The sequence below is a fragment of the Balaenoptera borealis genome, assembly GCF_965194805.1.
Source record: "Balaenoptera borealis genome assembly, chromosome: X".
NCBI classification, from domain to species: domain Eukaryota; kingdom Metazoa; phylum Chordata; class Mammalia; order Artiodactyla; family Balaenopteridae; genus Balaenoptera; species Balaenoptera borealis.
In genome coordinates this window covers 2,122,635-2,234,404 of record NC_138881.1, presented here as the reverse complement: position 1 = coordinate 2,234,404, position 111,770 = coordinate 2,122,635, and the positions used below count along the sequence as shown (strand labels likewise).

Below are 111,770 nucleotides of genomic sequence, written 5' to 3'. Positions count from 1 at the left end.
AATCGCTGTGCTGTACCCCTGAAACTAACATGATATTGTAAATCAAATATACTTTAATTTTTAAAAATTCCCTCTATTAATACTCACGAACTAAAATATTCCAGCTGACACCCATCTCGGAAGTGCCTGTATTCTTCCAATGAAAGAGAAGCACCTTCCCTCCTTCCCTAACACAGCTGGAAAATGTGTAATTATCTACCAAACCCACAGTCGACTTGCAAAGTGGACCCCTAAAAATGGCTTGATGCCCAGTGGGATCCCCACGGTATCCTGATGGGAACAGCTGGTGAGGCTAAGACAGAATTACATGATTACGGGCACGATTCAGCCAAACTCGGCAGTTTCTACCAAAGCGGAGAAGAACAATTGACCCTACTCTCCATTTTGGCCTCCCCATCTTCTTTTTCTGCTGTGTGCTCAGAACCAAAGCTTGGAGGTCGGGGAGAGTCAATTCGGATAAAGCAAACTCCCCGGTGATGCATAAAGACCTAAGAGTTCACGTGTGGATGTGACACGAAGGGAAGAGGCACACCTGGAGAGGCAGGTAATGCCCTAGACCATTGTTTCCCCGTCTCAGCACGACTGCCATGTGGGGCTGGAGGACTCTCGGATGTGGGGCGTCCCGGGCCCTGTGGGGTGTGGAGCAGCTTCCCTGGTCTCCACCCGCCAGGTGCCAGGAGCAGCTCCAACACTGTGACAATAAAAATGTCCCTAGGCATCGCCAAGTGTCTCTAGGGAAGTAGAATTGTCTCTGGTTGCAAGTCACTGTCATAGATAGAGAGACATAAATAGTTAGAAGATAGATAGATAGATAGATGACTAGATAGAGGGGATGGATGGATAGATAGATAGATAACTAGATAGAGGGGATGGATGGATAGATAGATAACTAGATAGAGGGGATGGATGGATGGATAGATAGATACATGACTAGATAGAGGGGATGGATGGATAGATAGATAACTAGATAGAGGGGATGGATGGATGGATAGATACATGACTAGATAGAGGGGATGGATGGATAGATAGATGACTAGATAGAGGGGATGGATGGATAGATAGATAACTAGATAGAGGGGATGGATGGATAGATAGATAACTAGATAGAGGGGATGGATGGATGGATAGATAGATACATGACTAGATAGAGGGGATGGATGGATAGATAGATAACTAGATAGAGGGGATGGATGGATGGATAGATAGATACATGACTAGATAGAGGGGATGGATGGATAGATAGATAACTAGATAGAGGGGATGGATGGATAGATAGATAGATACATGACTAGATAGAGGGGATGGATGGATAGATAGATAGATACATGACTAGATAGAGGGGATGGATGGATGGATGGATAGATAGATACATGACTAGATAGAGGGGATGGATGGATGGATAGATACATGACTAGATAGAGGGGATGGATGGATAGATAGATAGATGACTAGATAGAGGGGATGGATGGATAGGTAGAGAGACAGAGAGATAGATAGAGGTGATGGATGGATGGATAGAGAGAGAGAGAGATACATAGATACATAGATACATAGATAGATAGGTAGATAGATAGAGGTGATGGATGGCTGGATAGGTAGATAGATAGTTGATAGATAGGTAATAGCTGATAAATAAATAGATGATTATAGATTATAGATTATAGATGCATACTCAGTAGATGATAGATAATAGAAAGAAAGTGAGGAAGGGAGGAAGGAAGGAAAGAAGAAAAAAAGAAATAAAATAAAAATAGATATTAGATGGTTGATAGATAATAAATAGATGATTGATACATAGAAAGACATATAGACAGACGGGGTCTCCATGCTAGGTCAGGGTCTCTCAGCCTCAGCACTACTGACATCTGGGCCCGGAGGACTCTGGGATGTGGGACGTCCCCAGCACGACTGACATGTGGGCCCGGAGGACCGTCTGATGCGGGCCGTGCTGGGCCCTGTGGGCTGTGGGGCAGCTTCGCTGGTCTCCACCCGCCACGTGCCAGCAGCCCCCTTCCACCCCCAATGGTGACAGCCATAAATGTCCCCATTTACTAGTATCTTCTTGGGTAATATGAAGGATGCAAGATTCTGACTTTCTCATTCAAAGGGTTATTGATTCAGAATAGAAGCTCTGTGATTCTATTCTTTTTTTCTAATTTAAATACATTAATAATGAAAAGTGAGGGGGCAGTTTCCTGGTTGCTTTATTTTACTAATTCCCCACCGGAAGGAATTTAACAAATTGGATGATGACTTTATCATACGGTTCCCCAATTATACAAGAGATTTCTAAAGAGATTCACGTAAATTCCAAAGGTCCTCCAAACCGCCTGATATTTGATGACCCTTGAATCATTACTATTATAAAGTATTAAAGAGAATACTCCACAAAATGGAAAATTTTAAACACATCTGTTACTAAAAACATTCTTTTTTCCCCTAACAATTAAGATAAATCCAGTTTTTGCATCGGCTGAGATAGACCCCATCCCTCTATATCTGCTCCTCACTAAGAAAAATTCTACTAATAAAAAACTAAATTAGAGCCATTATGAGGTAAATGTAAGCTAAGAAAATTCTTGTCTCTGGCAAATTGTTAGGTTCTGTGTCAACCAAAGATTTTTAATATTTAGAGTTCATTTATTCATTGCAATGATATGAGCTGCATATCTCCCTTCGAGAATTACAATAGATACCCTCTCAAAAAAAAATAATAAAAGACCAATTTTGAAGTTCACAAACGTACTTGTACAAAGGCCCTCATTTTACTACCAAGCAAATGTCACCCACGTCCATAATCTTAAATTTACCTACTTGCTTGTCCTGTGTATACTCTTAAACACATAAAATCCACTACAGAAAATAGGATTTGACACCCCAGGAGCCCACCCACAGGTGAATGGATAAATCAACTCTGAGGCAGCCAGAGTTCCTTAGAAGACCTTAGTACTCAGAGATAAAAACAAAAAAGGAGCAAACCATTGATAAAGGCAACCATATTCATGGATCGAAAGCTAAATAACGCTGAGCAAAAGATGCCAGAGAAAAGAGTATATATTGCATGTTCCGTATATATATAAAATTCCAGAAAATGTAAAGGAGAGAGAAAAGAGAGAGAGAGAGAATTTCATAAAACTAATACTCAGTTCTCTCCACCCACTTGACCATTTAAAAATATAAGCGTACCCAACTGGGATTTTAGTAAATTAACCTATTTTACTCACTTGACGTAAGTTGTTTCCCAAGCTCCTACGTTTCTGAATACTGATCCTGCAAGTCTAAATTCCTGCCGTGGCCCCGAGTTCCTGTACTCATTATTGTAATTAAACACGTATTAGGTACCCAGGCTGGGCACTGCTCAAATCTGCCAACTATTTTTATATTTAAATATAACCTAATGTGACCACTTTTAACATAGCTACTGAGGGAAGGAATCAAGCATCATAGACTTTCAAGTGGTACTAAACATACACAGAGAACAAAGGGGATTTCAGGGCATGGAATTTGTTTTCTGCCAAGATAATTTTTTAAAAACCTAAGAAAGGACTTCAGCCAGAAGTCCAAAGGAGGGAAGAGAGGACAGATGTATAACAAGGTGAATTTCAGCATCTTCTGGTGGGCACGCGTCTTATGGACATAAACACATCCCTGTAAGGCTCTGCGGAGGGTGAGTGCCATGGGCTGCATTTATAGGTGGAGGTTTCACGGTATTCAGACATCCTTCCTGCAAGACGCAGTCATGCATTCCTCTTAAAACACTTCTATCCCCGCACTTGTCCTCAGGGAATTCCAGCCTTTCTTAAAGACTTAGCATGTGTGTGATAACCAGGGGGTAACGGAAAGAAGAGATGCTCGTAATGAGAATGGTCGAGAAAAAGATAGCCAGGCAATCAACCAGCAAATAGACAACGTAAGCCCAAAACTCTGTGATTTCTGGAGATCCAAGGAAGGTGACCTCATGAAAGAAGGTCGTAGTGCAAGGGTGTCCCAACCCTCGGATGCACCAAGCCCTTTCCCTGAAGTGCATCCTCAACAGACAGACATTTGTACCTGGGGAGCACGTTTTGCTCTTGAAGCAATGCTGCTGTCTTCGTGTGATGCCTGTGCTGTTGTTGAAAGTTGTAAAATCCAACTTCACGCCACCGTGACGTACAAAAGCAAATGCTGTGGAAGCCGGGGGGCGGGTTGGTAGACAAACAGAGTTCAAATCAGTGCTTCTCCTGGACAAAAAAAATTTATGCAAGTGATGGAGACACACACCTACTAGTCATCTTAGAGCCCCCAAATGACTCAAAACCAAAACACACAACGATCTGTTTTCGGTGCAAAAGAAAAATACATCTCTTGGGCGGCGCTAAATCCAGAGCATATACCTTGAAAGACAGAGAGAAGTTTGTTCCCGTGATTTCTCAGCTGCAAAGAGGAACCACCAGCCCTCGGGTGCTCCTGTGTGTGTCAACCCCACCCTGTTCTAAGCACTTTATGTTTAATCCCCTCATGACCCCCCAGTGGACATACATGTACCATCCCGCCAATGAGAAATCCAGGGAACAGAGAGGTTGAGCAACCTCCTTAAAGTCACACAGCTGGACAGTGCCTTTGCCTGACACCCGTTCCCAGTTCTGCTGTGATCACCCCGCCACACAGCCTGTGTGATCCAGGTCTCCCCTGCTTGCAGGAGTGAGACAAAGAACGATATCACCAGGAACATTCCAGCAATGATCCTGTGGCCCTGAGGCCATAATTCACAGATTCAAAATGGATGAGTGATCTGGAAAGATCCAGGCGTTTTTATCTTTTTCTGGGATTCTCACCCTGCACCCGAACAAAACTCTGATGGCCAACGTGTAGCATGTGTCCAGATGGACCCCTGGCTAACATGTCTCTCTTTTGACCTCTTCAACGAAAACAGTGGAATTTGAGAAAAGGGTTCCAGCACAAGCCAAGAAGTTTGCTCCCTCATAAGCGGTGACCTTGTGGCATCGTCAAAAGGAAGGGATTGGTTTGGCAAGAACTTGTTCACAACATTTTTGTAAATCTAATGTTGTTCTCTACCATCCCCAGTCACCTGGAGAGGGTTTTCCATTTCTGCCCCTGGTACAGTCTCGATGTACAGAATAACCCAGTTTTTCATACAGGGTCTCTTCCTTCAGTCTTTTGTAGTTTTGATTGTTAGGAAAAACTTGCTTTTATTTTAGTATTGATGTCCCTAGTTCAACTGCTGGGGAGAAAAGATGCTGTCCAGTTGGGAAGATTGGACCCATGGCATTCTGAATCCTTTTGTTACCGACCAAGGTTCTTGGCCTCCTTACTCAATAGAAATTGATCAGGGGCCAGACAAGAAATTCAGGCAAGGCTTTACTGGGGTCCCTGCTGCAGCGGGGGGGGAGCGAGAACAGGTAACTGGTGCCCTTGCTTGCTCGCTCCCCAAGGGGGGGGAGCTGGTTCCTTCTATGGGGTGAGGGTAGGGGTGTGTCCAGGGGTCGGGCTGGAGGGGAGGCGGCTTAGGTGGGCTGCCCACCCCTTAGGTGGTGTCGTGTGCAGGGGGCATGCGCAGTGCCCTGCTTTTGCTCGGGGGCTCTTCAGAGGTCACAGTTGGGTTTTTGGTCTCTTTGTATCTTTTGTCCAGAATTTGCCCCAACTGCGCATGCACGCAGTTATTTTTAGTCCCGTAGAGTTTCTTTGTATTTCGTTGCTCAAGGAGAGGTGTGTCCAGGGGCAAGCCCTGCCGCAAAGGGTCCCAGGTCCCAGCAAAGGGTCCCAGGACCCAGCGCGTCTCACTTTCATAGGAAAGATACCCTGACATGTTTATTAAAGGAAGGGGTCAAGTTCAACATCTTTTCTCTCAGGGGAAGTGGCAGGATAGTTCAGTGGACAAGTTCAGGTCAGCCACTGCCGTGGATCAAACAACTTACTAGAAATGGAATTTGGGGCAACTTACAAACTCTATTTTTATCTGTTCTACAACAGACATTTTTATCCCCAGGTTCTTTTTTCATTTCTTTTATTGTACTAAAATACACATAACACAAAACTTACCATTGTAACCATTGTGAACTCTACCATTCAGAGGGTTTAGCACACTCACAATGTTGTATAAGCACCACCTCTATCCAGTTCCAAAGCGTTTTTTTTTCAAAGCATTTTTATCATCCCAAAAGGAGACCCCTTACCCAGTAAGAGTCCCTCCTCCCCCTCCCCCTCTCCACTCCCTGGTGACCACTCAACTTGCCCAGCCCCAAATCTCTATGGATTTATCGATTCTGGACAATTTACATAAATGAAATCATACACTATGTGTCCTTCTGTGTCTGGCTTCTTTCACTGAGCATGTTTTTGAGGTTCATCCACCTTGAAGCCTGTGTCAGTGCTTCACTCCTTTTGACGACTGTAATATTCTACTGTGTGGATAGACCCCTAAATTAACTCCAAATGGATCAAAGATCTAAAAAAAGGGGGCTTAAAAAATACAAAGCTCTTACAAGAAAATATAGGGTTAAACCTTCACGACTTCGCATTTGGCAATGATTTCTTAGCTATGACACCAAAAGTACAAGCAATCAAAGAAAGGAAAACTAGATAAATTTTACTGCATCAGAATTAAAAACCGGTGTGTGTCAAAGCGCACGGCCAAGAGAGTGAAAAGACAACCCACAGCATAGGAGATTTTATTGGCAACACCCTCATGATGGTATTTCTGAATTCGAGATGCATTTTACTGTGCAACCAGGTGGCATTCATAACCTACTTATGCAGAAACTTTCTGCCCGCACCTTCTGGAAAGATCAGGAAAGTGCTGGTGACCTAGCATCGGATGTGCATGAGTGACTCACAGTATGTTCACTGTTATCATGATTGCAGTTTTTCCAAGTTGTCTTTTTTTGTCCCAGAAAGCTGCATCCAAAGTCAACCAACCAGGCGTAAGTAATATCAATCCCTGTTCTTCCCAGTTTTCACCAGCTTTGGGGTGCGATATAGTCACAATGACAAGACGAGCTAGAATCAGGTCTTCTCCTGCCCCCAAATATCCCCTTATTCCCTGGAGGAGTCTTTTGGGGGGGTAACTGATTTGCTTGCAGATACATCTATAAATGGAACATTACTCAGCCATAAAAAGGAACGAAACTGCGCCATTTGCAGAGACGTGGATGGACCTAGAGACTGTCATACAGAGTGAAGGAAGTCAGAAAGAGAAAAACAAATATCGTATATTAACACATATATGTGGTATCTAGGAAAATGATACAGATGAACTTATTTGCAAAGCAGAAATAGAGACACAGATGTACAGAACAAACTTATGGCTACCAAGGAGGGAAGAGGAGGTGGGATGCACTGGGAGATTGGGAATGACGTATAGACACACTATTATGTATAAAATAGATAACTAATGAGAACCTACTGTATAGCACAGGGAACTCTCCTCAGTGCTCTGGGGTGACCTAAATGGGAAGGAAATCCAAAAAAGAGGGGATAGATGGATACGTAGAGCTGATTCACTTTGCTGTACAGCAGGAAACTAACACAAACTTGTAACACAACTCTACTTCAATAAATTTTTTTTTAAAAAAAGAACCACAAGACCCCTTCGTCTGTCAGGTTTCTCTGTGACCACCACGCCTACATCTGCCATTCGATCGGGGCATTGCTGTCTTTGTAGGGACCCACCTCTTATGACAGGGATGCCATGAGTGGTGGAGGTGACCACATGACGTCTCTTGTTCTCCACGTGCTCTGGATTGAACTGTGTCCCGCCAAAAGTCATGTAGAAGTCCTCCCCTCCAGCACCGGTGAATGCAACCTTATTTCAACCTTATGGGATCTTGAGATCCTGGAATAGGGTGGGCCCTAAATCCCACAACTGGTGTCCTTACAAGAAGACGAGACACAGACCACACACAAGGGAAGACATTTATCTGAAGGTGGAAGCAAAATGGGGGTGAAGCATCTACAAGCCAAAAAAAGGCAAGAATTGCCAGGAGCCACCAGAAGCTGGAATATGCAAGGAAGGATTCTCCTCTGAGCCTCCAGAAGATTCCAACCCTACTGACCCCTTGATTTCAGACGTATGGCCTCCAGAATCGAAAGACAATAATTTTGTTGTTGCTGTTTTCGGTCACCGACTTTGTGGTATTTTCTTACAGCAGCTCTAGGAAACCAACACACTAGCTCATAAATGAATGTCTTTGTTTGACCAAAATGGTACAGTTATGGCTTGAATTGCGTCCCCTTCCAAAAGACGCTGAAGTCCTAACTAACACAACATTGTAAAGCAACTATACTCCAATAAAAATTAATAAAAATAAATACATAGCCAAGAAATTAAAAATAAATCTATGGCCCAAATATCCTGTCTTTGAGAATCTTGAAAATGACCCTCCATGGTCTTCTAACAAAGTTTTACTTTTGGAAAATCTGAAACAATTTTGACTTTCTTTCCTTCATGACTGCCCAAGTACCCAAAGGATTTTCTTTCCATTTTTTCTTTAAAGTCCAGTAGATCTACAAGAATATATCTTCCAGTTAGTCACTTTGTGTGGATTTTCCCAGGTACATGGTGTTTCTTTTCAATATGTAGTTTCATGTTTTGCTTTTATTTCAATGAAATTTTCTTGAAAGATTAAAAAAAAAAAAAAAAAAAGACATTGAAGTCCTAATCCCCAGTACCTGTGAATGTGACTTTATTTGCAAATAGGGTCTTTGCAGACGATCAAGTTAAGATGAGGTCATTAGAATGGACCCTAATCCAACATAATGGGGGTCCTCATGAAAAGGGGAAATTTGGAAGCAGATGCATGCACACAGGAAGAGCACCATGTGAAGATGAAGGCAGGGATGGGTCTGATGTGTCTTCAAGCCGAGGAACACCAAAGATTACCAGCAGCCCCCCCGAGGCTGGGGGAGATGCATGGAGCAGATTGCTCCTCAGAGCCTTTAGAAGGAAGCAACTCTGCTGAAACCTTGATTTGTGATATCTACCTCCAGAACAGCGAGAGGATGCCTTCTCTTGTTTTAAGCCCCCGTCTTGTGGCACTTAGCTACAGCAGCCCCGGGAACCAAAAGCACTTTTATCCAGGCGATGCTTTTGCACACCCTGCAGGCATCCACTGGGTACCACGTCAGCCTCCGCAGCAGAATCAGGATGCAGGAGATCAGCTGCTCCATCCTCTCGTACCGGCACCTCCACCGCTTCTCCCTCTGTCACCCGCCGTGTGATGTAGAGCTGAGCAGGACCAGGGCACGGTCGGGCGCACACCAAGCTCTCGTTCACAGTCAAAGTCTGATGGAGGGACACCAAAGCCACGGCGGCCGAGTTACAAGGCCTCGTAGAGCTTTGTGAAGACCATGTGTGGTTTGTTTTGACTTCTGGGCAGTGGTCCCCAGTTATAGCACTGGAGAGTTCAACCTTGACTCAAAATCAGTCTTCCCGCCGATCCCAAAGTTCTATTGCCTGGTCCAGCTCGTCCTTCTGGCTCTGTCCCTTGCCAGATGTATTTCTCCAGGGAGTACTATGCCCCCAGACAACATTCAGCAATGCCTATGGTTGTCACAGAGTGGGATCGGGTGAGTCCTACCAGTAATATCTGGTGGGTGGAGATTAGGAATGCTACTCAATCCCTCACAATGCTCAGGACACCCCCTCTATACACAGGAAAGAATTACCTGGCCCCAAACATCGGTAGGGCTGTCCTAGAGAATTCCGTCTCATCATTGAGCAGAGAAGAGTGGGTCGAATTTCACGCGACCTGGGAGTTTTGACTTGGATCCCAGAAATGTGTCTCCTTTTGGTTGAAGTTGCACAAAAATAACTGCAAACATTTTGACAATCTTCCCTCCTGAGCAGACCTGACCCAGAGCGGTAGGTATTCCTAAGTAAAAGGCAAGTACGCTTTATTCTTTTGATCTGATCAATTCATAAAGAAGTTTTGCGGCTGTGTAGCTCCAAGACAGATATTTGGCAAGCATGAATCTCACATCACAATGCGTCAAAGTTCAGGCCACAGAGAGTGGAAATGCAAAATGGCTTTACGGATGGGTGTCTTTACACAATTCAGCACCTAGAAGTGGGCAGAAAGTTCCTGTTATTGAAAAAGCCTTTGAGAAGAATCATTCTTACATAAGATGTCAACTGAAACATATGTTCTGAGAACATATAGAAAAATGTTTACATTAGCGACTAGAAAAGAAAAAAAATTGGCATGCAGCCAAAAAGGAGTTTACACACAGAGTCATGTTATCAGGTAATTTACACATCATTTGCATCTAGAGGTAGTTACAGCTTAGTCAGAGCTATTTTCTGTCTTCTTTTTATTTTGGAGGCGGATGCCAGAGGGGGCAGAAACACGACATTTCAGGACTGTTCCACAGGGATTTTCAAGGCAACTGCTTTCCTGCTTTGAGACACAGCCAGCAAATGCCCTGTCTGAGCAGGCGGGTTTCAACCTACTTGTGAATGAAAGACTCCCTGTTTCCAGCAAGAGTTGTCAGAGATCCCTCTGCAAGCGTTACAGTTTGTAAATGAGAACAGAAGGTCTTCTGTAGAAACCCGAAAGGCACGGACAGCAGATGCCAGGGACTTCCCGGCCCCTTTTCTGGACAACCTAACTTGGTTTCGGTACGATCCTTGTTGCTTTGAAGAGTGAAACAGCCGGCACATGCGTGGACCGGAGAGAAGTCCTTGACTCAGAGCTGAGATCGTGTCTCCTGGCAAGAGGACCCAGAAGACTGGTCCCCCGGAGAAGCAGCCGTTCGCTGACCTGCAGCTGGCCTGGCCCAGAGACAGCCCTTCAGGTAACCGGCTTTTCTTGAGATGCCAGCGCGGCCGCTCCAGCCCGGCCAGCGACCCTTTGGCAGCCCCCCTAAGTACACGCGGCTGCCAGCATCTGGCCGTATTTTAGAGGCAACTTTCTTAAAAATGGAAAGCAAAGATATCCATGTCAGATTTTTGCCTTGGGTGATCTCTACAAGGAATGCAGAAGTAAGTTCAGAAAGAGAGCAAATGTAACTACACGAGATGCTAGGAGATTCTGGAGCGTGTGTACTGGACGTTGAAGCGACGCTAAGATTAAAAACTGAACCGGGTTTGGGAACAGGGCCCAAGTGTAGTGGAGAAATGAGACATGCTGCCTGGGGTCTGGAGGACAGCGGGGAACCAGGGGTCGTAATTCTTTCTCCCCTGGAAGAGCATCAAAGGCTACAGTATGGGTAATACTTCATTGAAGGGCTTTCTTTCTCTTTTTCTGTATCATTTTTTTTTTTAAATGGTCAAAGTATTTGACTTTTTTTTTTTGGTAAGTATTCTTTTTTTTTTTTTTCAAATCTTTATCGGAGTATAATTGCTTTACATTGTTGTGTTAGTTGCTGCTGTATAACACAGTGAATCAGCTATACGTATGCATATATCCCCATATCTCCTCCCTCTTGCATCTCCCTCCCACCTTCCCTACCCCACCCCTCTAGGTCGTCACAAAGCATGCAGTTGATCTCCTTGTGCTTATTGAGATATAATTAGCAGATAACATTGTGAGAGTTTGCGGCGTACAAAGGGTCAGTTTGATATATTTCTATGTTGCAATATGATTGCGACAATAACGTTAGCTAACACTGCTATCACCTCCCGTAGTTGCCATTGCTTTTTTGTGTTGAGAACAATTGAGATCTAGTCTCTTAGCAACTTTGACACTTAACATTACAGCAGTGTTGACTGTAATCGCTGTGGGGCGGGTTAGCTCTCCAGAATGTATTCACCTACATGTTGCAAGTTTCCATCCTTAAACATCCTCCCATTTCTCCCACCCTCCCACCCCCTGCGGACCACCACCCTACCCTCTGCTCTTTCTTTGTCTCTTTCTTATGGAAAGTTTTCTCTGGTAGCAGGGATCCAACATGAAGAAAAGCATGCAGTGTTCTAAGGGATAAGATGCTGTGTTCATTGGAACAGAAGAATATGCTCCTTCTGTGTAGCTAAATATAGAAAGCCTATCACTTAAGAGGTAAACCAAAGATTTGATAAAACTAAACCTCGTATGACATTTCCACCATGCTCAAGCGGCGTATATACGCTCAACTCTAACCCACCAGTAGAACAAGTATAACCAGTCACATTCTCCAGAAAAAGTCAGAAGAAGCCAATAATATGCTTTTTCTGGGGGGAAAAAAGAAGATTAAAATAGTTGTAAAGAAAACAATCATATCTACTTTATACTATATTATATATTTTCGTATTTTTATATATGATTATTGTGTATTATATATTTTATGTATACATGTATCTATACATACATATACATAAATGTATATTATTTCATATATAAATACATATAAATAAAAATGTTCATATAGACCTCCTGAGAGGTAAAGATTTGTAGCCAAAAACTGCAAAATGGAACGAACGAAAGGGTAGGGCGAAAGCCGATGGTATGAAAAGAAAGCATTTCCAGCTTCCCTCCTCGGCTCAATTTGAGATATGCCATCCGAAGTGTCCACGTGTTAAAACAGGTCTAGTAGGCAAAGTCCCCAATGCTCTCTCCTTCCATCAGAGAGTGGAGTAGTTTCATCCACGACATACATATTGTATAAGTCCAACTCCATGACACTCTGGAAAAGGTAAAATTATGGAGGCGGTAAAAGGATCAGTGGTTGCCAGGGGTTCAGATGGGAAGAGGGGTGAATAGGCAAAGCACAGAAGATTTTTAGGGCAGTGAAACCACTCTATATGATACTCTAATGGGCGGGGGGGTGGGTACATGGCATTGTACCTTGTCCACGCATGGGATGTACAACACCAAGAACGAACCCTAAAGCTAACTCTGGGCTTTGGATGATACAGAAAGCAAACAGACACAATCACCGTGCAACAGGTCACCCACCTGTACACCAGCTACCAGAAGCAAAAAAGAGGCACCGTGCCAGGTAGCTCACACCTCACTAAAATCCTTCCTCGAAATGTATAAGGCAAATAAACAGCCTGTGCCTTGGTTCTAGACCTTGCACAGCCACGGTAGGTCTCACCAGGCGTGATGGGAACCCTCAGGCTTTATCCCAACTGAAAACTTCTCCGCTACAGAGGCAGTGACCCCAGAGAGCCATCCAAAGAAACCTGTCTGTGGGGTTTCTTGCTGCCCAAGCCCTGTCCCCATTGCATGCAATGGTCATCCGGCTGACCACAGGTGCACTGCCCTGTCCTTGCGCTGAGGAGGACGCAGCCTAGGGAGGTGTGAGAAAGCACCTGAGTTGCAAGGGAGCTTGGAAGGAACCACCGCTGTCTTGTGGGCAAGGGCTAATGTCCAGAGAACATGAAGAACCGGGAAACATCAGGCTAGCTCAGAAGGAGAAGGGTGGAAGCACACTGGGGCATTTCTCCTTGGAGAAGCCCTCCATGCAGTGGTCCACGCCACTGCACACACAGCCAGCCAGCAGCTAGTCTGCACCTTCCCAGGGGACAGCTTAGATGGAGAGGGTGAAACTCCGAAAGGCTGGATGTCCCCAGCTCGGAAGCTCACCCACCACGCGAGCCAACTTCTCTTCAAACAACTCATGAGCAGAGCTTCTGGGTCACTGCAAAAGCCATGCCAGGTCAAGGGCCACTGACCCCCAGGAGCCCCAAGCTGGCTTCCCTCATGTCTTCACGGTTCCTCATGGCCACAAACAGGCTGCCAGGGACCAGCATTTTTACAACACATAATGTTGCCCAGTCACCCATAGACATTCTACCTTTATTGGGTTTCCAGGGAAACAGAGCTAGAAAGTTAGCGCAAGGTCTGATTCTCATGCATCAAGGGACAGGATTGCCAGTTATCTGCAGAAAGCAGCTGTTGTCACCAGATGGCTTTGTAGACAAGCAAATATACGTGTTCTTCCCCTTTCCTATTATTGTTTTGTACAGACAGCAGCATACCACATACTCTCTCTTGACTCTTTTTCATTTTTATTTTTTTCATTTAAAATATATTGGATAAACAGAGAATGTGGTCCATCCACACAGTGGAATATTATTTAGCCATGTCAGGGAATTCTGACACAGGCTACAACATGGGTGATCCTTGAGGACATTCACTAAGTGAAATAAGCCAGACACAAAAGGACAAATACTGTGTGATTCCACTTATATGAGCTCTCTAGATTCATCAGATTCATAGAGACAGAAAGTAGGATGATGGTCTCCAGGGGCTGGGGAGTGGGATGGGGAGAGAGTGTTTAATGTGGACAGAGTTTCCGTTTGGGAAGATGAACAAGTTCTAAAGATAGATGGTGGGGATGGCTGTATAATGATGTGAATGTGCTTCATGCCTATGACCTGTACACTTAAAAATGCTTAAGATGGGAAATTTTGTTATGTGTGTTTACCACAATTTAAAAAATTTTAAAATATGAATTGGAAGTCATTTCATACCAATATTTTATCACTTAATTTTGCATATTCCTTTATACTCCTGCCTTCTATATCGGGCATCAGGAATCTCTGGTCTGTTTGGCAAACTCTGCCCGTTTCTGGAAATCAAGTTTAATTGGAGGACAACAAGGGCCAGTCATCTGTATTGTCCGTGGCCATTTCCATGCTATGACGGCAGAGTGAAGTAGTAGCGACAAGACCATCTGGGCAGAAAAGCCCAAAATATTTACCGTCAGCTCTTGATAAACACATGTTCTACATTCTTTTTTTTTTTTGGCCGCGCCTTGAGGCTTGCAGGATCTTAGTTCCCCGACCAGGGATTGAACCCCGGCCCCGGCAGTGAAAGTGTGGAGTCCAAACCACTGGACCACCAGGGAATTCCCTACCTTCTTTTTTTTTTTTTTTTAAAGTCACATCAGGACTCAAACACAAAGGCAGACACCCCAAACCAGCTGGTTTTTCCTCGTCAGGCTGGAGCAGAATTCCAACCAGGACAGAGCCGCTCCAGCTCTGCCCACAGCCTACCTCCTAAATTCTGCTGCCAGATACATCGTTTGCACACTGGCTCCGTTTCACCCAAGGGCCTCTCTCGAGGGCGTTCATGGCTTCCTCAAGCTGAAACACGTTCCACTGGAGTGGACCATCCACTTTGTCCAGAGCTTGTGCAAGGAAGAGCCGTGAGCCACGACCTTGTTGAGGCCCCAGAATTCCAGAACCTTCAGCGGAAACGTGGCTTTGCTTACTTGCTCCATGTATGGGATTCAAGATCCATCTGGACCAAACATGGATTCTGGCAGCCACGCCTGGATCTGGAACACCTCGGGAACTTTCACCTACAGGGAGATACCTTTCTGTTCTGACAGAATGCCTCCAAACCAATCACACTCTGACCTAAGCTAGAACTAACAAAGTCCATGTTCTACATTCTAAAGACAGCGTTCAGCATTTGTAAAGCTTTTTTAGTAGGGAAGAACATTCATTCCTTTATGAGTTTTTAGTAGTTAAGATGTTATTGATAGCCTCAGAGAGAATCAAAGTTTCCCTTCTCGTTACAGACTTACTATTTTACTTACTGCATTAGTTCATTTTCTGCTGCCTGTGTGAATATAAACCTCTTTATTTCTTACAGGAAATACAAGGAAAGAGAGGACATGTTACACCTGGAACACTCTTGGTAAGTTAGGATTATGGGCAATCGTTCGTCTTCTATGTCTGCCTCTGTGTTACTTCATGTCGCTTTCTCAGAATGCATTGATAGTTAACGGATCTTTCTCGATTAGTAATTGATCACTGCCCTCCTGAGGGTTCACGATTAATAAACATGTTCCACGCACCCTTTCCTGGGAGGTACTCCTCGGCAGCTACGGAAGGAATTCCATCTCGCTCTTCCCAATCCAGCCGTGCATCAAGCCTTGCCATGGGGCAGGTGTCTGGTTTTCCGGGAAGCCCACGACGCAAATTCCACCAGATTCAGATTTCCATCTTTATTTCATGCTGCTTTTGGGGATTGGAACACCATTGTCCTGCTGTTTATTTGCGTGCCCAGGGTGGCATCCATAAAAGAATGAGTCATTTTTAACTTAAAAAAAAAATGAAAGAGAGAGAGAGAAAAAAATCAAATGCCTAAGAGGTGTATTCAAACTCTTCTGAAATGGGATGATAATATCAAAGTCCCCTAAAATAGCGACCCCAACTTCCCACTTACAGAAGTAGTGTAAATAAGATGGAAAGCAGCACGAAGCCTTGTTGGGCAGCTTGTTTTTCAGGAGCTGGTTGGCTCTGACAGTCGGTGTGCTTCTGGATTTGAAGCTCTCAGCTTGCAGCAGTCTATCTGGTTCCCGTCCAAATATCCTTCTTCTGATGGCAGACGATCTCGGCATTGGAGATGTCGGCTGCTATGGCAACAACACCATAAGGCAAGGACCAGAGAATTGCTCATCTGACACCATGGTGCAGAGGCCACTGATATTGCATCTGACCCTTGGTCTGTGCAATTCCAACTATAACAGAATTGTACACACATGGTTTCTTTGAACGCCCTTGATCCTGCCTTCTTCCCACACCTGCACTAACCCCAGCTCAAATGCATCCTGTGTATGAATAATCGCTTCACTGTTAAGTATGATCTCCATCAGCACAGCCTCTGGTAGACAATGGTTTTTAAATCCTTGCTCTTGCCTGTAGGCCAAAGACCAATATCAGGTTTACCTCACTCTCCAACCTCCATCCATCAAGCCAAATCCACCCACTCACACATGATTTCAATGCTCCTGGATCAAAATCTCTGCTTCAGATAAGTCCCTGCCCTACTCACCCCGAGATATGACATGCACATCTCCCATTGCTAGTTCACCTATCGTAAGATAAACCCACCCCATCAGCGTGGTCCCTTTCTCCTTGTCCTTGAGTACCAGCACAGGCCCTACCCTGAAGCTGCATCTGAATCCCACCCTCACGTACCACCGACGGTGTGTTGTCGTGCAGTCAAATCGTCCAGCTAGGATTAGCGTGTCCACACAGCTGTGCTTAAAATGCGTAACCAACAAGGACCTACCGTAGAGCACAGGGAGCTCCGCTCAATACTCTGTAATGACCTAAATGGGAAAAGAAACAGCATAGATACATGTCTGTGGATAGCTGAGTCACTGTGCTGTACCCCTGAAACTAACGCAACATGGCTCATCAACTCCATGCTAATATAAAATAAAAAGTGAAAAAAAAAAAAAAGACTGTGAGTCCTAAGTGAGAAGTCACTGTGGAGTCTCAATTCTGGATCTTTTATCGTATCTGCCTCAGCACCAGTAGTATATTGTGGAAACTTGGTAAATAATAATGCAGTGGATATTTCTTTGATGTTTCAGAAGACATTTGAAGTTTTTCCACTGCCTTTTTAAAAATTATTAATTGTTATTGGACTATAGTTGCTTTACAATGTTGTGTTAGTTTCTGCAGTATAACAAAGTGAATCAGTTATAGGTATACCTACAGCCACTCTTTTTCAGATTTCCTTCCCGTTTAGGTCACCACAGAGCATTGAATAGAGTTCCCTGTGCGACACAGTAGGTTCTCATTAGTTACCTATTTTATATATAGTAGTGTGTCTATGTCCATCCCATTCTCCCAATTCATCCCACCCCCCTTCCCCCCGCCCAGTATCCATACGTTCGTTCTCAACGTCTGTGTCTCTATTTCTGCTTTGCAAAGAAGTTCATCTGTACCATTTTTCTAGATTCCACATAGAAAAGATATTATACGGTATTTGTTTTTCTCTGTCTGACTTCACTCTGTATTACAGTCTCTAGGTCCATCCACGGCTCTGCAAAGCCGTTGTCTTTTGGTCATTCCTAAGAACGCGTGCATGTGTTCGTTGGTGACCGGCAGGTTTTCTATTAAGTAGGATGTCACTATGCTTATGGAGAAAGCCTGTGTGTTTGTTTGCTGAGGAATAAAGCAGTTAATGTTTCCGTCTGTAGGACTCCGAACATTGACGGCCTTGCCGCGGATGGCCTGATGCTCACGCAGCACATTGCTGCTGCTTCTGTGTGCACACCAAGCAGAGCTGCTTTCCTAACAGGCAGATACCCTCTCCGATCAGGTTTGTCCTTCCTCCTGTCTAACCACACAGTGGACAGGACCATGCTTTTTTTGACTAATCATGTGTGCATTCTCCAGCACAGTGGGAAGAGAATGCTCTAAGTCCCCCATATTTTTGACCATCAGATTGGAGTCAGTAAGAGCTATAGATAATGAGGTGACACCGGTAGAACCTGGTGCATTTGATTGTCTCCTGGGATGTGGATGACCGTATAAGGCAGGCGTTGGTGAACATTTTCTCTAAAGGGCAAGATATTAAATACTTTCATCTTTGTGGGCCATATAGCCTGTGATACAACTACACAACTCTACTGTTGTAGCTTGAAAGCATCTACAGACCTTACATACATAAATGAGCATGGCTGTGTTCTGATAAAACTTTATTTATGAGCACTGAAATTTAAATCTCATATAGTTTCATATGCTATGAAACATACTACTTCTTATTTTTTCCCCAACCATTAAATAAAACGTACAAAACCATTCTCCACCTACAGGGGTTAGGCAAACAGGTGGTAGGCAGCATTTACCCCAGGGGACATAGCTTTTCAACCCCTAGTATAACATACATAATAATCTACCCCGAGGGATATTAAGGGACCTAACAGGCAATATCATGACTCTGGTTGTGCAAAAGTTTAAGTAACCAAATATGTTTAATCTGAAGAAGAAGGGATAGGGGTCTTCGAAGATTGTTTTCAAATCTCTGCTGGCCCCGTGGAAAAGGAATTTCTTTTGCTCTCTGTGGCCCCAAGAAAAAGATCTGAGACCTCGGAATGATTTTAAAGAGGGAAATATGTCGACAGAATATTTCTCCCATTCCACCACAGGGGCTCCAAAATCATCCTCTTTTGCATTAAAAGTCATGCAGATCTTTTGTTATAAAGTTCTGGGGTTTTTGTTTGGTTGGTTTTTGGTTTGGGTTTTGGTTTCAGTTTTGTTTTTTGGGGGGGTTTTGGTTTGTTTTCTTTTGTTTCTTTGTTTTTGTTTTTTTGGCTTTTTTGTTTTTGTTTGTTTGTTTTTGGGGGGTTTGGGGTTTTTTGGTTTTTTGGTTTTGGGGTTTGGGGGTTTTTTAATTTGTTTTTCAGAGGGGTTTTGAGGGTTTTTTTGGTTTTTTGTTTGTCTGTTTTGGCTTTGTTCTGTTTTTTCCTCCCAATCTTCTATCTCCCTGGGGATTTGGGTAGAAAGTAGACTAAAAGTTTGAAAGTCTGTATGATGTCCTTCTGCCCTTTGACCCTGAGGCTGACTCCTGGGAGTAGGGACAGACTTCAGACCCTGTATCAGTCAGAGTTCTCCAGAGAAATAGAACCAACAGGACCTGTCTATCTATCTATCTATCTACCTATCTATGTACCTATCTATCATCTATCTATCATCTATCTGTCGATCATCTATCTATCATCTATCTATCTATCCATCTATCATCTATCCATCCATCTATCATCTATCATCTGTCTATCTATGTATCCATCTATCATCTATCTGTCATCTATCTATCATCTATCTACCTATCTATCTATCCATCTATCATCTATCTATCATTGATCTATCAATCTATCAGCTATTTATTTAGGATCTACCATCTCTGTCTCTTACTCTGTAAAGAGATTTATTTTAAAGAACTGGCTAGTGTGACTGTGTGGTTGGCAAGTCCAGAATCCTCAGGGCAGGACATTAGGCTGGAGACGCAGGCGGGATCTGGTGTTGCAGTCTTGAAGCAGAATCCCTTCTGTGTCTGGAAACCTCAGCTTTTGTCCTGGAGACCTCCAACGGATTGGATGAGGCCACCCACCTGCACGGGGGTCACCTCCTTTAGTTGAAGCCGATTGATTGCAGATGTTAACCAAATCTACAAAAGACTTTCACAGCAACACCTAGACCCATGGCCTAGTGTTTGCATGACCGGGGACCATAGCCTGGTCAAGTTGACCCATCAAAGTGACCCACAGAGACCCTCCTATATATAGTTCCCTGGAACCTGCTCAGGGAAGAATAAATCCTGGACAACATAAGCTGAAACACCCCAACTTTCTTTGTCCTGACCAAGAACTATTTGGTTTTCACTAGCCTTCATTGAACCAGACGCATTCTTGAGGTTTTGGAAAATCTCAGAATTCTCTACATTCCCATAGCATGATCACTGAGAACTTCATTCGCTCTTTGAACCAAGTGGATCCTCTCTGATCAGACTGAGCTGCAGTCATCAAAAAGGTCTAGGAGGCAAACAGCATCTTCTGAATCTTTGGTTCTCAACTGTACACTGCAGAGCTTTATAAAAATATTGAACCTACATTTTTAAATGATTGGGTAGAGGTCCTGAATCTATCAGGGTCAGGATGAATTATATCCGTGGTTCCCTACCTTTTCAGCACATTAGAATCATTTGTGGGGGGACATTTTAACCATTCCAAATTCCACCCCAGACCAACTAATATCACAATCTCTGTGGTGATATGATAACCAGGTGTCAGGATATTTTAGAAACCCCTCCCATGATTCCAATGTGCAGACCAGTTTGAGAAGCACTGGATTCCATCAAGAGTTTAGTGAAATCATAAAATCATTTTTAATTCTGTTTTCCTTTTCATTTAATTCTCTTTCGGTTTATAACCTTCACATAGCAGGACCGTAAGTCTTCTCACTAACATTTTCAATTAATGAATCATTTCCTTTGCTGACAAAAATAAAACCCATGAGGCCAACCCAGGTTGGAAGTAAATTTTCAACTGAATTTTGAATAATGGAGATTTCCACCAAATGTTCTAAGTTAAAGTGATAATAATGAGGATACAAATCGATGTCTGATTGTAACATTTCTTTGAAAATGATTGATCAAAGGTATGGTGTCCAGTAATGGTTATCGTGTTCTTCAGTGGACGGGCGTATCTGGAGGACTTCCGCCAAATGAAACAACTTTTGCAAAAATATTGAAAGATAAAGGCTATGCCACTGGACTTATAGGTATGGACATTTTCTAAGTATTAAGCACATTACTTTTTTTTTAACATCTTTATTAGAGTATAATTGCTTTACAAGGGTGTGTTAGTTTCTGCTGTATAACAAAGTGAATCAGCTATGCATATACATGTATCCCCATATGTCCTCCCTCTTGTGTCTCCCTCCCACCCTCCCTATCCCACCCCTCTAGGTGGTCACAAAGCACTGAGCTGATCTCCCTGGAGCACATTACTTTTATAGGGAGTTTATAGTCAAGTAAGAAGTTTAGAAATGAAATAGTTGGGACACAGTGGGATTTCTCACTGGACAGAAAGCCCACGCATGCTGGAATCATGTTACTACCCACATTGCTTCGTGCAAAGCAGATGCTCAAGAAATATCAGCTTAATGACATATTTGGCATTTCATACAATTTTCTGAGGCACCATGATTTAAAAAATTAGAAGTTTTGGGGTGGAGGGATAGATTGGGAGGTTGGGATTGACCTATACACACTGCTGTATTTAAAATAGACAACCAACAAGGACCTACTGTAGAGCACAGGGAACTCTGCTCAATGTTATGTAACAACCTAAATGGGAGAAGAATTTGAAAAAGAAGAGATATATGTATAACGGAGTTACTTTGCTGTACACCTGAAACTAACACCACATAGTTAATCAACTGTACTCCAATATAAAGTAAAAATTAAAAATAAAAATACAACTGCAAATCATCTACAAGACAGCTTTGGTGGCATCACAGGTGTGACAGTAACAAGTTCTCCACAGAATGCAAAATCCAGTTCCAAGCTCCCCACTGCAACCCACATGGAATTCTAAACTAGGTGATAAACAATAAGAATCAGGCAACTCACAGATATTTTAAACGATAATCAGGTGTAGAAAGATTTTAACTATATGTCAGTTCTGACTTTTTACTCAGTACAATGAAGAGTTTTATGAGCAATCCTTTCCTGAGGTATCTGATCATACCAAGTCATGATAAAAGCAAAAATAAATCCATTAATGATCTTTCAAAACATTAGCATTTTTTTTCTAATTTTACCAGATTACCAAAAATTTTCATAATGCTGTTTTTCCCCATTTCCTGCCTAGAAATGTGACTACACAGCTTAGAACCTTCCTCTCTGCTTCCATAAGGAGCAGGCTTATCTTTCTATACGTCAACAAACCACTTACGTCATGTGTAGAATGAATTAAAATTAGGGACAGCAGTTTCTTGAAAGGGGCCCAAGGAGTCATGATCATTATCGTGTTACAGTAATAAATTTTGCTAACAGTCTCCTTTGTTGATCAGAAAGAGCAAAGCTAACTCTTTAGCTCTTTGAATATAGAATCCAATAGATTCGTGGATATTGCTCGGGAAATCACATGAGGTTTTCTGGGTGACGGACCCCATTGGGCTGCTGAGAAGGTACACAGAGCGTATCAACACTGCAGCAGTGACAGCACGGAAGTTAATCATCTTCCACTGATTGAACACGACAGGTGGGGTCTGCAAAACCTGTCACCCACCACCACCCTGACTATGATTATAACGAATTAGCAAAGGGACGGAGAATTCTAAAGTCAGGAAATCTTTTGCTCCCGCTGGTCACATCAGATGGAGTTTTCCAGAGCAGTGTGACCACTGTGTGCCTTGATTATTGCTCTCCTGTAGACAGTCGCAAAGTCAGGTGGAGTCGACTGAATAAGGGTCACCAAAGATAGCAGGTCCTAAATGCTGGAACCTGCAAATATAACCTTACATAGGAAAAAAGGGTCTTTGCAGATGTGATTAAGTGAAGGATCTTGAGATGAGGAGATGATCCTGGATTATCCAGGTTTCCTTATATACAAGGACAAGGGTCCTTTCAAGAGGGAGACAGACACATATCTGACTACAAAGAGGAGATAGTGAGACCATTGAGGCAGAGACGGGAGGGATGCGGCCACAAGGTCCTCATCCCCTTGAAGTGACCTGGCCGGGCTGTGGTACAAACAACAGCAAACACTACCCCCACGTCCTCTACATCCCCACCTCATCCCACCACCCAGCAGAGAGCCTAGAACTTGGCAAGCACACCATACCTATTCCCCCAGGGATGATCGGACCGTTGTCACGTGTGCATACTTCTTGCCTTTCAGGAAAATGGCATCTGGGTCTCAACTGTGAATCCTCCGATGATTACTGCCACCACCCACTCAGCCATGGCTTTGACCATTTCTACGGAATGCCGTTTTCCATGATGGGAGACTGTGAGCCCTGGGAAATGTCTGAAAAGCGCGCAGGCTTGGAGCATAAACTCAACGTCTGCTCGCATGTCATGGCGTTGGCCGCCTTTACGCTCGCCGTTGGGAAACTCACCCGCCTGGTAGCGGGCTCCTGGACGCTGGTCATCTGCTCAGCCATCGTGGCCCTCCTGTTCTTCACGACCTCCTATTTCGTGGGTGCCCTGATCGTTCACGCGGACTGCTTTCTGATGCGAAACCACTGCATCACCGAGCAACCCATGTGCCTTCAAAGGACGACGGCTCTTATGCTCAAGGAGGTCTCATCCTTTGTCCAAAGGTGAGTGTCAAAGGTGGCTTCAGGAGGAAAATGAATTCGGAATCTGCTTCTTCTGTAATGGGTACTGGCGTGGTGAAATGGTCCCAGCTCAGAAAGACATTTTTTGGTAAAATGGGGCATAAATGATGTTCCCTGGAATTCAACTGGATCCATTGAAACAACTGACCAGTCAGCTGAAATTTGTTGCTGTTCCCTCTTATTTTAGAGCCAGACCAGGGAATTCCCTGGGGGTCCAGTGGTTAGGACTCTGAGCTCCCACTGCAGGGGGCACGGGTTCTATCCCTGGTCCGCAAGCCACGTGGCATGGCTAAAAAAAAAAAAAAAAAAAAGAGCCAGTCCAATTCTTTGAGCACCCCTGGTTACCACAGGGGTGGTATCTAATGAACATATGAAACTGAATCATCTGTAGGTTTTGCAATAAATTCTAAGTATTTTTAAAGCTTTGTCATCAGGACCAAGTGGTCCTGTGGCTAACTTCAGCCTGGATGTAAATGTGAGTGACAGTGACAAAGAGACTTACCAGGCCAGACCAGGAGGGACCCAATGAAAAGCTACACCAAACAGAGGCCACTTCGTGCTCCCCAAAGGGGTTCCAGTAAAGTGGGTGACTCCATGGAACCCCAGCTTACTTGGGTGGTGATCATGTTCTGGAACATTCTTAGAGAGTTCTTGATGGAATTGCCAAATATGGGTCAGGCCTGAAGGGAATACTTTGCTTTCAAATTAAAACAAGCTAACCTGATGTGTCCTAATTAAGTCTAAGAGCTTCACCTTTGCTTCTGTCCTTTAAGGGTATAGATTAGACCATAAAGATCAGGTGAAGACAGAGGAAGATAAGGAATTGTCTACATTGGGGGGAATCAACTTGAGATTAATAACCCCATATACATCATTTTGAAAGTGTGTTTTTTCATGACTATTCCACATCCTAAACTTCATTGCATAAGAGCAGTTGTAAAGAAAACTGAATGTGCAAATCACTTATTCTTTCAGCTAAGTTTGAAATAGAAAAATATACTGAGATAACAATAAAATAAAAGTCAGACCAGATGGCATCCCGGTATTCTATTTTACTTTCAGTCATCCGAAGTCCATAGAGTTGGAAAACGATAATCAGGAAGAAAAAGACGTATAAAATCGGTGTGGAGGGAATTCCCTGGGGGTCCAGTGGTTAGGACTCTGAGCTCCCACTGCAGGGGGCACGGGTTCGATCCCTGGTCGGGAAGCTGAGATCCCACATGCCGCGGCATGGCCAAAAAATAAAACATTAGTGTGCACTTTTCAATAGACTTTAGAAGGAAGAAAGTCATCACACTGAAGATTCTCAGACACAGGAACATGGTGCCGTGGAACAGATCTACGCATTTGCTTCTGGTGGGTAGAGCAGCAAAGTCACGTATCTGAGTAAGGACGTGACAATGGAGATTTGTATTTAGCATTTGTAGGAGCTCAATCTCAGGTTGATGGAAAAATAACTCCCATCACATTGTATGTACTTTCAGAAACAAGCAAGGACCTTTCCTCCTCTTCGTGTCCTTTCTACACGTGCACACCCCCCTTATCACTACCGAGAACTTCCGAGGGAGGAGTCCCCATGGGCTGTACGGGGACAACATAGAAGAGATGGATTGGATGGTGGGTAGGTACCTGTTCCAGGTGAGGAAGTGATGGTTCCTCGTCCAGCAACTGCAGGAGGGAAGGATGTAAAGAATGAGAAGACCAGACTGCTTACGTTTACTGATAGGAGAGGCATCCTTTGAATGTCGAGGGTCCTCCTCACTCTTGTGTTTTATTTCTCTTTCTTGGATGGGTTGATTTTCTCTTCTCCCCCCAGGAGAATGTACAATGCCTGTGGGTTGGGACTGTCTTGCCTTCTTCTCCCACTGCATCCCCTGGGTTTAGAACAGTGCCAGGTGCGAAAAAGTGAACATTTCCTGACTGAGTCAGCGCTTGAATGCCTGTGTGGGCGTGGGTGCAGCCACTTGGCTGATTCTCCGACAAGGGCTCGGTACCCCTGGGTTTCCATAGTGATGAGCTGCAGAGTAATCACCCTCAGAGATTTTAGAGAAAATGTACCTTAAAGAATCTTTTCACAACATCATCTTGGATGATGTATGATGCATCATACTGTAAAAAGAATCTTTTCACAACATCATCTTGGAGTAAAAAGTATGATTTCGGTCAACTGTTGGGGAAAATGAGAAAAATTGGAAGACAGTTGTGCAATTACTCATGTCAAATCTCTTCCCCGGAGGGCCCGGCCCCATTCCCTTCGAGACAAATTCACTCATCTTTGGGTAGAAAAGATTAAGAATGACTAGAAAATATAGGCTGTTTTAGGTGATGTCAAACATTGAGTGTTTAAAATGGAATTTCCAACACCACAATTTGGGAAAAAATATTTTAAACGAATAAATGTACAGATGTATGTAATCGAATAAGTATTGAATGATAAAGACTGAAAATTTACAGTACAGAGTTAAGAACCCGTAAGTTCATCAAGTTAAGGAACTCCTCATGAGATACATTTAGAGAATCTTTTCTTTTTTTAAAAATTTTTATTGGAATGTAGTTGATTCACAATGTTGTGTTAGTTTCTGCTATACAGCACAGTGAATCAGTTATACATCTACATATATCCCCTCTTTTTTAGATTCTTTTCCCATGTAGGCCATTACAGAGTATTGAGTAGGGTTCCCTGTGCTACACAGTAGGTCCTTATTAGTTATCTATTTTATATATAGTAGTGTGTATATGTCAATCCCAATCTCCCAGTTTATCCCTCCCCCTGCCTTCCCTCCCCCCGCCTTGGTAACCATAAGTCTGTTTTCTACATCTGTGACTCTTTTTCTGTTTTGTAAATAGGTTCATTTGTATCATTTTCTTTTTAGATTCCACATATATGATATTTGTCTTTCTTCTTACTCACTTCACTTACTATGATAATCTCTAGGTCCATCCATGTTGCTGCAAATGGCATTATTTCATTCTTTTTTATGGCTGAGTAATATTCCATTGTATATATGTACCACATCTTCTTTATCCATTCCTCTCTTGATGGACACTTAGGTTGCTTCCATGTCCTGGCTATTGTGAATAGTGCTGATGTGAACATTGGGGTGCATGTATCTTTTTTGAATTATAGTTCTGTCTGGGTATATGCCCAGGAGTGGGATTGCTGGGTCATATGGTAACTCTATTTTTAGTTTTTTGAGGACCCTCCATACTGTTCTCCATAGTGGCTGAACCAGTTTACATTCCCACCAACAGTGCAGGAGGGTTCCCTTTTCTCCACACCCTCTCCAGCATTTATTGTTTGTAGATTTTTTTGATGATGGCCATTCTGACTGGTGTGAGATGATACCTCATTGTAGTTTTGATTTGCATTTCTCTAGTAATTAGCGATGTTGAGCATCTTTTCATGTGCCTATTGTCCACGAAGAATCTTTTCAGTGTCTCCCCTTTCTCTCTGTCCCAATTTAAATCTCAGTCAAGCAACTGAATGATACATTTTTTTAACAAAAATCATTTAGAATGTAGGTTGGTGGAGCTCAGATTATCAGGGCAGGGAAACTCTTCTGTCTGACACTATAATGCTGGACACAAGACATTGCACGTTTATCAAAACCCACAGAATGCACAACACAAAGAGTGAACCCTAATGTAAACTATAGACTTTAGTTAATAACAGTGTATCAATATTGACTTATCAATTATAACATTGTTCAGCTAATCTATAAACCTAAAACTGTTGTAAAAGCCAAAATCTATTAATGAAGGGGGAGGAAAATCAATAGGGATACAAATTTTAAAATCCTTGTCCAAAAGAAAGCAACTAAAGAGGAAGAAATGGCCAAAGTACAGACGGAACAAAGAGAAAAAAAAATTAAAAGCAAAACACAAACAAACAAAAAGAAGCAATATGGTTGATTTAAAACTAACCGTATAGAGATTCCCTGGCGGTCCACTGATTAGGACTCCACGCTTCCACTTCAGGGGGCCCAGGTTCAATCCCTGGTCGGAGAGCTAAGATCCCACAAGCCGCAGCATGGCCAAAAAAAAAAAAATGCAGACCTGGTCAGACTGTATAAAAAAGCAACACCCAAACACCAAAGAAACACACTCGTTTTTTTAAATCTGTAACTTTTAACCAACCACCTTCACCCATTTTTTCCCACCCCTCACCCTCACCTGCAGTAGCCACCAATCTGTTTTCTCTTTCTGTAGGTGTGGCTTTTTGGATCCCACATATAAGTGAGATCACACAGTATTTGTCTTTCTCTGTCTGACATATTGCACTGAGCATAATGCCCTCAGGGTCCACGCATGTTGCTGCAAATGGCAGGATTTCCTTCTTTCTCAAGGCTGGATAATAGTCCGTTGAATGTCTACACCACATTTTCTTTATTCATTCATCCATCGATGGACACTTGGGTTGCTTCCATGTCTTGGCTATTGTAAATACTGCTGCTATGAACATGGGGGTGCAGATATTTTTTATGTGACTCTAAGAAACTTAGAACTGCCACTGAAAACTATTCTTCATCCATGTACAAATGCCTTTATCAGTGGCCTTCCTAGCCTATCCTGCTCCCTATCCTTTTTTCTCTGTAATCTTCTTTTGCCTCACTTTTAAGGGTTCACGACGTTGTCCTATGCAGCATGTACACTTGTAGCTTTCCTGAAACTTTTTGGAAACAGGATTGGGCACACACAAAGACATTTATCAATCTTAGATCAAGGATGCTTAGAATAACACAATTATATTACTGCTTACTCCCATTATGCTTTAATACTAAAGACTCATTTTAATGAAGCGTTCCAAAATTTGGTTTAAGAGTTTCTTCTATTTTGACTGGCACAAACGCATCTATTCTTTGCAGGGCAGATCCTTGATACTTTGGACACGGAAGGTTTGACCAACAGTACCCTCGTTTATTTTACGTCGGATCACGGGGGATCCTTAGAGGCTCAGTTTGGAAACAATCAATATGGTGGCTGGAATGGGATATATAAAGGTAAGGGTGAGACATTCCCAGATCCATGTGTACTGTCTTTATCTCTTCCCAATAATTCCCAACCCTTTCTCTGGAATGGGAGTTTACAAAGCAAAGTCACAAAAACCAAAGGAACCCAAATGATTGTTGTGGTCAACAGAATAATGTCCCCAAAGATATCCATGTCCTGACCGCCGTGTGGTGGAAAACCAACACCCAGATTAATAAATAAAACAAAATCTATGCTCTGCCAGGGAGGAATGAAATGTCATCATGTAATTAAAGAGGGAGGGAGAGAAAGAGAGATTTAAAACAAATGGAAAGGTTAAACCACCCGGGTAAGCAACCACTTTGGATTTTCAATCACATTCTTTCCTGTTCATGTTTGAACACAGGTGGCAAAGGCATGGGCGGCTGGGAAGGTGGGATCCGGGTCCCGGGGATACTCCGGTGGCCCGGGGTGCTGCCCGCTGGCCGCGTGATCCACGAGCCCACCAGCCTGATGGATGTCTTCCCCACTGTGGTCCAGCTGGGGGGTGGCCAGGTGCCCCATGACAGGTACAGAGCAGCCCAAAGAAGGCAGTTGCGTTTTGTGTAGAGCCAACACGTATGTCAAACATCACTGTCACTTTTGTTTGGCACAAAACATCCGTGAGATCAGTATCTGGAAAAACGGTCATCATTCTCTGCTGGGATCCAATGTCTGCTTCATTTTATGCACAAAATGTCCTTCTCTTCTCCTCAGTCTTAAGTGGAACCATTTGATTTTAAGGATGATTGTCACTGAAATGCATCAATGAATTTACTAACGATTCATCACAAGTGATTCCTTTTGATGTAGCGTGGTAGGAACTTTTCATGATCCCAGTTTTTCTTATTTATTTATTATTTTATTTATTTCTTTTTGGCTGTGTTGGGTCTTCGTTGCTGCACGCGGGCTTTCTCTAGTTGTGGCGAGCGGGGGCTACTCTTCTTTATGGTGCGTGGGCTTCGCATTGCGGTGGCTTCTCTTGTTGCGGAGCACGGGCCCTGGGCACGCGGGCTCAGCAGTTGTGGCTCGCGGGCTCAGTAGTCGTGGCTTGTGGGCTTAGTTGCTCCGCGGCATGTGGGATCTTCCCGGACCAGGGTTTGAACCCGTGTCCCCTGCATTGGCAGGCAGATTCTTAACCACTGCACCACCAGGGAAGCCCGATTCCAGTTTTTCTTCCTTTAAAAATTATAGAAAATTTGGGAGGAATAGAAAGAAAATAAAATTATTTCATAAACTTGACAACGTAGAGATGAATACGTAATTAAGTTATATGATACCTATATACTATATATATTTAGATATATTTTATATATATATTTTTATATATTTGTATAAAATATGTCAGTATATATCTATAGATATATACGTACATATCTATATATATTTAGACACTTTATGCATGGACAAAAATTTTAATGGCTTTACAGTATTCTTTCAACTAACCTCTTACAGGTGGACATTAGCCCTGTTCTTTTTTGAAAAAAAAATCTGGCTTTGTCGTTTTACTGCCTGTCATAATTACCTTCTTAGTAAAAATCCCTGGAAGTTGAATTCCTGGGTCAAAGTCTATGGGCATTTACTAAATCTCTTGATACATTTTGTCAAATTGTTCCCTAGGAATTGCTACTGGCCGTATGTGAGAGTATCTATTTTTAAAATAATAGAACTAAAATCAATTTAATTTATACATGTAATTTATTTATTATATATATAAACGACACATACAGTATGTGTGTATGCACATATACATATATATGTGTGTTTTCATTTCCATTGCTTTATCAGCAGAGATGTTGAATATTACAGACCTATAGTTTACATTCTCCTGTTCTCTCTTTTCTTACATTGAATATCATGTCTCTGGTTGATTTTCTTTTCTCCTAATTGGCTGCTGATTTTTAATATTAATTATAATATCTCATTTGTTTTAAAAATAAAAATTTGTCCATCATGTATATCACAAATGTGTTTTGCTAGAAGATAAAATTCAGCTATATATTGTTGCTTGGTTTTATTTATATATACATTTATATATATTTATACACACACATATGTAAACATATGTGTGTATGTGTATATGAATACACATGTTTGGAAATGATATATATTGTGTATATACATAGTGTCTATATATATGTGCTATATATATGGTGTGTCTATGCGGTATGCATATATTTTATGTATATATGGTGGGTACATATATCATATCTATGGTATATGTATATGGTATGTGTATATGTATATATATTGTATATACAGTATATATAATATATAGTGTATATATTGAATATATAATACATATATTGTGTATATATTATATATTGTATATATATTGTATATATGTATATTTGTGTATAATGATATATAATGTATATAATGTATATATATTTTTATATAATAATGTATATATGTACACTATATATGCATATATATTTCTTTTATTATATATATTTATGAAATGATTCCAGGTCCTGTTGAAGAATACCGCATATTCTATAACGACTTAAAGCTCAAATCAATATGAAACCAAGCAGGTGTTTCCATTTTGTTCACCTATTTGTGCCTTCAGAATAAGGCTGGGTGGACCATTACTTCAGCCGAGCGAGCTGGACCCTCCAAGATCTTTTAGCCAAAGGCGCTGTGTGCAGGCGGACGGTATGCTGACGGCCCCAGGGCTGCCCTGGGCTTGTTCAGGCTCACGCCCCCCTTCCAGCAGCCCCGCCCTGAGTCCCTGTGCTCCTGCCTGTAGGGTGATTGACGGCCGGGACCTGCTGCCCTTGCTGCTGGGGACAGCCCAGCACTCGGGCCACGAGTTCCTGATGCATTACTGCGAGAGCTTCCTGCACGCAGCCCGGTGGCACCAACGGGACGGTGAGTAGCCTGCATGAAGAAGTCACGTCTTGACCTCCGTTCTCATTTTCTGCTTCTTTATTTCCTTCTTGGCGGTATTTTTCTTCTGACGCCGGCAACGTCCTGTAGCCGTCGATCATCCTGTGGTGATCGGAAGGGAATTCTATGGTTTAGGCTCTGGCTCTGGCTTTCCTGTCCCCCAGCCCCATGAGGTGAGGTGCAACTTTTATCATCACACACACACACTTGTACACACACAAGTGTTCCAACCTGATTCTAACCTTTCCAGTCTGTCCTCTTAATCTACATTTGCTTTCCATGTGTCTTAACTTCATGACACCATTTCATATCTGTTATATTAATGATAACTTTGTAAAACAAGCAGTAATATGTTTAGTGAATAATTTTGCATCTCAAACTTTTCTGGGCTTTTTTGGCCCAATGGTCCTTTCAAAAGAATTGTAAAATCATTTGCAAGTATTTTTTTTTAATCCCACAGGAATATCAATAGCCATTGTCTTCAACGTATAAATGATTTTGGGGGGGAAAGTAATATCTTTACAATATCAAGTTTTCCCAAACTGAGGCATGTTATGTCTCTGCACTTCTTATTTAAAAACTATTCGTTTTACCAAGCACTTTATTCCCTTACCAAGTCATTTCATTGTATTTTAATTGCTTCCATATTTATAGCTAGATTCTCCATCATGGTCTGACTGGAGTTGCTTGAGGTTTTCTGTTTCTATGAACCTGTTTCTATGAATCTTTTTAAATCCAGCTCTTGGATTTACTAAACAACTGTATTTTAAAATTTTCTAACTGCTTGAGTTCTGCCTCTACCTTGGTCTGTGATAACAGACTTTCAGCTATTTGAGTTTCTTCTCTTTTCTTCATTTCTGTTTCCCTTTCTATTATTCTGCCTTGCCCTGACATTTTCTCTCTTTTTTGTGGATTTGCCTTAAGGACTTGGTTTTCTTCCAGGGTTTGGGAAGGCTGATAGACCTCTTGCAATTCAACTCACACTTTTTTCTTTATGCCTCTAAACCATTCTCTGGACATGTCCAGTTGTCTGAAACAAGAATAAAAGAATACCTTTTGGAATCCCCCTTATTTGAGGAAGTTACCAATAGATTTTTTAAAAATCTACCTCCTTTTCCTGTCCATCCTTTTCAGTAGTATCATCATCTGGGATGATTTTTATTGCTACATTTTTGGGTTTTTAAGAATTACATATCATAGATTTCCTCTTTTAAGATTTTTTAAAAAAACTTTCATTCAGGGACTTCCCTGGAAGTCCAGGGGTTAAGACTCCGTGCTTCCACTGCAGAGGGGGACGAGTTCAATCCCTGATTGGAGAACTCAGATCCTGCATACCATGGGGCGTGGCAAAAAAAAAAAAACTTTCATACAATTACCTAGCACAATCTACAACTATTTATGCTTACGGATAATTTTTATTGCTACATTTTTGCTTTTTTAAACTTACATACTATAGATTTCCCCTTTTACAATTTTTTTAAAAACTTTCATTCAATTGCACAGTTCAGTCTATCAGCATTTATGCTTAGGGATGATTTCTATTGCTACGCTTTTGGTTTTTTTAAGTCGCATACTATAGATTTCCCTTTTTAAGGGTTTTTGTAAACTTTCCTTCAGTTCCACAGCGCAACCTTCAAGCACTGCGGTGAGTGGCACCGATACCTGGGATCAACGTCCGTCCTCTTTTCCTTTACCCAGTGGCTGCCCCATTACTGAACCTCTCTTCTCTCAGTTATTGGGCAAATATCTCAATTTTTTTTCAAGGTAGATAGAGAGTGTGTTCCTACTTTCTTTTTTTTTTTAACTTTTTGTTTTTCGGCCGTGCCACGTGCCATGTGGGATCTTAGTTCCCCAACCAGGGATCGAACCTGCGCCCCCTGAATTGGGAGCGTGGAGCCCTAACCACTGGACCGCCAGGGAAGTCCCCTGTTCCTACTTGCCGTGTCTCTTCGACGGCCCCCTCACCGGCCTCCCCAGGTCCACTCTTCATCCCACTCCCATTGTCCACTTAGCCCTCCATGAAAACCTTTCCAGGACCACCCACCATACCGATTCCTCCCTGTGACGTGAGCCAGCCCCTCCCCTTCTCTGGAACAAGAGCTCTGACCCTAGGAGCCCCCAGTCACCAAGCTCCAGCAGAACCATGCCCTGTGATTCTAGAACCTGCAGTTACTGCCTCAGGGCCTTTGCACGACCCGTCCCTGCCATCGAGAACATGCTCAGAAGGCTGACCATCCTCCGTTCTTGACCTTCACGTCCCGCCTCCACTATTACCCCACCCTGCACCTTGCACACACACAAACCTCCGCGTCCACCTTCCATCACCTGGACCGCTTGTATTTTCTTCCAGGCATTCGGCATTCTTGGCAATTTCTCATTTCTGGTGTTTATTTACCACTCTCTGGCCTGAGTCCCCTCCCTAGGCCTCTGTCTGTCTTCTCTCTGCACTCATTTGCTGAACAATGAAAACAATCACGGACATTGAATGAGTGTCCGCCCGACGCCAGTGAACTCATTTTACCCTGAAAACCCCAGCAGATGACAATTCCTGTCCCCAGTTCACAGGTGACAGAACTGACACTTGTTAAGACAACAGGTCGCAGGGCTTCCCTGGGGGTCCTCTGGTTAAGGCTCCACGCTCCCAATGCAGGGGGCCCGGAGTTCCATCCGTGGTCAGGGAACTAGATCCCACATGCCACAGCTAAGACCCAGCGCAGCCAAATAAATAAATGAATTAATTTAAAAAAAAAAAGACAACAGGTCACCATAAATGCTTAGAAGGGAACAGAAGCCAGAGATTTTAATCGTGGTCCCATAAAAACACCAAACCACAGTGGTGCCAGCCTGGGAACCAGGGCTCGGGCAGGGAAATCTGGTGGCTGTTGGGACAAAGGGAATGGGATGCCCGTCTGAGCACAGGTCTGGGTTGCCCACACTTGCTGGCTGCATGAGGATCCCTGGCCTCATCCTCCTCTCCTGCCCAGGTCCCAGGGGGCAGCCCCAGCCCTGCCCCGCCTCCCTCCCTGGTCCCTGGTCCTGCTCCAGGATCCAAGGGAACCCTCCCGCCTGGTCCTGGAAGAGGCACGGCCACCAGAGTCCCGCTCACTGCCCTCTGGTTGCACGTGTGGCTTCCCCAGACTCGCTGCCCTGCGAGGATGCCGGGGGTGCCAGAGGGAGAGCGGGGGGCCTCCTTCCCCAAGCAGCAGGAAGCCGCAGGGCTCAGGCTGTGCGGTTCTGGGTCTGACCCGCGGCCGGGGGGCAATGCTGGTGTGAGGACAGCCTCAGCCTCTCCTTCCATTTGGTCAAAATCGCTTCCTGAGGCTGAGCTAGGTCTGGTGCCAGCTGACCTCTAGTTAGTAAGTCTTCTCAGACGCTGGAGGATGTCTGTTACAGATGCGTGCTGCTCTCTCCCTCCCTTCTTTTCCTCCTTCCTTCCTTCCTTCCCTCCTTCCTTCCCTTCCTTCCTTCCCTTCTTCCTTCATTTCCTTCCCTCCTTCCTTCCTTCCTTCCTTCCCTCCTTCCTTCCTTCCTTTCTTCCCTCCCTCCTTCCTTCCCTCCTTCCTTCCCTTCCTTCCTTCCCTCCTTCCTTCCTTCCTTCCCTCCTTCCTTCCCTTCCTTCCTCCCCTCCTTCCTTCCCTCCTTCCTTCCTTCCCTCCTTCCTTCCTTCCTTCCTCCCCTCCTTCCTTCTCTTCCTTCCCTCCTTCCTTCCTTCCTTCCCTCCTTCCTTCCTTCCCTCCTTCCTTCCTTCCTTCCTCCCCTCCTTCCTTCCCTTCCCTCCTTCCTTCCTCCCCTCCTTCCTTCCCTCCTTCCTTCCTCCCCTCCTTCCTTCCTTCCTTCCCTCCTTCCTTCTCTCCTTCCCTCCTTGCATCCTTCTCTCCTTTTCTTGGTGGAACCTTCACAGCTAGAGAGAAGCTCGGGAAAAACATCACTGAGAACAGCTACTGCCCTCTTAAACCTCAGAGAATTCACTTAGGAAACCACTGACCAGACAAGTAATTCATTCTTTTTTGTAAACAGCTCTGTGGCGCTGTCATTCACCATCTTAGCTCGGGCTGCCAGAACAAAATACCACAGACCAGGGAGCTTAAAATAACGCACACTTATTTCTCACAGTTCTAGAGGCTGGAAGTATGAGATCAAGGTGCCAGCACGGTCTGGTTCTAGGGAGGACTCTCTTCTGGGTCAGATTCGGCCACCTTCTCCCTGTGTCCTCATGTTGGGAGAGAGAGCTCTGGCTTCTTCCTCTTCTTATAAGGACACGAATCCCATCCTGGGGGCCCCACCTTCACAACCTCGTCTAACCCTAATCACCTCCCAAGGCTCTATCTCTTAATCCCATCACGTTGGAGCTCAAGGCTTCCACAATGAATCTGGGGTTGAAGGGGGGGAGGACACACAAACATTCAGTCCATCACATTCACATAACCATAAAATTCACCCTTTTCGAATGTAAAAATTGAGTGACATTTAGCACATTCACAGTGGGTGCAGACCTCACCGTCATCTAGCTCTATAACATTTTCATCACCTCCAAAACGAAACTCCAAACCCATTAAATAATCACTCCCCATCCCCCTCCCCTAGCCCCTGGTAACCATGAACCCACTTTCTGTGTCTGTGGATTTGCCTGTCCTGGACGTTTCCCATAAACGGAATCACACACTGTGTGTCCTTCTGTGTCTGGCTTCTCTCACTGAGCATCGTGTGTTGAAGGTCCATCCACGTGGTAGCCTGTGTCAGAGCTTCACTCCTTTTCATGGCTGCATAATATTCCACTGTGTGGACGGACCCCATGCTGTGTGTCCATCCATCACTTGAGGGACACTTGGGCTGCTTCCAGCCCCTGGCACTTGGGAATCACCCAGCTCTCCAGCAATGTGTCCTGTCTCTCCATGCCAACCCTCCCCAATTCTTGTCCTTCCTCCAGGAGGGGCAGTGTGGAAAGTCCACTACATGACCCCGATGTTCCACCCAGACGGAGCCAGTGCCTGCTACGGGAGAGGGGTCTGCCCATGCTCTGGGGACAAAGTAGCCCATCATGACCCACCGTTGCTGTTTGACCTCTCGAGAGACCCTTCTGAGGCTCACGCCCTCACGCCAGACACGGAGTCCTCATTCCATCAGGTGGTGGAGAGGATCACAAAGGCCGTGGAGGACCATCGCCGGACGCTCAGCCCGGTTCCACTGCAGCTGGACATGCCGAACAACATCTGGAAGCCGTGGCTCCAGCCCTGCTGTGGTCGGTTCCCCCTCTGCTGGTGCGATCGGGAAGCTGACCCATAATAGCCGCCCGCCCGCAAAAACTAGGTCCCTGCTCCCTGGAGATCGTTGTTGGGGTCAAAATAAAATGGCCTGATGTCAAGCTGTCTGCTTGTGTGGGGCTGAATCGTTTCACCAGCTCTAAGGAGAAAGTGTTACTGAACTCAGGTTCAGCTTCTCGCCGCTCAGGAATACAGTACTAAATTGGTACGAATGAACTTATGTACGAAACAGAAATAGAGTCACAGACACAGAAAACAATCTTATGGTTACCAGGGGGGAAAGGGGGTGGAGGGATAAATTGGGAGATTGGGATCGACATATACACACGACTATATATAAAATAGATAACTAATAAAGACCTGCTGTATAGCACAGGGAACTCTACTCAATACTCTGTAATAACCTATATGGGAAAAGAATCTTAAAAAGGGTGGATATATGTATATGTATAACTGACTCACTTTGCTGTACACCTGAAACTAACACAACATTGTAAATTAACTATACTCCAATTTAAAAAATTAAATTTTAAAAAAAAGAATCAATACTGAGAGACAAGTGTTGGGTGAAAAGAAAGATAGCTTTATTGAGGAAGCCATCAATCCGGGAGAGAAGGTGGATTCATGTCCCAAAGAACCAACTCCCAACCCCCCAAGTTTTGCTCGGAGATTATACAGGGGAAAGAAGAAAAGTGTTACGTGCTGAGGAGAGGGATTGTGGGTGTATGATCAGCTCGTGGGCATTCTTCTGATTGGTTGCTGGTGAGGTAATCGGGAGCCCACATCCTCAACCATCTGATTCCAGCCGATTTGGGGTCTACATGCTTGTGGGCAGCATGCAGTTAACTTCTTCCACCTGGTGGGGATTTCAGTGTCTGCAAAACAGCTCAAAGGATATGGCTCAGAATACGATCTACAGCCCTTGAGGAGGAACTAAATGTCGTTGACTCTGTTTAATGGCTCAACTATTATTATTTTCTCTTGTTTAACTATTTTCCTTTGTTTCTGTATTTTTCTCATTTCCCTGATTAAATTTTTTCTTTGGCTAAACTTTTTCTCCAGCCAAGAGGAAGGTGGAGGCCATGGGGGGAGGGGCAGTGATCTGTCCTGGAAAGGCCCCATGGGGTCCTGCTCGGTTACAAAAGGGACGGGAAGAAGTAGTAACATAGAATCGCCAGGAAATAAAATGCACCATTTAGGGGCTGCCGAGACCACACTACAGGCAGGTCAAGAGTGGAGTTCTTCCTGCCACCTGGGGGAGGCTGCCCTGTCCCCAGAAAGAGCTCAGATCCCAACAGAAGATGTTTCTATGTCACACAGATTTCCAGATAATTGTCAGGTGGGGACCAAAGGTAATAACTGTCCCTGGTTAAGATGTGGCTGGGACCAATGCACAGAATGTAGGTGTATCATTTTCAACATGGACAAGGTCGTACCGTGTTTCAAACTGGGACTATTTTCAAGCAATGATCCTTGGTGAACAAATGCCCCAGTGACCCGGGGGAACCCAGAATTTGGGAGGCGTGCTGGGTATGCAATGTCCTACCCTCTCTATTTTGAGAGATCACTATGAGATTGGGCTTCCTTGCCCGCTGGCTTTGCACTGGACCAGCCCAGGACGAGACAGCAGCAGGAGGGAGGAGAATGAGGTGGGAATTTTATTCCAGGCACCCCCTACCCAATCTCCTCTCTGTCCATGCACACACACACACACACACACACACCCCTAGTACCAGCTAGGGCTGCCATAACGAAGTTCCACAAACGGGGGTCTTAAACATCAGACATTTATCCTCATCCCGGAGGCTGGAAGGGCAGTGGTTCCTCCTGAGGCCTCTCTCCTTGGGTGTGTTTAGCCGACACTGAGCCAGAGCTTTTGGCCAGCTGTGCCTGCATCCCTGGCCCACTGAGACACCTCTGGGCCACTTAACAGGAGCTGTGCTCTGTCACCTCCCTCCCAGACCCGTCCACACCCTTGTCCCTGACACTTTGAAGCCACTACAGTCTTTGCATTCCTTAAAGTGAATTCAGACCCATAAGATCAAGGCCAGACCCCAGGACTGTTACCCGAAAACTGGGGTCGCCTCTTGGTGGGTGTGCAGCCAAAAGACACAACCAAGCCAAAATCAGGAGAAGGATTTATCATTTGCAGCAAGTAGGGAGAACACAGGGGACCTTTCCCAAAGCAGTGTTTCCCGGGGAAGCTTTAATCTCAGGGTACATGCATATTCATGAGGGGGCTTGATTGAAGTCACAGGGTCAGAAAAGGTCTATATCATCCTCCTCCTTTAGGTCCCAGTGGATCTGGTAGTTGAGGCTTCAGACTAATCTTCACCACTGAAACAGAACTGGGAGACTTTACCACTGGTTTGTTATCTTTGCTATTGTTCCTTCTCTTGCCTGATAACAGTTTGCTCCTTGGTTCCCTTAAGATCATTAATGACCATTAGAGAAATGCAAATCAAAACTACAATGAGGTTATAACCTCATGGTCAGAATGGGCATCAGCAAAAAATCTACAAACAATAAATCCTGGAGAAGGTGTGGAGAAAAAGGAACCCTCCTACACTGTTGGTGGGAATGTTAAATTGGTGCAGTTACTATGGAGAACAGGATGGAGGTTCCTCGAGAAACTAAAAATAGAACTACCATATGATCCAGCAATCCCACTCCTGGGCATATAGCCAGAGAAAACCATAATTCAAAAAGAGACATGTACCCCCCGCCAATGTTCACTGCAGCACCATTTACAATAGCCAAGACATGGAAGCAACCCAAATGTCTATCAACAGAAGAACGGACAAAGAAGATGTGGTACATATATACAATGGAATATTACTCAGCCATAAAAAAGAACGAAATTGTGCTATTTGCAGAGACATGGATGGACCTAGAGACTGTAATACAAAGTGAAGCAAGTCCGAAAGAGAAAAACAAATGTGGAATCTAGAAAAAAGATACAGATGAACTTATTTACAAAGCAGAAAGAGAGACACAGATGTAGAGAACAAACATATGGATACCAAGGGGGAAGGGGGGTGTGGGATGAATTGGGAGATTGGGATGGACATATATACACTATTGATACTATGTATAAAATAACTAATGAGAACCTACTGTAGAGCACAGGGAACTCAGTGCTCTCTGGTGACCTAAATGGGAAGGAAATCCAGAAAAGAGTGGATATATGTATACGTAAAACTGATTCACTTTGCTGTACAGCAGAAACTAACACAACACTGTAAAGCAGCTATACTCCAATAAAAATTAATTAAAAAAAAAATCATTCATTACCAAGACCTGTTCAAGGGCAAGCATGGTGGCCAGGCTTAGATCCCAAAATGGCTCAGGCCAAAAATGGCTTCTCTTATGTCAACAAAGCCATGCCTGGTTCCTTCTTACCTGCTTATGCAACCTCCCCCAAATACTACGTCTCGGGGCAGCAGCTCCCTGGCCCCCATCCCTCTTTGCCATTCCAAAACCCTCAGGACAGCCTGTATTTTGTTTGGGTACTTGGCCCAAGTGTCCCCAGGGCTCCTGTTCTGCACATTTTTGGGGAATCTTGACTGCCTCCAATGTAGAATTTCTTCAACGGATCAGATCTGGTCTCCACCCTTGCCAAACTCCATGCAAAGCTACTCCTGGGCTCCTGGCTTCCTGCCCCTCCCTCCAAGCCTCAATCTGTGTGGTATTTCCCCAGAAGTCCTCCACTGATAAAAGCGCCTCTAGAATCATCAGTCACCTAGGACAAAGAGTGAAGCAATAAACAACGCCCAAGAATGAATCCAGCTAAAGCCATCACCCCGTCAAAAACAAGCCAACTAAATCTACCCATGAAAAGGCAAAAGTCTCTGCTCCAAACAGAATCTCCAGCCCCATTTCTGGAAATTCCAACACCCCGTTACGCCCCAGGCTTTTGGTTAACACGGACTTCCAATCACCATCTGGTAAACATGCAGAAATGAGTTGGAAAGGTAAAAAGAAAAGAACTGGCGGGCAGCTCATGGGGAGGGGGATCTGGAATTGACCACCAGGCAAACTCCCACCGGCCCGCAAACAGACGCACACACAGAAAGTCGGCTGAGGGTCCAACGAGGCCAACACATTTAAACGCTTCTCCCCTTGGCCATAGAGTAGAAGTCTGGCATCCTGGACCCTCGTGAGTCTGGATTCACATCCTGGTGGCCAGCCTGCAGGAGGAAGACCGGGGGGGAGGGGTGTTCACAGGTGGCGCTCACCGTGCCCAGGCCCGGCCAGGATTAATCAGCTCCCTCCTGGCCCCAGTCTCCCGGGAGTGCCCGCCCCGAGAAAGCCACCCAGGAAAACCTGTTTACCAGATCAGTTCCCCGGAGGCGCCAGGGCTTTCAGCGGATTAGGGAGGGAGGGGACGCCACACCCCGGATCACGTGGGCGGGCCCGGGACACGGAGCGCTCGCGGCCAAGTCCTGCGCTCCGGGCCGAGCTCGGCCATGGGACCCACGGCGCACACGGGACGCGCCGCGCCCGCCGCCAGGTGCGCGGGTCCCTGCGCCCCGGTGCCTACTCGATCCCGGGGCTGGGGGCACGGAACCGGGAAGAAGAGAGTCGGGAAGGGGGGGGCGGGGGCCCAGGAAGGCCCGGCTGAGCATGCGCGCCTCGGAGTCACCAAAAAGCAGCTGGAGGCCGGCTCTCTGGCCTGGACACCCGCGGGACGGAAGCGCTGGGCGGCGGGTGGGCAGTGCTCGCCCCACGAAACGGGGGGCTGGGGGTGGCGAGGACACCGGAAGGGAAAGGAACAAAAGAGGGAGGGTCGCGAAGAGCAAGGGGACCTGGCGAGCCGCACCCCGGCAGAGAGCGGCCCAGCCCCTCACCCCCTCCCTCCCCCCTCCCTCCCCCCTCCCTCCCCCCTCCCTCCCCCCTCCCCTCCCCCTCCCCCCCTCCCCCTCACTCCCCCTCCCCCTCTCTCCATACACTTCCGGTCCAACCCCCAGGTCCCCGCCCCCCCTCTCCTACACTTCCGGTCCAACCCCCAGGTCCCCGCCCCCTCCCCTCCCCCCTCTCCATACATTTCCGGTCCAACACCCAGGTCACCGACCCCCGGGCGCGGCCGCGTCCCCTCCCGCACTCGCTAGGGCGCCACCCCCTAGGCTCCCTCCTCCAGGCAGCCCCCCAGCGCGACCACATCCTCCTTCCTGTATTCTCTCGCCACGCGCCCCCCCCCCGTACCTCCATCCCGAGCGCCGGCGTGTCCCCTCCACCCCATAACGAAGTTGCACCCCGTCCTGCACTGGGACACCCCCCCCCCGCCTCCCCCGGAAGCGTGGCCGTGTTCCCCAAAACCTCCAGGATACGCGCCGTCCGCCCCTGGGCCTCCCCCTGCCCCCTCCAGCTGTCCGGCCGCGAGCCGTCCCCCCCCAGCTCAGATCCCCGTCCCCGGAGCGCCGCGGAGACGCGGGGAGGCGCGCCCGCCCTGCAGGAGAACTTACTTACCCAGCGGCGGGAAGGTGGAGGCCTGCATGCGTTCAGGGAGAGAAGCCGCATCTGGGCCGACCACGACTTTCTAAACCAAAAGCCAGCGCGTTCAACTTTCCTGCGGCGCCCGGGATTAGGCAAGTCTTTGGGGCCAAAGGATTCAAAAGCTGGACGCCGTCCTTTGTTAAATCCTAATACAGTGGGAAAATACACACACCTTCCCAGCAACCTGGTTTGAAAGGCCGACTTTCCATTCCAAGGGAGAGACGTTTATTTCTGCGTTTTTTGGGTTTTTTTCTGTCCAGGGATTCTTTGGCGGTTCTTCTCACTGTGTGTTTGCTTCTGAGGACTTGAGAATTAAAAGCAGCGAATGCGTTTAAACCGAATATTCTACTGACAATGGCAGACGATCTTGGCATTGGGGATCTTGGTTGCTATGGGAACGACACACTGAGGAATCCATTCCTGTGCTGATGGATAATTTGGATTCTTTCCACTTTTTAACTCTGAGCAATAACGCTGCTATGAACCTTCCTATACAGTCAGGTATAAACCTTCCTATACAGTCAGGTATAAAGGTATAAACCTTCCTTTGAGTCAATCTTGATGGGAAGTTGTGATTTCCGATGGGTTCTGGGTGACTGGGGGTGCTGAATAGTGGCCCCTGAAGGTCCTAATGCCGCAGAATCCATGAATGTTGTTTTATCTGGCAAAGGGGATCTTGAGGATGTGATGAAGGCAAGGATCTTGAGACGGGGTGACGATGATCCTGGATTATCCAGGTGGGCCCACGGTCATCACAAAGATCCTTGTAAGAAGGAAGGAGGAAGGTCAGAGTCAGAGAAGGAGGTAAGAGGTGGGTGCAGTTTACTTAGAAGACGAAGGAAAAGCCAAGGAAGGCAGGCGTCCTCTAAAGGGAATTCGGCCCTGCCAGCACCTTGAGGTGAGGCTTCTGAAGGTAAGTCCATATTGTTTTATGGCACCAAATTTATATCCCTCACCCTACCTCTAACCCTCTGAAAGGAATACAGCCCTGCAGGAGTCCTCTAAAGGGAATTCAGCCCTGCCGACACCTTTATGTGGGACTTCTGATCTTTAGAAGTACGAGAAACTAAATCTGTTGTTTTATGGCACCACATTTATGATCACTGGTTACAGCAGCAATCGGAAAATGAGTACAGGGAACCACTTCAAAACTTGTGGTGTGAGATGTTCCACATGGTTCAAAGTACATACAATGGGAGTGACGGGGAACAGTGAGGAACCATCCAAACTACAATCAAAAACCGCAGAGTTGGGCTTCCCTGGTGGCGCAGTGGTTGAGAGTCTGCCTGCCAATGCAGGGGACACGGGTTCGAGCCCTGGTCTGGGAAGATCCCACATGCCGCGGAGCAACTAGGCCCGTGAGCCACAATTACTGAGCCTGCGCGTCTGGAGCCTGTGCTCCGCAACAAGAGAGGCCCGCGCACCGCGATGAAGAGTGGCCCCCGCTCACCGCAACTGGAGAATGCCCTCGCGCAGAAACGAAGACTCAACACAGTCATAAATAAATAAATAAATAAATAAAAGAACGTGAATTTCTTTTAAAAAAAAAAAAGCAAAACTGGGCTATTCATTCAAAAAAAAAAAAAAAAAACCACAGAGTTATACCAACACAGACTCAACGGAGTGGCTGGATTAAAAAAGATGGTCAGTATCAAGTGTTGACAAGGAAGCAGAATATTAGGAAGCCCTTGAACACTGGGTGCAGGTATTCACAGAGGATGCAGGTATGCACTGTGCCTGCAGGTATGCACAGGCACAACCACTGTGGACATTTGTTGCTCAGGTTCTGCTTCAGCTGAATGTGTGCATGTCCCCTGACCCAGCAATCCCTACATGTATGCCCAACATGTATACACGTATGTTCTACAAACGACATGCGTATGAATGTTCATGACAGCACTGCTTGTGAGACCCCAATACAGAAACCATTCATCCACAGGGGAGTGGAGGAATAAACTGGTATAGTCACACTTTGGAGTAATATTGTGTCAACTTGGGTAAGAGAATACCGCCGACCGGGTAACGTAAACATCAGATATGTATTTCTCCCGGTCCTGGAGGCTGGAATGTGAGATCCAGGTGTCGGCAGAGCTGGTTCCTCCTGAGGCCTCTCTCCTTGCTGTGTAGACGGCCATCTCCTCCCTGTGTCCTCACAGGGTCGCATGCCACAACTAAGGAACACACATGCCACAACTAAGGCCGGGCACAACCAAAAATAAACAAATAAATAATTTAAAAAACAGATTATATATATATTTTAAACATCTTTATTGAAGTATAATTGCTTCACGATGGTGTGTTAGTTTCTGCTTTATAACAGTGAATCAGTTACACATATACACACGTTCCCATATCTCCTCCCTCCCACCCTCCCCATCCCACCCCTCTAGGTGGTCACAAAGCACTGAGCTGATCTCCCTGTGCTATGCGGCTGCTTCCCACTAGCTAGCTATTTTACATTTGGTAGTGTATATATGTCCATGACACTCTCTCACCCTGTCACATCTCACCCCTCCCCTCCCCATATCCTCAAGTCCATTCTTTAGTAGATCTGTGTCTTTATTCCCATCTTGACACTAGGTTCTTCATGACCTTTTTTTTTTTTTTCCTTAGATTCCATATATATGTGTTAGCATACTGTATTTGTTTTTCTCTTTCTGACTTACTTCACTCTGTATGACAGACTCTAACTCCATCTACCTCATTACAAATACCTCCATTTCATTTCTTTTTATGGCTGAGTAATATTCCATTGTATATATGTGCCACATCTTCTTTATCCATTCATCCGATGATGGACACTTAGGTTGCTTCCATGTCCTGGCTATTGTAAATAGAGCTGCAATGAACATTTTGGTACATGACTCTTTTTGGATTATGGTTTTCTCAGGGTATATGCCCAGTAGTGGGATTGCTGGATCGTATGGTAGTTCTATTCCCAGTTTTTTAAGGAACCTCCATACTGTTCTCCATAGTGGCTGTATCAATTTACATTCCCACCAACAGTGCAAGAGTGTTCCCTTTTCTCCACACCCTCTCCAGCATTTATTGTTTGTAGATTTTTTGGTGATGGCCATTCTGACCGGTGTGAGATGATACCTCATTGTAGTTTTGATTTGCATTTCTCTAATGATTAATGATGTTGAGCATTCTTTCATGTGTCTGTTGGCCATCTGTATATCTTCTTCGGAGAAACGTCTATTCAGGTCCTCCGTCCATTTTTGGATTGGGTTGTTTGTTTTTTTGTTATTGAGCTGCATGAGCTGCTTGTAAATCTTGGAGATTAATCCTTTGTCAGTTGCTTCATTTGCAAATATTTTCTCCCATTCTGAGGGTTGTCTTTTGGTCTTGTTTATGGTTTCCTTTGCTGTGCAAAATCTTTTAAGTTTCATTAGGTCCCATTTGTTTATTTGTGTTTTTATTTCCATTTCTCTAGGAGCTGGGTCAAAAAGGATCTTGCTGTGATTTATGTCATAGAGTGTTCTGCCTATGTTTTCCTCTAAGAGTTCGATAGTATCTGGCTTTACACTTAGGTCTTTAATCCATTTTGAGTTTATTTTTGTGTATGGTGTCAGGGAGTGTTCTAATTTCATACTTTTACATGTACCTGTCCAATTTTCCCAGCACCACTTATTGAAGAGGCTGTCTTTTCTCCACTGTATATGCTTGCCTCCTTTATCAAAGATAAGGTGACCATATGTGCGTGGGTTTATCTCTGGGCTTTCTATCCTGTTCCATTGATCTATATTTCTGTTTTTGTGCCAGTACCAAACTGTCTTGATTACTGTAGCTTTGTAGTATAGTCTGAAGTCAGGGAGCCTGATTTCCCCAGCTCCATTTTTCGTTCTCAAGATTGCTTTGGCTACTCGGTGTCTTTTGTGTCTCCATACAAATTGTGAAATTTTTTGTTCTAGTTCTGTGAAAAATGCCAGTGGAAGTTTGATAGGGATTGCATTGAATCTGTAGATTGCTTTGGGTAGTAGAGTTATTTTCACAATGTTGATTCTTCCAATCCAAGAACATGGTATATCTCTCCATCTATTTGTATCATCTTTAATTTCTTTCATCAGTGTCCTATAATTTTCTGCATACAGGTCTTTTGTCTCCTTAGGTAGGTTTATTCCTAGATATTTTATTCTTTTTGTTACAATGGTAAAAGGGAGTGTTTTCTTAATTTCACTTTCAGATTTTTCATCATTAGTATATAGGAATGCAAGAGATTTCTGTGCATTAATTTTGTATCCTGCTACTTTACCAAATTCATTGATTAGCTCTAGTAGTTTTCTGGTGGCAGTTTTAGGATTCTCTATGTATAGTATCATGTCATCTGCAAACAGTGATAGCTTTACTTCTTTTCCGATTTGGATTCCTTTTATTTCTTTTTCTTCTCTGATTGCTGTGGCTGACACTTCCAAAACTATGTTGAATAATAGTGGTGAGAGTGGGCAACCTGGTCTTGTTCCTGATCTTCGTGGAAATGGTTTCAGTTTTTCACCATTGAGGACAATGTTGGCTGTGGGTTTGTCATATATGGCCTTTATTATGTTGAGGAAAGTTCCCTCTATGCCTACTTTTTGCAGGGCTTTTATCATAAATGGGTGTTGAATTTTGTCGAAAGCTTTCTCTGCATCTATTGAGATGATCATATGGTTTTTCTCCTTCAATTTGTTAATATGATGTATCACGTTGATTGATTTGCGTATATTGAAGAATCCTTGCATTCCTGGAATAAACCCCACTTGATCATGGTGTATAATCCTTTTAATGTGCTGTTGGATTCTGTTTGCTAGTATTTTGTTGAGGATTTTTGCATCTATGTTCATCAGTGATATTGGCCTGTAGTTTTCTTTCCTTGTGACATCTTTGTCTGGTTTTGGTATCAGGGTGATGGTGGCCTCGTAGAATGAGTTTGGGAGTGTTCCTCCCTCTGCAATATTTTGGAAGAGTTTGAGAAGGATAGGTGTTAGCTCTTCTCTAAATGTTTGATAGAATTCGCCTGTGAAGCCATCTGGTCCTGGGCTTTTGTTTGTTGGAAGATTTTTAATCACAGTTTCAATTTCAGTGCTTGTGATTGGTCTGTTCATATTTTCTATTTCTTCCTGGTTCAGTCTCGGTAGGTTGTGCATTTCTAAGAATCTGTCCATTTCTTCCAGGTTGTCCATTTTATTGGCATAGAGTTGCTTGTAGTAATCTCTCATTATCTTTTGTATTTCTGCAGTGTCAGTGGTTACTTCTCCTTTTTCATTTCTAATTCTATTGATTTGAGTCTTCTCTCTTTTTCTCTTGATGAGTCTGGCTAATGGTTTATGAATTTTGTTTATCTTCTCGAAGAACCAGCTTTTAGTTTCATTGATTTTTGCTATTGTTTCCTTCATTTCTTTTTCATCTATTTCTGATCTGATCTTTATGATTTCTTTCCTTCTGCTAGCTTTGGGGTTTTTTTGCTCTTCTTTCTCTAATTGCTTTAGGTGCAAGGTTAGGTTGTTTATTCGAGATGTTTCCTGTTTCTTGATGTAGGCTTGTATTGCTATAAACTTCCCTCTTAGCACTGCTTTTGCTGCGTCCCATAGGTTTTGGGTCATCGTGTCTCCATTGTCATTTGTTTCTAGGTATTTTCTGATTTCCCCTTTGATTTCTTCAGTGATCATTTCGTTATTAAGTAGTGTATTGTGTAGCCTCCATGTGTTTGTATTTTTTACAGACCTTTTCCTGTAATTGATATGTAGTCTCATAACGTTGTGGTCGGAAAAGATACTTGATACGATTTCAATTTTCTTAAATTTACCAAGGCTTGATTTGTGACCCAAGATATGATCTATCCTGGAGAATGTTCCATGAGCACTTGAGAAAAATGTGTATTCTGTTGTTTTTGGGTGGAATGTCCTATAAATATCAATTAAGTCCATCTTGTTTAATGTATCATTTAAAGCTTGTGTTTCCTTATTTATTTTCATTTTGGATGATCTGTCCATTGGTGAAAGTGGGGTGTTAAAGTCCCCTACTATGAAAAAAAAAAAAAAAGTCCCCTACTATGATTGTGTTACTGTCGATTTTCCCTTTTATGGCTGTTAGTATTTGCCTTATGTATTGAGGTGCTCCTATGTTGGGTGCATAAATATTTACAATTGTTATACCTTCCTCTTGGATCGATCCCTTGATCATTATATAGTGTCCTTCTTTGTCTCTTGTAGTAGTCTTTATTTTAAAGTCTATTTTGTCTGATATGAGAATTGCTACTCCAGCTTTCTTTTGATTTCCATTTGCATGGAATATCTTTTTCCATCCCCTCACTTTCAGTCTTTATATGTCTCTAGGTCTGAAGTGGGTCTCTTGTAGACAGCATATATATGGGTCTTGCTTTTGTATCCATTCAGCCAGTCTGTGTCTTTTGGTGGGAGCATTTAATCCATTTACATTTAAGGTAATTATCGATATGTATGTTCCTATTCCCATTTTCTTAAATATTTTGTGTTTGTTATTGTAGGTGTTTTCCTTCTCTTCTGTTTCTTGCCTAGAGAAGTTCCTTTAGCATTTGTTGTAAAGCTGGTTTGGTGGTGCTGAACTCTCTCAGCTTTTGCTTGTCTGTAAAGGTTTTAATTTCTCCATCAAATCTGAATGTGATCCTTGCTGGATAGAGTAACCTTGGTTGTAGGTTTTTCTCCTTCATGACTTTAAGTATATCCTGCCACTCCCTTCTGGCTTGCAGAGTTTCTGCTGAAAGATCAGCTGTTAACCTTATGGGGATTCCCTTGTGTGTTATTTGTTGTTTTTCCCTTGCTGCTTTTAATATGTTTTCTTTATATTTAATTTTTGATAGTTTGATTAATATGTGTCTTGGCGTGTTTCTCCTTGGATTTATGCTGTATGGGACTCTCTGTGCTTCCAGGACTTGATTAACTATTTCCTTTCCCATATTAGGGAAGTTTTCAACTATAATCTCTTCAAATATTTTCTCAGTCCCTTTCTTTTTCTCTTCTTCTTCTGGGACCCCTATAATTCGAATGTTGGTGCGTTTAATGTTGTCCCAGAGGTCTCTGAGACTGTCCTCAGTTCTTTTCATTCCTTTTTCTTTATTCTGCTCTGCAGTAGTTATTTCCACTATTTTATCTTCCAGGTCGCTTATCCTTTCTTCTGTCTCAGTTATTCTGCTATTGATCCCGTCTAGAGTATTTTTAATCTCATTTATTGCGTTTTTCATCGTTGCTTGGTTCCTCTTTAGTTCTTCTACATCCTTGTTAAATGTTTCTTGCATTTTGTCTATTCTATTTCCAAGATTTTGGATCATCTTTACTATCATTATTCTGAATTCTTTTTCAGGTAGACTGCCTATTTCCTCTTCATTTGTTAGGTCTGGTGTGTTTTGACCCTGCTCCTTCACCTGCTGTGTGGTTTTCTGTCTTCTCATTTTGCTTATCTTACTGTGTTTGGGGTCTCCTTTTCACAGGCTGCAGGTTCGTAGTTCCCGTTGTTTTTGGTATCTGTCCCCAGTGGCTAAGGTTGGTTCAGTGGGTTGTGTAGGCTTCCTGGTGGAGGGGACTAGTGCCTGTGTTCTGGTGGATGAGGTTGGATCTTGTCTTTCTGGTGGGCACGTCCACGTCTGGTGGTGTGTTTTGGGGTGTCTGTGGCCTTATTATGATTTTAGGCAGCCTCTCTGCTAATGGATGGGGCTGTGTTCCTGTCTTGCTAGTTGTTTGGCATAGGGTGTCCAGCACTGTAGCTTGCTGGTCGTTGAGTGAAGCTGGGTCTTGATGTTGAGATGGAGATCTCTGAGAGATTTTTGCTGTTTGGTATTACGTGGAGCTGGGAGGTCTTTTGTGGACCAGTGTCCTGAAGTTGGCTCTCCCACCTCAGAGGCACAGCCCTGATGCCTGGCTGGAGCACCAAGAGCCTTTCATCCACACGGCTCAGAATAAAAGGGAGAAAAAAATAGAAAGAAAAAAAGAAAGAGGATAAAATAAAATAAAATAAAATAAAGCTATTATAATAAAAAATAAGAAAAAAATTATTAAGAATAAATGTATTCAGAAAAAAAATTTTTTTTAATTTTTAAAAATAAATTTATTAATTTTTTATAGTAAAAAAGAAGAAAAAAATTAAGAAAAAAATTTATTAAGAAAAAATTTTTAATTTTTTAAAATAAAAATATGAAAAAACTTATTAAAATTTTTTTTAATTTCTGAAAATAGAAAATAAGGAAAAAATTATTAAGAAAACATTTATTAGGAAAAAAACATTTTTCAGTAAAAAAAAAAAAAAAAAAAAACACGGACGGACCTAACCCTAAGACTAATGGTGAAAGCAAAGCTATACAGACAAAATCTCACCCAGAAGCATACACATATACACTCACAAAAAAAGGAAAAGGGGAAAAATTAATATATCCTGCTCCCAAAGTCCACCTCTTGAATTTGGGATGATTCGTTGTCTATTCAGGAATTCAACAGATGCAGGCACATCACGTTGACTGTGGAGATGTAATCCGCTGCTCCTGAGGCTGCTGGGAGAGATTTCCCTTTCTCTTCTTTGTTCGCACAGCTCCCGGGGTTCAGCTTTGGATTTGGACCCGCCTCTGCGCATAGGTCGCCTGAGGGCGTCTGTTCCCCGCCCAGACAGGACGGGGTTAAAGGCGCAGCTGCTTCGGGGGCTCTGGCTCACTCAGGCCGGGGGGAGGGAGCGGTACGGAGGAGGCGGGGCGAGCCTGCGGCGTCAGAGGCGTCGTGACGTTGCAGCAGCCCGAGGCGCGCCGTGCGTTCTCCCGGGGAAGTTGTCCCCGGATCACAGGACCCTGGCAGTGGCGGGCTGCACCGGCTCCCGGGAGGGGCGGTGTGAAGAGTGACCTGGGCTCGCACACAGGCTTTTTGGAGGCGGCAGCAGCAGCCTTAGCGTCTCATGCCCGTCTCTGGGGTCCACGCTGACCGCCGCGGCTCGTGCCCGTCTCTGGGCTCCGCGCTGATGGCCGCGGCTCGCGCCCGGCTCTGGAGCTCGTTTAGGCGGCGCTCTGAATCCCCTCTCCTCGCGCACCAGGAAACAAAGAGGTAAGAAAAAGTCTCTCGCCTCTTCGGCAGCTGCAGACTTTTTCCCGGACTCCCTCCCGGCTAGCCGTGGCGCACTAGCCCCTTCAGGCTGTGTTCACGCCGCCAACCCCAGTCCTCTCCCTGCGATCCGACCGCAGCCCGAGCCTCAGCTCCCAGCCCCGCCCGCCCCGGCGGGGGAGCAGACAAGCCTCTCGGGCTGGTGAGCGCTGCTCGGCGCCGAGCCTCCGTGCGGGAATCTCTCCGCTTTGCCCTCCGCACCCCTGTGGCTGCGCTCTCCTCCGCGGCTCCGAAGCTTCCCCCCTCCGCCACCCGCAGTCTCCGCCCGCGAAGGGGCTCCTAGTGTGTGGACACCTTTCCTCCTTCACGGCTCCCTCCCACTGGTGCAGGTCCCGTCCCTATTCTTTTGTCTCTGTTGTTTCTTTTTTCTTTTGCCCTCCCCAGGTACGGGGGGAGTTTCTTGCCTTTTGGGAGGTCTGACGTCTTCTGCCAGCGTTCAGTGGGTGTTCTGTAGGAGCAGTTCCACGCGTAGATGTACTTCCACTGTATCTGTGGGAAGGAAGGTGATCTCCGCGTCTTACTCTTCCGCCATCTTGCCCCTCCCAGATTATATTTTTTTTAAAAATATTGTTTACATTCCCTGTGCTGTACGCTATATCCTTGTAGCTTATTCAAAGGGGATTTCTTGAGCACCTACTATTAATCACATTCTAGATGCCAAGATAGATAACCCTAACCCTTCCCTTACAAGGTTTATGTTTCTGTAGGAGAGAGAGATGTACTAATAAATAATGAAGATAAAATTAAAATAAATATTCTCAGTAAAAGGCAGCACCCCGACTATAACCCCAGTTGTGTCCCTACATTCCAGTGGGTCGTATCAGATTTAGGGTAGAATCACTTTACAATGGTACTTTTTACAAGTCTGACACGGTCCATCGCCTTATTCACGGATCACATCTTTGGGAATTGTTCTACTTGCTGAAATGTATCGTCTGCCCCAAATCAATCCTCATGGCACTTTGTCAATCATTCCAAGAGCGGCCAAAAAAATTGAGTCTCCGACCCGTGTGCTCCCAGCAAAGGTTGGACAGATCACACGGAATTCTCTTCGCAGCTCTCAGACTGTAAACTGGTGTCCCTTTCCTGCTCTATTTAGTGCCACTTTTTTGCATCTGTGTGCTTTTTGTTGATGATTTTGAAATATCCCCCATGCGTGGTGCTGAATAAGGTGTCTTGAAACAAGGTTACATATTGATGGACTGATGAAAATACAGTGACTAGAGGCCCCCAGGATCCTAACCCTGTATTTCCCCTAAAGAGCAATGGTTCAGTGTTCACTAATTCAGCGTTCCTGATGACACTGTGTAACAGACTGCTGGGAATAATGAGAGTAACACTCTATATGATCCTCTTACTTCTCGGGATGTGCCAATACATATATATGTGCAGTTCTGAAAGACAGCCCCACCCAAATGCTCCCCCCTGACCCCTGACCTCTGTGATGGTATGCCACTGCTGTGATTGCGTTGTGTAGCACAGCACTGCTGACCTCTAGGTAGGTAGGGAGATTGTCTGAGTGGGCCTGGCCTAATCCCATGAACCCATAAAAGCAGAGAGCTTTCTCTGGCTGATGGAAGAGAAGTCACACATATTTGAAACATGAGAAGAACTCAACAAACTGTTGATGCTTTGAAGATGGAGGGGCCGCGTGTGTGAGAAGAAATGCAGGCAGCCCAGAGATGCTGAGGGTGACCCCCTCAATAAGGAAATGGGGACCTCAGTCCTACAACCACAATGAACTGGATTTTTCCAACAACTGAAGGAACTTGGACATGAATCCTTCCTCCCATCCGCCATATACATCCCCAAGATGTCACAGGGACTTCAGTCCTACAACCACAATGAACTGGATTTTTCCAACAACTGAAGGAACTTGGACGTGAATCCTTCCTCCCATCCACCATACACAGTCCTAAGATGTAAGAGGCTCATATATAGTTGAATCTCATTGTTTCCAGTGGTTGTATCCTACAAAGTTATAGTCTACAAATAACACCTTGGTTTTAGATTGTGTGACCCACAAGGGACTACCCAGCCAAGCCATGCCAGATGTCCCACCTACACAACTGATACTTTATAACTAGGCATTGTTGTAAGCTGCTGAGTTTGTAGTACCTTGTTATGCAGCCCTAGAAGAGGAACGCAAGACTGTTAAAATGTTAACTCCAGGAAAAAGCATTTCTTGAGCGATTTTCTTAGCACGTCTCTCCCTGTTTAAAATTCCCCCCCTGTAATTTATGATCGTTTCGTCCCCATATCCGGAGTTCCTAGGGAGTTTGAGCACGTTGCCTTATGCTTGATGATTACTTGCGTTTCTCCAAGAGCCAGTCTGGGTCCCAACCCGTTGGCAGAGGTCCCTGAGAAATGAAGAATGGCTAAGAGAGGCTGTAAGGAAACAGGTGGGAGGTCAGATGAAGAACCAGGACAGAAAGGAGGTTCCCAGGCCCCACTCGCATCCATCCATCCAGAAAGAGGAAGGCAGGGGATGAGGGCAGCCCACCGTCCATTTGTATGAAATCCCAGAGCCAGCTCTGCCTCTGAACTCACACCTCCCACCTCCCGCTGATGGAGACGGCTACAAAGACGCGCCGAATGTCACGGGGAGGAGATGTGGGTCCCACCTGCTGGTGAGGAAGTGACAGTCTCTGGAACTATGGTTGCAACCAATTTGGGGACCTCCAGGCAACCACATTGTGCGCTTATATTGGGTTGGCCAAAAGGTTAGTTCCGTTTTCTTCCGTAAGATGGCTCTAGCAGTGCTCAGTTGTCTTTAACTTCATCTGAAACAATTTTGTTACATTGTATTGTGACAGCTGTCATATCAGCGTGCATTTTTAAAAAACATCAAAATTGGTGAATTTTTGTGTAGCCATTTTAATACTGAAGATGAAAGAAAAAAGCAACATGTTCAGATAGGTAGGTGACAGACAGATTGATTTTAAGGTACTGGCTCGTGCAGCCGTGGGGTGTGTCAAGTCTGTAACCTTCAGGGCACCCTGGCAGGAGCTGGTGTTGCCTTTTCGACTCCAAAGGATGGAGACGCAGGCAGAATGTCTAGGCTGTGGTCTGAAGGCAGAATCCCTTCCACTTTGGGAAACCTCCGTCTTTTTCTGTTTTAAGTCCTTCAACTGATTGGGTGAGGCCCACCCACACCATGGAGGGCCATCTGCTTACCTCCAAGTCTCCCGATTCCAATGTTCATCTCAAAAAGTACTTTCCAGGTGATATCTAGACTAGCGTTTGACCCCATATCTGACACCTTTGCCTGTCCGTGTCGACACTTGAAGTTCATCCTCCCAGAGCCAATTCCTTTCTGACACAACGAGAAGATTCACTTGATATCTAAAGAAAGGGGAAGACCGGCACTGGCCCCGCTGATGGGAGAAGGGATCTGTGGGCTCCCATCCGTGCCGTCCTGTGACTGGCTTTAGTATCTGAGGTGTATTCCCATGAACCCCTTAAGGTCATAACAAGATCTTGCCAATCATGCTATTGATAAATCCTCTTTGCTTCTGTTTCTAAAAGTAATACGGGGGCACCAAACAATTAAAAATAGGGGAAAAGGGTAAGAAGACTCTAAAGGCATCTGTAATTCTAATCCTCACACAGAGCCCCCTGAGGACACACACGCACATCCACACACACACACCCTGATTTGACAACAGTGACGTCAAGACTTGCACCATCCAGCATACATTTCTGTCTCTCCTCTTCTTACTGGACATGGGCTGTCGATGAGGATTCCTCAGTGCTGGCACCTGGCCAGGTGTCCAGTGGGCAGGTTCCTCCCTCCCTGACCGACTCCCTGTTTGCATCGAGGCAGAAGGCTCTGGAAGGTCCATTACACGACCCCACACTTCCACCCCGAGGGCGCGGGAGCCTGGTACGGCCAACGCGTGTGCCCCTGCTCTGGGGACAGCGCGACCCACCATGACCCTCCTCTGCTCTTCGACCTCTCCAGGGACCCTTCCAAGTCCCGGGCCCTGCCCCCCGGTGCTGAGCCCCTGTACCACACGGTGGTGGCCAGGACGGATGAAGCGGTGCAGGAGCACAGGCGGAGCCTGAGCCCTGAGCCCTCGCAGCGCTCCCTGAGTCACATCGCGTGGGAGCCGTGGCTGCAACCATGGTGCGGACCCTTCCCCTTCCGCTCCTGCAGCCGCGACGGAGACCTCGGGGACACTTGAGCTCGCCCCTGTCAGCACGGCTGTCACCAAAAGGACAGGGGGCAGCGGGTGTGAGTGAGGTTGCGGAGAAATCGGAACCCTCGTGCACCATTGGGAATGGAAACCACTGCAGGCGCTGTGGGAAACAGGATGGAGGGTCCTCAGACTGTGAAAAAGGCAACTCCCCTAGCTAGGATCCAGCAATCCCACTCCTGGGTATTTATCTGAAGGAGATGAAATCAGGACAGTGAAGACATATCTGCACCCCCATGTCCACTGCAGCCTTATTCACAATAGCCCAGACATGGAAACAACCTAAGTGCCTTATCAATGGATGAGTGGATAAATTAATTAATTAACTAATTTATTTATATATATATGTGTGTGTGTAAAACACACACACAATGGAATATTATTCGGCTGTAAAAAAGAAGGAAATCTTGCCATTTGCAGCAACATGGATGGACCTTGAGGGTATTATGCTCAGTGAAATAAGTCAGCCAAAGAAAGAAATATTGCATGATCTCACTTATGTGTGGAATCTTAAAAAAAATAATAAAGTTACAGATAGAGAGAGCAGATTGCTGGCTGCCACAAACTGCGGGGTGGGCGAAATGGGAAGACATCAGACATACTTCCAGCTATAAGATGGACCAGTTCTGGGCATCGAATGTACAGCATGGTGACTATAATTAACAATAATGTGGGAATTCCCTGGCGGTCCAGTGGTTAGGACTCCGCGCTTCCAGTGCAGGGGGTGTGGGTTCGATCCCTGGTCGGGGAACTAAGATCCCATGTGCTTCAAGGCGTGGCCAAAAAAAAAAAAAAAAGATTTAAAAAATGATGTATTTTTTAGTTGAAATTTGCTAAAAGAGTAGATTCATCACACACACACAAAGAATGCATACGTGCATCAAATCATCACATTGTACACCTTAAATATATACAATGTTATGTATCAATTGTACTTCAATAAACCTGGAAAATAAACTTTAAAAAGGGAAAAGGTCAGCTCCCTTCAAGGGCCAGAACTATGAGACAGGACCCAGGAGTCAGTGACCAGACAGAAAAAAAAAACATCTATAACCTTGGTCCTCACTTAAATTTCCCTTTCTTGAGGAACAAGGCATGGTCAGAGAATGGGTTTCAGTTTTCTCATCTATGAAACAAGAAGATCCCAGTGGACACCCAATAATGTCCCTCCTGTTTCTCTTCTAAAGCTTGGGGGTTACCATAGTGCCAATGTCCAATTTTTTTACCTATCGATTTTAAAGCGTCCTTGAAATCTCATTGCTTCCACGAACAACCCCACACAGTGGCAGGCAAAAGTGTTCATGCCTACTCTTTTCAGGCAACAGAGGAAAGGTAAAACAGATTTGAGTCTGCTGTTGAATTGCGGATCTCAAATCTTCAACCCCACACATGAGGACCACTGCCCCCGTGTCCTCATTTCTTTGGGTGAAGTTTGCTTTGAGCTGCTAGTAACATACACTAGGAATAAGAATGTTGCAAACAAGAGGGAGGAATGTTATCTCCCAGTTAATCTGAGGGAAGCAACCCAGGACTGGCAGCCTCTTTCTAAGTCCCTGCTTTACCATCCTTCGCTTCATGTTTTCAAAACAGCTGCCGCTGCTCCAGGCAGTACACAGACATCCCAGGCAGCAGGAAGGAGGAAAGGAATGGGAGCAGAAGGGCGTCCCTCCCCGATGAGTCAGTCTCTGAAGGGGATTATCCAGAAGGCTTTTAATGGCCCAATTAAAAGACTTATTTAGCAACAAATGATCAAATGAGCAGACGTATCTGGAGAGAACATTTTAACCCTGGACACAAAGCCAGGCGTAGGAGCCTTCCAACACTTACAGGGCGGGCAGCTTACATTCCTTGAGTGCCTAAGACATGACCAGCGTCTTCTGTAAATCAATTCCAGTGCATGTCGTGCTCACACCCACCCCTCTGGCTTGTCCCTCTCACTAGGCAATGAAGGAGGCATGGTCACACCTTGATTTTAGCCCTGTGACACCCATGTCAGACGTCTGACATCTGGAACCGTTAAGATAATGATTCTGTGCTGTTTCGGGGCCAATAAGCCATGGTGATTTGTTATGTCCGTAAGAGGAAACTAGCACACGCCCCAAATGCATCTGCCCTGGGTGCCCAGCTCCTGCGGGGAGAGTGATGTTAGGACAGTGTGCTTTGTATGTCCCTGTTCAGCTTGACTCTGCCCCTGCTCTCGGGATGAATATTCTCCAGTTGCCCTGTAGCTCTGCAGCCTTGAGCCCCGGAATGCCTGGCCCATGAGGAACCCACCCTTCCTGCCTGGATGGGGGGGGGGGGTCCCTGCTGACCACACCCTGGGGGCATTCCGATGCCCAACACAGGCAGCTTTGTACGACCTCTAGTCATTTCTCGTCTCTTCCTAGACTTTTACGGGACAAAGACTGTCTCCTTTCCCAGCCATCCAGGGAAAGACTCATTCCCCGCACTTCTGGGGACGGAGGGAAACCCACCAGATCAGGTGACAGTAGGAAGGGTGACAGGCTTGAGGTTAAAGTTCATCTCCAGCCAGAATTCCTCAGCCCTGACCTGAGACCTCCCAGCACCCCACACCTCTGTTAGGGGAAAGTCACCTGCTTGATAGCCTTTTAAAGCGATCACACTCCCCTGGAGATTGGGAGCAACTAGGGACAAGAATGAAACATGTTTCTCCTTGTTTTCAAAACTCCCCGCATTCCGCAGCCAGAGAACATGTAGGAAAGAAAAAAAAAGTACAGAATAAGTAGACTTTGACGCCCTTCTTCTCTCTGTTTTCTTGTTTAAAAAGCCCAAACTTTCATCCCACCTCTAAAACCAGTCATGCAAACGGGTGTGCTTCCAATTTAGAGGTTCCAGCTGGCTTTGTTGAACACTATTTTTTTAACATTTTAAATGTCTGCAGAAAACCTTCTTTGGGGCTTTATTTTTTTTCATCCTTTAGAACTTTCTGATACGCTCCTTGTGAGTTATATTCCATTTTGAGTCAAACCTCTTTCCTCTCATGGAACATGGTCAGCATTATGCAGCTTTTTTGGGTGGGGGCGGCGCTCCGAGGCGTGTGGGCTCTTAGTTCCCCGACCAGGGATCGAACCCGCGACCCCTGCGGTGGAAGCGCAGAGTCTTAACCACTGGACCGCCAGGGAAGTCCCTATGCAGCTATCTTTGTGTGTTTCCATGGTAACGTGTTACCAAAGTGATTCTGAGAAAAACACGAGCATTTTCTCAGCAGGTGGGAAGTGGGGAAAGACCCCAGGAGAAGGGTGCTAACCGCAGACCCCAAGTGCAAGGAATCAGCGCTGACCCCCAGGGACGTAGTAAGCTGGGGGGGCCGCAGGGCTTGCGGGACCGAGGTGACGGACCCCCGAATCGAACAAACTCGGTCTTTGTCTCCAGGGTGCCTGTGAGCCTGGTTTTTGCGAGCAGGGCGATTTATGGTGATCTGGTTAAACGTTACCAAGTCTCCCGAGCGCCCCCAGGGCCTGTTTCTTTACTTAGACTTTGCACCTTTACAACTGGCCTAACCGGTTAGGCAGGCCGTTGTAAACAGGTGACCGCGGAGGCGTGACCGGTCGGGCCCTCCCCCCCCCCACCGTCCCCGCGCCCCCAAGGTCGGCCTGAGCCCCTTGGAAACCTCACTTGCTTTCAGAGCCCTTGCTGCCCCTTCCACGGGCAGGGAAGTGGGGCGCTTTGCACGGGCTGATTCTGACCCCCAGTTACTGGCCTGCTCGCACGTTTCTCTTCCTGCCCCCTCTCCTCCGCCTCTGGGGGCAAAGAAGGTCACCTGCCTTCTCAGGAAACAAAGGATGTTGCAGCCCTCGCCTCTGCAGCGGCCCCCGACGGTGGGGATTCAGGATGGAGAACAACAGGATCCTGGCCTTAGAGAGTTAAGGTGCACATCAGAGGAGTGATTTCAGGGAGCCCAGACTCTTGCATCTCCCCATACACAGAAAAGCGCTACATTCACGCACTTGAGGTGTCTGGTTTTCTTTAATTAGCAGTCATCTTTTCATGTTCAGCTACCTGGGATTTTTTGTTTTTTTTTTAATCTCCTATCTATCCAGGCTCCTCCCAGACCTCTTGGGAACAGTCCCTCAGCGCGATCTGAGAGCCCGTGTCCAGGGCTTCAGTCCTCACAAAGTCCACTGAATAAAGCATAGTTCTCACCTTTTAGGTTGTGCTTTTTCTCCCCATCAATACCTCTAAAGGAAAGCTTTGCAGGAGTGTATGCTCTGCGGGGTCTGGGGAACCCACTCAAATATCCAAACTAGGGAAATTTCACAGACAGGATAACAAACCTTTGGCTGGTCCCGAACATCAGCCTATTAAAACACGCAGCGGAGGCTTCAGCAGACGGTGTTGACACGATTGGATTTTCAAAATATGCGAAAGGACAAATTTAGCTCCTTATCACACCGGGCACAGAAATGAGCTCAAAATCCACCAGAGACCCACACAGAAGAGACAAATCGACAAAACTTTCCAAAGAAAACTTAGGAGAAAAATCTTTGTCTTCTTAGGTTAGGAAGGAATTTTCTAGATAAGATAGCAAAAGCCTGATATGTTTGGGGGGGGGGAATTAGAGTTTATCAAATTTCAAAGCACTCATTAAGAAAATGAAAAGATACACTGCAGACTGGGAGAAAATATTCGCAAACGAATGCAACTCAATAATAAGACAAATAAAAAAAAGAAAAAGAGTGGATACATATGTATGCATAACTGATTCACTTTGCTGTACACCTGAAACTAACACAACATTTTAAATCAACTATACTCCAATAAAAATTTTTTAAAAATAAGACAAATGATCTAATAAATGGGCAAAAGATGTCAACAGATATTTTACTAAAGATGACAGGAATGGGGGCTTCCCTGGTGGCGCAGTGGTTGAGAATCTGCCTGCTAATGCAGGGGACGCGGGTTCGAGCCCTGGTCTGGGAAGATCCCACATGCCGCGGAGCAACTAGGCCCGTGAGCCACAACTACTGAGCCTGCGCATCCGGAGCCTGTGCTCCGCAACAGGAGAGGCCGCGATAGTGAGAGGCCCGCGCACCGCGATGAAGAGTGGCCCCCACTTGCCGCAACTAGAGAAAGCCCTCGCACAGAAATGAAGACCCAACACAACCAAAATAAATAAAATAAATAAATTAATATTAAAAAAAAAAAAAAGATGACAGGAATGGCCAATAAGCACATGAAAAGATGCTCAACATCATTACTTATTAGAGAAAATACAAATCAGAACCACAGTGAGATACCACTTCATGCCCATTTGGATGGTTAGAATTAAAAAAAAAAAATGACAAGTATTGGTGAGAATATGGAGAAATCAGAACCCTCATCCATTGGGTTTTTATTTTTTTCCAGGGTGGTTAAAAATATGAGTTTGGAAGCAAGCAGTCTTGGGTGCAAATTCCTAGTTCTGTTTCTTCATCATGATGTCTTTGGGTTCATCACTGAAACTCAAGTTCAGTTGATGCCACTATAGCACGAGACGTATACAGCTGTCAATTTTCTTTTTATAAACTTTCTTACATTGAGATAATTATAGATTCACGTGCAGTTGTAGGAAATAACACCAGAGCTTCTATGTGCCCTTGCAGTTGTAGGAAATAACACCAGAGCTTCTATGTGCCCTTTACCTGTTTCCCCTCAACCATCCAGCTCTAGTAATACAGTATGGGGACCAGAATATGGGCATGGATGCAATCCATCAATCTTGCTCAGATTTCCTCAGTTTTGCTTGTGAGGACACAGGGAGACGACGGCCATCTACACGCCCAACAGAGACACCTCAGGAGGAACCAACCCTACCCACACCTGGATCTTGGACTTCCAGCCTCCAGGACTGGGGGAAATAAATGTCTATTGTTTGAGGGACCTGGTCTGGGGTGCTTTGTTATGGCAGCTCAAGAAGACCCACCCAAGCGTTCTAAGAGTTCTCTATCAAGCTGTATCATTTTGCCTATGGATGTCCAGTGGTCTCAGCATCATTTGTTGAAAAGACCATCCTTTCTCTAAGGCATTGCCTTCGCACTTGGTCAAACCCTTGCCTTCATTTACAGGAAATAGTAGGTGCCCACGCCCATTGGAAGATGGAAGATTGGAAGATGAAATAATCAGGGACGTCAAATGCTTGGTACACATCTGGTCCCCAATACTGGGCGCTTTCTATACTGGTCTTGGCCCACTACTGAAACCTGGAAGGTCTATAAAAGCTTTTCTGGAGGAGGACACAGTCTTGATGAAGAGCTAAGATCTAGACAGGCTGACAGAGAGTGTGTGTATTAGTTTCCTGGGGTGGTTGTAATAAATGACCACAAACCAGAGGCTTAAAACACTAGAAGTCCATCCTCCCCCATCCTGGAGACCAGACGTCTGAGGTCAAGGTGTCCCAGGGCTGTGCTCCCTCCAGAGGCTCCAGGGGAGGGTCCTTCCCGCCTCTTCCAGCTTCTGGGGGCTCCAGGCGTCCCTGGGCTTGTGGCCGCATCCCTCCCATCTCTGCCTCTGTCTTCACGGGGCTTCTCCTCTGTGTCTCTCTTCTTCTGTCTCTTAGAAGGACACCTATCAGAGCAGACTGCTTTGAAAAGGAAGCAGTACAAGGGTTTCTTCCCCACTTGTTTTCCTACTGTCTTTTCCCAAACTGCCATGGTTATATTTTTACAAATCTCTTGTAGAGGTTCCTGGTTCTTTGAACAGTAAATAATCGAAAAATAGTTCTTGGATGACTTAGTAAAGGACTCATTCCAAGAACTTACAGGAAAAGGCAGGGGGTAAAAAAAGTCCTTGAGAAACTGCTCTAAAAGGGCATGTCTTTCAGCATTTCCTACAAAGCACTTGGCCAGAGAAATATTTTTGTGCCTTTTGTTGATACCAAGGAGTGGCCTTCCAGAAAAATTATTTCGCATAACCAGCAGCAACAAGCTGGCAGAGTTAACTAACCCCACCCGGAAATCCGTGCATGTATCATGCAGACTGGGGGTGTCAAGCCCAAACATGGTGGGGGACCCACCAGAGACCAATGCATGTGATTTGTTTTTTTCTTTCTTCCCAGCTTTATTATCATTGACACGCAAACATGGTGTAAGTTGAAGGTTGCAACGTAATGATTTCATATATTTATGTATTTTTGAAATTCTGTGATCCATTTATTTATTTTTAGGCCACACTGCATGGCATGTGGGATCCTAGTTCCCTGACCAGGGATCCAACCTGCGCCCCCTGCATTGGAAGCTCGGGGTCTTCACCACTGGACCACCAGGGAAGTCCTGATTTCATATGTTTATAAATCTTGGCAAATGGTCACCACCAAGCATGAGCTAACACCTCCACCAGGTCACATAGTTGCCCTTTCTTTTTGGTGATGAGAGCTTTTAAGATCTACTCTCTTGGCGACTTTCGAGTGCGTAATACAGTATCGTGAGCTTTCATCACCACGCTGTACACTAGCACGTCCTGTTCCGTTCTCAATGTCTGTCCCCGTCCCCAAGATGTGTGTCTACGTGACGTCAAGTCCCATCTTTCTGTCCCCCATTAGCAGCTTGTTCTGGCGACAGTCCAGTGCGAGGTTTTTAACTTTAAAAAAAATTTAATTGGCATATAGTTGATTTACAATGTTGTGTCAGTTTCTGCTGTACAGCAAAGTGAAGCAGTTATATGTATACGTATGTCACCTCTTCTTGCGATTTCCTTCCCATTTTTTTCCTTTTTTAAATCACACAATTTGATTATTATATTAAACTTGCTGATTCTCTCTGCTCATTATCTTGGTTAACAATCAGTGCTGTCTAGAGACTGTCATACAGAGTGAAGTAAGTCAGAAAGAGAAAAACAAATATCGTATATTAATGCATATATGTGGAACCTAGAAAAATGGTACAGATGAACCAGTTTGCAGGGCAGAAATAGAAACACAGATGTAGAGGACAAACGTACAGACACCAAGGGGGGAAAGTGGCAGGGTGGGGTGGTGGTGTTGTGATGAATTGGGAGATTGGGATTGACATGTACACACTGATGTGTATAAAACAGATAACTAATAAGAACCTGCTGTATAAAATAAATAAATTTCAAAAAATAAAAACCCGAACAAAAAATATTCCAATTTTGTTTCTTAGGATGATGGAAAGAGTTGGTATATAAGCCATTAGTGGTATGTAAGACATTACCTTAAGGCACTAAGGTAAAAATGGCGTGGTACTCTGAAGGGCAGAGATCTATGAAATCGGGAAGGAGAATTGGTCTACTTTTCCTAATTCAGGTGTGGTGGCTAAAAGAAACCCCATTTTAGTTCAAGTTGTTTGCATTTCCACACCAAAACTCGTTAGCATTAGGATAACTCATGTGCATTCAAGCACCAGGATTTGACCAAGCGACTCTGAATAACAAAAATACTTGCTGTGTTCCTGTAAATCTACACACCTTAATCCAGCTGGCCAGGTCAATACACCTGGAAATGCTTTTTCTTCACCTGCCATTTCATCCTGCCCCAAAATAACTGGATAATATTTCTAGAACAATTAAATGTTTTTTTTTTTGAAAAACTCCTATGTACCAAAATATTAGTGATAGTATAGGTCAAATCACATCTCTCAAGGATTCAACTTATGTAATTCTGCAGTCCTGACATTACACAGCACGGATTCTGGCATTGGCATTCTTCAGGAAATAACATCGTATTACACCTCTTGGATGGATATTATTTAGACGTCATTAAAATGTTCTTACAGGTTCTTATATGTTCTCATGTATTGATTTAGCACATGTCAGAGTGCCTGCCATTTGGAGAGAACTCAAAAAACCATGTGATGGGCAGATAGATGGATGATGGATGGATGGATGGATGAAAGGATGGATGGATGGACGAAGGGATGGATAGATGATGGATGGATGGATGGATGAAAGGATGGATGGATGGACAAAGGGATGGATAGATGATGGATGTATGATGGATGATGGATGGATGGATGGATGAAAGGATGGATGGATGGACGAAGGGATGGATAGATGATGGATGTATGATGGATGATGGATGGATGGATGGATGAAAGGATGGATGGATGGACGAAGGGATGGATAGATGATGGATGTATGATGGATGATGGATGGATGGATGGGTGAAAGGATGGATGGATGGACGAAGGGATGGATAGATGATGGATGTATGATGGATGATGGATGGATGGATGGGTGAAAGGATGGATGGATGGACGAAGGGATGGATAGATGATGGATGTATGATGGATGGGTGGATGGATGGATGGGTGAAAGGATGGATGGGTGAAATTGAGAAGTCAATGCTAGGAAAGTGGGCAGCATGCCTAGAGAGAACTTATGAGATTTCCGAGGCTAAGAAGTAAACAGTTCTAGTCATTTTACTGCTACCATCAATTCTGAAAAAACCCATTTGGTTATTTAAATTTACGGCAGGACGAAGGCGTCACATTCCTGTGTTATTCCAGTGGCTCAGAACACACCCCAACACACATCAGGAGGAGACCCCATTGCTGTCTTAAAATTTTAATTGCAGGGTGCTAGCCTTTGTCCAAACGCGAGGACAGACCCTAGAATGCACAACAGAAGTCCATTTTAAGCGTACACTTTAAGCCAACGAGCAATCAACCATAGGCACTGGAGAATCCTCTTCTCCGGAGAAGCTGGACCGGACTCAGATGTTCATCTTCTGGAATCCTCCTCTCACGGATGCCAGACTCAGGCTTCCGTTTCTTCTAGCCCAACACTATGGCACAGAGCACAGACGTTCTTCCCCCAACACGAAGTTATGGGATAACTCTAATGGTGGGTGACCACCCCATCCAACCCACCCTAGGACTACGTCCCTATGGCTATTTCCAAGCAGCCCCTGAAGCATCGTATGTGTGAAACCAACCAAGACTACCGATCATTCACCCATAGACAAAAAGAAACCCCCCCTCCATAGCTCACACCTCACACAAGTGAATGCCACAACGAACCCCAGAAGTCCACCCAGATCTCAGATGGATTTGAACACAGCCTTCTCAAGCTTCTTCCAAACCTGTGTCTAATGAACTCATGATTTCCAATTGCACACGTGTGATAAACCATTCAAACATTTAAAAACTGCATTTCCTTCTCTTCAGTATAGCGACTGACATCCAGCTTTAATTGTCCTATGGTGGCAACCAACAATGACCCTGGGAGAAGCTCCAACGTACGGCATTCATTTCCAGATGCTTCTGGAGGTGAGGCTTTCTCATGGGATAAAGTGTCTAGTGTCATCAAATGGAGAACTGTCCCGAAAGAATTGAGCTGACATGGCTTGGAGAGCACAGTAAGTCCATACTGTGAAGTGAGGTAGCGTGACCCAGCGAAGGGCAGCCCGGCGTCCTGGACCGCACACGGGTTTGCCTCGGAACAAACAGCCTCAACCAGATCCAGTTATGGTGAGCGCATGGCCACCAGACACCCCTCAGTGAAAACCCTTGGTTCTTCTACACCAGTAGGTCAACCAGTTTGGAAGAGGTCACCTCTCCCAAGCCAGCTGGAATCTTCCTTCCAAATCTCTCTGACACATCTCCATGGGGCATCTGTCAACGCACTTGGAAGTCCTCTTGGGTATTTTTGCCGAAGAGGAACCACAGCTGTGGTGTTTCTCAGCCATGCTCGGAAACGTCCACACTGGAGTCACACTCAAGACATCCGAACCTTTGCTTAGTCTTCACGGAAAGGACTTTTCATTCTGCAAAGTCCCAGGGCACTCAATGAAGGTTCCCAGGGCACTCAATACCGCTCCTCGTGTTATGAGCTCTGCAATGCCAGAAGCTCTGCAATGACATCTAACCCTATGTAGCAAGGACACGGCAGCACCTTTCCAGGACAGAATCCTGAGCTCCTTCAAGCAAGACCAGAGACCCAGGGTTGACCAGAAGGTTATTCCTGTTCCCTTTTGCTGACAAGGTGTAAAGGAGATGCAACCTCCTGGGGAACCCCCAGGAGGCATGGGTAGCTGGGGTCACACAGGCCTTTGAGCTGGGTTTTGGATGGACCACGTGACTGATATGAGGCACTCAAGCTGGTCAACCATAAAGGGAGGCACATTGAAGAGTCTTTCCCTTGGAAAGGACTTGAGATGTTCATGGAACAGGACCACCCAATGCAATGGCACCGTCACTGCAGGAAGCGGTCCAGCTTCTCCTGAATCCGGACAAATGCATCCTTCCCCAGGTAATCGATGCATCCCTCCTCCCACTTCCTCCGTTCCTCCTCAGGACTCAGTGCCTTGACCTTTTCTTCGAGGGAAATCTCGGAGACGGAGATGGCCAGGTCCACCTAGGGAAGACAAGCCCACAGGAGATGGTGTTAGAAAAACTGTTGTCAGAGAGTGAAAGCCGGCCCGGACATCCACCTGGCGGAGCAATTGGTTCCACAGACAAACCTCACCACATCTCAGGGAGATGCTGACAGCTCCCACTTTGCTTCTGAACAAACCACACGCTGAATTTAACATAACCTTCTTACAAGAAGATGCTTTGTTGGCCTGACTTTCCTGAAATTTTATACTTTATCATTGTACTTGTGTCCACTTGTTCCTAAGACTTGTTTTAATGTCTAGCCACTAAACCCTTTCACACACACTTACATGATCATCTTAATCTTTCCACCCACCAAAAAAAGGTTCTGTATCTGCTATCATTAAAATGGATAACAAACAAGGACCTACTGTAGAGCACAGGGAACTCTACTCACTATCTTATAATAACCTATAATGGAAAAGAACCTTAAAAAAAGAGAAAAAAATATATATATATAATCATTTTGCTGTACACCTGAAACTAACACGACATTGTAAATCAACTATACTTCAATTAAAAAATAAATTCAAAAAAAGAGAGACCCCAGAGAGCTCCCTCACCCCTTCCTCCACGTGAGGAACCAGCAACAAGACACCCTCTGTGAGCCAGGAAGTGGGCTCTCACCAGACACCAAGGTCCAGCCTCCAGAACTGCTAGAAATACATTTCTTATTATTCATAAGCCACCCAGACTATGGTGTTTTTTTTACGGCAGCCTCAACAGACAAAAACACAATACAAAAAATCAATACGAATTTTCATCCTACACCCAACACTCAGCTCTAGAGCTGTATTTGCTCTAAAAGACCAAAAGGTGTTATTAGATCATGGTTAGAGAGAAATGAGCCTTCATTAAAAGCATCATCGCAGAGCCTGAAGTTTAAGACCAGAACATCTGTAAGAGGAAGAGTCAGGAAGAAAGCATCTTTCATTTCCTTCTTCAAGAAGAAATCAACGCATGCTCGATTTGGATCGAAAGGATCCCCCCACCACCACCACCAAATTTCCCAGCTTTTATGTTCGTCTTTTTAGACAACGTGCATGAACTTCCAAGCTCACTTTGCAGGAAAACACAGCACAGCCCCATAACTTCAATTAACTTTTGCAGAACAGCTTTTGAAGAGAGAACGGGCGTGATTATCAGAGCAGAGGACAGGAAAGACGGTGGACCGACCACCGCGGGCAAACGCCAGAGAGAAGACAAACGGGTCTGAGGCAGCAGGAGAAGCAGGCGGACCCTTCTCTCCACAAGCGAGGCTGGAAATGGGGGTAACGCCACCGCGTGTACACAGCCGGCCCCTGAGTTAGCGCCCAGCATCCATCAGAAGAGCTGGACAAGGCAAACAATGAGGACACCACCTCCAAAGCATCCTGGAGACTGGGGTCCTTGGTGACATCCACAGGGGGCTCCCGGCTTGGCTCCAAGGCTTCCTCAGATGGGCCACCTTCCGCGCTCTCCACGGGCTGCTAGAAACATAACCGTTCCATCGTTAGTCTGCAGGGGGCTTCACAGGACCGCAGTCTTAACCAAAATGACAGAGAACTCTTTTTCCTGGGAAAATAAGACCAAACGAATGGGTTGTGCTAAATAAATAAGCCATTTACTGTGCTTTGCCACTCTGAACTTTTCCCCAGCTTTTTCTTGCACAAGATGAGGTGCTGACATTTGTCACGCGATGTAAAGGTTAACTTTTCAAATTAGGAGACTGGGATTGACACATACACACTGCTATATATAAACTAGATAACTAATAAGGACCTACCGTAGAGCACAGGGAACTCTACTCAATACTCTGTAATGACCTATATGGGAAAAGAATCTAAAAAAGAGCGGATCTATGTATATGTACAACTGATTCGCTTTGCTGTACAGCTGAAACTAACACAACATTGTAAATCAACTCTACTCCAGTAAAAGTTTTAAAACAACAGCAAAAAAACTTTTCAGAGAGGGATACAATTAGTTTAGACCAAATGTCTACGGAAGCATTTGACTAAGACGGTCTGTCAGCGAGATTAAGAGTCTGTCTGGGTTTAATCTTCTGAGGGTGCTTGGGAACAAAAGCCCAGATTCATGCGGGTAAATTTAGGGGGAAAAAAAAAAAAGGTAAAGCCATAATCCTTGAATAGTGACGTGAAACACGGGTGCTAAGTTGTCCCGAAAACTTAACAAAAATTAAGGAAGACATATAGGCCATTTTGATGTTGCATCTTTTTCTTTTCTGAGTCTTCCTAAAGCAAGATATAAGAGAATGACCAAAGGACCAACACAAAACTCAGTGATGGAGGAGGGGAAAAAAATCTGAATAGACAACCAGGTCTCCTATCCACCTGGAAAATAAAGAGACTCATCACAACGGAAAAACCATTTAGAAAGGTCACGGGATGGCGAAGAAGCCCATGGGGCATCTCCTTTGGTGGTCGACGGACAGGCATGCAGAGACATGGCCATGTTTAAGTAGGGAATTCCCTGGTGGTCCAGTGGTTAAGACCCTGAACTTCCAAGGCAGGGGGCGCGGACTCGATCGCTAGTCGGGGAACTAGGTAGGATCCCATATGCTGTGCAGTACAGAAAAAAAAAAAAAAAAAGAAGAAGAAGAAGAAGGAAGAAACAGAAGTGAGTTATACCGAGCTGGTTTGGGTCTCTGTGAAGTCTGCGAATTGGGTGGAGGGTGGTGACAACGGGTCACACATCACTCCAGCGGAAGTCTCCATTTCCGGCCAACCTATCATCTAAGAAAAAAGAGCAAACGCCAAGTTAGGACAACCCTTCGTGCAAATAACTACCAACACCCAATTGATGCTTTTCTGCCTCCAAATATGTCTCAGAGGAGCTCGCCAATGCCTGTGTCTGCTGCTTCGTCTTGGCTCCCATTTCTAAGCAGGACCACGTGATGAATTCTCACCCACGGCGTTGAGGAGATGTGACGCGAGTCCCCCCCAGACTGGGTGCTGAGGTGGGGGACACGTTTCCTACCCTCTGTCCCCACAGGTCAGGTGAAGAGCAATGTCCCTCCGCAGACAACCTCTTCCAATTTCAGCCGGAATTCCACAGGAAAACGAAACCCTACGGAAAACCATTTGAGCGACTATTTTCTCGGCTCTCCCAAGGGTGGTACGTAGCAAAGATTGTCCCAGATGCACAGGACACAACTTAATGCATTACGGGCGACGGATGGCTTCCTCATGGGGGCTAATCCTTTCTTACGGAGCCACCGCGGACAAGGGCTTCCTTAGATGGGGATGGAGGAGGCCGAGGGGAGGAACTCTGGATCCCTGGAAGACGGCACGGAGCACAGCGCATCGTGACCACCTCGGCTGAGCGTGACACATACCAGAAATACACTTGTATGTATTTGGGGGGCTATTCATTACAGTAGCTAGCCCACCCTGATGAATTCAGGCTCGGGGGCCAAGGCCGTGCCCCCAGGCTGGAGCCCCTTCAAGTCCAAAGGCTCCAGCAATGTAACTAACGAGTGTCGGCCACAGAAAAGAGAACGTGGACACACCTGCCCATCCTCACGGCAAACGCACGGCAGGAATCGTGTCGTGGGCTGGGCTGACCCCGACTGCGGCGGTCAGACAGAGCTGAAATAGTCTGCATCCTGGGAAGGCAGATTCTCCAGCCACTGCCCCAGAGATTTTGAGTGAGTTGACCTGACGTGAAGGCAGGCAACTCATACTCCCGGCTCCCAAATCTCTGGTACCAGCTTTCCCGTTTTGGAGAAAGGGAAGGTCATCCCTGTATTAACTGAGGCACCTATGTATGCGTCCAAGGGATATTCACAGAGAGCGAAGTAGGAAGACCAAAGGGTGGGCCACCCTCATGCAGCTTACTGTCTAAGGAGAGAGATGAACGTTCCACAAATAACAACTATAAGATGACAATCCTGTAAAATTCTGCAAAGGAAAACGACAGAGGATCAAGGGCAGGTTTATCAAGGTCAGATTGACCTCGTCAGGAGGGGTAAGGACTCCTGAAGGAGTAACATCTGGAACGAAGTTTGAAAGATGAGCAGGAGATGTGGTGAGAAAGAGACAATGGTGAGAAAAGCAGGACAGCACGCACGTGCAAATGTCCTGAGGCAGAGGTAAAGGAGGACATTAGGAACTGAAGTAAGTTGGCAGTAAAAAGTGCACAAAAGTACATTTTTGGTGAAATTCAGTAAAAACTTTTTTAATGTAGAAGATAACAGTGTATTCATAAAGCTGCTCTTTTTTAGTTTTGCTTTTTCTATCTCATCAACTTGAAAGTGAAAATTAAAATACAGGCTCATAAAAAAGAACAAAATCAAAAAAAAAAAAAAAAAAAAGAACAAAATCATGAGATGATCATACTAAGTGAAGTAAGTCAGACAGAGAAAGACAAATATCGCATGGTATCACTTACATGTGGAATCTACAATATGACACTAATGAACTTATCTACAAAACCGAAACAGACTCACAGACAGAGAGAACAGACCGGTGGTTGCCAAGGTTGCGGGGGAGGGATTGATCAGGAGTTTGGGATTAGCAGATGCAAACTATCATATACAGGATGGATAAATGACAAGGTCCTACTGTAGAGCACAGGGAACTATATTCAATATCCTGTGATTAAATCATAATGAAAAAGAATAGATACATGTATAACAATCACTTGGCTGTACAGTAGAAATTAACACAATGCTGGAAATCAACTATGCTTCAATAAAATAGTAAAAAAATAAATAAAAACAAAAAATATGGGCTCATTCTTCCTGATCTTGATTATGTACGTGAAAGCCAAAAATAAAATTAAGTTCTAATAATTACAGTAGAAAATAAAATGATAACTTTATCCAAAACATGAAAGGCCAGGATAATAACAGCTCCTTTTTATTAGGTGTTCAACACATGGTTCCTAAATTATACTCATAAGCTTGTTATGCATTATTCCTTTTAATCTTCACAACAACCCTATGACGTAGAGAGTTTGATCCCTTATCTTACTGAGGAAAAGTTGAACCTTCAGACAGAGATACTTGTTAAACATGCCAGACGTAGCAAGTGAGAGAGGGGGGATTTGAATTCACACCTCTCTGACCACCAAGCCCTCTACGAGCCCTATTCGATCCACATCATTAATGCATCCTAAGCCTCCCTGGTGTACAAAACACCAAAACAACCTTTAGGGAGAAAAAAATGACGAATGGGATAATTGCACTATCTACAAATAATAAATACCATAAAAATAAATAATTTCCTTATCCAATCAGGGTTGGGTAGTGGAATTTTCTAGTTTGAATCCTAACACCCATTAAAAAAAAAAAACTGGATAAATTACTTACTGTCTCTGAAACTCAAGTTCTTTAATCATACACAGCACAGACATTTGATGTAACGGACAAACGAAGCAGTTAGCCTGGCAAACGGTTAAGTGCCAAAAGATTTGAGTAATCTCAGAAAGATTAGTTGAACCGGATTAGGGAAAATGTCAATTCTGTCAGCTTAATTTCTCGCAAGAAAGAACACATAAATAAATTCCACGTGGGCCATCATGAAATTTTATCCTTCCTTGGAAGAGATTTAACTCAGGATTATTTATTTGATAAGAAAGGATGAACTCATAATACAACTTTTCTGTTTGTCTTCTGCAGATGTGTTAGACTCTTACAAATTTAAGTAGGAAAAGAAGTTATGTCAACTCATGCTAACATTTCTGAACAAGACCCCTAGACGTAGATACAAACTTCTGAATGAGACCCCTAGACATAGATGCAAACTACTATATATAAAATAGGTAAACAAACAACAAGGATTTACTGTATAGCACAGGGAACTATATTCAATATCTTGTAATAAGCTATAATGGAAAAGAATATGAAAAAGAATATATATATGTACATATGTATGTTTAATTGCTGTACACTTGAAACTAACACAACATTGTAAATCAACTATACTTCAATAAAAAAAGAGAAAAAAATAAACAATGAACGTTAACAACTAAAATATAAACTGAAACAGTAATAATAAATATTCCCCTTACTCTTCCTAGCCGCAAATAGGGACGTCTTTCTTCACATGTGCAGAAAGCCAGGAGAGAATTCAAAGACAAAAATTTGATAATATGATGGTGCAATGCCAGCCTTTCAGCCAATGGTTGGCAGGCTTATGAACACACCTACGTAAAATGTGACTTTTGCAAATGGCATTTATTGTTCTCCTTAGATGATCAGTATTTCACTGATGCATACCCCCAACTAGCTGCTGGAAGCTTGGGTCACCTTGAAAAGAGAGACTCTCAGATTGGAAACAATTCAGAGGATTCTTAGGTCAAAGAAGACAGAGCAGCTGAAGGGTGGAAAGTAGCTTGAGAATCAAATGACTCTTAGCCCAGAAAGATGAAAGCAGAAAGAGAACATCGTACAGCCAGACTGCGCAAGGAATCGAACACCAACAGATAGATACAGAATGCTCACATACACAACCCGAGCAGATAAATTTAGAACAAATAACGAAGACACACTCCTTTGCATCACGGGCTATCATCTTGTGAAAGTTATGACTGAAAGAGGTGGTGAAAACTAAAAAATGTAAATATACAAATCTATTCAAGAACCGAAGAGGGATTTTTCCACTTTCATCAATGGGTAAAGCTACTTGTTTCCCAGTAAACCCCCTGCCAAAAGCAACTTAAAATTCTAGACCAAAAAAAAAAATATATATATATATATACATACATATATATATATTTCTTTTATTTCCCCTCGAGGCAACTAAAAGGCTATAGCTCTGAGGAGCCCATAAATAATGAGGTATCCAAGAGGGACACTCTGAACACAAGCTTTCATTTAGGACTCCACTGAAAAGAGAACCAGAAAAAGACCAACCCTCACAAACACCAAAACCCAGTTTCACTCCAACTCAGCCTCTAATAGCATGTGGGCAAACCATCTCTATGAAAACTTCCTGCTGAAAAAAGAAAAACAACACATAAGAAATGCTCTCTGGATGATACTATGATTCAGAGCCTCATAGGATCCCTGACATTTTTCCATACACAATGTCTTGCAGTCAATCAAAAATTAACCAGCATGCAACGAGACAAGACCAAAGGAGTGAAAATCAAGAGAAAACAAAATCAAAGCACAAAATCAGATCCACGTGAAATGCAGATGTATGATGGATGGCACACAGACTGTAACGGAATGTGCAAAATACTTTAAATGATGGGACAAGTTGGAGAGTTCCAAGGGAGTACTGAAAACCCCCTCGTAAACATTTGGCGTTTATGTGGACTAAAAACACGATAATTGAAATAAAGTGTGCAGGATGTGGCTTTAACAGCTGATTAGACACAGCCAAAGAGAAGACTGGTTACCTGGAAAATAGGCCAGTAGACGGAAGCATGGGAAGACAGATGGGAGAAGTGTGTCACAGATACAAGGGATGTGATGAAATTCCTACTGTAGATGTCACTGGAATCACAGAAGGATAGGGAAGTGGGAGGAGGAGAGAAACAGAGACAGAGAAAGAATAGGCAGGAGGAATACAGTTTCAGGAAGTGCTACAAACCCAAATAGGGTAAATTCAAATGATAATAAATAAGTTATTATGATAAAAACCAGAGTCTAAGAGAAAGATGTTAAAAGCAGCCAGACCAAAAAGACATATGACCTTCAAATGTATAAACGTAAGACTGGAAGATGAATTCTTGGAGAAATAATGGAAGTCAGAAGATTTTGAAAAGTCTTCCGAGTGTCATTGTAAGGTAACTGCCAAGTAGGAATTGAATACCCTTGATGGGAATGGAAATTGGTGCAGCCACTACGGAGAAGAGGATGGAGATTCCTTTAAAAACTAAAGAGTTACCATATGATCCAGCAATTCCACTCCTGGGCATGTATCCGGAAAAGATGAAAACTCTAATTTGAAAAGACACATGCACCCCCATGTTCATAGCAGCACTATTTACAAGACATGGAAGCAGCCTAACTGTCCATCAACAGATGAATGGATAAAGAAGACGTGTACATATATAAGACGTGGTACATATATATACAATGGAATATTACTCAGCCATAAAAAAGAATGAAATAACGCCATTTGCAGCAACATGGATGCAACTAGAGATTGTCATACTGAGTGAAGTAAGTCAGACAGAGAAAGACAAATACCATATGATGTCACTTATATGCAGAATCTAAAAAAGTGGTACAAATGAACTTATTTACAAAACAGAAACAGACTCACAGACATAGAAAACAAACGTATGGTTACCAAAGGGGAAGGGGTGGGAATAAATTAAGAGTTTGGGATTAGCAGACACACATTACTATATATAAAATAAACAAGGACCTACTGTTTAGCACAGGAAGCTATATTCATTATCTTATAATAACCTATAATGGAAATGAAGCTGAAAAATAATATATATATATGACTGAATCACTTTGTTGTACACCTGAAACCAACACAACATTGTAAATCAACTATACTTCAATTTTAAAAATATACATATATACCATTTCCCAAGGGGGGGGGGGGAAACCCCAAAGGATTAGAGACTCCAAAAATAGATCCACCTAATGTGTGAGTATCTGACTGATGGCCAAGAAGACATGACAAAGCAGTGGAGATGTAATAGTTTTGACTGCAAACCACGCTGAGTTCATTATAGATCCACACATAACAGCGATGTATGTGGACCCCAAACTCATTTATCACGTAACATCAATTCCAGATCAATTATATACTTTAATGTAAAAAGTAAAAAGAATAAAAAATCCATAAGACGTCAGAGATGATTAGCTTTATGACCCTGATTTAGAGACAGATTTCCTAAAAGGTAAACAAAACCCACTACGCATACAGGAAACATTAACAAATTGGTCTAAACTAGGTACTTCTTTTCATCCAAGGATACCATTTAGAAATTAACCATAGCAAAAACCACCAATAACTTCAAAAAAAAAAGGAAAGGCATCCCTAATCTTTCCACTAACTGCATTTCCCAACCCAAGAGGCTGTAGGATAGGACACTTGGCTGAGAAGATAACAAATTGCAAAAATATTGATCTAACACATGCCTTTATATGGGAAATAAATGAGATACTCAACTTTTGAAAGCGGAGACCTACTCCTCGACACTGCCATGACTAGACATACAAAGGCTGCTATTTGGAATAAGGATCCCAGATCCAGACACCCCACTCTTCTGCAGTTACAGGAGTTTATGAAAATAACCTTTTTGGTTTTTTTGGACTGGTTCCAAATCCCCAAAATAAAGAACCCAGAGTGAATCATTCAACGGATGGCCAGTAGGTGGCAGCAATGCTGCAAAATTAATTGCAAAGACGGCCTGGGAGTGTAAAATAGTGAAATATACACGCACACACTGCAAAAAAGCACCCCTCCCTTGTAGAAGGGCAATGACCTTCTCACTTTTAGAGACACATGCTCAACATAAGAGAGTCAATCAATAGAGACTTTCTTAAATGCTAATCTCTTCCAGAAACACACCCTGAAACAATGTGTTTCACCACCCATCTGGGCAGCCCTTTCTCTGGTCAACCTGACCCCTAAAATTAACCATCACAGTTGGAAAGAGTTTTCTGAGAGATACTCCACAGAGTCTAAGTGTCAAACATCTAATGGGAATGCGGACTCTTCTCAAAAATCCCGGCACAAAGGACCTACTGTATAGCACAGGGCATTAGATTCAATATCTTGTAATAACCGATAGTGGAATACAATCTGAAAAAAGTAACTGACGCACTCTGTCGGACGCCTGAGACTAACACAATACTGTAAATCAACTCTACTTCTATTTTAAAAAGTCCCGTCACAGGCACGGCTCCTGCTGGCAGAAGAGGGAGCCGCTTCTCCACGTAACGTAAGAGCTTGATCGACAAGACTGTTCACATTCCTGGAAGCAGCAGACGCTCTTTATTTAACTCACAGAAGGCACTTCCTGGGGCCAGAGCCAGGCAATGGGGCCCTCGGGGTACAGGAGAAGGAATAAAACAACTAGGAAAAGCTCACTTTCCACCACTTCCACAGTCCAAACCTAGAGCTTTTTCAATTGGTTTGGATGGCTATGAAATCGCAACTCAAAAATTATTATTTTTTTGTTTTTGGGTTTTGTTGCTGTTGTTGTTTTAATCAATTATTTATTTATTTTTGGCTGTGTTGGGTCTTCGTTTCTGTGCGAGGGCTTTCTCTAGTTGCAGCAAGCGGGGGCCACTCTTCATCGCGGTGCGTGGGCCTCTCACTATCGCGGCCTCTCCTGTTGCGGAGCACAGGCTCCAGACGCTCAGGCTCAGTAGTTGTGGCGCACGGGCCCCGTTGCTCCGCGGCATGTGGGATCTTCCCAGACCAGGGCTCGAACCCGTGTCCCCTGCATTGGCAGGCAGATTCTCAACCACTGCGCCACCAGGGAAGCCCTCAAAAATTATTAATGCATGGAAGTTGCCTGGACATAATTGATTCCACATTATAGTAAAGTGCAGGGTGCCTTCCACAGAAACGTTTGCTAATATTTAACCATCAACTGTTTATAATCATCAAGAAACAGCTCTCCCAGAGCTATTCGAAATACCCATAGAAGGACAACTTCCCTTCCATCCAGGCCCCAAACCCATCCCCAGCAATGAACTCATGTTAATTCTGAGCAACGAAGGGACTTAAAATGGCTTTGAATGTGATGATTTAAAATGGGAACTTTTTAATCGCCAGACACTCATCCACCTATTTCCCAGAAATCGGGGATGGATAAACAGCAGCCTGATTTAGCCTTATTGTTTTGCAAACAAAGTGCGCTTTTATTTTTCGTCTCTGCGGGTAGAATTTCTGCAGATCCAGCCTCACTAGAAATGACCAAATGGGCCCACGTGACTCTACCCAAGTCCTCTTCAAGCTGGGTGTTTAACTGCAACCTCTCAGGACGCAAAGGTGCGTTGCTGGCAGGTGGCCGGGAGGAGGATGAAAGCACTGCCCTTTGAACCTGAAAATCTGGGGACGCCACTCGTATCTGGAGGAGACTGAACACCTGTTCTTCACGTTATTAGTTTTCTGTGGCTGCCGTGACAGAGGACCACAAACTAGGTGACTTAAAACAATGCCATCATCAAAAAATGTACAAACAATAAATGCTGGCGAGCATGTGGAGAAAAGGGAACCCTCCTGCACTGTTGGTAGGAACGTCAACTGGTACAGCCACTGTGGAGAACAGGATGGAGGTTCCTCAAAAAACTAACAGTAGAGCGACCCTATGACCCAGCAAGCCCACTCCTGGGCATAAACCCAGAGAGGACCACAATTAGAAAAGACGCATGCACCCCAATGTTCACTGCAGCACTGTTTACAGTAGCCAGGACATGGAAGCAACCTAAATGTCCATCAACAGAGGAATGGATAAAGAAGATGTGGTACATATACACAATGGAATATTACTCAGCCATAAAAAAGAATGAAATAGTGCCATTTGCAGAGACATGGATGGACCTAGAGCCTGTCATACAGAGTGAAGTAAGTCAGAAAAAGAAAATCAAATATCGTGTAATATCGCTTCTATGTGGAATCTAGAAAAATGATACAGATGAACTTATGTGCAAAGCAGAAACAGAGACACAGATGTAGAGAACAAACTTATGGTTACCGGGGGTGGGGGGAGGGAAGGCGGGGTGGGATAAATTGGGAGATTGGGATTGACATACATATGCTACTATATATAAAATAGATAACAAATGACAACCTACTGTAGAGCACAGGGAACTCTACTCAGTGCTCTGTGGTGACCTAAATGGGAAGGGAATCCAAAAAAGAGGGGATACATGTATATGTAGAGTTGATTCACTTTGCTGTACAGCAGAAACTCACACAACACTGTAAACCAACTATACTCTAAAAAAAATTAGTTATAAAAAATGGACACAAGAATAGTGCTCTTGTGCTTTTTAATAGGAACAGTATACTGTACAGCGCTTAGGACTGCCCCTGGCAAAGAATCAACCTTCAAGAAGTGTAAAAACCAAAACAAAAAAAACCTATGCAGACTGATGATGTAAACAGTTCTGGAGGTCAGAAGTCCACGCTGGGTCTCACCGGGCAGGTGTCCTCGGCAAGGCTGAGTTGCTTCTGGAGGTTCTAGCCAATGACCCATTTCCAGCTCATAGAGGCACCTGTGTCCCTTGGCTCCTGTACATCTTCAAAGCCAGCAGATCAGTATCTTCCCATTGCTCCCCGTCTCACGTCTGCTTCTATCCCATCTCATCAAGCTTCCTTTCGCCTCCCTCTTAGGAGAACCCTTGTGACGACACTGTGTCCCCCCCGGATAATCCAGGACCACGTCCCCACGTCAAGGTCCTTAACTCAATCCCGCCTGCAAAGACCCCGTTTCCATATAAGGCAGCATTTCCAGGTTCCAGGGATTAGGACGCGGCTGTCATTGGCTTTACCGTGACGTGCAATGTTGCCATTTTCTCTAAAGACACTCAGGAGGCCCTGATACCGTAGAGCAAACTGCAGACAGGTTCCTCGCGTCCCCCCCGCCCCTCCCCGGGAGAATCCTCTCTGCTTCATCTCGCGGGGGAACCAGCGTCTGTGTCCCCATCGCACCGGTGCCAAGAGCACGTACTTACATCTTCCGCAGGGCATGCGTCAGGCGAAGCGGGGGTCTCCTCCACCACCACCACCACGGTCCCCTCAGGCCAAGGCTGGCGGGGCCCCTCCGCCCAACTGGTACGGGAGTCCCCGGAGCGGGGCACACCATTCGCACACGACCCCTCAGCAGTGGGAGCTGAACTTGAACAAGGCACCCCAGCGCCCCCGAGGTGAGCCTGCAGAAAAGGCATTCACAACTTAGCAAGGTCCTCCTGACATCTTTGCCCATCTCCCGCTGCCCATCCCCTCCCCTGTGTGGCCAGTGGTCCCCAGCGCCAACATCCGCGTTCACATTACTGCTCCAGGTGGGCAGGACCCCAAGGCACAGGGTCCCTAGACTGCTCTCCACGTTTTACTCCTTAGAACCACCTGACTTTGGCTTATTTTCCTTCATATCCAACCCAGGACCTAGCATACTGCTTTGCAGAAAAGAACAGCAACTTCCTATCAAGAATCTGAATAAACTCCTAATCACTCGTGTCCCATGGTCAGAGAAAGCTTTAGTTCTCTTGAAAAGCAGCACCCAGCTGCACCAAACAGAAACCATAGTAAAAACGCTAAAATATGAATTTGTTTCAAGATCCCAACGCAAGCATCTGCGGACACTGGACTCCGTTGTACCAATACATGCGCTAGTCAAAAACTGACCAGGAAATAAAATTTCCTGGGACCTCATTTTAAAAGGTCTTTGGCAAGGCAGGTACCTCCCTGTTAAGTCCACTGCAGAGGGACTTCCCTGGTGGTCCAGTGGGTAAGATTCCGCGCTCGCAATGAAGGGGGCCCGGGTTCGATCCCTGGTCGGGGAACTAGATCCTGCATGCGTGCCGCAACTAAGAGTCCGCATGCCGCAACTAAGAAGTCCGAGTGCCACAACTAAAGATGCCACAGGCCGCAACTAAGACCAGCTGCAGCCAAAAAAAAAAAAAAAAAAATCCACTGCAGAAACTGTACTATGGAGAGCCTGTAAGGTTACAGTTATAAAAAATCAAATGGGTGCCGATCAACAATTCGAAAAATCCTCTTCAGAAACCACCTCCGATTGCTACTTCAGTCGAGGATGGAAAGTGGAAAATGCCCCCTCCGATGACATTTGTAATCAATCATCTTCAGCCACTTAATCTGTGAGTGGCTCTTTCCCTGATGAAGGCGGCTAATTTAATTATTTATGCATCAGCCCTATAAATCACAGCAACAATTCTGCTCATGAAACACTCACGGTTTCGCACCAAAAAAAAAAAAATGTTGCCTGCCTCTTTCAGCATCCTCTTGCGTGAAATATAGGATGTGGATACGAAGGAAAACTAGCACAAGACCTAAAGTTTGGCTGGTCATTAACTTCCAACTATGGTCTTTCTTTCTTGCGATGAAATGACATATCTTTCCTTGCCTGACCCCTTCCCTGGTGTGTATCAACATTATTTAATATCTTCTAATTCCGTCCTTTTTTAATGAACATGTCTATAAACGTTGAACTTTTTAAAAACCTTATTTCTTTCTTTCATTAATGTAGGCCTTGACAGATTTTTTTAAAAATGTAACTTGGTTAGGAATTCCCTGGCGGTCCAGTGGTTAGGACTCTGCACTTTCACTGCTGAGGGGGTGGGTTCAATCCCTGGTCAGGGAACTAAGATCCTGTAAGCCAAAAAAAAAAAAGAATTTGGAATAAAAAGTGACATTTTAAAAATAAATAAAAATATAACGATAATCGCTTAAGATATCCTAAATCTGTCTTTCCTAAAACATATAAAATCAGAAGAGGGACTTCCCTGGTGGCGCAGTGGTTAAGAATCTGCCTGCCAATGCAGGGGACACGGGTTCGAGCCCTGGTCTGGGAAGATCCCACATGCCGCGGAGCAACTAAGCCCGTGCGCCACAACTACTGAGCCTGCGCTCTAGAGCCCGCAAGCCACAACTACTGAGCCCGCGAGCCACAGCTACTGAAGCCCACATGCCTAGAGCCTGTGCTCCGCAACAAGAGAAGCCACCACAATGAGAAGCCCGTGCACCACAGTGAACAGTAGCCCCCGCTCGCCGCAACTAGAGAAAGCCCGCATGCAGCAACGAAGACCCAACGCAGCCAAAAATAAATAAATTAATTAATTTAAAAAGAGAATAAAACCACTTATAAAAAAAAATGAGAAGAGACTCCATAAAAAGAGGGAGGAACGTGTATTTGAAGAAAACCCACAGGTGTGGATCACGGAGAGTTTATCCCCGGTCTGAACTCTTGGATGTCAAGGGAATTGTGTGCTTACTGTGTGTCCTGGAGATGTCTGTTCGTCCTCGTGCCGGATGTTTTCATAAAGAGGCAGAATGCTGCGGTGGTAAATCCCCCACCAGAGGTTAAGGAAGGACGTCTGATGCTGGTTGACAGGCCCAGAGCCCTCCTCCAAAACAGAGCCTGTCTGGGGACTGTACTTGTAGTTCCAAGGCTTCATGGACCCCAAAAAGTGGACCACCTTCGCACTCGAGCCGAATCTGAGGAGGAAACATAAAGCATCCTGCCTTCCTCTTGGAAGTGACCACACACAGAGAGCCTGTGACAACCACAGGAACCAACACAGACAGCGGGACGTAAAGACGCATCTCAACGAGTTATGGACGATCCCGTCATTAACGACCACCTTGACTTGCAGTAAAAATAACTGCTTCATCAATCCACGTTTGCTGCCTTTCATTTTCTACAGACCAAGAAACATAATCATAACCCATTGGGAATGTTCCCCAAAACGGGAAGAAGAAATCAGGAGTCTTTTTAGAAAGATGGGCAGTACCGTAGCCCAAATCATCTTATCCTGAAAACGATAAAAACTTTAAAAAGTAGATTTTATAGTAGATAATGCAAGCTGCAGACCAGAAAACTGGCTTCTTGTACAAGATGGTGAATTTTCCCCTCTCGACCTTTTTTTTTTTTCATTATCACCACTCCCACCAACCTCGAACCTTTTTAAACATTTTTTTCTTAATTGCTTTCCTATGAAACTTTAATATCATATTTGCCCTGTATATCTACGTTCTGTATGTACAGCTGTCCTTTCTACATTAAAAAGGATATGATGGCTTTACGCCCCACAAACCAGTGTCTGCCTCCTTGGGGGCCGTGTGGCCCCTATTAAAAAAGCACGCTCAAAATCTTCTCAGATTTTCCATTTTCACTTATAACAATGTCCCCTAGAGCAGTAGACCTCACACGTTTTGGTTCTAGGACCTCCTGACATTCTTACAAATCACAGAGGAAAAGATGTTTGTTCACGTGGATTGCATCTGTACATATTCACTGCAACAGAAGTTAAAACTGAGAAATTAGAAAACCCATGTACCAACTCATTAAAAAACCAAGGGCCCATTATACGTTAACATAACTTTTATATTTTTTCATAAAGTATAACTATAATTATATATTACTATGTATCTTTTAAATGTGTAAAAAGTGACATCTTTTGTATTTCTTCATAAAAATATAATTATAACTATTTTTTAAATGAGTAAAAAGTGACATCTTTCATATCTCTTCATAAAATATAACTATATATAATTATATTTTTTAAAAATGCGTAAAATGTCACATCTTTCGTATCTTTTCATAAAATATAACTCTCTATACAACTATATTTTTAAAAATTTGTAAAAAGAGTGACATTGACTATTTTACGAGGAGACAGTTGGTTTCTCATATCTGCACCTGCATTCAGTGCAATGCTTTTTATCACATCATGTCATGGCGTTCCTGTAAAATCCCACTGTCCAATTATGAGAAAACAAGAGTGAAAAGAGGAAAATGACATCTTAGAATTAACTTTTTTAAAAGTCACTTTGATTTCAAAGACCCTTGAAAGAGGGGCGGGGAACCCCTGGGGGTTCCCTGGGCAACACTTTGGGAACCACTCTCATGAAGCCTAGCTGCCTTGATTACCTATCATGTAAAGCAATAAATAAGCAAGCAGAAGGATGATCTGTTTTGTTTTTTTTTTCCCTTCAAAATGCCAAAAGGTGATATTAGATTCTGAGAGAGAATGATTGACCAGGTATAGAAGAATTGGGCTTGGCACGAAACTTACTGTTTGAAAGCAGGGCTGTAGGTGTACGCCGTGTTGCTACTCAAGTTATAAATGAACGGCAAGTGTTTCTGGATGTCTGCTGTGGACCAGCTACTGAAGAAACTGTTCAACAAGCCTTGGTCTGCCCCTAGAGAGTTAACAAACAGCCAAAGAAGTTAATAAAGAATGGTACAGTGCACCAAGAGAATGCAAGACATGTTTGAAGACATAATGGAAAAACACTGGTATCCCAGCACACAAATTACAGTTCCTCTCTCAACCCACTAAAACGTGGTCGTTGTCTCAAAAGTGACTGATAACCCACACCATTCATTTAAAAAGTGCATAGTCTCGGGACTTCCCGGGTGGTCCAGTGGTAAAGAATCCGCCTTCCAATGCAGGGGATGCGGGTATGATCCCTGTCCGGGAACCAAGATCCCACATGCCATGGGGCAACTAAGCCCACACGCTACAACTACTGAGCTCACACACCTCAACGAGAGAGCCCGTGTGCTGCAAACTACAGAGCTCATGTGCTCTGGACCCTGCACACCACAATGAGAGAGAGGAAAAAAAAACCCAAATGCCACAACTAGAGAGAAGCCCACGTGCCACAAAGAGCCCACACCTCAACCAAAGATCCTGCGTGCCACAACTAAGACCCAAAACAGCCAAAAAAAAGAAAATAAAATGAAATAAAAAGTGCATAGCCTCTCCAGAATTCTCCACTGATGGTGCAAACAATAAATAATAAAATCACACACTGTCTCCAAAATTCTCCACTCCTCCTCAGGGAATTCTATCTGGTATCGACAATAGCTTTTACCACCATTTTTGCCAACTTTGTTACCTCGTCCTTACCTAGAAGGAATTTTTTTTTCTTCCTATCAATGTTTATTATTATGTTTTGATTGAGGTATAGCTGCTGTACAATAGTATGTAAGTTATAGATGTATAATACAGTGATTCACAATTTTTTAGACATTATACTCCATTTATAGTCAATATAAAATCTTGGCTCTGTTCCCAGTGTTGTACAATATATCCCTGTAGCTTATTTTATACCTAATAGTTTGTACCTCTTAATCCCCTATCCCTATTTTGCCCCCCCATCACCACTGATAACCACTCGTTTGTTCTCTGTATGTGTGAGTCTGCTTCTTTTTTGTTATATTCACTAGTTTGTTGTACTTTTTAGATCCACATATAAGTGATACCATACAGCATACAGTATTTGTCTTTCTCTGTCTGACTTATTTCATTTAGCATCATGCCCTCCAAGTCCATCCATGTTGCTGCAAACGGCAATATTTCATTCTTTTTCATGGCTGAGTAATATTCCATTGTGTATATGCCACATCTTTTTTATCCATTCACCTGTGGACACTGATGTTGCTTCAATAGCTTGACTACTGTAAATAGTGTTGCTATGAACATTGGGGTGCACGTGTCTTTACAAATTAGCGTTTCTGGGTTTTTTTTGGCTATATGCCCAGAAGTGGAATTGCTAGATCATATGGCAGTTCTAGTTTTAGTTTTTTGAGGAACCTCCATCCTGTTTTCCACAGTGGCTGCACCAATCTACATTCCAATTTTTCAATAGTCTAGCATTTTCTTTCACGTTACAAAAATTCTAGTATTTTTCCCATCTACTAATGCCTGTTAAGGCAAGTGTCTGGTTTCAGTTAATTCTCCCCTTTATTCTATATCGGGGTTGGCCAACAAAGGCTTGCACCCAGTTTTGTAAATAAAGTTTTATTGGAACACATCCACGCTCATGTAAGTCCTGTTAATGGCTGATTTCACTCTACAACTACAGGGATAAATATGTCACAGAGATGGTATGCCCCACGATGCTGAAAACATTAATTATCTGGTCCTTTTTTATTTTATTTTGGCCGCGCCGTGAAGTTTGCGGGATCTTAGTTCCCCAACCAGGGATGGGACCCGTGCCCCCTGAAGTGGAAGTGCGGAGTCCTAACCACTGGACCACCAGGGAAGTCCCCTATCGGGCCCTTTAAAGAAAGGCTGTCTAACCATCCTATGTGATCAGGACTGGGGAGTTCCTCCTTCTACCCATCGAAGATATTTTCAACGGTTCTCTCTACCGTGTACTTACTTACTTACATCTTCATCTCTTCCTGGACTTGTTCTTCCATCCCCATCTTTAACTTGCTGCTGACAGATACAGGGTGGTGGGACTAGGTGCCGGCGGGGCAGAGGGATGGGTACAGGCCCCATTCTCTTCCACAAATGTCCAGCTGCCCTTCACCTACCGTCAAAGCTGCCGTGGTCGGTGGCGTGCTGCAGCAAGAGGCCATGCGTCTCCAGGGAAGGTTGGAAGACAAATACCCCGCTATTGAAGCAATCCGGCCATCCGGGATCCGGGGCCGCAGAAAACTCTGTCCTATTGAAGAGCTCATCGATATTGGACAGCACCTGGAACAACAGAGCATGGGGGACCCGTACGCTCTCACAGGGAAGAACCAATCTGACTCCGTATTGGACCTGTTTCTTTTACTTTAACCTTTGCATTGTATTGCTTTTGCTACAAGTTAATCACCAAAGGAATATTGCCCATAAGCTTAAACAATAGATAATGGCCCACCTCCGGGAACCCTGCCTCTGGTGCAATGAGTGTTAAGCTAAAATACCTCTGTTTCGCTCACTGGAAAGCCTCATCAGGCCCACCTGTGAATGGCTGCAAGAAGGAAGAAATTCTGACTGAAAGCAGGACTTTACCCCCTCCCCTTTTAGTATAAAAGAAGCTTGAATTCTAACTCAGGGAAGATGGGTCTTTGGGACACGAGTCCACTCTCTTCCCAGTCTGCTGGCTTTCCGAATAAAGTCATTATTCCTTACTCTCGATTTACTGGCCTGTCTCATGTGGTGAGCGGTACAAGCTTGGACTCAGGGACAGCGACACTTCTCTTAACCTCTGGGGCACAAGTGAGAAATGCAACAGGAACTTCACAATGGGCCAGACAACGTTCAGAGATGGGAAACTTATACCCAATTTTTTGACTGACTCTCTCCTTTTAGACTTATGTTCAGAAGACAAGAGTGTGTGTGTAAGATTGCTCCCTGGTTTATTTCAAGGGTTTGAAGTAACACCGTCACTGAAATGCAATTATCATCTCGAGGTTCTTAAGATCCTCCAAGGAATGCTCCTAATTGTATATATTCTCTTTCATCTAGCAAATGTGACCTACAGGACTGGAAATCCATAAACACAGAAGTTTGCAAGTCAATATCATATAATCCACTGTCTTCGAGAGCTTGACCACCAACAGCAGTTCTCTCCAACACCTACTGGCTTTCTGAATTGTGCTGTTTGGGAAAGAAATTACTCTGATTATGCACTTATTATTTTCCTCTGCATCCCTGTTTTCCTACAGAGCTGCTTTTGCACAACGAAGACAACCTCGAATGTTATCTCTTGATACTCCAGCCTCATTTTACATTTCAACTTTCCAATGGCTGTTTATGAAAGTGCCCATCCTGGGCTCCTACACCAAAGGTAACTACCCCAAATGACAATGGGGGATGCCATAGCTTAAGAAGCCAGGTGTACCAGTCCCTTCAGGACTCTATAATTCACGGTACAATCAAGGAAGAATATTTCTCTAATATTTTACTTTGTGTAGATGAAATAATGTGATTACAAACCCTTCCTAGGGAAGGAACATGCCTTCAAGTACCCCAGTGTACTCAGCAGGGTCTACTGCAGTAGGTGTGTTCTATCTGATGTTGATCGACTAAATGATGTTGGTGAATAGTGATGGATGTTACCTGGTGGGGATCCACCAGCACGAGCTAGCAGCTTGCTTAAGGAGGGAGAGGCATGGTCTTTGACGGGGGTTCCTCAACAAGTGGAGGGCCTGGTCCTTACCCTCCCTTGTACTCACCAGGGTATCTGCATCCAGGAAGACGCACTTGCTATAATGGGTGAGCGTCCAACAGTGAAGCTTGGTGAGGGTGACTCCGAGCTCAGGTCTCTTCAGAAAGGCCAGGTGGATGTAGTCTACACTGTCTATCAGGTTCACCTCAATGACCTCATCAAACACCCTCGAGAGGACCACCCTGGAAAAGACATGCCAAATCCTAGGAGAACAGCCCACCATCTAACATGAGACATGCTGTCCCTTGCTGCTGCAGTCTTCATATCAGGCTTTATTTTCCCCATGTGGGTCTCGTGGCTTTGCCCACGTTTCATTCATGCTTAAAACTTAGGCAAACGTGAAAAGCAAGACGTATTAAACCATCTTAACATAGACTGATTCGGGTCATCTCGTAGGAAGGTACTTTCTCTTTCCAAAGTGCATGGGCAGTGAGAAGGGAAGGCCGAGTAGGTAGAAACCAACAGAAGATCTCCATCAGTTTTTACTTTACTTATTCAAAACCTACACTGTTCGTTGCATACAAGTTTGAGACTCATATTTTGAAAGAATGTACATTTCATCAAAATGAAATGTGCCTCTGTTCCATTAAAAAATTTTTTTGCTTAAATTCTACTTCATCATTGCCTGGAATATCTTCGCGATGACAGAAAATTAAGAAAGTGCTAGAAAAAGGATGGGGGCATGTCAAAAGGATACAGGAAGTCAATCAGGAGGAGCTCCCAGTAGCCAAAGCTGGAGCAATTTGGGCAAGAAAACAAAAACAAACCTGAAGTATAAAATGAATATTCACGGATCCATACTGGTATCACAACTGAATACATAAGTAAATGGGGTAAAAGGGGTAGCTCTTCCTCACAGAAGAATTCAAATAAATGTAGAAGGAATGAGAGAAAGAGAAAAATCAGCATTAGATGAACATCACAGGGATAACTGTTGCAGACAAATTCACTGATGAACCCTAAAAGCAATGAGTAAAGGTTTTGAGGAGAAACAGCATGTTTTCATAGTCTAAAAGTACCTCTCCCAAGATACTTATCAATTACAAAGACAAAAATAATGATTTTACAGTAGAGATACCCCAAAGGAGACCAAGGTTAATGTCACCAGTAGCAAGACATCACATACTCCATAATACCACGCACTGAAAAAGGTACTTTCTTCTTTGTAATTCTTTCCTACTTTTCATTGCTTGGTTTAGATTTTTTTCTATCCCTTGTGTTTTTTGTATATACCCTTTCTAGTCCTCTGGTGGTTGCCACCCTTAAACTCTCAACGCATCTATTTAACCTTACTATTTTCTATCAAATTTAACAATAATTATCATCTATAACTTCACCCCAGACAAGACAGGAACATTAGCGTATGTTCACCGATCTCCCTCCTCTTTTATCCCCCGACCACCTCCCATGGGGAATGTTAATTCCAGATTATTTTCATAATTATTAACCAATGCATTCCCAATTAACTCGCAGTATTACTCATTTATTTGTTTTGCACTGCTTCTTATATTCTATTTCTTCTTTCTTGGATTCACATTTCATTGTGCTTGAGTATATCCTCAAGTAATTTCTTCTCAAAGGTCCTTGAGGGGTAAAACTGTTGAGTTTCTGCATATTTGAAACATCTTGATTTTGCTTTCAAATTGCATTTAGCTGAATACAGAAATTTCATTTCAAAATTAGTTAGTCTAAGAGCTTTAAGGCATCAGCTGTCTCAACCAGGCTGAGACCTGAAATGCATTTAGTACTTTTTCTTCATTCTTCGTGCTCTGAAATGGTACCTTCTGTATCAATACTTGTGTTTCCTTCATTCATTCTTCTCAACGCACAGGGAACGCCCACAATCTAAAATCCTTCCTCAGAGCTGAAATATTTCCTTGAATCCGTTCTCTCCACTTCCGTCCTTTCTGAAACTCCCAGTCTTAGACAGATGTTGGAGCTTCTGGGTCTGTCTTTTCTATTCTTTAGTAGCTTTTCCACTTCTACTCCACATTTGTGCTTTCACGTTGCACAGTATTCAAAGTAACTCTCTCTCTAAGAAAATACCACGTCATCACCAATTTCCTCCTGCTTTTTACCCAGTTATTTATGGAATTTATGACATCCTCATGATTGTATAAAGAGGGAGGTAGAGGGCCAAGAAATGTCATTCTACGTTACTACAAATAGCACCTATGTCCTTATAGGCTTTTGTTCAGCTCTGCTTGCTTCCTTAACGTAAATTCCTGGAGGGAGAATTAAGTTTCAAGAATGCAATTTGTGTGAACCTACGAGCATATGCTACTGGGTCCCTTTCCCTGCAGAAAAACTACCCCAACCACGGATGTACCACACAGCCTGGAGGAATGACAGTCTCCTGAACACCACCCCCTGGTCATTTGGAGTCACAGGTCACTGTTTATGTCCTACTGCCCTGACTGCATCATAGAGCACCGTTCCTCAACCCTACCAATGACCGCAAAATACATAACCGGTTCTATAACAGTGCAACTAGGTCTGCATCCGTGAACCTTTCCCAGTATTTCTGTGACACTGTCTCTGAGTATTTCAAAGTTCATCTTGAGTAGACTGAAAGACTGAAAAAAAATGCTGACAGCTTTGGACAGCTGAGGAGATAGGAATCTAGCAGAGAATCATGTCTGTTTTTTGGCTTTATCAGTTCTATGTAACTGTTCCACGCACACCAAGATTCAGGAGACGATGATGGGACCACACAGAGGTCCCCCCAAGGATGCATGGTTACCCCCAGGGTCACCGTTCCCAACGCTGGGCCCACTGCAGCCCTTGGTCTGGCTCTGAAGACCCAGTGGCCCGGGCACAGGGAAACGTCCGCTGCACACAGATGTATTTTCTTCTCTTTTCTTTCTCTTTGGGGCCTGAAGGAATCATCTTAGACAAGAAGAAATACACCTTGAGCATCCATTCATTTGAAACACTTTTGGGAGAACGGGTGACAGCCAATTTGGCTAAAGACTAATGACATCACTTAATGTCAATGACTAAGGTCTGTGCCCGCCCCCCCCCCCCCCAAAACACCGACGTTTAAAAAGACATTTGCCAGCCTGACGGGTCATAAATATCACTGAGCTGTTTGATGTGACATGACTTTAATGTCTGTGAAGGCAGAGTACGTATCACTTGGTCATGCCGTCTACCCTGGTTGTATCCATCCACCCATCTCTGCTTATCATTTGGAAGAGTTCTTTCATTATTCTATGGACAACACCCCCTCCTCGTTATAAATTTTGTAAATGGGCTCCCTAATTGGCTTGTTTTACCTTTTACATTTACACAAATACGCCTGACATACAGCAGTTCTGGTACCCTTTGTTTTGTGTAATTAAAAATGGCAGACACATGAAGCAATCATCTATGTCAGTGTCTGGAGACGTTTTTCGTTATCACAAAGGCAAGGAGGGTTGGCGGGGGGGGTCTTACTGACATCTGGTGGGTGGAGACCAGGGACGCTGCTCTGTACCCCACAGGGCACAGGACGCCCCTCATCCGAGGGTCACCCAGCCCCAAATGTCAGTCATGCCAAGATTGAGAAGCTATATGTCTCAACTTCTAAGATTTTCCTATGCTTTAAATTTTACCTTTATCTTTAAAATCTATCTGGAAATCATGTGGGTATGTGTTCAACTTTTATATAAAAGGATCACATCATTGCCTTTCTCTGATACAGTGATGTGATGAATTACAATGATAGATTTTTATACAATGAACTATCTTTGCTTTCTTACAGCAAGCATCATTTCTTTCTTTGTCTTTTTTATTTTATTGAAGTACAGTCGATTTACAATGTTGTGTTAGTTTCTGCTGTATAGCAGTGACACAGTTATACATACGTATACATTCTTTTTCATATTCTTTTCCATGATGGTTCATCCCAGGGTACTGAATATAGTTCCCTGTTCTATACAGTAGGACCCTGTTGTTTATCCAGCATCATTTATTTCTTTATTCCACGGCTAGAGCTGCCTTGTTGATGATCTGTACTGGGGGCTTTTCTCATCTATATGGAAACACTATCAAAGCTGTACATCAAGTTTCCGTATCAAGATTAGCACAGTGTCTTAAAATAAATGAACACTTTCATTTTTTTCCCCCTAGGCTCTCAGATAGTTCTTTTTGCATGGAAATGAATTTATTGTGCCCAGTTTTACAGAACATCCCTTACAATTGCCCAGGCCCAGGTCCTTCCCCCCAGATAAGCCTTTGATAACATTCTCCATGTCTCCCATTGTTACTGGTCAGCAGAAGGGTTTCACTTCTTCTGGTGTCAATGGGGATCATCTGAATTTCCCTAGAAGGATCAAGTATTTACTACTTTCAATTTTATCAGCAAAGTGTTCTATGTAGTATTTAAGTTTAAAATTTAAGTTGCATCCAGCCACTGTGGAAAACAGTGTGGAGGTTTCTTACAAAACTAAAAATAGCGCTACCTTAGGATCCAGCAATCCCACTCCTGGGCATATATCCGGAAAAAACTCTAATTCAAAAAGATACATGCACCCCAATGTTCACAGCAGCACGGTTCACAGCAGTCAAGACATGGAAGTTACCTAAATGTCCATCGACAGATGAATGGATAAAGAAGATGTGGTACGTGTATACAATGGAATACTACTCAGCCATAACAAAGGATGAAAGGATGCCATTTGCAGCAACATGGATGGACCTAGAGATGATCATACTAAGTGAAGTACGTCAGAGAAAGACATATATCATACGATAGCACTTATACGTGGAATATAAAATACGATACAAATGAGCTTATTTACGAAACAGGAACAGACTCACAGACATGGAAAACAAACTTATGGTTACCAAAGGAGAAAGGGGGGAGGGATAAATTGGGAATTGGGGATTAAGAGATACACACTACTATATATAAAATAGATAACCAACAAGGACCTACTGTAGAGCACAGGGAACTCTACTCAATGTCCTGTAATAATCTATAAGGGAAAACAATCTGAAAAAGAATATATATGTATGTACATATAACTGAATCACTTTCCTGTACACCTGAAAATAATACAACATTGTAATTCAACTATATTTCAATAAAAACGTAAAAAAAGAATCTTTAACTTAGCTTAGGACAGTTGCTTCTCAAAGTTGCCCTCTCCCCCCCAAAATAACTGGCATTTGAATTTCCGTAGTTGAGACAGGAAACGGTACCCACACAGAGTGTTGTCTACAAGGATTCTGAAGTTGGCCACACCCCTGGAAGAGCCTCCTCCTTTAATAACAACTGGAGGGCATTGTGCAAGTGTCTGAGGCCCCCCAGGACAGCCGGTGGCCCGGGCCCATGAACCATGGCTGGGACCTGCTCCAGCGCGGAGGACCTGCTTCTTCAGGAGGAAGGACCAGGTGTGTGTCTGAGTCTTACCTGAGCAGGTTGGACACCTGAGGGGTGACCAGCACCACCAGCCTCCTGGTGGCCCTGTGGTCCCGCAATGATTGCCCCAGCACCAGGGCCCCCTGGCAGTAGACGTCATTGGTAGCCAGCGTGACAAACGCCTGGTCAGACACTGTGGACGTGAACAAAAACAACAGGGTCATGTTTCCGACAGGTCTCATGGGACGGTGGGGCTGACGGTCACCTCCAACTCTCTCAAGCTTCACGACTCTGAGTAACTGTTCGCTGTTCTAAAATATGCATCGAGGACATTTCACATGCATCCTTTTGTTTCAAAATAAAGCAAAAAAAATTCTTCTTCAACACAAAAAAAAGAAAAAGAAAAGAAGAAAAACCACACACACACACACACACACACACAGGAAAAGAGGAAACCCTAAACATGAGGGAGACAAAGCCAAGTAGAGCACGATTAAAATTCCCTGGTTCAGATGAACAGACACAAACTACTGTATATAAAAGAAACATGAGGTCCTACTTGTATTGCACAGGGAACCATATTCATTATCCTGTAATAACCTATAAGGGAAACGAGTCGAAATAATATAGATATATACGTATAACTGAATCACTCTGCTGTACACCTGAAACCAACACAATATTGTAAATCGTCTATACTTCAATTTAAAAAAATCTTCCTGGTGCTGCAACACGGCAAATGGGCATAGCTCAGACCCCTTATTTGATTCTGCATTCAAGTCTCAAAAACTCACCCAAAATATTTGGGTCTTGGGCGAACGCAAAGCAAAAGGTGGAAACAAAGCTTGGATTATCTGAGTTACCATGAGGACTCCGGCCCAGCTCAAAAGAACTGCGCTCTCAGAAGGAACGGCCAAAGCCATTAATTCAATTCCACACAACCCACTTGTTGGAAAGACTTCAACTCAAGGATATATGAGGCCGAGGAGATGGGAGAAGGGAAAATATATTGTCTCATTAACCAAAAGGCTCTCAGTTTCCTAATGCCTCCACAGCAGAGGAAGACACTCGGACGGCCAATCCGATTTATGGCAGTTTTGAACCTAAGGGTGAACTCGTGACATTGACTTTTACGGGGACTTTGAAACAATGTGAGTCTGGGGCCCCCAGGAGCTGGTTGCCAGGATAAAAACAATGGGATCAAGAAATCCAGGCCTCGGCTCCCCTGCTGTCGACAGAAATTAGAATTCGCAGCCCACGGCTGGAACACACAGAGCTCAGTTCTCAAAGACCAGACGGTCCTCCCCTCCAGACGCTGTGCCCTCCCCAGAGCACGGCCCAAAGATACGGTCACGCCAAACAGAACACCAGGACCCAAGCTTCTGGCGCCGGTTTTCCTGGAGCTGGCATCTTAACCTTGACATTCCACTGGGATAAACACCCAAGTGTGCCCGTTCCAACGAGCTCCTGTCTACACGTTGTTGGGTTTCTTCCTGGATTAAGAGGGAATGAGAATTCCTGGCATTGCCACTGTGAGCTGAGTATTAAAAGACAGCAAACCTCAGAACTCAAGTCTGCAGCCCAAAAGATATCTGTCTAGCTATCCACCCATGCACCCATTTTTCTATCCATCTATCATTTTCTAATATCTGTCTATCCAACTGTTTATCATTCATCTATTACCTATCTATATCTATCACCTATCTCTATCTATCTATAGACTATCATCTGGGAGGTCTCTGGGAACCCAGATGGCTGAGGCATGGGGCAGGTGGGCTACAGTGGGACCAGGCAGCAGTGATGGGCAACTGTCCAAAGCTTCCAAATCTCCGGGAGGAGAGAGAAAGGGCTGGGTCTGCACAGAGGGTTTTACGGAGCTACCGGACTCTCCCTTTGCTAGGGGGAGGGATTATGGCTTCTATTAACAGGATGACAAGACAGCTCCGGCGAAGAGAAGACCCCCTTTCTCCAGCGACCCCAAGACTCAACCTCACGTTCTAGGTCAAAGACACATGACTCCGAAGGCCGGCCCCCAGGGGCCGGTGCATGATGGTGCAAAATCATGCCTGGATAAAATCTCCATCTCAGGTGCAAAGGCAGACCCGTGGATGTTAATATCACAAAGGCTGAAAACTTCATGGACAAGTCTGCAGATTCCAACACCACCTTACCTTTAAGAAACTCCTAGCTGCCAGGTTTGGGCGTGGCATCAAAAAAACACGCGGCAATTATCCAAGCCTCCCGCATTGACAGGCTGAGTTTCCACCAGGTAGGGCACTGGGCAGGGGATTTTGGCATGCGTGCAGGGTGGGAAAACAGAAGTAGAACGGATGGCTGTCCTCCAACCCCAGGTTGGGGAAAAAAAAAAAAAATGTCGCAAAATCGAGTTCATCCTGAAGACGGCGGTGGCTGACGGTTTTATAACGGGTCTGGGAGAAATGTTTATTTCTCTTTCTCTACTCCACCCACCTTACAACCAACCCCCGGCCCCTGCCCCGAAATAACATCCCGGCTTCGTCCTCTGCCCCTCCTCTTTCACTCAAAGGTGTTTTTTGTTCCCTGCAAAGTGCTGAATACCCAGATGGGCTCTTTCTGGCACATTCCGTGGCCGATGTGTCCGAACGTCCCTCCTGAATGCTACCATTATATTGACCCCAGCGGGTTGGCAGAAAATGCGTTTTTCACTCTGCAGAGCTCCAAACCGCCGCCTGGAACAGACACGACTTTTCTGCTTCTCTGCGGAGAATCTGACAGCACACCGCAGCACACGGCAGGAAATCTGCCTTTTCTGCCCCAAGAATTCTCCTCTCTAAGGCACAGAGGAGGAACAGAAGCATGGAAACCGCTCGCTGAATTACCAAATCGCTCCTCTGAATAAAAAGTAACCAGATTTTTTTTTTTTTTTTCTTAAAAATGCGCTCATGCATGTTCAGGCCCGGACTGGTGCAAGCACGGGATGTCTTCATGATAAGAACAGGACGGGCATCTTTCCCATGGGTGGAGGTTATGTTTCATCATCACATTTCTTGGGAACTTTTCTTTTTTTTTTGGCCATGTCGCAACATGTGGGATCTTAGTTCTCCCACCAGGTATGGAATCCGTGCCCCCTGCATCGGAAGTACGGAGTCCCAACCACTGGATCCCCAGGGAACTCCTTCATCATCACGTTTCTAAGCTTTGGAGGTCTACTGTCCAAATCGGATGTCCCCCCCAGACCCAAGAGAAGGCAGTCAGGACCGAACTGCAGCCCTGGGGGGCCAGGGCTCGCCGAAGTCCCAGCATCTGGCCACGGTCGGCCTGCTGCGGAATTAAGCCTGGATCTTTATCGGAATAACCAGTTACGCCTCCAACCTGACCTCGAGGCGGGGGGAGGCTGGGTGAGGGGAACCAAAGGCTCTGTCTTCCCAGAGCCGTAGGGGCATGAACTCCCACGGGTCTCCGCGTCCGTGAGACGCCCACGCGTTTCCACGCTGGCCAACAAACCAGCCCATTTAATCTCCAAGGGCTACTTTCTTACAGAAAGAAAATTACCAAATCTCAGCGCCCCTTGACCGTACTAAACCTCGCCCGCCTCCCAGCTGCTGAGACCCCCATCACCCCCTGCCCCAGGGACACCAAGCTCTCCAGCCCCGGGGAGCACTGGGGAGGCGCACCGTGGGAGCTGAGGGGTTGGGGGCGACCTTGCGCGCGCAAAGCGGGGGTGCCCCCAGCGCGGGCCAATCGGAGCCGCGCCAGCAGAGCAGGGAGGCTGAGCACGAGGGGTCTTCCCGACTCACCCGGCATGGTCTGAGGCCCAGCGCGCCGTGGGCACCGCGCGGCCAAGTGCGCCTGGGCGCGGGGGCGGCCTCGAGCAGGGCCTGGCGGAGGCGTCGTCTGCAGGCGACCCGCGCGGAGGTCCAGGCCTGCGGAGACAGCTCGGCATTCCAGACAGACCCCCCCCGCCCCGCCCCGGGGCTGGAGCACCGCCCTACAGCCCCTCCCCCGGGTCAGCCCCTCCCCCCGGCTCCCCACGTCCCCTCCGCGCTCCGGGGCGGCCCCTGCCCGCCCGGGTGTCCCCAGCGGCCTCGCCGCGCCCCGGGCAGCCTGTGTCCCAGGCTGGCCCGGCGCCCCTCGCCCCGCAGGATACTCTTCGCCACGCGACCACCACTGCGCCCCCCACCCGCGCCCTTCCCCAGCGCTCGGGCAGCCCGCGCGCCCCGCTCCGCCCCCAGGCCCCCCGAGCGCCCAGGCCGCCTCCGCGCCCCTCCCCAGGCCCAGCACCTCCTCTGCGCCCCCGAAGCTTCCGCCCGGCCTCCCCCGCCCCCCGGCCTCCCGCACCCCTGCGCCCCGCCCCGATCCTCCCCCGCGCTCGGGCAGCTTCAGCGCCAAGACCCCGCCGCGCCCAGGCCGCCTCCGCGCCGCCCGGCCCCTGCGCCCCGGCCCCTGCGGCGCTCCGGCAGCCTCTGCCCGGGCCGGCGCCCCTGCCCTGCGCCCACCACGCGTCCCCGGCGCCCCAGCGCCTCGGCCCGGCCGGCTGGGCTGCGCTCCGGAACCCCGGCCCCGCCCCCGCTCTGCCGCCCCGGGCGCCGGTCCACGCGGCCCCCGCAGCCCGCGCCAGGCCGGCGCCGCCTCGTGCCCCTGACGCCCCGGAAGGAGAGCCGGGAGGGGGCAGCGGCCGCCGGGCCCCCTCGCCCCGCCCCGGTCCCCCGACCCCTCCCCGCCCGATCCAGGAGGCTGCGGCGTCTCCGCTCGGACACCTCACCTTTCACCGGCCAGCCCCAAAGTAAAGTAAACGTTTGCAGTGGCCTCCCGGGCCGGGCCCAAGGCCGGCGCGCTGCCCGGGCAGAGGCCACGCTGGAAACGTGATCTTACTGAACGAACGCTCAGTGAGCGAAGGAAAGGGGCGTGCAAGTGTGCACGGTGCGTGCACGCAGGAGAGAGTAACCGAAAACAAGTGAGTGATGGGCACCTCGGCTGCTGAATACGTGCGTCAGGGAGTGAGGGAATTATGAATGAATGAATGACTGGAGTAGATAAACGAGGGAATACATTTATGAATGAATGCATGCGTGAGCGAGTGAATTAATGAATTGTGAATGCCTGCAGGAGTGGACGAATGGAATGAGTGAGTGCACGCAGGGGTGGGTGAGGAGGGAATTAATGCACGTGTGAGTGCATGCCCGCATGAGTGGACGAGTCGTCATCTGAACCCTGTGAGCCACGGCGGGCTGTAGAGAGGGAGAGAGGAGTGGGCCAGATGCTGTCCTCAGGGAGAATGCAGCCACTGGCTGGGGCCATAGGAGCGCGTAAGCACCAGGGGCCCGAGAAGCCAGGCGCTATCTCAGGAATTCTCCCACCTGCTGGACCTTGCCCATCCAGCACGTTGTCATGTCCTGCGGGATCAAGGGCCCGAGAAACCAGGCGGCATCTCAGGAATTCTCCCACCTGCTGGACCCTGCCCATCCAGCACGTTGTCATGTCCTGCGGGATCAAGGGCCCGAGAAACCAGGCGGCATCTCAGGAATTCTCCCACCTGCTGCACCTTGCCCATCCAGCACGTTGTTATGTCCTGCGGGATCAAGGGTCCAGGGAACACGGATCGACACAAGGAATGGACATTCCTGCTCTGCAGGAACTGAGCAATGGGGCTTCCTGCTCTGAAAATGTCACTTGGGGGGTGGGCAGGAGGCGTCCCAGCGGGGGTCACCTCTCCACTACACCAGCTACAGCCCCAGCAGGCCTCACCCCCCCGCCCCCGCCCCATGTCGCTTCTCCACCATCTGTGCAAACTTCAACATAGTTTTAACAAAGACAAAGGAGTTCTTCCCACGCGGATGTCCTGATCTCGGGGAACCCGCCCCCTCAGGGTTCCACACCTCCCACTTTGGGAACTGGTACAATTTAAGCTCAAGAAGCGACAGAAAAAGTCTTAAGAGAGGACATAGCCAATGCTAAACCTCCTTAGCGATCAGCGCACTAAGGTGTGGATGTCACCCATCGCCCAGCAGACTGGGGTATCTGTCTGGGCTTTTTGCTGGATTTCGTGCCCCATGGGGAACAGGGGGCTTTGCAGGCTTAAAAGCCATCAGGGCTCACTTGCCTTGGAGTGAGAAGGGGATTCCCCGTGACAAGTAGGGAGACGGATGAGGCAAGAGCCCAGAGTCTCAGGGCATCTGTCCACAGAGACAGCACCGTGGATGGGTAGCCATCGGCCTCGAGGGACAGATACCGCAGGTGTTTTCAGCAACCCGTCACAGATGGGCTCAGCGCTATCTCAGAAATCGCATCCAGGTGACAGAGCTGGGCCAGGCCGGCTGGAAAACGCTAGGGCAGGACCCCACCTCATCACGCTGTCTCCAAAATGCAGATCTCGTATGCGATGAAAGTGTGGTTGGTCTCCCTCAGCAGGAAAAGGGCACGGACCCCTCTGCCCGCCCCCTGGGCACTATGTGCACGTACTTATTATCGGGGTGCTGCAAGATGTCTGCAGGACTTACTGAGCCTCTAGACGTCTCCCTGAAATCCCTGCAGCTTCTGAGCCATTGGTGGAAGCATCAGGGCCTGAGTAACAACCAGGGGGAGACTCTTCCGCAGTCAGTGCTGGTTTTGGTTTGGTTTTGTTTTTTTCCTTAACCGTTTTTTAAAATTGAAGTATAGTTAATTTACAATGTTGTGTTACTTTCTAGTATACAGCAAAGTGATTCAGTTGTATGTATATTCTTTTCAAGATTCTTTTCCATTATAGAAAAGAATCTTTCTTTTTAGTAAAAGATTAGTAAAAAGAATCTGCTTCCATTTATTTTCCATCTTGTTAAAACAAGATACTGAATATAGTTCCTTGTGCTATACAGTAGGTCCTTGTTTATCTATTCTATATACAGTAGTGTGTACCGGTTAATCCCGTTACTCCTAATTTATCCCTCCCACATCCCTTTCCCCTTTGGTAACCATAAGTCTGTTTTCTACATCTGTGACTCTGTTTCTGTCTTGTACACGAGTTCATTTGTATCATTTTTGTAGATTCCACATGTAAGTGCTATCAAATGATATTTGTCTTTCTCTGTCTGACTTACTTAATATGACAGTGCTGGTTTCCTGTTCCCTGCCAGGCAACCTGAAAGAGGTCGAGGTGCTTCTGATGCAGCCGGACAGTCTCAGGAAGGGTCCGTTCTGAGCCCCGAGGTCTCCTCAGCCCCCAGCAGCCCCCTGGCTTCCAGAGGAAGGGAACGGTTTCCCAGCCTCTGTGCTTGTCTGGCTGTTGTCTCCAGTGTTTGCCAAGTGTCCCCACTCATCCGTGCCACAGGGTCATTCCCTTTGGCCCCATTCTGGCCTCCTTCTGCCCCAGGGGTGCCGTGCTCCTGTGTGACACTGGGGATGGGGAAAAGGACCCACCAGAGGGTTCCGACGACAAGAGGTCCCCTTTGAAACGTCCCAGACAGCGTCTGTGTCCTTCAGTCCACAGTGCGGGGTGGTGAGATTCCAAAATTTTCCCTTTGCCCTGGGTTAGAAGTTACCCGCCAGCAGCATTTCCACCTCAGGACTAGGGACGTTCAGAATTGGGTGACTCTCGGATGTGGGGGTGTCCGGTGCACTGGGGGGTGTGGGGCAGCGTCCCTGGTACCCAAACCCCACAAAGTGAAGCCAAATACGACTCCACACATCACCAACTGTGCCCCTGGGGAGAGGACCATTCAGGGTTTCAAACTACAATCGTAGAGAGATAATGATAGACAGATAAATCATAGATATACATAGATGATAGATCTAACAGGTAAATGATAATAGAATTATAATAGATAATAGATAGGTAGATGATAGATACGATAGATCCAAAGATAGAAAGATAGGGGGCTGAAGTCTTTGCTGTCATGGGCACATCCTGTGCCCTGTGGGGTCTGGAGCAGCTTCCCTGGTCTCCACCTGTCAGGTGCCAGGAGCTCCCCTTCCCCAGTTGTGACAGCTTGACAATTGTGTCTCTTTTATTTTTTTATTTATTTATTTATTTATTTATTTATTTATTTATTTATTTATGGCTGTGTTGGGTCTTCGTTTCTGTGCGAGGGCTTTCTCCAGTTGCGGCAAGCGGGGGCCCCTCTTCATCGCGGTGCGCGGGCCTCTCACTATCGCGGCCTCTCTTGTTGCGGAGCACAGGCTCCAGACGCGCAGGCTCAGTAGTTGTGGCTCACGGGCCCAGTTGCTCCGCGGCATGTGGGATCTTCCCGGACCAGGGCTCGAACCCGTGTCCCCTGCATTGGCAGGCGGATTCTCAACCACTGCACCACCAGGGAAGCCCTGTGTCTCTGTTTTGACACCAGCTGAGAGAAGGAGGGGATTTCTTTGGCCCAGAGGGGAAGAGAGGGTTAAAAAAAGCTACATTCCAGGTTGGGGGAGGGGGCGTGGATCCTGGCACGTCCTTGCCGGGTTGGGGAGAAAATGAGGACCTTCCACGCCAAGTTGAAACCCAGACACTGAGGAGGCAGATTCCTTCAACCCCATCCCTAAACGCACCATTTCATTAGGCTTTCCCGCGGGTAAAGAAGCCTAGGAATCCCGAATTCTACCCAAGCCACAGCAGGACAGGAAATAAGCCGGGCGGTGGATACATTTGGGAGAAGTAAGCATCGCCTCCCGCCCACCCACCCAAGCCGGTCCCCCCCCCCCCAGGCTGTGTTTCACTCCGAGCGCTCCCTCCCCCCCATCTTTTGCTTCCCTGGGTCAGCGCTGGGTCAGCCCTGCATCGGCAGCGGTATCAGCGTCCCCTGGGAAGTCCTGAGAAATGCACATTCTCAGGCCTCCCGAACATCAGGAAACTGAGTCTCTCCTACCCTGTGTTAACAAGCCCCCCCTTCCCGGCACCGTCCACCCTCAAGGTTGAGAACCGTGGTTCCGATTGCCGACATCTGGGCTTTGTGGGGAGGGACCGGTGGGAGCCTGAGGGGCTAGAGAGGGTGGGAAGGCCCGAGCAGGTTGCCTCGTCTGCCAGCACCCACTTCCGCAGACGTGCCCCCAGCCCCTGCGCCCATGCTCTCCCACCCGCTCCTTCCATCTCTGCCTCGGAGCCCGTAAAGCAGGGCAGAAGGCACTCAGCCACAGGCAGTCCTCCCAGACCCCTGGGCAAAGGTTAGGTCCATTTTCAAACCCAGAGCAGGCATCCTGCCGTGGCGCTGCCGGGTTCCCCGGGGGGAGGGGGAGGGTCTCCAGGAAGCCAGGACGGTGGGCACCTGGGGAGCGGGGGGCGCCGTCAGCGGAAGGCGGTCTCCTCTGGGGGTGCCGCAGGAAGGAGGTTTGCCCGCGGCGAAAGTGAGCCTGCCTGCTCCCCGGGAGCCGTTCAGAGAAACTGAGTCTTTCGTTGGTGCGGCAGTTGCAACATTGTTGGAAAGTTACAGGGCCCTGTGAGGGGCATAGTTCAAGCCCAGGAGCTAGAAGAATATGCCAACCAACTGGGTCGCTGGCCACGTTTTTGTGACAAAGATCCTATGAATTACCTTGAAAGATAAGTGAGAGAAGGAGAGAAAAGAAGTCTGCAGTATGTATACATCTGTATATGTGTGCGTCCCAGTTGCAGTGATAGATCCGTTTGTGTTTTTTTTTTTAATTTTTTGGGCACGCGGCATGTGGGATCTTAGTTCCCCAACCAAGGATGGAACCCACGCCCCCTGTATTGGAAGGGCACAGTCTTAACCACTGGACTGCCAGGGAAGTCCTTATATATCTGTATTTTATCTGTACACATTAACCTAGTAAGATATGAAGGACCACAATTGCAAGAAAACATGAAGCAAAGCATTTACGTCACATGCTACTGGTTACCACTCAACCGCCATTGATTTTTCTGTTATTTGTTTTTAACAGAACTGGGCTATTCCTCCAGGATTTATGCATTTCAACTTCAGCAAGGGGCTGTGTGGCCCATTGTGTGTGAGTGAGGAATGAGGCGGGGTCAGCTGCTGGCTTCTGGAAAGAGGTCTTCACTCTCAAAAGAGGAAATGGCCTTAATTGGGCCTCCAGATATTAGTGGGTGAGGCTGTGATGGCTGGAGCTACAGAGCCATTTTCTGCCATGAGTGAAACTGGTTAATGCCTGGTGACCCATGAGAGAACACCATTAAATCCTCAAATTATCCCCAATCCAGACACCCTAAACCTCAGTAAGTCCCCTTGCAAGATACTGTCTTTATAGTGTTAGCTATTTTGAGATGGACTTTCTGTTACTTCAGCATGAAAGCATCCTAATTTATACCACATGGCAGAAATCCTCAAGCAGTTTGGTCACTGGATTCGTGACACTCTGAAAGACTAGTGAGAAACCCAAAGAGCTTTTGCTTATGTAGGTTTTAAATATCCATATTTTCTGTATTAGAAATTAAAACTGAAAATGTTAGATACTTATCTATAAATATCTATGTTTTCTATATTCAAATTTAAAACTGAAATTTTTAGATATTTATTTATAAGTATCCATATTTTCTGTATTAGAAATTAAAACTGAAAATTTTTGATATTTATTCATTTAATAAGTTTAAAGATAACAATAATAATAAACCCATTCCATTTTGTATAAATAGCATATTGTGACAGAAAAATAAATTTATTTTCCCAAACAAAAACTGGGGGAGAGGGAAAGAGTAGTATTAATTTACACATTTGAACATCTCTTTCATGTCTCGCTTAATAGAAGATGACTGATTTCTCATATTTACTTCTGCATTTGTTCTGTTGCAATAATAGTTTAGGTTGAAATGGGTAAAGAAAATCTGGCCTCCCCCAGATGGGTAGTTAAAAAAGAGAGGAATATTTTAATAGGGTTTTCACACAATTGACATTCTTCTTTGATGCCACACCAAAACTTGATAATTGGTAGTTTCTTTAAGGTTCCATGATTTCAGCATGGAATCTGGATACCAATCAATGAATTTTGTACTCTATATAAAGTTAGAATCCACAGCTTTATCTTGAACTTCAGACGGATCTTTTTTCCACTTAGGATCTTGCAATATCATGCATGGGTCACCTGGAGGTGTTCCAAATGTTGGCACATTCTATTTCATAATATATATATTTTAAAACCTCACATTTGTTCTTATCTCTATTAATCTCATCACATAAAGGTCTTTAGCTAGAATAACAAGAGGAAACAACCCCTCTGTAATGTGAAGTTTGTGGCCTAAATAAGAAATCCTGCTATGGACTGAATGTGTGTGTCCCCCAAAATCTACATGCTGAAGCCCTGACCCCCAGTGGGATGTGTTAGGAGATGGGCCCCTGGGCAGGTTTGAATGAAGTCATGGGGGTAGGGCCCCCATGATGGCATTAGCGTCCTTAGAAGAAGAAAAAGAGGCACCAGAGCTCTCTCTCCACCATGTGAGGACACAGTAAGAAGGCAGCCGTCTATAAATCTGGAAGAGAGGTTCACCGGAAACTAATCTGCCCACCCGGAGATGTCAGACACCCAGCCTCCAGAACCGCGAAAAACAAAACGTCTGTTGTTGAATCCCCGCAGTCTGTGGTGTTCTATTACGGAAGCCTGAGCTGAGACAGATTCATTCATTCTTCCAAGTGTTGACTGAATAAATAGTTATTGAGCACCTACTGTATGCCAGTCACTGCTCTAGGAGTTACGGACACACCCATGCTTTTATAGATGTACCTTCTGGGGGCGGGGGCGAGGGGAAAAAGCCAGGCAATAAACAATAAAAAGTTATACTGCATAAGATGTGGGAAGTGGATACAAGATAGAGAACAAAAGTTTGGGCAGAGGAGGTGGGTGAGGGAACGCGCGGGGTAGGGGAAAGGGCTGGGACTGCAATGGTCCCATCTCCCTAACTATCTCCCCTTTGGTCTATGGCCAAAGGTGAGCGTGTCAGATTTTGCCCCCAGCCCTCCACCCCAGGGGCAAAATGTTCCATGTTTGTCAGGTCCAAGTGCTGTTTTTATTTTCAGTTGAGGGGAGTTTGGGACGTCGTCTGTGCTTCCACAGACCATTTATGCGTCCCCAGCTATTCATAGAGGAGCAGTTATGTTGGACGCATGCCAGTGTGAGAAGGGGTGGATGGCTGGGATGAGGAGGGAGATAGCTGCAAAGCAGGGATGTGCACTGCATTTATATTTGGAACTGCGGGGGACACGCCTCCGTTAGGAAGATGACACTGGGGCAGAGGCCAACCCACAGCACCGAGGCCCTTCAGCGTCAGGAACCAGAATAGTACATGGTGTGAAACCAGACAAGCTAATTCTAATCCCTTATGGGTCTGACCTGCAAATAAGGGTTCACAGGACGGGGCTGGCCCCTGGACACCTTGACCCTCTTTCTCTCTTTCCCAGGAAATGTCACGAGCCTTTCACCAACAGGCTCAGACAGAAGTTGTGTTAGAAGACATTGGATTTCTAAAGAAAGCAGAATAGGCAGCGAATAACCCCACCAAGACTAACATTTACATTAAAAACACCATAGCAGATGGTGACCTTTTCCATGGGACATCCAATGGGAATCTCTGATTCCCTAGTGTGCGAGGGCTATAGCAATTTGCAAGATATTGATGATTACCCGTTTTTTTCAACTGTGATTTAAAAAAATGCTAAACTAATTTTAAAGCCACTTCACAAATTTACAATGGCTCCACAAGTAATTGAGCACTCTGGGGGAGACTTCTTTTGTAAATCTCCTGAATTCTATAGTTACCACTTTGACCCTGGAGGGTGCATGGTGGTGACTATAATACACTACACCTGCCCAGTCAACCTTGGAACTAGTTATATCTTTACTAACAATTTACTGTCAATGACACCCATGTGTATGTGTACATGCGTAAAATATTTAATGTATCTTAAATGTTTGTTTTTTTTTCATGTCTTCCTACTAAAATAGAACATATGTATATGTCATTGACATTACTATTACTCAAACTGACACTTGGTGTTTCTAATCAGAACATCAGTTATTTTGTTCACTTTCTAGATTGCTACTCTTTGACTGATAGATTTAACATTGGCTTGATGGTGTAATAAATCATTCTCTGTTTGCCAAATTGAAAATGTTTATTTCTTTCAATTTATTTTTTAAAATGTTATATAATTAAGTTTTTTAAGGTTTGTGTGTCATTTCTTCTTTTTTTAATATTCTTTTTCATACTTGTTTCCATTATGGTTTATCACAGGATATTGAATATAGTTCCCTGTGCTCTGCAGTAGGACCTTGCTGTTTTTCCATCCTAAATATAACAGTTTGCATCTGCTAACCCCAAACTCCCAATCCATCCCTCCCTTCGCCCCCCTCCCCCTTGGCAACCACAAGTCTGTCCTCTGTGTCTGTGAGTCTCTTTCTGCTTCATAGTTAAGTTCATTTGTGTCATAGAAAATGTTTATTTGTAAAAATAAAATGGAACTCGGTTTAACTGAATTAATTAATATAAAATGACTATGGGCCTTCTCAGTGTCAGGAGACTCTAATTTTACAAGATTCTTGGGGATATATGAATTGGAGGACCGTCTCTGTTTTGGGAAATTTTCATTAGTAAATTTAGTGAAAACTAATATCTAATACTTCCTCTTTTGTTTACTGAATTTTGAAATTGTTGTGCAGGTTGTTTTAAAAGATTTTTAAGACTATAGACCCAAGAATAATATATTGGAAAAAAATGAAATTTCCGCAGCTCTAAGGCTTAACTACCCTTAAGTAAAACGTATTTCTATTTTTACAGAATATATATACATATCTTCTCCCTTTACAGAAAAGTCATTAGAATCACAAGACAACACATGGAATTCTGCATCTCATTAATTCTTTTCTCTTCAGGTCCAAGGTCTCGTTTGCATGGAGAAGTTATCACGTGGAATAAAATCCATGCAGCATACAGTATCCCTTCTGCACAGAACAAAGATCTTAACACTTTCAGGGGGCCGCCAGGGCAAAAATGGGAAACGTAATTCTCTCATGGGCCGGAAGACAGCAGCCTCTGATGGGCTCAAAAGGCAATTATCACCTAGACCCAAATCCTCACAAAGCTGCAGAATCTCTCACTTTGCCCATCTGCAGGGTAACTACGCACCCTGTGTTTTGAACCAAGAGACCAAGAGATGGGAAAGGGGCCACTTCTGCATGAGCTCGGCGTGTCGGGGTCACCTACACAAGAGGCAGAGAACAGATCTCCGGACAACAACCGGACCTGGATTCATGGATGGTCCCTCCACGGAATTCCTAACCAGAGGAGTTTGGAGGACGCCCAAGAAGCGGCAAAAACCATCCCCCGGGAATAAAACAGGCAAAGTGCTCAAAAAGTCATTTGAAGAGATTATAATACTTTGAAAGTACCGAGACAGGCTGGGACCCGGGACCCTTTGCTGCAGGGCTTGGGCCTGGACGAAGATCTCCTGGGGCAGCAACGTACAAAGAAAATGTACGGGACTAAAAATAACTGCGCGCATGCGCAGTTCGGGCAGTTGATGGCCAGTTAGATACAAAGAGACCAAAAAGCCCACCTGCCACTTCTCAAGAGCCCGGAGCAAAAGCAGGGGGTCGGGAGCGAAAGCAGGGTCCTGGGCCCACCTAAGCCTCCACTCCAGCCCGACCCCTGGACCCACCTGTACCCTCAGCCCATTTAAGGAACAAGCTTGCCCCCCCAGCCCCCCCAGGGAGCGAGCAAGCAAGGGAACTTGTTATTTGTTCTCACTCCCCCACCTGCTGCAGCAGGGCCCCCATAAAGCCTGGCCTCAATTTCTTGTTCGGCCTCTGATCAATTTCTACTGCTTAAGGAGGCCAAGAACCCGGACCCGTAACAGTACCACCTGCTTTGGGGGCCAAGGTGAAAGCTGCCAGGGTTGGAGATGTGATTTACGCCAAGGGTGTGTCCCAGAAATGTGAAGATTCAAGAAATACATTGTTAACATAGAAGGCGGCTCTCCAAAGAAAAGTTTGCCCCGTCAGAATGGTGGGTTTCAGGAAACACAGGGGCTTTCGTCCGCCTGGTTTCAGCGTCACCGTCATCGTAAGAAACAGGATCAGAAGACAGGTTTCTGCTCTTTCTACCAAAGCAGGCAGCTTTCCAGAACTAATGTCCCCTCGTGAGTTTACAAGTGAAAAGAGGAATTATTTTCTCAGAAACGGTGCCTGAACCGTCGGTTTTTTAAGGCTGGTGATTAACTTCCGATGACTTGCTTCTCACTATCTGAGTGGGCTTAATTGAAAAAGAAAAAAAAAAAAAAAAATTCAAGGTCCCTGTGAAAATGGATTAAGGTGTCCTGAAAAGGTTGATGGGTTCAGAGCAAGAATTCGAGGAGAGAATTACACGGTTGGCTGCTGCTATTAGAATTTGCATTATGAAAAGCTGTCGAAAACGAGCAGAACTCATATGTACCTGCCCGAGGCTCACGGTTTTACAGATGGGGATCCGAAATCTGTCACCTGCCTCACGAGACATTTCAACGTGACACTTGTCAATGAATGAAAAGAAAGATCTGTGAGATTTAAGAATGACTATCTCAGGTTAACACAGCCAGAAAAGTAACAGAGGGTTTGCATGAACGTGTCCACCTTTGGGGGAGCGTAGAGCTGCTTTTATAAGAAACCAGAGGGTGCAAAGAAAGAGTGAATTCAGTAAACAAACAAAATGTTACAAAACATTTGCTGAAGGTAGAAATGATTCTACTACAGATGATGGCTCCTTGCATTTGAAATGTGTGAGATGTTGGAAACCTTCTCGAACATGAATCACGAGGAGTTTCAAAGAAACTGATTAATGAACTCAGATAAAGGTGTCGTCCAAATGTCTGCACGAAAAAGCCACCAAATCTACACTAAATTATCTGAAAGAAGATAAAAGAACAGATGCACACGCAGATCCTATTAAACAGTCTCAGAAATGAACAAGCTTCCCCGCCGTCAGAAGTAAACACCATTTGAAAGTCAGATTCTATGATGTCAGTAGAAACATACGGGCATTAAGTGAGCTGCACTCCCCCAGATACATATATGTGTGTACAAAATGAACTATCACAGAATATTAAGTTTCTAGTGAATGTGCCATGGAAAGAGAGAAGAAAATCTTGCCAAAGCCACTGAAATGATCATCTGTGCATGTGGAGTGCTGCATGCCTACAGAATCCAAGCAAAAAACGCTTCCAGAAGAAAATGTCAGAAAGAGCTCTTTTCTTCCCCAGCTTTATTGAGATAATAATTGACATGTACCATTGCGGAAGTTTAAGGTGTACATTGTGATATATACAATATATATACAATAAGGTGTACATTGTGTATACATTGCAATAAGATTACCATCCCAGCCTTAGCTAACACCTCCATCCTGTCACATAATTACCATTTCTTTTTGTGATTAGAATACTTAAAGTCTACTCTCTTAAAAACTTTCACGTATAGAATACAGTATTGTTAACTAGAGCCACCATGCTGTACATTCGATCCCCAGAACTTATTCATCTTATAAGTGGACGTTTGTACCTTTTGACCAAAATCTCCCCATTTCCCCCAGCCCCCCACCCCCTAGCAACCATTCTACTCTCTGTTTCTATGAGTTTGGCTGTTTTAGATTCCACATGTAAGTGAGATCCTACAGTATTTGTCAGAAAGAACGCTTGGTTTTTAGCCATTACCAAGAGAGGAATAGCTCATGACTTTAGGGAATTCTGTTGGGTGAGAAAAGGTTGATATCCTAAGAAAATGCATGCCATCAGAAAAGAAAAAAAATGATTGAGGGAGAATTTAAATTTGCAAATTTCAAAAAACCATCCTTCCAACCTTGATGTTCTACAAAGGGCATTTGCCGAGAGCCAGGGATAGCTCAGAGAGGTAGGCTGTGAGGACCAGAGCCTACCCGCACAGGTAAGGACCACAGAGGAAGGGTCCCTCCATCCGGACAGTTGGGTCCTGACATAGCACTCCATCGCCCGAAGTGAGATACACTGGATACACCCATCCTGGTGCTGGCCAAGCTGGAAGATGCTATTATGCGGACAACATGAGAGTCCTACCTTTTCTCACGTCATTGGCCAGAGCTGTCACGTGACCACATCTACCCACAAAGGATGCTGAGAACCTTGGTTCACCTGGGAAACCATGAGTCCAGGTGCAGAGCTATTAATTCAGAAAACGGAAAGAGGGGCTTTGGGTTCTTAACTCAGAAGATAGAAAAAAGGGATTTGGGCAGACAACCTGCATTCTCCAACACTCAGTGTTTTTAGTCAGCTTTTGCAGTTTTGATTTTATGGTCCGGACTTTCAACCGGGTTCTGTGGAATGTCCTATGTATTGCAATGAGCTGAATTGTACTTACATTAAGAGAAAAAGCTTATTATTATTTTTCCTCTCTTACCTGCAGCCCTTGCTGCCTACCAGGTACAACTCGGAATGCTTTTTTAACACTCCTACACCACTGTTTGGTGAGGCAGATGTTATTATTATTACACCCACTTTTTGGATGAGATAACTGACACGCAGAGAGATGGTACAACTTGACTAAGGTCACACAGCTTGAGATGGAGAAGCCAGACTGTGAGCTCATGCATGGGACCTCAGAGTCCAGAGTTTAATCATGACTGGCTTCCTGTACCACCTGGAGAGACAAGCTAAATGAGTTCCCCATCATCTCTTCTGAATTAGGAAAAAGCTATGTACCCCACACGTACTCACGTAGCATGAGCTTTTTAGGGCTTCCTTAACAGACTTCCACAAACTGGGCGGCTTAAACAAGAAATGTTTATTTTCTCCCAGTTCCAGAGTCTGCAAGTCCAAGGCCAAGGTGTTGGCTGCACTCCCTCTGAAGATTATAGGGGGCTCCAGGTCTCTCTCCCAGCTTCTGGTAGTTCCTTGGCTTGTGGCAGCTTCACTCCAAGCCACTTACAACCTGCTCCCTGCGTGTGTGTCTGTGTCCAAATTTCCCCTCTTGTGAGGACACCACTCGTATTGCATTAGAAGCCATCCTCCTACAGGGTGACCACATCTTAACGAATCATCTCAACTTGATCACCTCTACACCGACCCTACTTCCAAATAAGGTCCCATTCCAAGATCCCAGGGGTTGGGATACCAGCGTATGAATCTGAGAGGGGCCACGATTCAACCCAAAACAATATGTTAATACAGTGTGTGTGTGTGTGTGTGTGTGTGTGTGTGTGAGAGAGAGAGGGAGAGAGAGATTTGCTTTTCCAACGTTAAAACTCGGAGGTGTGTCAGCATCCTACAACTGGAAAGCCTTGCACATAGTGGTTTATACTTGGAAAAAAGGGTGTTTTTTGTTTTTTAAAAAGTAGAGTTAATTTACAATGTTTTGTTAGTTTCAGGTGTACAGCAAAGTGATTCAGTTATATATATATATATATATATATATATACACACACATATATTTTTTTTCAGATTCTTTTCCATTATAGGTCATTACAAGATATTGAGTAGAATTCCCTATGCTCTACAGTAGGTCCTTGTTGATTATCTATTTTATATATAGATGGTGTGTATGTTAATCCCCAAATCCTAATTTATCCCCCCGGCCACCTTTCCCCTTTGATAACCATAAGTTTGTTTTCTATGTCTGTCAGTCTATTTCTGTTGTGTAAGTAAGTTCATTTGTATTGCTTTTTTTAGATTCCACATATAAGTGCTATCATATGATATTTGCCTTTCTCTGTCTGACTTACTTCACTCAGTATGATAATCTCTAGGTCCATGCGTGTTGCTGCCAATGGCATTATTTCATTCTTTTTTTATGGCTGAGTAATATTCCATTGTATATAGGTACCACATCTTCTTTATCCATTCCTCTGTCGATGGACATTTAGGTTGCTTCCATATCTTGGCTACCGTAAATAGTGCTTCAGTGAACACTGGGGTGCAGGTATCTTTTCAAATTAGCGTTTTCATCTTTTCTGGATATGTGCCCAGGAGTGGGATTGCTGGATCATATGGTAGTTCTATTTTTCGTTTTTTAAGGAACTTCCATATTGTTCTCCATGGTCGCTGCACCAACTTACATTCCCACCAGCAGTGCAGGAGGCTTAAGGGTGTCCTTTTTAAGTGTACATGGGAACATGAGGACCTCCATCCACGGAGCACCAGACACATCCGTGCTCCCAGGAGGCA

The 111,770-nt window shown here is 45.0% G+C and overlaps 2 protein-coding genes and 2 long non-coding RNA genes across 13 annotated transcripts; 1 reads left to right on the top strand and 3 right to left on the bottom strand.

Annotated features, from left to right (window-relative positions):
• Positions 1 to 6,139: 6,139 nt before the first annotated feature.
• Positions 6,140 to 44,396, bottom strand: LOC309619968. 5 transcript variants are annotated; one of them, XR_014239308.1, is made up of 5 exons: positions 43,781 to 44,396; positions 42,145 to 43,430; positions 41,010 to 41,416; positions 40,742 to 40,865; positions 38,802 to 39,012 (listed from the first exon to the last, which is right to left on the bottom strand). It is a non-coding gene; the product is annotated as an uncharacterized lncRNA (long non-coding RNA). The 5 variants fall into 5 exon arrangements; XR_014239305.1 differs by lacking the exon at positions 38,802 to 39,012 and adding an exon at positions 6,140 to 7,398 and having other exon boundaries at positions 39,789 to 40,865; positions 42,145 to 44,396; XR_014239306.1 differs by having other exon boundaries at positions 39,793 to 40,865; positions 42,145 to 44,396.
• Positions 10,390 to 37,725, top strand: ARSL (arylsulfatase L). Of its 2 annotated transcripts, XM_082375710.1 has the most exons (11): positions 10,404 to 10,791; positions 15,522 to 15,566; positions 16,147 to 16,308; positions 17,866 to 17,987; positions 20,825 to 20,947; positions 23,074 to 23,497; positions 25,000 to 25,136; positions 28,381 to 28,515; positions 28,890 to 29,052; positions 31,275 to 31,396; positions 36,342 to 37,725. In XM_082375710.1, the coding sequence occupies exons 2-11, from the start codon at positions 15,544 to 15,546 to the stop codon at positions 36,695 to 36,697; spliced, it is 1,767 nt and encodes a 588-aa protein (XP_082231836.1). In that variant the 5' UTR covers positions 10,404 to 10,791; positions 15,522 to 15,543; the 3' UTR covers positions 36,698 to 37,725. The 2 variants fall into 2 exon arrangements, with proteins under 2 accessions (XP_082231837.1, XP_082231836.1); XM_082375711.1 differs by lacking the exons at positions 28,890 to 29,052; positions 31,275 to 31,396 and having other exon boundaries at positions 10,390 to 10,791.
• LOC309619979 lies at positions 24,548 to 28,373 on the bottom strand. Its single transcript, XR_014239332.1, has 2 exons — positions 25,145 to 28,373; positions 24,548 to 24,897 (listed from the first exon to the last, which is right to left on the bottom strand). It is a non-coding gene; the product is annotated as an uncharacterized lncRNA (long non-coding RNA).
• A 20,569-nt stretch (positions 44,397 to 64,965) lies between the features above and the next one.
• Positions 64,966 to 96,628, bottom strand: GYG2 (glycogenin 2). 5 transcript variants are annotated; one of them, XM_082375770.1, is made up of 10 exons: positions 96,486 to 96,628; positions 92,761 to 92,902; positions 87,370 to 87,544; positions 85,738 to 85,900; positions 83,483 to 83,609; positions 81,680 to 81,902; positions 79,403 to 79,600; positions 69,423 to 69,527; positions 68,154 to 68,261; positions 64,966 to 66,772 (listed from the first exon to the last, which is right to left on the bottom strand). In XM_082375770.1, exons 1-10 carry the CDS (start codon positions 96,490 to 96,492, stop codon positions 66,611 to 66,613), a joined length of 1,410 nt encoding a protein of 469 aa, XP_082231896.1. In that variant the 5' UTR covers positions 96,493 to 96,628; the 3' UTR covers positions 64,966 to 66,610. The 5 variants fall into 5 exon arrangements, with proteins under 5 accessions (XP_082231896.1, XP_082231897.1, XP_082231898.1 ...); XM_082375771.1 differs by having other exon boundaries at positions 68,154 to 68,258; XM_082375772.1 differs by lacking the exon at positions 69,423 to 69,527.
• Positions 96,629 to 111,770: the final 15,142 nt, after the last annotated feature.

Bases quoted from the DNA above. Each gene is read 5' to 3' on its own strand.
- ARSL (XM_082375710.1), top strand. From the start codon at position 15,544: ATGTTACACCTGGAACACTCTTG. The intron at 15,567-16,146 runs GTAAGTTAGGAT...CTTGTTGGGCAG, and splicing joins TTACACCTGGAACACTCTTG to CTTGTTTTTCAGGAGCTGGT. The intron at 20,948-23,073 runs GTATGGACATTT...CTTGCCTTTCAG, and splicing joins CTATGCCACTGGACTTATAG to GAAAATGGCATCTGGGTCTC.
- GYG2 (XM_082375770.1), bottom strand. The intron at 87,545-92,760 runs GTAAGACTCAGA...TGTCTTTTCCAG, and splicing joins CAGGTGTCCAACCTGCTCAG to GGTGGTCCTCTCGAGGGTGT. The intron at 68,262-69,422 runs GTATAACTCACT...TTATGTTTCTAG, and splicing joins CAGAGACCCAAACCAGCTCG to CAGCCCGTGGAGAGCGCGGA.